The 142,774-nt window shown below is 38.5% G+C and overlaps 2 protein-coding genes across 14 annotated transcripts; both read left to right on the top strand.

The window, feature by feature from the left end:
• The first annotated feature begins 13,845 nt into the window (after positions 1-13,845).
• Positions 13,846-14,944, top strand: LOC129764918 (uncharacterized). 4 transcript variants are annotated; one of them, XM_055764566.1, is made up of 4 exons: positions 13,846-14,184; positions 14,284-14,341; positions 14,536-14,682; positions 14,741-14,944. In XM_055764566.1, exons 1-4 carry the CDS (start codon positions 13,875-13,877, stop codon positions 14,919-14,921), a joined length of 696 nt encoding a protein of 231 aa, XP_055620541.1. In that variant the 5' UTR covers positions 13,846-13,874; the 3' UTR covers positions 14,922-14,944. The 4 variants fall into 4 exon arrangements, with proteins under 4 accessions (XP_055620541.1, XP_055620543.1, XP_055620539.1 ...); XM_055764568.1 differs by lacking the exon at positions 14,536-14,682; XM_055764564.1 differs by having other exon boundaries at positions 13,846-14,341.
• Positions 14,945-31,775: 16,831 nt separating this feature from the next.
• Positions 31,776-131,940, top strand: LOC129764912 (rho GTPase-activating protein Graf). 10 transcript variants are annotated; one of them, XM_055764550.1, is made up of 16 exons: positions 31,776-31,932; positions 32,922-33,413; positions 99,693-99,850; positions 99,982-100,155; positions 108,084-108,201; positions 113,443-113,540; positions 113,619-113,742; positions 113,801-113,898; positions 113,964-114,140; positions 114,210-114,323; positions 114,385-114,610; positions 114,671-114,776; positions 114,838-115,032; positions 115,089-116,027; positions 116,080-116,177; positions 129,078-131,940. In XM_055764550.1, the coding sequence occupies exons 2-16, from the start codon at positions 33,251-33,253 to the stop codon at positions 129,167-129,169; spliced, it is 2,880 nt and encodes a 959-aa protein (XP_055620525.1). In that variant the 5' UTR covers positions 31,776-31,932; positions 32,922-33,250; the 3' UTR covers positions 129,170-131,940. The 10 variants fall into 10 exon arrangements, with proteins under 10 accessions (XP_055620525.1, XP_055620529.1, XP_055620528.1 ...); XM_055764554.1 differs by having other exon boundaries at positions 31,776-32,019; XM_055764553.1 differs by having other exon boundaries at positions 31,776-32,106.
• Positions 131,941-142,774: the final 10,834 nt, after the last annotated feature.

The following is a 142,774-nucleotide window of genomic DNA, read 5'->3' as shown; positions in this document are numbered from 1 at the left end:
ACTTCACCAAACAACTCTGCCTCTTCCTGTCGAGTATACACTAGTTCTTCCGGCTTATTTAAAACGTTAAGCCCGTTAAGCCCTAGCTCGGGCTAGGGAACCAAAGAAGAACTTTTCGTCTGACTCACGTTGGTCCCTGCGGACCAATTGGGGACTTTTATAAAAATCATTTTCCAATTTCATTGCTGTCGCTTCCAGATGACACACTCTAAACAATGTCGGTGCGATGAAACCAGCTCAACGTATTAATCTTTGGATGCATCAGAAGCGCTCTTGAACAGTCTGCCAAATAAAAGTTTTTTTTGAGGTTCATACATTTAAGAAAATCAACATGATCAAATTGTGATATTGAAATATATTGATATCGCGGGACATTTTCGTTTCTTTTGCCAAATGCGGGACGTTTCGCGGGACGGAATCTTACGCGGGACATTTTGTTGAAATGCGGGAATGTCCCGCGTAACGCGGGACGTCTGTTCAGTTTAATATAAGCTTATAAGCATTCCCTTTCGAACAAAAATACCTTCCACTACGATAAGAAAGGTTGGTTCTAATACGTTTAAAAATTTCCATCGAGTCGCTCTACAACCGTGGCAGTCAACGTATTAATAACCTGGAAAATTCGTGTTGGCATTTACTATATTCTGCAGAACGGATATTTCGATATTCTCCCATGTCTCCGAAATTGCGACCCAGAACCCGATGCAACCGATGCTCAAAGAAGAGGAGGTTTTATGCTCATTTCAAGAAAAAAAAAGGCTTGAATGAGCCACATTTAAGGGCATAAAAAATATGGGTTTTTCGCGACTTTTCTTTCAACGAGAAAATAAATTACTATGGTTAATCTGATATCTGATATCTGATATCATATTTTTTTCTGATATCTGATATCATATTTTTATTTTTATTTTTAATTTTATTTTTATTTTGACGTAGGACTACGTCTTTCATTTCTATACCGGGGTGTAAAATCAAAGTTTCGAAAACGAAAGCGTTACGCCGGAGACCGAGATTTTGAGCGTCAATAGCTCTTAAACAACTGACCGGAATGGTATGATAAACACTTCATTCGAAAGATAAAATGTCTACGCGGTATATACTTGTTACTTTTTCATCCAAAAACTTGTTTCAATTGCCTTAAAATTGCTTTCAAAACAGGCTATTGAAATCACCAATCGGTATATAAGCGAGCGCCGCTCGGAAATCCACTCAGTTATAATTGAACAGCGATTGGAGCATGTTGTCGCTGTTGTTGTGAAGCTAATTTCGTTTATCATGAAAGCGCTGATGAACGGTGTCACCAAGAGCCTGTTTGTGCACCTAAGGCCAGAAGGGAATCCATCAGGAGGAGAGTGATGCCACAAACGGTTCCGCTTGAAACATGGGAGCAACCAACACACACACATACACGCGCGGAACTATTTTCGTTTGGATGCCATTCAGCATCGAGAAATTTCCGGAAAGATTCAATCGTTGTTGAAAAATAATCTGCCAGTTCCCCTGAAAACTGAAAAATATATTCATGCGAAAGAGTTCATTTTAATGTTTTCTATCCATGTAACACTGTGACCAAATATTTTTCGATTAAGTGCTATTAACAGGTGGTTATCGAGTTAGCATTAACCACTGGTGGGCTTCAAGTATCGAGGAAAATCGGGAAAGAACTAATCGTTGCTGAAAAATACTCTGTCAGTTCCCTGAGGAATTGAAAAATACATTGATGAGAAAGAGTTTATTTTAATGTTTTCTATCCATATAACAATGCAACCAAATACATTTGGTTTTGTGATTTTTCAATCGATCGCAATCAACAGGAAAGCTTCTGAAAATTATTCTTTTTCGGCGAGGAATCAAGGGATCGAGGGATTCATTACCTAGCCTGACCTGATCTGAAAGACATGCAGTTTGTTTGTAACTGTGAGGGAGGGCAGAAAAGCCAGGAGGCAGGAGGCAGGAGGAGAAGAGAAGGTGACCAAGAGAGTATCAGCATCGAAAAACGGCTCCCCGGGAAGACATCGAAGCAGCCGCCACACACACACATACACGCATGGATGTTTTTTCGTTTGGACACCATTCAGCATTGAGAAAATTCCGGAAAGATTCAATCGTTGCTGGAAAATAATCTGCCAGTTACCCTGGGAATTGAAAAATATATTCACGTGAAAAAGTTTATTTTAATGTTTCCTATCCATGTAAAACTGCGATCAAATACAGTTGGTTTTGTGATTTTTCAATCAAGTGCAATTAACAGGTGGTTATTAAGTTAGCATTAACCACTGGTGGTGGACTTCGAGAAGAATCCGGAATGATGTCATCGTTACTGCTAAATAATATGCCAGTTCCCTTGGAATTGAAAATTATGTTTAAGCGGAAGAGTTTATTTTAATGTTTTCTATCCACATAGTACTGCTGCGATCGAATACATTTGGTTTTGTGATTCTTCAATCAAGTGCAACTAATTAGCAGGAAAGCTTCTGTAGATTATTCTCCCCCATCAGTAGAATATTTTCGTATCGAATACAGTTCGCGCGCGCAATGGAAAATGTTTCGCATCGCGAAAATCATATAATTTTCAATTATTGCTCAGTCGCAGAAAGTTTCAAACTCAAAGAGTTCATTCGCCTCTAGTTTTCCTTCCAAATTTCCATCGTAAACCACAACTTCTTTCGATTCAGTCACGGACAAAAAGCATACTTGAGCGATATTGTGGTGGTGAAACGAATTCATTTTTCGTGAGGACATCGACAAGACAACATCGTTACTGAACGAGTTGAACGAGCTGGACGAGCTGGACGGCGAAGGATCAAGGGATTCATTATCATTAAGAGAAGAGAAAACGACCGAGAGAATACCAGCATCGAAAATTGGTTCCGCTTGAGATATCGGAGCAACCGTCACACACACACATACACGCGCGCAACTCTTTACGTTTGCTGATTATCGAGAAGAATCCGGAAAGAAGTGACCGTTGCTGAAAAATAATTTATAATAAAAAAATAAAAGAGTATATTTTAACGTTTTCTATCCATATAATACTGCGACCAAATACAATTGATTTTGTGGTTTTTCAATCAAGTGCAATTAACAGGTGGTTATCGAGTTAGCATTCACCACTGGTGGTGGACTTCGAGAAGAATCCGGAAAGATATCGCTGCTGCAAAATAATCTGCCAGTTCCTCTTGGCATTGAAAATAACATGCAAGCGAAAGAGCTCTCGTTTTCGAAGTGCCTCAAATATTCATTTAGTCATTCATTCAGAATGGATTCAGATTCAACTTCAAACAAATGATCACTGAATCAACGATAGTCCTACGTCACCATTGCGGTTATACCATAGATATAACCCACTTCCTGTTTTTTGGAGTGAGAGAAAAGCCCATTTAAGTGTGGCTTATTCAAGCCTTTTTTTCTTGAATGGGCATAAAACCTCCTCTTTTGAAGCATCAATAGATTATATAATCCTAATGACACAACTTACATCTAACATCAATATATCTTATTCTACTTAATGTTAACCTAGACTAAACCAACGGAACACAATATACTAAAATAAACTGAACTATCGGAGCACTTCACGAAACCTACTTTTATTAGCAGAGCGGGACAAATGATAATCAAAAACGGTTAAATACACGACACATACTATTAATTGGCTCATTGTGGCCGTAGTTGGTGTGGAATGTCGGAATTCGTAGAAAATCGTACGACCGAAGGGTCGTATATCGAAATTAAACCTGTCTAGCAAAACAGAGCAGTCGATGTGAGATTGCAAGATATCAGACACTAAGCAAGCCTTAGCAACATTTCTTCGGTTCATAAGAAGATCTAGATCGATTAGCTGGCAGCGGATAAATTTGCGTTGAATAGCCTCTACTTGTTGTATACCGTTTTGGTAGTGTGGTGCCCATACAACTGCTGCATACTCCAGTGAGGATCGAACCAACCAAGCAATAAAGAACTTTCAGGCAATGGACATCAGTGAATTGTTTTGCAGCGCGAAAGATGAAGCCAAGACTTCTTGAGGCTTTAGTGGTTATATAACCTACGTGATCTTTGAAGGTTAGGCGTGAATCTAGGAGAATACCTAAATCTTTAACGGTGGTTTCACGTTTGAGAGGCGTATTTTTTCCAAAATATATATTTTATTAAGGCACATGTGGCATTAGCCTGACGGGGCCGGGAGTCCAATATTTTGACAATTTTTGTCCAACAACTATGTTAGTAATATGTAACCGATAACTCGCGGTTGGCTCGTGGTTAGTATTACAAAGATTCTCATAATTGGGAAGTTGCAGTCTCCAGTACTATGTATGTGTGGCCGACACGGGATACTACCTATTGGGGTGCAACTGACCATTGATCAGCGACGCCCCCTAGTCTTTACCTCATATCAATCGTGGTGCATCTCTCTTGACTCGAGGAATCCAGGGTAGAATGGTCACTGGGCGGTACAATCTTCAGCTCGTGTAGAGTTGTCATGAGCGGTACAACCTTTGGCTCTTGTTGAATGATCAGTGGCCTGCACAACCTTCAACCTGTGTATCTGTAAAGAGTATGTGTATGTATTGCCCCGACTAAGTAAAAGTTTATCGATTGGGTAGGAGGGATATGATACAACGATTGTCGATGGTATAATTGAAGTAATATGGGGATTGTTGGACCCGGATTTGTTGAGCATTTTAACACATTACGGATCGCTCACGAGATTTCTCGTGTTTCGCGTTCTGTCTGTTACGGATGGATCACGAAATAACCCGTGTTTTCTACGCTTGAAGGTCAAATCCTTGTTTTGCCAAGAATCTAACAAAGCCTACCGATGGCTCGCGTTCGTCCCATCCACATCGAAGAAAACGATCTCATTCGTGGAATCCGAACAAATAAAGCGTTCAAGTTTGCCCCAAAACGAGCGGTCCTTAATACGTTAAACGAGCGCAACTGGATTCAATACTGTTAAGGTGAAGGTGGAAGCTAGCCATTGTAGTAGAATAGGTAAACCCACGTGTAAAAATGGAGTAATAGTGTTTGTGGGAGAAGACCAAAGCACACGTAAATAGATCAATTCACTTATCAGACTGTGTGGCGCTTCATTGACACGAGTCTTTGAATACATTTAAAAAATAGGCGTAAAATGTATGAATGATATGTTCCGATGAACAATTGCAAATATAAATATATATAGAAGGTGCATTTGCATATGAAGTAAAATTCTGATTTAACGCGAGCGTAACATGAGCAAATTTATAACACATGTGAATTGGGGCTCTTTTGGTATTAACAAGTTCTTCCGCATAGTAACTCGATGTTGATAATTCCTTAATATTCTTTGTTCGTTGATCGTATTGTTTTCGTATTGTTTTCACATATTAACGTTGGAGAGCCTTAACCCTTCTCTTCGTTGGCCGAGGCATTTTGATTGAATGTAATACTTTTCCGTTTACTATTTTTGAAAGTATAGGCAGCCGTGGCAGTGTTCCGAGCTCTGCAATACAATTTTCTTACCCAATTTTAATGTTGCTAAAACTTACATTATAGACTCAATAAACGTAAAAATACTAATTGTATTGATATCAACATAATTTTATTCTATTGATTTTCATGACATAAAACGCTATGACTCAGGAATAACATTTTATTGAGCGACTTTTATAGCTGTTTCGATGATATTGTCTGGCATCAGTGTCGAAAAAATAACGATGCTTTCACCAATACAAACAAAACCATTGTCGAAGATTGAAAAATGAAAATTTAACTTTCAGAGCACTAGCTCGAGTTCTACGATGTTTTTTACTATACAGTACGACAGCAGATGAAAATTTAATATCTTGTAAGGAATCGATTAGAGTTTGGTTGATATTACTTGATGGGAAGTGTGCGAAAACGATCATTTTCTTCACACTGTTTCGCAAAATTATGGATTTTCGGGCGAGGGATGTGGGAGCTCCCTAGCCACAAATGAGCGTCATTGTGGCAGCCATTTGTGGCTAGCTTCCACCTTCACCTTAAGCGAGATCTGTGGATGCGGGCCGATAGCTGGGCGAAGTGGTACGCTGGCTACCGCTTCAGACACCTGTTGTGGATCAAGCATTTCATTCGTGAACATAGCTGAAAATTGTTCCCTGAAGAGAAGACCTATCGATGAGTGAGAAGAAGCTTCCTTTCTGCCAAAGCTCATTGTCACATTGTAATCATGATCGTCATTGTAATATCAAGGCGCCTAGAAGTATATACTATAATTCCCCTTCTACTTTCTTCCGTACTGTTTTCATATACCGCTCCCCTAACCAACTTAGTGACGAAACGGCCTCACCTAGTACCATAGACCCGTCTTATGTAATATGACCGTCCATAGTAATTTTGATTTCGCGAGAGTTTTTTGAGAGCTGATCTTTTAATCGACTTCAGTCGTTTGAGGATGGCATTGGACCAGGGAGGATATAGTGGTCTTCTACTAACTAGCTTGGGCGTGAATTGGTCAAAGGTGTAGTTCGGGACGGAAGTAAAAATATCAACCGACGCTTCAACGGACAGGTCGCGTAACAAGTCATTCCAGTTGATGGAGGACAGAAAATGATTCATTCTGTTGAAGTCTGTTTTCCTAAACCTCAAAACGAGTTATTTCCGCTGTTGAGGCAAATTCATACGGAACACATTCGTTTATGAACAGGTTAAGAGGTGGATGATGCTGGCATTCTCTTACTAGCGGGGCAGGGGCACTCGATACGGTAATGTCATTAGAGAGTTCTCGGCTGACAAAGCAGAGGTCGAGAAGACGACCGTTAGAGTTGTGAAACGAGTTGAATTGGACGAGCCCTGCGGTGTTATAGTCATCCAAAAGCTGTTTTTGAACAGGATTCATCGATGAGCGAGCAAGGTTGGGATGGAGATAGCCCGAAGTACCTTGGAACCAGCTGATAGAACGCATGTTGAAGTCACATGCATGTTGAAGTGAGTATCTTGTCCGACAAAGTCATACGTGAGGTTCTAATGATTCACAGTGTAACACCAGAGTTTCGTCATTGACGCGATCAGGGGGGACGTAAATGACGCAGATGAACATTATTTAACAAACAAATTATTTAACAAACAAAAAATAAATTGGTGCCAATTGAACTGTTCCCTGAATAGTTCAACTGGTTTGTTGAACCCTTGCAGCCAAAACCTTGTAAACTGGTGGGAGTTCTACAAGTTTTACTAGTGGACCGATTTCAACCAATGATTTTTTTACTTGATCTTGGATATATTTCATCGTACGTAGGATTTTTTTCAAAATATTGATTTTTAACGAAATGGTGACATTGTTTTGTAAAAATATGCGTTTTTGCCTCAAAAATCGAAACGAAAACATTTACAAAAATATTATTTTTCAAAACATCGAAAAAATCCTAGCTGCTTCTGAAATCTGCATCTCTGTTCGTTTGATTTGTTCCTAATCCGATTTTCCGCAGAAATTGTTGAACTCCGGTCCACTAATTGGCTTGTAACTTCGAAACGGAGCATCGGGGAAACCTGGGACAAAAACTACAGTAAAGTAGACGTCCTAGAGAACATTTTAAGCCAGAAATTTAATTTTTTAATTTTTCAAGTTTCCATAGTGTACTGCCTTCTAAATGTCAATTTTGAGCGCGTTTGTTCATAACGTTAACAATAAGTTATCTCTTTTTTGCTCGGCGTTTTTCGATATTGATGATTCTATTGGTCAAAGATATTTTGTGAAGTTTTGTGTTGCAAACAAAATCTCTTGTGTCGAAACGTTCAATATGTTGCAGAATACATTTGGTGAATCAACTTAGTCGAAAACACGGGCATATGAAAGGTATAGGGCATTCAAAGACAGCCGAAAAGAGATGAACGATTTGCCACGTCAAGGACGACCATCCCTATTCAACTGATGAAACCATCGACAAAATAAAAGGAATGGTGCTAGGAGATCGTTAAGATTGAGAGAGCTAGCCCTTGAATTAAAAGTCCCTCACGTTTGTCATAATTTGGTTGATGTTTTGGGCCTAAGAAAACTCGCAGCACGACTAGTGCCCAAAGAGCTAACTTATCTTCAAAAATTTCATCGCATTCAAGTAGCTAAAATGACATGCTTGAACGATCAAATTCTGATTCCACATTCATCTTTTTCTTCTTGGATGGCACTAACGTTCCCAGTGGAACTTTTGCCTTCTAAACGTAGGTATTACTTGCGTCATATTTTATTAGTAGAACTTAGTTGAGATTTCTATGCCGAAAAACACGTCTTGAATGAACGGAGATCATGTCCAGAACTTTGGTATCGTAATCATGTTTGTCCAAGATCACCAGGCACTCAGACCAATTCATCATCAATATTGCCGAAAACTATGGAAAAAGTATTACATGAATACATAAAGTCTGTATTCATGTCCAAATCTAAATACCAGTTTCCCTACCAATCAGGCAATTCCACAGTAACAGCGCTACACATATGGGAAGTTGGGGCATAGTGGTCACCCTAAGGAATATGCCCATTTTCTGCGTTCACATACCGATTCATTTCCGGTTTCTCGAAGAATATTATAGTTCAACTCATCGTTCTTCAAGATAGCAAACGGCTTTTACTATAAATTACTATAAAAGTACACTTTTCATCATTAGAAAAAAAAGTGAAAAACCGACCTTTTTTTTTGCTTGGAGGTAAAGTGGTCACCCGCACATATCAAGCTAAATGGGATAGATTTATGCTTTTTTTTAGTCCAAATTTGTTCAAATAATATTTGATATAGTAGGTACATGTATGAAATAAGCTTGGCCTGTTCACCTAGAGTTTAAATTTAAATTTTCTCATGCATACAAAAACGTAGTAAGAAACACATAACGTTCCGCATAATGAGGCTTGGTTTAGCTGAAGTAGCATATTTGTCCAGGGTCAAAGCCACAAAAGGATCTTCTCCAAGAGCAGAATGTGATGAGATATATCAGCTTTAGTAAACAAAACATTGCAAGTCGTTATTAACCTATGACCACTTTGCCCCCAAACATCAAATAATTTCTATGCTAATTAATCGCTGAGATTGAACAAAATATCTGTTCACCTCCCCTAGAATATGTGAACAGTCGTCTAAACTGATGATTTGTCCAATATATCAGATTGAATAAACAAAATTTCACGAGAAATTTCTTAGATACCATGCGCACAGAACTACGGCCGAATTGCTATCGAAAAAGTAATTTCTGTTTTTATTTGTATTTTGACATGCGACAGCTCTACTGAAGTACAGGGTGACTCAAAAGTCATTAAACTCTTCAAACATAAGGTGACTATCAATACGGAATCTATAGGCAATAGTTATACTACCAAACAAGCGGGTGACCACTTTGCCCCCCATGACCAATTTCCCCCACTACCCCTACTTGTAACAAAAATTGAAAAATCTCGTCAAAAGAAACCTCTCCATGCGCGTTTCTTGACATCGAATGCCTTCGATGATGCTTTTTATCTATCAATGGAACAAGCTATGAGAAAAATACACTTCGATAACTGCATAGTCCAATGGATCCAGGGCATGCTCACACATAGACGAATCACCGCTGGGCGGGTCGTCGACATCTGTGATTGCAACGGAAGGTTGCGCAAAAGAAGGGGCTCTATCACCTCTGCTTTGTTCACTTGTAGTTAACGACCTGCTGATAAGTATAGAGGTAAAAGGATTCGAAGTTGTGGGCTTTGCCGATGATCTAGTCATAATCGAACAGAATGCAGATGGCCTTAAACTTTACACAATCTTGGTGTATCACAGAAGATCTGAGCATAAATCCCTCAAAAACAACAATCCTTTGACCAAAAAGAAAAAAACTGCATCTGCAGTCTTTACATCTTGGGGGAGAGGAAATGAAAAGCAGCGCTTCAGTGAAATATCTAGGTGTTATCTTAGATGCTAAACTAAACTGGAACGCGCTCTTAGATTCAATAATCAGCAAGACCAACTCAGCCCTATTGGCATGCTCTAAAATGATAGGAAGAACATGGGGCCAAAAATGGTTATGTGGGTCTACACTGCAATTGTGCGGCCTAGGATAACCTATGCATCACTTGTATGTTGGCTAAAGACTAAGGAGACTGTAGCTACAAAAAAGTTGAACAAACTCCAACGACTAGCATGCTTTGCAATTACTGGAGCAATGCGAAGCACTCCTTCAAAGGCATTGGAGGCTATCCTTCATCTGGTAACTTTAAACCAACATGTTCAGCTAGAGGCTCAAAAAAGCGCCCTAAAGCTTAAAAGATGGAAAAAAAATACTAGACGGGGATAAAACTGGTCACTTGAACATCCTGGATCTCTTACCCATTGTACCAGTCTCAAAGATGAACAGTGATTGGATGGAACCTAGGACTAATTATGACATTCCATACAGAGTGATCGAACATTCTCGTTCAGTATAACTGCAATAATAGAATGTTTAAATGTCTGCCTCAAAAGAAAATATAGACATGCTAACAACTGCATGTTCTCAGACAGTCAAGCGGCACTTAAAGCTCTAAAAGCCTTTAAATGCTCTTCAAAAATTGTCTGGGAATGTATTTCCCTTTTACGGCAATTAAGTCAGATAAGTTCGGTACAATTGTACTGGATTCCAGGCCATTGCGTTACAGAGGGCAACGAGCGAGCAGATGAACTTGCTTGAGGAACGGCTCAAACTCACCATTCACTGGTCCAGAACCATTCTGTGGACTTTCTGACTGTGTTGAAAAGTGAGCTGAATAAATGGAAAGACCGGGAAGTGACAGCGAAAAAAATTATTACGCCGAGTATTAAAATTATTCAACAGCTGCTAAGCCTTAGTAAGAAAGACTTCAGCACATTCACTGGTCTTGTAACAGGACACTGCCCGAGTAAATACGATCTTTAAAACATTGGTTTAGCACAAGATGATATTTGTCGCTTTTGTAATGCCGAAAGCGAGACCTCGGAACATTTGCTCTGTAACTGCGGAGCTCTAACTAGACGCAGACTTCAACACCTTGATAAAGCTATTCTGGAGCCCTAGGGAATTTGGTCTGCGTCGCCGATCAGGATTATAAATTTTATCAAATAGATTATTCCTGATTGGCACCTATAGTTCAGTCTACTCCTTCATCAATAAGTAGTAGATAAGCTTGGAGTGTAGTATAAAAAGGGGTATACCACAATAGTTCAAAATAATGCACGCAGTGGTTCACACCCAACAGAGGAAAAAAAGATCACCACAGCTTTTCCTCTTTCCACTCGGGAATAAATTACGTCGGGTTCTTTCAGCTGCCGTATCGTGCTTCCAATGCTAGAAGTGAATGGGTTTGGGTTGTTTATCGTTTCACAATGTCCACGATGCACCGTTCAAAATTGTAACAAAGGGCTGACTTCGACGGAAGGTTGTTGTATTGTATGGTCCTTCGATGTCAACGATTGTCAACGATGCCAACAACGGCGAAACTCAACCTTTTATATAGTAACACTCACTCAATCGTTTTTAACTGAGAAGATAAATTCATCCCAAAATTATCAATCGTCTGCGGCTACCGGCATTGGCCCTGTGTTTCCTCTAGAACAAATTCCACCAGACGAAATGCCCAGTATTTATGAGATTCAGTGTAAATGCCGCCCGGCCAAATCCGTCGAAACCTTGAAGAACGTTTGAGGGAGTATAGGATCGCCGTGGACAATAAGCGACCCAACGAATTAAGGGTATCAGTTCACTCTACGGTGATGAACCATAAAGTCGATTAGGATAACGCGAAGCTCAAAAAGTGTACCAGAAAGACTTCTAACCAAAAGCCTGGAAATCCATGTTCATTAACACTGCTGAGCCACCTGTTATGAATGAGTTTTAAGATCCCGTTATATCGTCTCTATCTTACTTGATAAAATTTAGAGGAAACAGTGGGAAAGCGGTCAGCCTAAGAAATATGTCCAATTCTTGCGTCCACATAACGCTGCAGTCGCCATTTTTCGAAGAATATTGTACCTTATCTAATTTTTATTCAAGATAGTAAACGGTTTTTTTACTATAAAGGTTGAAAGTAGTGCATGCAATATGTATAAGTATAAGAAAAGAAAGTTGTAAAATCGAACATCGATTAAAATGAAAAAGTGGTCACATGGTGTGTGTGAAGTGAACACATGCATATATCATGCTTCATGGAATAGATTTGTGCGTTGTTCTTGTACAAATTTGTTTGAATCATTATTGAAACAGTAGGTGCATGAAAAAAGCTGCGCCTATTCACCTAGAGTCGTGATTCAAATTTTCTCATATGTACAAACACATAGTAAGGAACAAATAATGCGAATTAAATGCGAATTAAATTTTTGTAAATGAAAAAAATATTTGTTTACCTCTAGAGTATGTGAAAAGTCGTCGAAACTCATAATTCGTCGGAGATATCAGGTCAAGTCAATGAAATTTCACGGGAATTTAATACGATGCGCACAAAACTACATCCGAATGACTACCGAGAGAGCGATTTCTGTTTTTGTTTGTATTTTGACATACCACAGCTCTACTGGAAAAAACCTAAGGTTACTATCAATACGCCATCAAAAGTCAATAGTCAGGTCAGTATCAATAGTAACTGACCACTTAACTCTCTCTGACCACTTTACCACCTGTTCCCCTACATAGATAGCAAATATAAAGAACACTAAACTGTTTTGCTAATAATGAAATTTCTAGCATTTTAGTTTTATTTGTTACTGACTGACTTTGTTTTATTTGTTACTGAAAATTGTGTGCGCTCATTCTTTCTAGGACAGTTTTAGAATAGAATATCACAATTTTCAAAAGTCTTGCAAAACTACCTATCGATTTTCTGTGTGATCGTCAATTCTTCAAACTTTGATAAACAAAAGCAAAAGGGTAAGTATTCATTCAACTAAATATATCAGACAGTATCAGGTTTAATTGAAACATTTTAGGAAGCAAACGAAAGCTGAATAATTAGGTCAATTGAGTTCGTGAACAAATATCTCTTCTAGAATAACTTCCTAAATCTGAATAACAATCGATGTTTTTTTCACCAATTATTTTGTCCATTACGCGTACACCATCCAGAAGATAAGAAACTAGAAGAAAAATGTATCAGATTTTCTGAAACTCTCGTTGCTCAAAAATGATGTATATCTCAGCTTCATTTTGTTCGTTTGTAACGACGTTACAGGCTTTTAAATATAACCGAAAACATCGATGTTGTACTTTGTTTCGCAATTTTTCAATTCGAACTTAATTTAAACAGATGATAGTTTGAATGCTGCTATATTGTAATTTTTTTTTCGAATGAACTGTTTCGTTACCATCCTGGTACAGGGAAGCACACATAGTTTTCGTAGTAGCCAATCACAGTAAATACTCCATTGCAGGCTGATTGAGAATTTTCATCGAAATATCCGACATATTTGCATGTGAATCGTCGCTTCATCTCAAATAACGCTTACATTATAGTTTCGGTTGCATTATTCCGCTTTTATTTTTCGAAGGTCAATTGTACAATCGTAACACTTCCTTGTACATAGGTTTTTGGATTATTGACACACATGTGTCTTTTCCCGTTATGTGTGAAACAGTAGGATCTACGAATACACCTGAGTGGAAGGTAACTTTACATGCATTTCTTTCATGCACTCCGCTCTCAAAACGGAATTATTAATTCATAAATGTTGATAACAAGCCGAGACCTTCCCGCAGTAGAGACGACTCAGAGCCGTTTTGGCGGGCTAAACGATGGATGTTGTCTCCATTTTTTTCAGAGCGATCGATGTATGAACAATATGTACCAGCTGTTTACCTCAAGGTGATAAAAGGTGCGAGTGCGTAATTATTTGTATCAGTTCATTTTCAAGAGTCGTCCAAGACGTTCACGAGTCGTACTTTTGTCCGGGATGTTTATTATTAAGTTATTGAGTTTCACGATGATTATAGAAAGAATAGTCGCACAGCATGACACCGTGCAGAGTCAGGAATTGCTTACTCATTTGGATTATTTCGGAAAAGCACACATCATCGGCAGTATCTTGCATGATTATTCAAATGTATCTGAAAGTTGGACAAACCCCGATTTCGAACATCATGACCAGCGATTGATCGAGACTCTGCAGAGCTACGTGGTCGAAACGCTGCAGAACGAAACAGACAGTGGCCCATACGGATCGGGCAATAATGTGAAACTTTTCACTAATTTCTGTGGTCCTGGTAATTGGGCAGTCGACGGCGAAATAACTCAGAATCCTTACTTCCATAAAATTGATCAGTGTTGCAAGAATCATGACGAATGTCCGTTTTCTATTGTAGGACAGAGCGACTATCAATACTTTCCAGGACTTCCACATAAACCACAGTTATTTACTAGGTCAGTATCATCAAAGTGTCGACATTTTTCTCAGTGTGTGTGTCGTGAATTGTAAGGACGAAGAGAAGTTTCCACAATCTGAGTACATGACGTTCAATTTGTGCTTCTGTGAACGCGTATTCACTTTTAATGAAAATTGACTTGCATGAGTGCAGAACCAGAACATTGCAGTACAATTTATATTTATTCTACAGGTTAAGTTGTTCGTGCGATTCAAAATTTTTCTCATGTCTACAAAAAGTGTCGACATTTTTCTCATACGCAGTAGCATGGATTTACAGTAAAGTACAAGCACATTGTTTTGACTACGAGTATCCTGTGATAGAATGTAAACAATATGTGTAAGGAAAATTCGAATCAGCATGGATATTACAATCGACATGGTAATTCTTATTTTAGGAACGATGGTCTTCTGCCTTTGACTCGATGTGGAAGATATTTGGTGGATAATTCTATTCAAAAGCAGTGGCAGTGGTTCAATGTTCCTTATCTCCACATGGATCAGATGTGCTTCCCGGAAGTCTTCTACAGAAATAAAATATTTTGGTACAGTTTCGAGGAAAAACCTAAAACCAATTAAAACGAATTTGAACATGACCTAATAAAGATGCGGAAATTGAGTGTTTTATCTCACTCTGTGTTTATATCAATCGCTTTTTCGTGATATCACATATCAACAGAAACGGTTTCTACTAATCTAGTAATCTTTCAGGCTCAAACATGGAAGGATTTCGGAAATTCAAGTTCATATCAATATTACTGAAGACATGGGTAGCGTGATGAATAATTTGGCTCAAATGCTGGGAAAAGTGATACGACGAAGGAAACATTATTAAACGTTGACATCAGCGTTTTTGAAGAATAGGTATAGAATAGGCTGCCTAAAATATCTCGAACAGGGATTTGCGTTTGTAATCTGAATAGTAGAGAACAGGTAGCGAAGAACTGAGTACATGTCCAGACAGTATGCTCGATGTCAATGTAGCCAACGCCGCAAGAACTACGAGTCCAATTCACTTGAGATAAGCGTTAATAGTAAACTGATGGAACACTAAACGGGACATCACGTGAATGAAATCACGACCTAAAGTCGCACGAAAAGTTGGAAAAAGGCAAAGAAATTTCACGAGTATAAAGGCAGCTTTGGTTTGAGATGCATAGTGAAGGGCGCACCACTTGGGTGAGGTACTCATAGTATAACAAAAGGAAATTCGCGCGAGAAGTTAGTTGGACTAGAGTTTCGAAGTAATCACCAATTGTTTCATAATCTTGCAACGGATCTGTAAGATAATTCTGTGAACCGAATAGTGAGCGATTCCGAAATTCATTGCATGTGTCGAATGCAAACATTCCATAGGTTGCAAACAATAACAACGATACAGTGATGGGCCAAGAAAAATCCACCCCCATTTGAAATCAAAGTGTTCCAATATTAAAAGCTTTTTCAAACCTCGCGGTATCTCAGTCAATTATTAGTAATTTTCAAATAAGTAGCCGGTGTGCAACTTATTTCGTTCCGGTTTTGGCATGTAGAACACATTTATTTGAATATTAAACTGAATTAATACATTTATTAAAGTATTGGCCATCGCTAGCCACTACTTTTTCACATCTTCCTGGCAATTTATTGAAGGGCGTTTATCTTTTGATTTTTTTTTCTTGCGATTCGTATGGAAGTTATTTTTCTTGCTTTTGGGTGCATCCTGCAACTTTGAGTCGTCTAGAATTAGCTTTTCGAGATACTGTTTTGTCTCATATTCCGAACAGTCTAAAATTCCGAACACTTCATTTTTAATTGTAAATTTACTGAACTTTAATGTTATAAATAATTGAATAATAATTCTTTGTGGCATAGACTTCATTTTAACATCATTCACATGTATATATACTGGTTATCACTGGTTATACTGAGCATTTGCAAAAAAGTGACTGTCAAAATCAGCGTTAAAATGTTTGCGTTAGCAAATTCGGAAATGGAATTAAGTTTCGAAGCAATAAATCCAAATGTTAGGGAGTATAATATTTTTCCAAAGAAGAATAGGCTTTAATTTGATGTATCAATAATCTGAATCGGTCTAGTAATCGGTAAGTTATGATATTTTTAAAATAAAATTTAATTTTTTCAGTTTTTCAGTTTTGAATATGTTTGTAAATCAATTTTATGGTGCACGAATGAAAGAAAATTATTGTATGCAAAAACCACATTAATTTCGCGAAAAAGTACCATTTTGAGTAATGAGACACTGTTCAATGGCCAACAAAGCTTAAGTGTTCGGAATTTGTGACAAAACGATACTCTCAATGATTCTTGAAGCTATGTTTGCGTTTGCGCGAATTTTGATTGAGCAATGTCTCTAAATCTTTGTCTTCAAACTTTTCCGGTTGACCCGAACGCTCTTTGTCTATACAACTAAAATCACCGCTTTTAAATCGTCCAAACCAACCCCTACTTTTCTTCGAATGTAAACATAAAATCAAAACATCCTGCAAACGATGTTTATTCGCACCGAAACATTTTCACGCAGTAAAAAATGAACTTGTTGTACAAAACATACAGACTTGTAAATAATATTTGGTTGAATGATTGTTTATAGCACTTTGAGCCATCTAAAATATGATAAAATATGATATATTTCGATAATGCTTATTCCTATGACATTTAATTTATTCATTTAGAGATTGGGTCTTATTCACAACATTGTTCCACCAATAAACCCTGTCTATAGTTGCAGTTCTCCAACCCTGGGCCACATCGATTCTTGCCAAGTTCTGTTCTGCTGCTACTCCTTGTTCCTACCGGATTCGATTCTAACACCATCTTTGCGGGGTTGCATTCCAGCAACCCTGCAACATTCTTTGCCCATCACATGCGCCCAGCCTTGCGAACTTTCTTGATGCTGGGTTCGCCGTAGAATTGCGCCGTTCTTGGTTCATCATCCATATTCCGTACTCTATGCCCCATACTCCGAAGTCCGTTTTTTGTATGCCACCGTTAGACTGCCAATGAATGTACGAGTATGTGAAATGTCGATGATGGTCGCTGCTGGGCTGCTAATTGCTGCTTTCAGGGTGTTCCATCGAAGGTAGCAACATTCAGTTCCCCGGCAATGCAGTTTTAAGATGCTGCGCGTATGTTGCATCAACGTCCGGTTCCTTCAGTCGTCGTAGGTGGTACCGTGGTGAACGCTGATGTCTTAGGGGCTGTCCACATACCACGTGAACAGAAAAATCATGATTTTGGAAACCCCTTTTTCCACCGTGAACAAACCTGGATACTTTCTATACGCCTCCCCCAGTTGTTCGGGCGTGGACATTCGTGGTCTTTTAAAAAAAAATGAACCTAGTTTAAATTTCGTTTTATGTTAATTTCATTTTTTTAATTCTATGTTTTTAAGTGAAATGATCTTAGCATAAATTATTAATTAAGCGGTTTGTTTCATTTCCTGTTTATTCTTTCTCTACCATGGTTGGGGAAGTTTTTGTTTCGCTCTTTAGTTTCTGCCGAATTCCATTTATATTGTCTTAATGTTTTACCGATAAAATAAATATAAAAAAATCACTTGTGAATGTGAATGAACTTGTGAATAAATGTAAACGTTGGGCCAACCAAACCTTTTTTTTTCTTTCCAAAAACGTTTATCAATCAGATTCAATTACTTATCATCTAGCGTTTACAGAGTCAAATTTCACCTTAAAATAAAACTAAATTAAAAATAAGATTAACAATTCAATAATGACTAAATCTAACACTAGATTGATTGGACAGGACTAGGATTTAGGATTAGGACGGGACGACTGAGGTAGTTAGGTTTTATGAGGCGGAATGATATCAGAAAACAAACCATGTTCTTTTTTATTTCCTTATTTAGTAAATGTCAGTCCTTTTTTTTTCTTCGCCGATTGCCCGAAGTAACCAGACGAAGGAAAGTCGCGTCCAAGTTCCGTTATCGGTTACCGCGTGATTGTTGTTTTTTTGCCGCTGAAGAGTTCATTTCGCTATCTGGATAGTGAGTGAAGTGCCCTGCCTGCAAGTGGATAAAGGCTTTCATCCTCGGAAAGCCAAGCATTGGTTTTTGTTTTGTCGCTGCTTCGCCGACATTGGAGATTTCGCCGAGTCATCGTGCCAACAGTGACAGTGCGGGTAAGCTTTCACCGACGACTGTGTGTAGTGGTGTCGTAGGCACATTCCCACCACCAACGAGCTTTCAGCACGCTCCCGTTCATCTGCACTGGAGTGCGTTCATAGGTGAATAACATTAAATATACTGAGAGAAAATATTTAATAATTATAAGTTTTTTTTTTTTGTTTTTGTGAATTATTTTATTGTGAAATATTGTTTAAAAAAATACTTAGAATATAAGTGAAAATTTAAAATGGCAGAGAGTGGGGGACCTTCGGATATGGAGGTCTCTGACTCTAGTTCCCTCCTAACGGATAAAAAAAAGTCACTCAAACGTGTTCCAAATACGGAAGATAATTCTTCTGGGGACGAGTCAGCTAACCCTACCAAGCCTCCCTCCAAAAAACTAGCAAATCTCCCATCTGCCCTTAACGATCCCACTCTACCTTCAACCTCGTCTTCTCCCTCTGTTCTTCCCGCTCCTTCTCAACCTTCGCCTTCCCCCCCTGTTATTCCCACTCCCCGTGTAAAGGTCTATCCAGAAGATGCGCCCGGAACTGGTCCCTGGGTTGTTTTCTTCAGGCCTAAGCCAAATGGAAAGGCGTTGAGAGTCATGCAGATCGCGAAAGATTTGGCAAGGTATACCTCCGTTTCGGAAATTTCGAAGGTTAGACCAAACAAATTGCGAGTTGTCGTGAATGATCGAAAAGACGCAAACAAGATTGTTGTCGATCAGCATTTTACAATTGAGTATCGGGTCTACATACCCTCTCACATAGTCGAAATTGAGGGTGTGATAACCGAAACGGGCTTGACGTGCGAATACATTACGAGTGAAGGTACCGGCCGTTTTAAAAAACTGCCCTCGACGACTGTTAAGATCTTGGGTTGCCGCCAGCTCGGAACAGTCTCCCATGAAGGAGAAGAAAAGAAATTTACGCCGTCCAACTCGTTTCGAGTCACCTTCGCTGGTTCAGCTCTCCCTGACTACGTGATGGTAGATAAATTGAGGTTAGCCGTGCGACTTTTTATTCCAAAGCCAATGACTTGTCTAAAGTGCAAGTCAGTTGGTCACACGGCTGCTTATTGTGCCAATAAAGAACGATGTGCCACTTGCGGAGAACAACATGAGGGGAAATCCTGCAGTGCGACTGAGCATAAGTGTCCATATTGCGGGGGATCCCCACACGTGCTCTCAGCTTGTGAAACATACAAGGCTCGCTGGGAGAAACAGAGGCGCTCTTTGAAGGAACGCTCTAAACGCACTTTCGCAGAAATTTTGAAGGGCGCTTCTCCACTGGCTCAAGAACAACAACCAATCAATACACACAATGTCTTCGCTACGTTGCCAGTTGACGAAATGGAAGCGGATACAGCTAACGGGGGCACGCCGTTTATTTCTCAAGGGAATCCCCGGCGCAAAAATGTGACCACTCCCAAAGTTCAAGGACAAGTCCCTCCGGTGATACCCCCTGTTAGCTTGCCCAAAAAATCGAGTGCAGCGGATAAGCAAAATCAGGTCCCTCCTGGCCTCCGTGGTAATAGTTCACCTTCGAACGACCCAGCACTCGGGGGGACATCAAAAACCCCAACTGTCCCTGTTTTTCCGTCAAGTTCAACTTCCCAATCGGGATTTATAAAGTTGTCTTCACGTGTTTTAATGTTTCCGACTCCATCAGAACCATTGTCACCGCAATGCTTCCAGTACTAAAGACAATTTTGCAGCAATTGATGCAAACATGGCCCCTCCTTGCAATGATTATCTCTCTTGATGTCTAATTTAAATAGAGAGGTCGGAGATATCACTGTTTTACAGTGGAATTGTCGTAGTCTTATGCCTAAATTGGATACATTCAAATTTCTAATTCATAAACTCAATTGTGATGTTTTTGCTCTATCCGAAACCTGGCTCTCTTCTCAAAATGATCTCTCTTTCCACGATTTTAATATAATACGCTTGGACCGTGATGACAGATACGGAGGGGTACTATTGGGGATCAATAAGTGTCACTCATTTTTTAGAATTGACCTTCCACCTATTGGAGGGATCGAAGCTGTTGCTTGTCATGCAAACATCAGAGGCAAAGACCTCTGTATAGTCAGCTTGTATTGGCCTCCGAGAGCTGCGGTTAGCCGCAAGCAACTTGTTGACATGTGCTCACTCCTTCCTGAGCCACGATTAATCTTGGGAGACTTCAACTCTCACGGAACTGCCTGGGGGGAACAGTACGACGACAATCGTTCATTGTTGATATATGACCTTTGTAACAGCTTCAATATGACCGTTTTGAACACTGGGGAAACAACACGTGTACCTAAACCTCCTGCTAACCCAAGTGCTCTTGACCTCTCGCTTTGCTCGAATTCACTATCGTTAGATTGCAAGTGGAACGCGATTGCTCTAGCCATCAATTCCAGAGATGGTTTGCCTCCATTGGAGGAGTATAATTTCATTTCTCGTTTGATATATGACAGCGCGGTTCGCGCTCAAACGAAACCCATCCCAGGTTCCACTATTCGTCGAAGGCCTCCCAATCCATGGTGGGATGGCCAGTGTTCCAAGCTTTATGGAGATAAATCGAATGCATTTAAAGCTTTTCGGAAACGTGGAACCCCTGAAAATTTACAGAAGTATTTGGACCTTGAAAATCAATTTAAAAACTTGATCAAAGGGAAAAAACGTGCTTATTGGCGAAATTTCGTGGGAGGTTTATCACGAGAAACGTCAATGAAAAAATTATGGAAAGTGGCTCGAAACATGAGAAATCGCTCTTCATCCAATGAAAGCGAAGAATATTCACATCGATGGATTTTTAATTTTACACGAAAGGTTTGTCCCGATTCCGCTCCAGTGCAAAGAATTATTCGAGATATACCACAAGATAGGTGCGATCTTGATTCCGAGTTTTCGATGGTAGAATTCTCTCTTGCTCTCCTTTCATGTAACAATTCTGCTCCGGGATCGGATAGAATTAAGTTCAACTTGCTGAAAAATCTCCCTGATGTGGCGAAACATCGCTTGTTGAACTTATTCAATCGGTTTCTGGAGCATAATATTGTTCCAGATGATTGGAGACAAGTACGAGTTATAGCTATTCAAAAACCCGGAAAACCCGCGTCCGACTTCAATTCGTACCGCCCAATAGCAATGCTGTCTTGTATACGGAAATTGTTGGAGAAAATTATCTTGTTTCGCCTTGATCGATGGGTTGAAACGAATGGCCTACTCTCAGATACACAATATGGGTTCCGCAGGGGCAAGGAGACGAATGATTGTCTTGCGTTGCTTTCTTCAGAAATTCAAATGGCTTACGCCGAAAAAAAATAAATGGCTTCAGTATTCTTGGACATAAAGGGGGCCTTTGATTCTGTTTCAATAGAGGTTTTGTCAGACAAATTACAATCTCGGGGTCTGCCGCCTCTATTGAATAATATGTTATATAACTTGCTTTGTGAGAAACATTTGAACTTTTCTCACGGAGATTCGGCAGTAAGTCGGGTCTCTTACATGGGCCTCCCCCAGGGCTCATGTTTAAGCCCCCTTTTGTACAACTTCTACGTAAGCGACATTGACAATTGCCTTACACAAAATTGCAGCCTAAGACAACTTGCAGATGATGGAGTGGTGTCTGTCGTAGGATCAAACGAATCCGACCTGCAAGAATCCTTACAAGATACTTTGAACAATTTTTCAACCTGGGCCATTGGGCTAGGGATCGAATTCTCCACGGAGAAAACAGAGATGGTGGTTTTTTCTAGGAAGCATAAACCAGCAAAACCAAAGCTTCAACTTTTGGGTAAACCGATCACTCATGCTTTGTCATTCAAGTATCTTGGGGTCTGGTTCGACTCTAAATGTACTTGGGGGGCCCATATTAGGTATCTGAGTAAAAAATGTCAACAAAGAATAAACTTTCTCCGTACAATTACCGGCACCTGGTGGGGAGCCCATCCCGAAGATCTTATAATGTTGTATCGAACAACTATTCTCTCAGTGATGGAGTATGGCAGTTTCTGTTTTCAATCAGCTGCCAAAACACACCTCATTAAACTCGAGCGAATTCAGTATCTTTGTCTCCGTATCGCGTTGGGATGTATGCCCTCAACGCATACCATGAGTCTCGAGGTTTTGGCAGGCCTACTCCCACTAAAAGATCGCTTCAATTTATTATCTCTTCGGTTCCTCATCCGGTGTAAGGTTATGAACCCATTGGTGATCGGAAATTTTGAGCAGCTGATCGAGCTAAATTTTCATTCTGGATTCATGAGCTCATATCATGAATTCGTCTCCATGCAGGTTGATCCTTCTTCGTATATTCCCAACCGTGTTTGTTTTCCTGACTACATCAATTCCTCTGTGCATTTTGATCTGTCCATGAAGCAAGATATCCATGGATATTCAGATTATCTTCGATCGAGGATCGTTCCAACGATCTTCGATGCAAAGTATGGGGATATCAATTGTGATAATATGTACTTTACTGATGGGTCCTCTATGAATGAGTCCACAGGATTTGGAGTGTTCAACGAATTTTTTAGCACCTCACACAGTCTTCAGAATCCTTGCTCAGTGTATATTGCTGAATTGGCAGCGATACACTGGGCGCTGGACAGCGTCGCCTCACGACCTGTTGAACACTATTACATTGTAACGGATAGTCTTAGCTCTGTCGAAGCTATCCGTTCAGTGAGGCCGGAAAAGCACTCGCCGTACTTCCTTGAGAGAATACGAGAAATTTTGAGTGCTTTATCCAGACGCTGTTATGTCATTACCTTTGTCTGGGTCCCTTCACATTGCTCAATTCTGGGTAATGAGAGGGCTGACTCATTAGCAAAGGTAGGTGCAATTGAAGGCGATATTTATCAGCGTCAAATCGCCTTCAATGAATTTTATTCTTTAGTCCGCAAAAATACCATAGTTAACTGGCAACGCAAATGGAACGAAGATGAATTGGGCCGGTGGCTCCACTCGATTATCCCTAAGGTTAGCCTCAAACCATGGTTCAAAAGTCTGGACTTGAGTCGGGACTTTATTCGCACCTTCTCCCGACTCATGTCCAATCACTGTTCGTTAGATGCGCTACTCTTTCGTATTAATCTTGCCGACAACAATCTTTGTGTTTGTGGCCAAGGTTACCACGACATCGAGCACGTTGTTTGGTCGTGCGAGCTGTATCTTGTCGCCAGATCGAATTTAGTAGTCACCCTTCGGGCCCGAGGAAGGCAGCCCAATGTGCCGGTGAGAGACGTGTTGGCTCGGTTAGACCTTGATTACATGTCCCAAATATATGTATTCCTTAAAGCTATCGATCTTCGTGTGTGATTGTCCTTATACCCTTAGTTTTTCCTTTTCCTTTTCCTTTGTGAGAGATCGGATCCCTTCTTAAGAATAAGATGAAATGTAAATACATATTAGATATAAGATAGGTTTAAGAATTGAGTGTGATGAGTGTGATTGAGAGTGTGAGTGTGATCATTGTCAACATATCCTCATATCCCCTCCTTTTCCTGAAGAAAATATGTCACCCTTCTAAACTCGAGTTGACCGCGAGTAATCGGTTTCCTATATTATTAACATTAAAATTAAGGAAAAATGTATATATACTAGTAACAATACAGTAAGGAGTTCGGCTCCTTTAAACCTATGTAACTGAGCCTGTAAAAATAAACGATTTAAATAAAAAAAAAATAAAAATGTCAGCCCTAGTGAATAACGGTTTTCTATGGAAAAGCTCAACGTCAGTCCCTAGGGACCGACACGAGCAGAGATGCCAACCTTCCTGATTTTTCAGGATTTGCTAGACTTTTTAGCACGCTCCCTGATATCCTGATGAACACTCAATTTACCCTGATTTTTATGAAATGATCCTGATTTTTCCTGATTTTTGTACTCGTAACATTATTCGTAATAACTATATTGGTATCCATGACAAAGTTTTCTGTCATGATAGTTCTCCGGTTCGCACATGTGTATATCTAATATAAGTTAAACTTTGTATTTAACTTTTTTTAACTCTACCCTAAATTGTCTCGTGGCTTCCCAAAACGGTGCTAGAAAATTTCATGAAACCAGATTGTCTGACAATTTTATGGAATTACAATGAGATTAAGTTTGAGGATCAACATTGCTTTATTTAAGATAATGTGAATGCAGGTGTATCTTCAGAGTTATTAATGTAGGAATACGTTTCAGAGTGTAAAATTACTCAAGAGAAAATTTTTGAATCCACAGTCAATATAAAAAGATTTTATATGTAATTTGTTCGTCTGATTCAAAGTAGAATAAACTTTAATGATGAGACTATGGTAAATACATCTATAACCGTACTAAATATCATGAAAATTAGAAAAAAATCAACAAGTCCTCGCTTTCGTCATTTGCTGAGTAAATATATATTCCAAAGCATGGATTATGAATTCAGTGAAAACTTGAATATTGATTTCTCTGCTATTGACTGTAGTGATGCTGTAGGTTTTTCGGAAAAAAATATAAGCGATCAAAAAGTCAGGCGAAACACTAGCATTTTCGCTTATGCGAGGATTTATACCATGCTTATTAATTCTTTTACATATCCGGTCTTCGCCCGAATGAAGATATACTCTGTTCTGGTGGGATTTGGAATGGATTCTGTATTATGAGCTACTATCAAGCAACCTGTTTCTCACATGTATGGCTCGCAGCAGTTTTCGACGAGGAAGCAAACATGTTCTGGGAGGATAGTATATTTAAGTTGTGTGAAAAATGGCGAAAGATTGTAAAACAGAACTATGGATTTTTTTTTTTTTTATCTTCGCTTATTTTTCGTCGGCCTATTTCCGCCACTTTAGTGCCAATCACCGACATCAGGGAGGCGACTCCACCTGTTCCTACCTATCAGACTCAACAACTCATGAGCCGGGCCAACTTCTTTTTACTTCCGCTCCGAAGGAAGACGTAACCAGAGATTTTTCGCCTCAGAAAATCCCAACGACGCCAGCTGGGATTGAACCCAGGCCGATCGGATTGTGAGGCTGTTACGCTAACCATACAACCACTGGCGCCGTCAACTATGGATATAATATCACATTATAATGCTTTGATTAAAAGTGATGTTTTTGTTTTCCAAAAATCGACATTAACTTTTCGAACAACCCAATATGAGCTATCCTGATTTATCCTGATTTTTATTTTCATTCTTCCCGATTTTTTCAAATTATAGTTGGCAACCATGGACACAAAGCTCAACGTGTTAACCGATGCCAACTTACATTTACATTAGCTTTTTATGTTTTCAAAAAAATCCGAAGGTGAAATCAAGGGCTACATTAAAAATCAGATATTGGAATCTCCAAACGAAGCAGCAGTGATATGAAAAAATCGATATCGATACTATCACGCTGTTCAAGTTATAAAAATGTCGTATTGTGTTATGTAGTGTTGGCTTATTCAACATCCGAATTGCGGCTCCTCAACGATTATAGACATTAGTCAGTACCCTATTTCTGAGACTGCAATGTCTGGCGAATACAATGAACTTAGTCAAAACACGTAACCTGCAGTATCTTCGTAATCGTGACCGGAATAAATCGCCCCAGAAAACAATCGAAAAAAACCCTCAGAAAAAAGTGTAGTAGGTTAGAAACATTCAATGTAATGGGGGTGAAGTTTCCATTTGATAAGGATACGGAATCGAGTCGACCGCCAACCCGCCGTCGGAAGAGGCGGTCTCTCTCACGCAAACCTGTGTTCCTCTGATTGCCCGATTAGTTTGAAACATAGGATAAGATCCTTTAGCAAGGTCTGACCGAGCTATAGCGGCAGAATTTATTTTCAAACCCACCAGATACAAGGTACAATAATGATTTCTAAAGTTGTCCACGTAGTATGTGGACAGCCTGTTATTGTATCAACTTGTATTATGACAACCATGACTTTCTTTAGGTAATAATCTTAGCTTAAATTTGTTTGCTGTAGGGATAGAATTCCATTCACCTCAATACTATTGTGAATTACATGATTTTTCATCACCCGTCACGATTTGCTCCGAAAACGGCGTGATTTTGTTGTATTTTTTGCATTTTTTGCAGGTGTAGATGCGAACCATTAAATGATTTTCGGGTAAATAGTATAGGATCCATATATTGCAGCGTTCTACGTAACCAATATCCACTTGGTACTCGTAAAAGGTGGTTTAAGATAGCGGTAGTGAATCTGCTAATTCATGTGTCGTGTACTGAGTTACTCTCTATCAGAGTCTCGATTAGGTTGTCTCCAATGGCGGAACGAACTTTCCGGGTAACCCAATAGACACATTCGAAAAACTACAAGTTTTCAATGAAACTAGAGCGGATCTCCACAGATAAGGACTGTGCAGCGATGAAATGATTTGTTGTTCGTATTCATTTTTTTTCTATCCCATTTGTTTATTTTATTTAGGCTTTTTAGCATTTTAGCCGTAACAGAGCCGGGTTTTAAACGTTTCAATGTTACATGTTTATGGTTTTTATAAATTGTAAATTACACAGTAGTAGCCTAAGAGTTTTTTTTCTGAGTTGCGCCAGTTCGTGGTTCATTCTCCTTCTCTATACTCCGTTTTCCTGTACACCAACGTATATTGTTCTGAGCACTCGGCGTTCGAAAACTCCGAGCGCCTGTGAGTCCGCTTCAAGCATCGTCCATGCTTGGTGCTCATAGAGAACAACCGGTCGAATTAAGGATTTGTACATGGTACACTTCGTACGGGGTCGGAGCTTGTTGGACCTCAAGGATTGACAATGCGTCTTCGGATTTCCGGCTGTTGTTGTTGTCAGTTGTTTTCAACGAACTTCTTCTTCTTCTTCTTCTTCTTGAATGGTGTTAACGTTCCCTGTGGAACTTTTGCCGTCTCAATGTATGCATTAACTAGCGTCATTTATTAATACTTAGTTGAGATTTCTTAAGCCAAATAACACGCCTTGAATGTATTCCGAGGGGCAAGCTCTTGAATACGCGTGACCACAGTGCAAGTCGAAGGAATTTTTTTTGACGAAAAATCCTACGGCCAGAACGGGAATCGAACCCGAACACCCGGCATGATAATGTGAGACGCTAACCACTCGGCCACGGGTGCACTTAAATCAACGAGTTAAGGTAGACAAATTCCTCCACCACCTCGAGCTCGTCGCCGTCGATCACAACACTACTACCAAGAAGAACTCTGTTGCGATCAGTCCCTCCAGCTAGCATGTATTTAGTCTTAGACGCATTGATCCCAAGCCTAATCAGCCCTGCTTCGTGTTTCAGTCGGGTATATAAGTCGGCTACCGTCGCATGTGTTCATCCGATTATGCCCACGTCGTCGGCGAAGCTGATAAACTGACTAGACTTGCTGAAAATCGTGCCCCGCATGTTGAAGTCCGCTCTCCGCACAACACTTTCCAGCGCCACGTTGAAGAGCAGACAGGAGAGTCCATCGCATTATCGAAGTCCCCTGTGAGTCTCAAATGATTCCGACAGCTCACCTGAGATCTGCACCGCACCGTTCATCGTTGCCTGAATCAGTCTTGTCAGCTTTCGGGAAAAGCCGTGTTCGTCCATGATCCTCCATAGCTGTCGTCGGTCGATTGTATCATATGCGGCCTTGAAGTCGACGAAGATGTGGTGTGTAGGGACCTGATACTCGCGGCACTTTTGGAGGATCTGCCGCAGTGTAAAAATCTGGTCCGTCGTCGAGCAACCGGGCATGAATCCAGCCTGATAACTTCCCACAAATCTACTTACTATTGGCGATAGACGGCGGAAGAGGAACTGAGACAAAATTTTGTAGGCACCATTCAGGATTGTAGGGGCACGATAGTTCCCACAATCCAACTTGTCGCCTTTTTTTATAGATGGGGCAAATTACTCCATCCTTCCACTCCTCCGGTAGATGTTCTACGTCCCAGATCCTGACTATCAACCGGTGCATACACTCTACAAGTTTTCTCGGACCTCCCTTGAAGAACTCCGCTACGAGGCCATCCTTATCAGCTGCTTTGTGGTTCTTGAGCTGATTAATGGCCTCCCTAACATCACCCATCGTCGGGGGTGGTACGTCATCGTTGTTTATTGCACCAGTGTAGTCCTCCTCAACGCCGTATTGGTCTCCTGTCTGCGCGCTGTTCAGGTGTTCTTCGTATTCTTTCTGATCATCTATTGTTCAGCAGACCGGACAGCGAAGACAATTGATATGATCATTGCTGTGTTATAAATAGCACAACAACCCGATGTTTCTTGCAGAGCAGCGCAGTTGTATGGATGAATCGATCTCCTTTCGACCGTGGATCGATCTCCATCACTGATAATTGTTGCGTGGAAGTAGTTATTCTATAACAATACAAATATGGTCAATTGAGGACCCTGAGTTTTGAACTCACTTTGGATAGAAACAACATTGAAACCCATACATAAGAAAACAATGTTGTGCATTTTTTTGAATACAAATCCTAACATTCTTTGGTAGTGGTTCGATCTGGCGAGGATTATGATCCTCTTCTGCGAATGGAAATAAATTGCCGGTTCTCGGAGCAAATTACATCGAAAAAGTTGAACGATATGAAAAAATATGGATATTCTACCGGGCAGCAGTCTCAGGCAGCTTTAATACGGAGTAATCAGACTAGGCGGAAAGATTGAAATTCCATGAAAATGCAGAGCAGATTTAATTGATTTTTGTTAATTGATGTGATTGAATTTTTTAAAATATTCATTTTATATGACCACGTGGACATTTTCGTGCCCCCTACTGCCCCTAAAATTGTCCATGTGGTATGTGAACAACTACTTATTCTTGACGTCTGACAGTTGAGAACATACTTTGACCATCACCAGGTTCTATAACTGAAAAGTGACCATCGATCAAAACGTCATTGATTTATGTTTCCATTTCCTGAGATGATCTTCATGTTCTCCTCTTGGCTCCTGAGCAAATCACTGATAACCAACCGAACCAATGTAGAACCAATTCAGTGATTTGGGAGGTACACTCTGTCCAACTTTTATAAGACCAGGTGATGATTTTAATGCTTTGTGTCATTTTAAACAAACAATGCTTCAATTAATATTCTAGTGTATTGGTATTGGTGACAACCATACACTGCATTATTTTCATATGTGTGTGTGCAAGCGCTGAGCGTAAACGAATGTTTTTGTATTTTTCAAGTGACAATTTTCTATAAGATCAGTTACGTTTTCCGTTGTTTTAGTTGTTTTGATCAATAAAAATGCTCAACTCAACGGGAAAATGCCGAAGGGAAAAGTGCTCACGGAGAAAGATAAAACACAAATCGATGCATTTCACCAAGAAAATGTTGGTATCAGAGAAATTTCTCGTCGGATTGGACGCCCATCAAGTAGTGCTCAATTACTTGACGAATCCCCAAGGATACGGTAAGAAAGAGAGAGCACCACGTAAATCGAAGCTCTCTTACTGGGATAAGCGGGAAATAGCTAGAACAGCTTCGAAATTATCATGTTTGAGCACAATAAATAAACAAACAACTATTTTGGATGAAATTGACGTTAAATATACTTTGTTCTAAGCATTCAACAATTTATGAATGTATCTTGTTGGAATTCTAACTGTTTGTGTTGCAACAAAATAGAATCAGGGTGGTCTAATAGAAGTTGGACAGAGTGTACGCTCATGCATACCAGTTTGTGTTAACTTAGGGACACATACCACGTGGTGTCCCCTTCCCCTCCCCCTGGTGTCCACGTGGACATTCTTTCATTTTTTGGGAAAAAATCGGGAAAATCATTAAAATGCGCTTGAATTGCATTTTAAGTTTGTATCTATTCTTCATTCTATGGTTTCACATCGATAGAAATGTTTCACATCGATAGAAATTTATTAATAGTAGCGGTTTGTTCTCAATTGTTTCATTATATTCCGTGTTTTACACTTTATTATTGAGGCTTTCAGCTCCCTTCTCTTCTTCTGAGACTCCTGGGCTGATTTGTCTCAGCAAAAATGACCTCAAAAATACCGCGAAGTGTGTTTACAATGTAAAAGTCTCAGAGATTCTCGAATTTCAGAAAAACACCAACGATATATTCGACCGAATTACGGATATGGCAAAAAGCCCCAAAGGGAATGAAAGGTTATATCGCTATGTCCGGGGGCCCACATGAGGATTGTATCCGGCACTAGACACCTCCTGATAGCTTGTGATCATGGGTCCCTAGACCGAGCGGAATTGAAGGCGCTAACCGAGTCGGTAATTATCAGGATTGGTTTGAATGCCTGACAGATGCCGGCGAGTTTCTTGCTTGAAATTAGAGACTTATTGTGCTCGCTTACCGTGAAACCAACTCCTTGCATACCTTTGGCTGTGTACCAAATCTCGTAGTTGCGGTATTTCCTTGATACAAGTTCGACAAAGGTTCAGGCCCACTGAGCTCGCTCCAGCTCGGAAGTCATTCCTGATTGTATTTTCCATATGGACTATCGGCATCCTTCAGTCATTGGTCCCGAAACCAAAGCTGTTAGCAATCGATGGTAGGTTGGAGTGCTATAAGCTAATAAGCTGTAAGACATGTAATAAGATTGTTTGTTAAGTGTCTCCTCACTTTCGCTGGTTTAGGAGAGGAAGCTTGCAGCTGTGAAGACTATCGCCGCGTCCACGAGGGTGTCACGAATTATTGAATACAGCAGTATTTTCTTTTCAAAATATTTATTTAACGTGTCCACGTGGACATTATCTAAACCCCCTCCCCCCTCACCGTGGACAAGCGTGGAAATTTTCTTAACCCATGTCCCCCCTAAAGTTGTCCACGTGGTATATAGACAGCCCCTTAGTGGGTCACAAGCTTAATCTTATGTCCTCAATATATGTCTTCCTAACAAATACAAATTTTTGGGGAAATGGCGCTTGCTGAATGGATTTGAACTATAAAAAGAACAAAACTCAAATACAATTTTTTCGAACAATCGCAGTCCTATGGCACGGAAATTTATGCCATTAGGCACAGACCCGTAGATTTTTTCCCTTCCAAATGAATTAATTGATAGCGAAAGCTTAGATTTACTCAGAGAATTCACAATTCTTGAAAAACATATGTTTTTTCCGTACATTGAATGTTTTCTGATGATACATCATATGGATACTTTTCATGCAGTGTAGTACTGTCTTACGAACGGTGCGTTCAATGTTCGCACAACACAACATGGACTCATCCGTTTCGATGTTTCTTATTGGAAAAAAAACATTAAGCGATCATGTGTACGAACGAACGAGAGAGGGAAAAAGATTCCATAGAAAATGACGTTTTGCCTCGTTCTTTCATCTCTCTACGTCAGTTTCGGTTAGTTCGTGGATGAGTGCGCGAGTGTTTTCTGTTTTGCTCCGCACTTGGCTGGCGTACGTGCATTGTGTGCGTGTGTGTGATGTTTTTTATCTGCTGTTCGCATTGATATTCCTCAGTGTATATCTAGGAAGAGAATTGTAAAGCAAAAAAAAGTGCTTCCAGTGGTTGGTGCAATGTTTTCACTAAATTTGCCATCCTAACGATGGGTACATAGACTTCTGTCGCGTCCTTGTGGAACATCGGATTGCAAGGTGTCAAATTGTGCAAATTATAGCCGGATTGGATGCCGTGCTAGTGGTGGAAACTGGTTTACAAAAATTGAGTGATATGATTTGCGTGTATGAATCATAACAAAAGTGGTAGAAAAATTCCATCGGGGTGTGTGAATACCTATCGGAGGCTGCCTGTTGAGTTTCTTTTTCTTCTGTGCTAATGCTGTTTTTATTATTGCTTTTGCCTGGTGCTGATTTGTATGATGATGGTTTTGAAGTGATCGGAAGGAAGAGGAGCCTTCCCGCGAGTGTTGCCAGGCTTGGTAAAGCTTGTGTCGTGGAGTTTAAATGCTTTTTACGGGTATTGCCGAGGTCATCACGTTTGTGCATACCGATACATATTGCCCTCCTGCGTACGTGCATTCAAAGTAGCTTTTCAGGACAAGTGTTGAAATCCATTTCAGCAATAGGCAGCGCGTATGCAATATAGAGAATGATCGATATGCGACTTCGTGCTTAAAATGTGTATGGTGATAAGCTTGGTTGCCTGGTAGCGAGAATTGTATTTGAAATTAGGATGGAAGTTATATTCAATATTTGTCGAAAACGAGCCGTTTTCGAGACAAGCCTGATAGCAATTTTATTGGTTTACAATTAAAGTGTTGTCAATGAACAAACTAAAGATATTTCAGAAATAATCTGTGTCATGATTTCTATACGGTGTTCAAAATATGTGACAGTGTATTGATAAATACGAATTCCCGTATGGTTGTCCAAATATTTGTTTATATATAATGGTGATATCGATAAGGTTTGGTAGATTGATTACAGAACGCAAACTAATTACTTCTACCGTCGCATGTCTTATCTGGCACCACTGGAAAGTTATCACTGGGCAAAGAAATGATAGCTGAAACCGTTGCGATTGCTTTTACTTTCAGTAATCATCGATGATGTACAGTTTGTGTGCTGGATAGTTTTGAGCAAAAACTCAAATATAGACAAAAAGATTGAAATGCATTGTGAGAATGATTTGGTGTCCTTCACAACGAATGCCGATACGATAGGATGTAGCAGAGTGATGGTGTGAATAAAATCAGAAGAATATTGCAAGATAAGATAAGCACCATTTGTCCGGTTATCATTGTAATCATCATCATCATCATTATCGTTGTTTGAGGTTTGCAACAAGAAGGTGTGATGGATGTGTAGATAGGTGGTGATAAAGTGTCCGTGTGAGCGAAAGAATACGCAAAGAAACGTCAAAACCATGGTGATAGGAAAACTGCAACCTCTGGAATTTACGGACTGTCTGCTGGATAGTCCGGAATTCCGGGAGAATTTGAATCAGCACGAGAAGGAATTGGAGAAGACTAGTCAACAGATAAAACGGATTATAAAAGAGGTGAAGGATCTTCTAGCTGCTGCTAAAAGTAAGTAACGTCCTTTATACTGTTTTTGTCTTTTAAGAAATAGTGGGCGTGATAGCCTATGTTGATAAATTACTGCAGCGCGGACTCGATTATATGCAGTTTTTGATTTCTATTCACTGTATATAATCGAATCCTGTATATAATCGAGTCAAAAAAAAGACGGGTGGGTAATGTCGGGGACATAACCGGAGTGACGTAGGACTATACAAAGGGGACAGCTTTTGCTAAATATATATTTTAATTATATTGTTTTATTTTCTTCTACCTACCTATCTACCTGAAAAATGAATTACTTTACTGTTTACTTTTTATGAACATGTTGGGGGTTCTGAAAAGAACCTTTGGTGTTGTGTTTTTGCGTTTTTTTTACAAACTTGATTCTTGATTTTTTTCTAAAGGCTTTGTACTTATTAAATGCTCAACGCCGGGCATCTTTCGGCGTATGCATATATCGTACAATCAAAATGATGGCTGTGATAGGGAATGCATAGGTAGTCATCAACACATTCACTATCATATATTTCATTATTGAGCACATTACCGTACCTTAAACTGTGGTTTCGGAGACGAATGAATTGTAAGATTTGTAGTATCCGTAAACAAAGTAAATAAAAATAAAAAAGAACTGAGGTTTTGGAGACGATCTGTTGAAAAATAAACGAACTATAAGAACTTAAAATAAGAACAGAGCAGCAGGAAATACATAGCTCATCATGTTGCTCCTTAGTTATTTTCCTATACAATGCAGATGTAACGTCAGTCAGTCAACCAAAGAAAGCAGTTCTTGCTACCGAGAAAATTCGTTAATGCCATCCTGCATACAATGTGTTGTAATTTGAAGCCACTTTTAATTCGGAAACTATACATGGGTTTGTGAAAACTGAATAATCAATTTAAAAAACCCCAACCTGTTCAAGAACAAGCATAAACAAAACAAAACAGTTTATATTATATGTCATATTATGTCACTTTAGAATGCATTGGTATTGTGAAAAACTTTTAATAACTCTTTTTTGAATGGTTTAATGGCCCTGTAAAGCGCCGTGTTTTACGGTGGCTGGTTTTGCCACCAAAGCGGTCTGTATAAACAAACTTTGTCTTTCTTCTACCTGCTGCCGTTTTGCGATTGCGTTTGCCACTCGCTGAAACTAGTTGTTGCCTTGACGAGCGCCGAACCGAAGCTGCTCTGTTCTTGATCATGTTTTCTGATTGTCGTGAGCAGCTTTGCAAGCCAACTCGAGCACTCCGACGGTCGAAACTCTATAACCGCTGTTAGGTATACTGGTGCTCCGGCACCAATCCGTTCGGCCTAGTTACCCTTGCGGAGCAATCAATGAATGCGACCAACAGGGAACTGGAAACATGCACGGTTCGAGTGAGACTTTGCCTTTCCCTTAACTTGTCCTCCTTTGTTACGTCAACACGTCCACGTTGCTGCTTGTTTTCTTTTTATGATGTGATGCGATGCGATGCTAAACGATGCCGTACAACCACACTGGTTTACGGTTTGAAAGAAAATGAGATATTTTTTTGGATCCACGCACTTTATACTCTAGCGGTACACGCTCACAGGATAGAGACAAATCGGCAGACTCAGCCAAAGGGACGAGTCCAACGAGACGAACGAATGAGCGTTAAAAGGCAGCGATGGCAAAAAAATACATTCATTACGATTTGTTCGCTCGTTGGATTCACATGCAGGCTAAAAAGGGTCCTTTTCAGGATCACAAAATTATCTTCATTCTAAAGAGTTTATTGTTTTGTTATCACTCGATATCCCCATCTTGTTCGGCTAAACCTTCCTGTTTAGCGATTTGTTGCCACTCGCCACAGCTTTCACAGTTGGAAAATTTCTTCCCATCCAGCTTTGTGACATGTTGTACAGTAAATTACATTCAATGCGACGTGCCGAAGCACCACTCAGTGTCGCATTGGAGGCGATTTTAACCTGTAATTGAACATTTGCGATGACAGTGGTACAGTGTCGACTTTCAATGTGGGGTCATAATTTGGATCTCTATGTTTACAAAAATGTCCAACTAATTATGTCGCATTACATGTCCGTCCAATTAGCTAAATGTCGAACTAATTGTTAATTACTGTACTTTCAATCTGGAAACAATTTAAGAATTGGTGTAAATTGAATAATCAGGAAAGTCCCCAACTATCAATAAGCTCAGAACAACTGCCAAATTCACATACTCAGCAGATCCTGGCAAACAAATTATGAAAAAATCAAATTGTTTTTTATTATTATTTTGGATATTATTTTAGAAAGCATTGAACTATATTTCGTAAACTCTTTTTTGAAAGGTTTAATGGCCCTGATAAGCGCCTTGTTTTATGGAATGGTTCCAATTTAGAAAACTTTGTACTCGTGGTTTTGAAAAAAACCATTTCGAACGCCCTCGATGCCGCCTTGTTCTGGATTTGCCACCGAAGCAGATTGTATAAAGAACAAACTATTTTCTTCTGCTACCAGCTGCCGTTTTGCGATTGCGTTTGCCACTCACCACTCGCTGCAACTGCCAGTTGACTTGATGTCCACCGAACCGAATGTGTTCTGTTCCGAATGCGGGTTTTGTTTTCGGCGCGAGCAGCTTTGGCAGCTAACTCGATCACTTCGGCGGCCGAAACTATATAACGCCGGCTTGGTGGACTGGTGCACTGGTACTAATGCGCTCGGCCTAGCTACCCTTGCGGGGAACTCCAGACCGACACGATTCGAGCGGGTTTGCCTTTCCCTTAATTTTTCCTCCTTTGCCATGTCCAGATTTGGCTGCTTGGTTTGGTTTGTTGATGTGTTGTGATGCGAACTGATGTGGTGTACGGTTTGAATGAGAATGATCGTTACGGCAGCGGAGCGGGGATTTTTAAGCTGACTGGCTGGCTCGAGAATTACGCATGTGTGAGACTGCGACCAATGTTTCGTTCTTTTTTTTTCTTTTTCCTTTCCAATCGTGCTTCATTCTATTTCGCTGCTGCTCTGGTTGCCCGTTTTGGTCGGTACGATATGAGGAGCACAAAATGGACCAATCAAAAATGGGCACATAGTGCATTTTGACAATGCTTGATATTTGACAATTATTCAATTATTTATCTAAAGAAAAATGAAATGTTATTCGTTATGATAGATGCGTAGATATATTTCCTATCAATTGATGCAAAAACCTTTGCGATCTATTGAGAAATGCTCGAGTTATAAGCGTTCCAAATCTTGCATTTTTTCCTATTTGTTCAGTGCCTAGATTTCCATTTCACCCCCTATATCTTCCGGTTAGACGTAGTCCTACGTCAAAAAATTTACAGGGAAACTTCGATATAACGTACCCTCGTTATAACGTACCCTCGATATAACGTCACTCGATATAACGTACATTTTACCTCGATATAACGTACACATTTCCAAAGTGTAAAGGAAATTTTTTTTCAATATTTTTTTTTTGATTATATGTATTGTGATGCTAAAACTAGTGTTGTACCTTCAACCAATCCCGAAATACAGCTGGTTTTGTGATTCCGGATTCTAAATGGCTGCTTAATTTGGCTGCAATATCAGTATAAACAATTTTTGGTGAAAATTCAAGCAAAATCTTCGAAAATCATTATTTTTTATTTACTGTACATGTAACAGCCACTTAAATTACATTTTAATGTTGAAAGGTTACATTTCTTCGTGAAATAAGTCATATTTGAAATATAAAAAAAAAATCCAAACTGTATATAATCGAGTTCGACCTGTAATATGGAATATTCATTATTTTGATTCCATTATTCCTTTACTACATTCGTTGACCATTCATGAATTTTTCTGAATCATGTTTTGCAATTGTCATTTCACATTTCGAACCATAGGCTTTCGTCGAAAATTCAGATTGTTCTATCATAATAAAAATCAAAAAGTATGAACTTCGTGGCAAAAACTCTCATTTTTTTTTGAAAAACTCAATTTCAACTCAGTTCTGAAAAAAAACTACTGTTGACGTAGGACTACGTCTTTGACTTCTACATAGGGGGGTGACTTTATGCTATTCGTTTTCCCCCACAACGTAACGAGCAATCTTTTTGCTTACAACTCGGGCGTTAGCTCACAATATGACTCGATGTGTATTATGAATTACTCTTTATTTGCCGGTAATAGGCATTTATCAGTTGACATAATCAATGGAGGGATGATCTTGGATGGTTTTATTCTATTCTCCCCAAAGATTTGATGAGAGTCTGGTTCAAAAGGTTAAACGCTGATAGGGATTTCATTAGATTGATTTTCAGGTTGTTGTCCAATCGAATCGGGATCAATTCCATTTTTTATCATGTACGTCTTGCTAATAACAATTTATGTAATTGTGGTCCAGGAAATCATGATATACAGCATGTTGTTTGGTAATGTTAAAAATGCAATTTGTTGACGTGTGGTCAACGACAGCAGGGATGAGAATAAGTCCGAATTTTTGAATAACGTAGAAACGTATATTAAAAACTTCCTGTAATTTACAAACGTTACAATTGGGTGTTGATTATAATCCATCGACAACCTACGTTTAGGGTTTCTTTTATCCCTGATGGTTCTATTCACTTATAATCTGTTAACGTGTAATTTACACTGGATGGAAATGCTCCTGTACAAAGTGGAAGAGTTTCCTTAGCGAAATTTAGTTGTACATGTTTAATTTCGTTTCCTTACCTTTTACTAAGATTTAGAATTCGAATAGCTTTAAAATTCAATACAATAGTGGCGAATTCTAACCCTAATACATGTACTTAAATTAGCATAGATACATAGCAATTAAGAAACAAACAGTGCCACTTTAGTGGTATTTACCAAGTATGTAGGCCGTAAGTAGCGTAATTAGTTTATAACTAGGTTTAAAAAGTAAATGTAACGTAGCACGTAAGTGTATCCTCGTATCACCTCAAAAACTCTTATTCATATGGTTAATATTGTTCAACTCTATTGTGTTTAACAGTGATATAACTTTTTGTTGTTCTGGCGTTTGACATTTCTCGTTGTCGGGCGAGTTTTCTGTCGCTCCGCTCGCGTTTTGGAGATGCGCCGACCGAGGGGTCGTAACACAATTAAAGAATTTAACTGACTGATGATCAATTTATAACCGCAGCTACACGAACTTCCCAAGACAGCGCTCTTGGCCATAGGATACTTAATATACATCTTCTGGCTAAAACGAAATTACAACCCTCTACAAGAATGTTTCGAACAACATGGCAACGTAGGAGAAAATATTATGTTTATCCATAATATATTTTTGTAGTTATGGATTTATTAGACTTAGGTTTATATCTATGAAGAGCTAAGCTATTTGACGAATTTAATGCCAACTCGACTGGCCGTTGGCAGCACCATCTCAGATAGTAGTGAAACGTTGTGGGTGTAAAGACATGCGTCATTTAAGCAACTTTGCATACTTGAAATATTCGAAAAACAATTAGGCTTCCCTTTTGAAAATGACAATTTTTTGACGTAGGACTACGTCTAACCGGAAGATATAGGGGGTGAAATGGAAATCTAGGCACTGAACAAGTAGGAAAAAATGCAAGATTTGGAACGCTTAAAACTCGAGCATTTCTCAATAGATCGCAAAGGTTTTTGCATCAATTGATAGGAAATATATCTACGCATCTATCATAACGAATAACATTTAATTTTTCTTGAGATAAATAATTGAATAATTGTGAAATATCAAGCATTGTCAAAATGCACTATGGGCCCATTTTTGATTGGTCCATTTTGTGCTCCTCAAATCGTACCGACCAAAACGGGCAACCAGAGCAGCAGCGAAATAGAATGAAGCACGATTGGAAAGGAAAAAGAAAAAAATGAACGAAACATTGGTCGCAGTCTCACACATGCGTAATTCTCGAGCCAGCCAGACAGCTTAAAAATCCCCGCTCCGCTGCCGTAACGATCATTCTTTGTGTGGACACCGACTGGACAACATCGTTGCTGGACGAGCTGGACGGCGAGGGATCGAGTGCCTTTCTCAAGGCAAGAGGGCGGAGGTGGTAGCGCTGGAGTAGAATAGAGTAGAGTTTTCAAAGGGCCTTTCTCAAGGCTAGAGACGAATGAACTGCAAAGTCTTTATAATACAATACCTTCCTTCCTTCCGTAACGATCATTCTCATTCAAACCGTACACCACATCGGTTCGCATCACAACACATCAACAAACCAACCCAAGCAGCCATGTCTGGACATGGTAAAGGAGGAAAAGTGAAGGGGAAGGCAAAATACCGCTCGAATCGTGTTGATCTGGAGTTCCCCGCAAAGGTAGCTAGGCCGAGCGCGTTAGTACCAGTGCACCAGTCCACCTAGCCGGCGTTATATAGTTTCGGCCGCCGAAGTGATCGAGTTGGCTGGTAAAGCAGCTCGCGACGATAAGAAAAACCGCATTCAGAACAGAACACATCAAGACAACAACAGGCAGTTGCAGCGAGTAGCGAGTGGCAAACGCAATCGCAAAACGGCATCAGGTAGCAGAAGAAAAAAAGTTTGTTCTTTATACAAACTGCTTTGGTGACAAATCCAGAACAAGGCGGCATCGAGGGCGTTCGAAATGGTTTTTTTTTTAAACCAAGATTTCTAAGTTTTCTAAATTGGAACCATTCCATAAAACAAGGCGCTTTTCAGGGCCATTAAACCTTCCAAAAAAGAGTTTAGGAAATACAGTTCAATGCTTTCTAAAACAATATCCAAAATAATAATAAAACACAAATTGATTTTTTCATAATTTGCTCGCCAAGATATGATGAGTATGTGAATTTGGCAGTTGTTCTGAGCTTATTGATTTTCACCAATTCTTAAATTGCTTCTAGATTGAAAGTACAGTAATTTACACTTATCTCGACATTTAGCTAATTGGACGGACCTGTAATGCGACATATTTAGTTGGACATTTTTGTAAACATAGAGTTCGGGGTCCAAACTATGACCCCACATGGAAAGTCGACACTGTACCACTGCCATCGCAAATGTTCAATTGCAGGTTAAAATTACCTCCAATCCGATACTGAGTGGTGGTAATGCGACGTGCCATTGAATGTAATTTACTGTAAAATATGTCACAAGCTGGATGGGAAGAAATTTTCCAACTGTGAAAGCTGTGGCGAGTGGCAAATGCAATCGCTAAACAGAAAGGTTTAGCCGAACAAGATGGGGATATCGAGTGATAACAAAACAATAAACTCTTTAGATTGAAGATAATTTTGTGATCCTGAAAAGGACCCTTTTTAGCCTGCATGTGAATCCAACGAGCGAACAAATCGTAATGAATGTATTTTTTTGCCATCGCTACCTTTTAACGCTCATTCGTTCGTCTCGTTGGACTCGCCCCTCTGGCTGAGTCTGCCGATTTGTCTCTATCCTGTGAGTGTGTACCGCTAGAGTATAAAACACGCGGACCCCAAAAAAATATCTTATTTTCTTTCAAACCGTAAACCCGTGTGGTTGTACGGCATCGGCATCGTGGACGTAACAAAGGAGGACAAGTTAAGGGAAAGGCAAAGTCTCACTCGAACCATGCAGGTCTCCAGTTCCCTGTTGGTCGCATTCACTGATTGCTCCGCAAGGGTAACTAGGCCGAACGAATTGGTGCCGGAGCACCAGTATACCTAACAGCGATTATAGAGTTTCGGCCGTCGGAGTGCTCGAGTTGGCTTGCAAAGCTGCTCACGACAATCAGAAAACCCGCATCAAGAACAGAGCAGCTTCGGTTCGGCGCTCATCAAGGCAACAATTAGTTTCAGTGAGTGGCAAAGTATTTCTCCGGCACGTCGCATTAAATGTAATTTACTGAACAATATGTCACAAGCTGGATGGGAAGAAATTTTCCAACTGTGAAAGCTGTGGCGAGTGGCAAACGTAATAGCTAAACAGGAAGGTTTAACCGAACAAGATGGGAATATCGAGTGATAACAAAAACACAACACCAAAGGTTCTTTTCAGAACCATCAACATATTCATAAAGAGTAAACAGTAAACTAATCCATTTTTCAGGTAGATAGGTAGGTATTCACGTAGGAGAATAAAATAAAACAATATATTTAAAATATATATTTAACAAAAGCTGTCCCCTTTGTATAGTCCTACGTCACTCCGGTTATGTCCCCGACATTACCCACCCGTCCTTTTTTTTAAATTTTTACAAAAATTTATAACTAAAAAAAATTTGTTTTTGAAAAAATATTCGCTGAAAAAAAAGTTTAAAAAAAAATTTAAATTCATTTTTCTCAAAAACGTATTTTTTAAAAATTCCCACAAATATATATATATGAATAGCCCTTAAAATTTCCAACAAGTCGTCCATACATCGAAAGATGGGCACTTTTACAGAAAAAAAGTTTTTCTAACAACCACCTTTTTATATTTTCTTTGAAAAATAAATACAACTAATCCTAATTTTGTTTAATGTCAAGATAGCGATATAGTGTATTCGACAAAGTTTTAGATCTTATTAAAATTTGAACTTTTGTCGAAGACGTCAACTTTCTATCTGTTATAGTTTTTGGAATATATGTCATTTTTGAATGAAGACTCCTGAAAAACATAATGTTTTGCGCGTACCAATTTTGTGTGCAAATTCTCACATTTGACATGTTCTTGACATGTTTCCAAATAGAGAAAAGTTAGCAGAGCATGTAAATTGCGATAATTTATACATAAAAATGTTACGAACTGAACATTAATAGTGTTTTTCAAAGAAAAAAAAAGTTGTTGTTCGGAAAACTTTTTTCATATAAATGTGCCGATAGTCCGATGTATGGGAAACTTGTTGGGAATTCTAAGGGCTATTTATATATATTTTTTCAGAATTTTGAAAGCATGTTTTTGAAAAAAAAATTCCAAAAAAATCTTTGATAATTTTTAATGAAAAACCTAAGTAATTTCCTTCCTTTCATTCTCTGACCATCTTTTTGTAGATGTTATAGTTTTTAAACTAAGATTTTTCGACAAAAAAAGTTGAAAAAAAACTCAAAATTTTAAAAAAACCCTACAAAAAAATTGGATCTACAAATTTGTAGTCAAAGAACAAAATGTAAGAAATTATTTTGGGTTTCATTAAAAATTATCAAAAAAAAAATGCATTGAAAAAAAAAATAGTTTTGAAAATTAAAATTCATTTTTCTCGAAAGCATATGCTTTCAAAATTCTGAAAGAGTTGCGAATTGAAAATTAATAGCATTTTTTCAAAGAAAAACATGAAAAAGTTTTTCGAAAAACTTTTTCCATGTAAATGTGCCCATCGTCCGATGTATTGAAAACTTGTTGGAAATTTTAAGAGCTATTCATATATATATATATATATATATATATATATATATATATATTTTTAATTTTTAAAAAATACGTTTTTGAGAAAAATGAATTTTAATTTTTAAAATAACTTTCTTGTCAGCGAAATTTTTTTGGTAATTTTTTGTGAAGATTTAATCAATTTCCTACATTTCATCCTTTGACAAGAATTTTGAAGGTATCATCGTTTTTAACTTATAATTTTTTGTAAAAAATTAAGAAAAAAGTATTTGGCTTTTTCCAAAAAGTACCCAAGTTATTTTTTTAATATTTCAAGCATGCAAAGTTGCTTAAATGACCCATGTCTTTACACCCACAACGTTCACTACTATCTGGAATGAAATTCGTCATTTAGACTTGCGTTCAAAAATGAACTGATCAATGATGGCTCCTTGTCCTTGTCCCCTTGTCCTGCATAACTAAATAAATAGAAGAAAAGGGTGGTACCAGTGCACAATGGTCCAGGAGATGCATTTATGTGGAAATTAGCATTTAGAGCTCGACAGTTATTCTCTAGACAAAAAGTGTCTCAGATATTGACAAGTTTTGCATCGAAAAATGTTTTTATCAGTAAGCTCTAAAAGTCTTTCGAAGAAAGTTTGCATGTATAATTTGAAGTATAAAAGTTAGAACAAAAAAAAACAGTTTTTTTCATGGTGACCCTAACGTAACTTAGAAAAAAGGCGCTATATCGGTTATTTCAAGAGATACATAAAAACTTTGTTCTACAAAGATGTCTCAAATAATTGGAGCTACAACATTGTCGAACTATATTTACCTCTATCTATAAAGATAAGAAAGTTAGATTTTTTATTTCATCGACAATTTTGGTCACCGTATTTTTGACAACATAAAAACCAGCGCTCTATCATGAAAAACAACTTTTTCCAAGACAGTTTTTGTCTAGAGAATAACTGTCAAGCTCTAAATGCTAATTTCCACTTAAATGCATCTCCTGGCCCATTATGCTGTGTTGCTACATTTTCATCTGTACCAGAGCTAAAAATCTTTCTCATCTGTACTTTTTCTTCCAAAAATCTGTACTATCGAAAATATTCGCTAATACTCATTTATTCACTACAAATACTACATTTACATTTGCAAGTCATTCGTGTGTTTGATTATATTTATATAAGACATCTTTTTATTTTTTGCCATCGTAGAATACTGGAAATTCCTCTAACATAACGTTGATGTAAATTAACTCTGAAAATCGTGAAAGGCATCTCTTCATTACCGCCGCTAGCGAAAGCCAATGGGTGGTCGAATTAATCGAATTAATTTTTAATAATAGGAAATGCTGTATTATTGTGAGAGGCAATAAGAATTGGTGCAGCGCTTTTCGATAAAAAGATTTTATGACGGAAATATTTGTAAATAATGAGGCTTTATTGATTTGTAACAAAAACAGCTAATCGTTCATATGAACATGAACAAAAACTTGTTGGAAATATATTCAAATTTGGCTGAAAATTATGCCAATACGGTTGAAATCTGGCCTTACTCTCATCGGTAGAATTTCCAAAACCGAGCTGAAAATCCACTGAAATAAAATTATATATGTCCCTCAAATAAAGGTTCAGAAGGTTCAAGATAGTCGTATCCAGTAGATCTGGGACTTTTTTTTGAAAAGTGCCATTTTTTTCGATTTCTACAAAAAATTCCAGCTCAAAATTTTGGTCAAAGAATGAAATGTAGGAAAGTGTTTAAATTTTCATAAAAATATCATTCTTTCCAATTGAACTGAAAAAAATATTAAAAATTGAAATTCATTTTTCTCAAAAATTTTTTTAATTAAAAAATTGTAGAAAATTTAAAAAAATATGTTTTTGAGAAAAATGAATTTTAATTTTTAAAATATTTTTTTGAAAACTTGTTTGACATAAAACCTTGCACAATTTCCTATATTTCCTTGTCTAACCAAAATTCTGTAGTTCTGATAATTTTTGAGTTTTTTTTTTTGAGATTTGAAGTTTTTTAAACGTTTTTTTGAAAAAAAAATTGACTTTAAAATTTTCAGACCAATAAAATTAGTCGAAGAATGATATATAGGAGATAATTTAATCTTTTATAAAAAATACAAAGAAAAAATTCTGAAAATTACACTGAAAAATAAAATTATTTTAAAAATTGAAAATTCGTTTCTCTCATTTTTTTTTTATTTTGAACGAAAATTTTATGTATAGTCTACACAACTACCAACAAGTCTCCCATACATTGGAAGAAGGACACTGTTACAGAGAAAAGATTTTCAACGGGCAAGCGGTTATTTTATCTATTTACTCTCAATCGATACTATGAAGGAAAACGCCTTGAGAAAAGTTGGCTTCACCTTTGTTCGGATAAGTTTTCAGGCAGACGAAAAGACGTTCTGATAGCAGCTTTTACGCAGCATCAAAGCTGAGAATATATTTGTTTTGATTTGACATTTTTAAACTGATTACTTGTACACTTACATTGTCGATGTTCTACCTGAAACCTTACTGACTACCTGTAGGGGAGAGGGAGGCAAGTTGGCGAGGTTAAGCTTTGGCGAGCCTTGGATCTTGTAATTATAGATTTTTTAAATGTTGATGCTGATTCTTATAGCTTGAAGTGTTTTCTATCGTATTATCTATTGGATGGGCAAAAAAACTAAAAACTTGTCCCCCAAAAAACTTTACGCAAAAAGCGTTGAATTCATCATCTTGCCTCCACGTGGAAGCAAGTTGGCGAATATGGTTTGGTCACCTAAAAATCAACAAAATGTAACAACAATTAATTATTTATCCTTGGTTGGAACAGTGGAAACGCCAGTTTCATCAACATTGTAGATGTCACACACAGGAAAACGATACTGAGCTCGTATATCTCCCAAAGTTCGAAAAAACAAGTCGAAATTTTCTTTAGTGAATGCCATTAATCGAGCCGCTGATGTATTTTCTGGCTTTCTTAACACTCCTATACTCGCGCATTGGTCTGTCAGAACAATAATTACGGCAGTGTGCTCCGCCGAAGTGCTACTCCTGTATGGTATACCACTGTGCACACAGGACAGGACATATTCTGGGGAATATAATAACTTTGTTTGTTTTCGTTTTAATTGACGACAATTGTCACGTTCTATCTAACCTTCAATGTGAACAAATTATCTGAAAAGTGTGGCTTTCTTAGATGCAATCCTCATGACGTACTTGAACACGTTCATCTCTTCTTATTCTGAAGCTCTTATTGCTTTTTTAACTGGGTTTCAGGCTCCCCCTAAATCTCGCTCAACAATGAGAACGTGTGTACAAGTATGAATTATGTACGTATGCGAATTAGCACCTCACCACGAAGTCTGAATATTCCCTAAAATCTGCGAGTAATAGGTGGAACACGATTCTATAAAATGCAAATTGACTGTACGGTAATATTCTGCGTGAAATTTCTCGGCAGCAAATAAGAAACGTGAAAAAGCATACAAACGTCTGTAGTTCTTTTTTCTGTCACAAAATGGTGTGTAATCTCAATGAGTATTCAGATTAACTTGTTTTTTTTTGTTTTCCATTGTTGAGTTTACATTTCTATTAATATGTTGCTCATTCATGGATCAATGTCCAGAGTTAAACACGTAATGTTGCAAATTTGGCTCATATTTTGGACAACATTTGAACACGGTTCGAAAAGGTGCAAATGAATTGAACAACCGCCGTTTTGAATTTTTCCTCGATTCGGATGAATAAATCTTCCGATGTGTGGCGACCTCTATTCGTTTCTTGATTGGTAGTTTCAATTAAAAGTTACTTAGCGATTCGTAGTTAAATCTCGCGTCATGACGGTTTAGCGGTTCTCTTTCGGTCCATACTTTCGTCCTCAGAATACAATTGTCTGTTTTCGGCTTCGTCTGTTGTGGATGCTGATTCAGCGTTTTGCACTGCTGAATATGCATATGAGCAATTTCATGCCAAATCAGCCGGCAGCTTACTCGACCCCCTCCGCTCAAGAAACATTCCACCCCATTTGAAATCAAAGTGTTCCATTCCATTTTGCTTTTTCAGTATCGTTGTTTTTTTTTTATTAATATAAATACCGATAAGTTTCTTGGTTTTTTTTTTTTCAAAAACTAATGCTTTATTCTGCAAAAATGGTTACAAATTTAATATTCAAAGTATTGCCCATCGCTAGTCACAACTTTTTTTCATTTTTCTGGCAATTCACGGATTACACCACACCTAGCTGGTCCCACCAAATAGACAGCATAATTTTCTGGTCGTGAATATTCCGCGTGGCCGTCGATGTTGATGCATGGCCGGGGTATTCATACATTGCCCGACGTTTAGGATTGTCATAATGGACCCACTTTTCATCGCCAGTAGCGATTCGGTGCAAAAAAACTTTTATTTTATGCCGTTGGAGCAGTTGTTCGCCCTTGAAAAAACGGCGTTCAACGTCTCGTGGCATCAATTCATACGGCACCCAACGAATTTCACTGGAATAATCATTCACTGGAATAATAATCAAGTTACGCCATCTGTTGTAAAACCGAAGAAACTTACCGGTACACTTAATAGTTTTTAAGTTATAATTTTTTGTAAAAAATTAAGAATTTTTTTTGACCCTTTTCAAATAGAAGTCTAATTCTTTTTTGAAGATTTCAATTCTGCAAAGCTGCTTGAAGACCCATGTCTACACCCACATCGTTTCATTTCTATTCGAGATGGTGCTTCCAAATTCTAAGACGAGTTAGCATGAAATTAGTCTATATATACAGCCATTCCATGCCAAACCGATATAGTGGTTTTCAGATTTCCATGAAAAGTGGTGGTTTTGTTCTTTATCGCAAAATATTAGATCCGTATTTTTTATTTTTGAAAAAAGTCATTTTTGGGAAAAAGTTGATTTTTGGACCACCCTAAATTGGAAATGGTCACCCCAATGAAAAAAAAATGCGGGATGTGATAAAGAACAAAACTATCACTTTTCATTGAAATCTGAGAACCACTTTATCGGTTTGGCATGAAATGGCTGTATAACATTTTATCCTTGGACTAACCGCTTCGTGATTTAACCAATTCAATATAACTCAGTGGAGGCGATCTGGCGTAGTGGTAACATCCATACCTCTCACGCAGAGATCACGAGTTCAATCCTCACTCCCGACATTCTTCCAAAAATGGAAGTAAAAGTGACGAACCAGCCGAAATGTGTTGAAAGTCACTATAATAAAGAAAAAAAAAATAAAAATTGATATAACTCAAATCATGTTTGTGAAACATTAGAAAAAGCACACTGCTGCTGGTCATGAGATAAAAACATTACGTGCTACGCCTCTTAAAATCTAAAAAAAAGTTAAGTACTGCTGGACATTACGACTAAGGTTTCGACACCGTATAGAAATATCACTAACATAATTTTTACTATAAAAAAGGTTATATAGGTTGGGAAAAAAGAAATGTCGTATTTCTGATCGAAATTTGACGCTTTATTTAACATACTTAAAACTATCCAATTTAAGTCAAATATGCGCCGTTTTGTTCGCAAACTTGTTGCCATTTAGAAGGCAACTTCATTATCCCGCCCTTATAAAACCCCCTCCTTATTTGCAAAAAACTCTGACAGCCAGTTTTCGCAAGCCTCTTTTGAGGCCAACTTAGTATCATCAAGAGCGTTTTGCATGGACCGGAAGAGATGATAATCACTTTGTAGCCAGGTCCGGACTATACGGTGGGTGCAATAGGACATCCCATCAGAGCTCCCGAGGCTTCTGGCGGGTCATCAAAGATGAGTGAGGCCGAGCGTTGTCCTGGTGGAAAACAACACCATTCCTATTGATCATTTCTGGCCGCTTCTGGTCGATCGCCTGCTTCAAACGGTCAAGCTGCTCACAGTAGAGCACCGAGTTGAGGGTCTGGCCATAGTTGAGCAGCTCATAGTGGATGATTTCCTTCCAATCCCACCAAACACAGAGCAAAACCTTCCTGGCCGTCAATCCGGGCTTGGCGATGGTTTGGGCCGGCTCACCGCGCTTCGACCACGACTTTTTTCGCTTTAGGTTGTCGTACATGATCCACATTTCATCACCAGTCACCATCTTCTTCAAAAATGGGTCGAGTTCGTTCCATTTCAGCAGTGCATCGCAGGCGTTGATTCAGTCTAAAAGATTTTTTTGCGTCAACTCGTGCGGCACCCATACATCCAGCTTTTTTTGGAATCCAATCTTCTGCGAATGGTTCCAAACGGTTTTATGGTCTATACCCAGTTCCTGGCCAATCGAGCTAGTACGGGGTGAATCTTCGACAGCCACTACACCAGAACGAAATCGATCAAACCAACGCTGTGCTTGCGAATCGTTACAGTATCGGGTCCATAAACTGCACGATTTTTTTTGGCCGCGTTCGTTGCAGTTTTACCTCGTAGGTAGTAAAAACGTAAAATATGGCGAATTTCTTGCTTGGTGGACTCCATCTTTGACGCGCTATAACATGAGACTGAAAAGGACAATCACAACACTGTCAAAACGACACTTGTAGCACAGATTGTCGTCTTTAAATAGCCGTAGTATGACCCGATGCGATAAGTACAACACAATATATTATATGTTAAAGTGTTGCCATATATTGATAATATACGACATTTCTTTTTCCTCAACCCAATATATTGAGAACGGTTAGACGTAGGATAAAACGTTATATATAATTTTCCATGTAGAATCGCATGTGGATTCCATTTTTATGTCACTTTTCTGAAACGGTTAAGATTACACAAAGTATTATAATTTCATAAATTCATATCTCCATTTTGGTGAGTTTACTACGCCACCACTGTACGTCAAACTGTTGAATTGGAAGGGGTTCCAATAAAAATATACAAAAATATGTTTTGGATGAGTATGTTTTGAAATACAAAAGTGACTATTTTTCCGGGAAGATTACTTTACGCACAAGTCACATTATCTTTTTAAAATTTCGATCAAATGAAAGAAATACAAAATATTTTAATTGATAGTCATTGGTGTAGTCCTACGTCCCCGAAATAACAAAACCGTCTTTCATGAAGCGCACCAAGCGTTTTCACGAATTGTATGACGTCTCTGCCGTACGACGTTAAGCCTGTTGATGTTTGTAATATAAAATACCTATACGTGATATAATATATAGTTTGTGCGCAAATGATTCACGGTTAGTTGTGCTCTTGAACGATTATTCGCAAAATTGGACGATTAGATCGCAAAGTTATCAAAGCGCGCGATGAGTTTCTCGAACTAAACCATTATTTTCGTTAAAATAGGTGCACAATTCGCATTCGGTAAATCTGTTGATATGCTTCTTCGTCGGCAGTAGCAATAGAAATTCTGAACAACTCCTACGAATATATCACATAGATTGTATCGTTTTGTGATGTTCAAAGAAACTCGTCAGGCATGAGCGAGAATAGAATTGATCACTTGGACTAAGTGCCAAACAGCATCGGGATCAACACGGCAATTAGAATATTGCGAAAAAAAGTTCTGGGACGAAAATGAGTGGAAACGCGTGTTTGACAGGAAGCACAGCATGTACCAGACAGTAGAAGCAGGATGTTCTATATAGATAAAGTGATAGGACCAAACGGCTCATTAGACCTGGTAACAATTCCTGATTCTTTTTTGGAACTGTCAAAATGGATTCCCAGTCGGGATAAAAATGATTTTCTAGAAGACTTCATATCGCTGGTCAAACTAAAGTGAATTGCATAACGTAGTGGATTTTTCCGGTTGCTACTTGATATGTGCAATGTACACGTGCTTTACGTGATAAACAATGTTGTTCGTCTGTTCATGTGACACATACTCGCGTCACAACGTGAATCATCGCTTTTTACCTTCCTCTTCGGCTTTGATCTCAAAATGATCCATCCATACTGAGTGAACGAAAATGAAACCAAAAACCATTTTAATTCGTTGTTACTATTTGCTACATAAGCGCACTTTCTTTTGTTCGCGGCACGTACTTATCGGTATCGCCAAAACATGCGATAATTTTGTATCTTCATTTCACTGCACACGTTTTGCGTTAACGAACGTTAACATGAATGCAAGAATATGTGGTTTTATTAAATTATCGTGAGATCGTGGCGATTGGTTCAACGAGACCTGTCGTACTCTAATACGAAGCGGGTTTCGTTTTATTCTTTATTATAATTTTTAAAAAACAAAACCCACCTCTCACGCCACGCTTCGTTCAGCTTTACTTCACCCCATCTACAAAAACCGCGAGAAGTTCAACATTAGTCAGCTGCCGCCACCGCGTAGCTTCGCTTCCTGGTTGATGTGTCTGGGCGGAAGTTTGATACACCTACCATAAATGCAATTTAAAATAAGGTAATTTAAGACTAGTCTTGCATGATTAAAAAAGTTCGAATTTTGCGCGAAACAGGATAAGTGAGTGTCGTGTTTCTGTTAGTCCGGTATACGCGACAGCTGCGATGATGAGGAGAAAAACGTGCGGAAACATCGATAACATTATGTCGTCTCGATGGGTAGCAAACCACTTTCGTAGTGATTAATTATGGCGTCGACCATCTACGACGCCCCGTACGAGTCGATTCATCTATTTGTATCGATTTATGTGATAATATAGGTTTTCTTCTGTTTTTCTAGTATATCCACTTTTGATTTTTCCCTTGACACGGTGCTGCGACACGCTGCGAAGTGTGCGCGTGGAAAATCATCGCAAAGCGAGACGTGTAGAAAACGAGTTTCCTTCTATATTTTTCATTCACTCATTCAAGTCATTTTCAGCGTTTGCAGTGCGAATGTAGTCGGAATATTCTCTTTTTTCTAATATCCTAGAGATATGCTAATTGCTTCTTGAATCCGGTGACGATAAGATTAGTTGATGATTCTTTTGTTTCTGAATAATAGATTGAGGTGATAAGTCGTTTCTGCGAGTGTCAGTAAACAATAAATCCTTCTGTTATAATATAATGTAAACATTGTGACAGCAACTTGCTGAGGGCGTAAGATGTCTAAACATAACACGACACATAGCTAGACTGACCAAGTGGAACAGACAGAACAAAACAAGTTTCTCGTGCTGTTGAGATAAATGTGTTGAGTCAGTAATATTTAACAATGTTCAAGGTCACATCATGCATTCGTTGTGTTTGCACAAACGGAGCTATTATTAATTGTTTCAAATGTGTGCACTACATCATACAAGAGTATCATCGATGCTTCGTACTCCGTAGTGTATGAGCATTCGTTAGAAAATGGGAAAAAGGAATATCGAATTTAGATCAAACATTATTTTTTGATGGGAGAAACTTCTCAAATGTCAATGCAGTGTTTGACGAAATGTTATTCACTTCTGCTTCTTCGAGAACAACAGTTTATCGGTGGTTTACTGAATTGAAAATGGGCCGTATAGGCACTGCAGATGCACCTCGCTCTGGAAGGCCAAAAGAGGCTCTGAATCCAGAAATCGTAATACAAGTGCATCGACTCGTTTTGAACGATCGTAAAGTGGAGTTACGCGACTTAGCTAAGACCGTAGGCATTTCAAAAGAACGAGTAGGATACATTTTGCACGAGATTTTGGACATTAAAATGTTATCCGCGCGATGAGTGCGGCGTTTGCTGACCGTCGACCAAAACAACGGGGCGTTGATGATTCAACAGACGGTTTGGCGTTGTTGAAGGGTAATCGAGTGGACTTCTTTCGACGTTTTATGACAATAGAAGAAACGTTACCACACTCCATTACCGCATTCCTGAGTCAATAGGAAATTTGCAGAGTGGCACTGAGGCATATTTCGAAGACTTATACGTTTTGAATTACAGAAATCGAAATGTTGGAAACTCGCTATATCAAGTGTATTGCCCTCGAAGGAAACTATATTGAGAAATAAATACAGTTTTGCCCAAAAATACGATTGTTTTCATTTAAAACTCCGGAACTTTTCAGCCCATGTAGTACAATGATGTCTGTAATAAACCCATTTTCCTTTTTTTTGTTGTCTAGTTTTCCAGATCTAAAAGTTTGTAATTGGCATATAATTAAATTGATTATATTTTACATATAACTTTTTTTTTCAAGAAGAGTAGTCTTATGTAATAAGTGCATGCGGGAAAAAAGAGTCAACGACTGAGATGGGCTATTTCGCGAACACTTGAAAATATTGAAAAAATACACACTTATTGAGATTTTCTCAGAAAATGACAACTGATGAAGGCAAACGTGCTATAGTCATTGAACAGTGAATTTTTCAATTAGAGCATCCTCACTAACCTGCCGAGGCTGCACATTAGCATTTATAGGTGTAAATTTCCTAACTTAAGTCGCCAACGGCTAAAAGCAACTATTTTGCATTAGATTTTCATCGGCGACTTGGTGGAAAAATAATGTTCTTAAGCTTAGGATAACGTGTTGTCATGTATTTTCAAACGAACCGTGAGGGCTGTTGAGTTAATGTGAAGTTGTTCGCATTTTGCTCCTACTAGCGTATTCGAACCACGACTTGTGAACCAGACAATATAATGAACCAAACCGACAAACCGAACCGACACTCCACCTCCCTCTCTAAAAGGTGGATGCCATACAAATGAACCTCTTTTTTTTTGCATAACTCGAGAACTAATCAAATAAATGGAACCAAAATTGGAATGTGAGGATTTTACAGTACAATAAATATTCCTATGATGGTATGACACTTTTCCCTTCTTTGGAAGGGGGAGAGGGGTCCCATAGAAATATCATACATATTTTAACAAACCATATTCGAACCAAACATGACAAATGATAATTTTCGAAAAACACTGAAAAGGAAAACGGGAAAATACGGAAATTTGAATTCCCATATGTTCTATAATTACATCGTGATAAGCGTTGTTAGTCCTATTGATGTTTGGTGTCTATATGAATAAAAATGGATCGCCAAATGTGTTGGTAAGCGCAAATTCCGAGAAAGGGATCGTCCGATTTGAGCTGGTCCATTTCATTATATTTTTATATCAAACATGTATTCCAACAACATGTTATTTGCAAGTTATTAAAGAATTTTGAACGAGAATTGTGAATATGTGGTACTAGGAAACTTACAGTAAATGGAAATTGAAAAGGGTCAATTAAAACGTTGAACGTTCGTTTATCAAGAAAACTTGAATGTTTGAAAGTATTCATAACAAATAATCCATTCTGGGCGGGACGAAGTTTACCGGGTCAGCTAGTTTTTACATAAAAATATTACATTAAACCACATTGTTCAGTAAATACGTATCTACGTAGTTCGTAGATTCGTATACGTAGTTCACGAAAAATAAACAAATCTTGTTTATCTTCCATATTCGTACATGTTTTGTGTCCTTTCTATTCCAAATAAAAATATTTTCCACCAGTACGACACCCAAATGCAAATTTAAGAAGACCGCAAAGGGTTAATCAGGAAAACATGTAAAGCTTGAAAAGAGCAGGTTCCGAGTCAAATATTGAACTTTTATAACTATCATATTCGTTGAAGGCACTCCTACGAAATAATCCATATGTACGGATTTTGCCAGACTTTAGCAAGCGAATCCACTTGCTCGTTCTCCAGAATCTACACCCAAACAAGCGTTGGCAGAAAACATTTTCGGCTTTATTCCCGTTTCCACTTCACGGTGAAAACAAAATGAACGACACGCCATTGAACTGCGTTTTACGAGATAATAATGAGTATTCAGGCAGAATGAAAACCTTTCAAAAAGAAATTATATTCTCTGTATCAAATTAATGTTCAATATGAATGGAACACTTTTTTTTCTTCATGTGGTAAAATAATCTCTTACAAAAATTGTATCTGAAGCACCTTTTTCAAAAGCTTTAAAATGTATGGGAGCAGACATCTCTTTCTCTCAGACAGAACGTCAGTTTAGGATTGTACCCAAGAAAAAAGTCCAAACGATGTCAACGGGAAACGAACCAAGGCCGGCTGGAATGTAAGGTTGTTTTACCAGGGCTATGGAGTCGGAGTCGGAGTCGGAAGGGATTTTATTGCATTAAGAGGCGGAGTCGGAGTCGACCAGTCTTCCAACTTCGCCTACACCATCAATTAAAGTCAGAGTAGAAAGGCTGTTCCCTAGGGTGGCAGCGAAAATGGTCATGTCAAATTTAAAAAATCGACCATGTCTTCTTCTTCAATGGCACTAACGTTCCTAGAGGAACTTTGCCGTCTCAACGTAGTATTACTTGCGTCATTTTTATTAGTACTTAGTTGAGATTTCTATGCCAAATAACACGCCTTGAATGCATTCTGAGTGGCAAGCTCTAGAATACGCGTGATCAAAGTGCAAGTCGGAGGAAATTTCTTTGACGAAAAATTCCCCCGAAAAATTCCCAGAACGGGAATCGAACCCGAACACCCGGCATGTTAGTTATGACGCTAACCACTCGGCCAAGGGAGCACCCTAAACCGACCATGTACATTTTGTTTATTAGCCAAAAACAAATTACCTGTGCAAAGTTTCAGCTCAATCGGACATGATTTAGGGGTGCCTCAAAGCGCTTAAAGTTTTGATTTTTCATCCTCGAAAATCTTCCAAGGGGGAGTAAAGGAAATTTGGAAAATCGATTTTTTTTTCGATGCCAAATGACTTAAAATGCATGAAACGTCGAGATCTGGTGTCATCCCGAAAAAAAATTTTTGGCCGAAAATCGACTTTTTGGAATCAAAACTTTGAGTGATTTGAGGCACCCATAAATCATGTCCGATTGAGCTGAAATTTTGCACAGGTCATTTTTTTGGGCCAATACACAAAATGCCATACCTTCCATACCTTCATTGCCAAAAGGTCGATTTTATGCCAAATTTTTTTTCGAGATGACATCAGATATCGACGTTTCATGCATTTTTAAGTCATTTGGCATCGAAAAAAAAATTCGATTTTTCAAATTTCCTTTACTCCCCCCTTGGAAGGTTTTCGAGGATGAAAAAATCAAAACTTTGAGCGCTTTGAGGCACCCCTAAATCATGTCCGGAAGGAAGGGAGAATTAACAGCGGGAGTAGGAGATGTGACCTAAATAATAACATTTGCGATTCTTAGGAAGACATATATGGGGATCATGCAATTAGGGTCTCGAGTAGCTAAGATATCGCGAACTGGCATGCGTGAGTGTACTCCTTGGGCCTTTAAATCGGTAACCAGTTTGATTCTTTCATTGCAAAATTCATTACGTTCTTTGGTCATAACGTGCTCGATGTCATGATACCCTCCACCACAATTGCATAAATTGTTGATAGCAAGACCTATGCGGAAGAGATGCGCATTTAGCGCGGAAAGATTGGACATCAATCTGGACATAGTTCTAATAAAATTTCTGTCAAGATCTAACCCTTTAAACCAGACCTTCGTTGAAACTTTGGGGATAATAGAGTATAGCCATCTCTCAAGCTTATCTCTGTTCCATTGGTTTTGCCAACTGGTGAGTGACTGCTGTCGGGAAATAGAGAAGAATTCCCGATACGCTATTTGTCTTTCAAAAACTGGCCCCTGCATACTACCCATCTTTGCGAGTGTATCCGCTTTCTCATTACCAGGAATAGAGCAATGGGAAGGAATCCAAATAAAAGTGATTCGAATACTTTTATCAACAAGAAAATTCAATGCATTCCTAATTTTGATAAGAAAATATGATGCTTTCGTCTGTTGTTTCAAGGATTGAATGGCTTGTATACTGCTAAGACTATCAGAGAAAATAAAATAGTGATCAGGTGGTAAGGACTCAATGGTCTTAATTGCATGATATATTGCAGCCAGTTCGGCAACATACACTGAACAAGGGTCTTCAAGTTTATGGAAGCTAGTGTAATGTTCATTAAAGATACAAAAACCAGTGGATCCGTTGATTCTTGAACCATCAGTGAAAAACATTCTTGAAGAATTGATATGGTTATATTTTGAAGCGAAAATATTAGGGTATAACGATGATCGAAGATGATCTGAAATGTCTCGAGTTTCGTCCTTCATAGAAAGATCGAAGTCAACGGAAGATCTGCAAAAGTTCGGAAAGCTATCATTATTGAAGATGTCTGCTGAAGGTTTTATTTCTTGAGAAATGTTATGAGAGTACAGATCCATGGATCTCGACCGTTGGTTCAATTCGAGAAGCTATATACAATTCTCAATTACTAATGGGTTCATGATTTCGCTTCGGATTAAGAAGCGATAGGACAGTTCCCAAAAACGAACCTGCATTTTTTTTTAATCTGTATTATAGTGACTTTCAACTCATTTGGCTGGTTCGTCACTTTTTACTTCCATTTTTGGAAGAATGTCAGGAGTGAGAATTGAACTCGTGACCTTTAGCGTGAGAGGCATGGATGTTACCACTACGCCAGATCGCCTCCTCATGAACCTGTAATGGTAAAACACCTGCCAGGACTTCAAGGCTCATGTTGTGTGTTGATTGCATGCACCCTAAGGCTAAACGCACGCAACGATACTGTATCCTCTCCAGTTAGCAGCAGAACGGAAACAAAACAAACCATACTCCATGATTGACAGTATTGTAGTTTTGTACAGTCGTATTAGGTCTTCTGGATGAGCACCCCACCATGTTCCAGTAACTGTCCGGAGAAAATATGTTCTCTGTTGACATTTTTATTCAGATACGCAATTTGTTTTCCCCATGTACATTTAGCATCAAACCAAACTCCAAGATATTTGAAGCTTGTGGATTGAATGATGATTTTGTTGAACAATTGAAGCAGAAGTTCGGGAGGTTGGTGTTTCCTAGAAAATACAACCATTTCTGTTTTCTCAGTTGAGAATTCAATACCTAGCTTCACAGCCCATGTAGATAAATTATTTAAGGAAATTTGCAGCGGTCTTTGCAAATCAATAGTTCTAGTACCTGATATGGATACAACACTATCGTCTGCCAGTTGCCTCAAAGTACATTCATCTGCAAGATGATCATCTATATCATTAATATAGAAATTATAAAGAAGATGACTTAAGCAAGAACCTTGAGGGAGACCTATGTAGCTAGTCCTAGAAACGGCACAATTTCCATGAGAAAAGTGCATGTGCTTTTCGGATAACAGATTAAACAAAAAGTTGTTTAATATTGGTGAAAATCCATGGTTGTGAGGTTTATCGGATAAAATTCTTATAGATACTGAGTCAAACGCCCCTTTAATGTCTAAGAAAACAGAAGCCATCTGTTTTTTATTACCAAAGGTCGTCTGAATATCATCGCTAAAGCGTCCAGAACACTTGGATTTATCTTCCGCGTCACAAAGCGATTCAAGGACGTGCACTGTATCAAGACTCTCTATTGCTCGTTGGTTCGCTCGATTCTAGAGTATGCTTGTGTGGTGTGAGACGATCCAGCGGAAATTCATCCGATTCGCACTACGCAATTTACCATGGAATGACCCAATAAATCTCCCTATCTACGAGGATCGATGCAAACTAATAGAGCTTGATTCATTAGTTTCACGGAGAAGCGTTGCCAAGGCCCTATTTACTTCGGACTTAATTACCGCTAACATCGACTGTCCTGAGCTCCTCCGGTTAATCAACTTTAATGTCAATCTTCGTAACTTGCGTTCTCGTCATTTTCTCTACATCTCCTTAAAACGAATAAATTACGGATACCATGAACCTGTGACTAGTATGTGCCGTGTGTTTAACCGTTGTAGCTCCTGTTTTGACTGTCATCTTTCACGTTCGTCCCTAAAAAAATATATGTTATTGCTCTCACATAATGTGAAATTTCTTATGTATTAGTTTTAGTAGGCTTAGTGAAAAATAGTTTTAGTTTTAGTTTTTTATATCATACATTAGGGCATGTGTTGTAGCCTGTTGTATTTGTGAATTAAATAAATAAATATCGAAAGCAAGTAACGCGAGACAATCATTTGCCCCTTTGCCCTTGCGGAAACCGAACTGTGTATCTGATAAAAAGTTAGTCTTCTTAACCCATTCGTCCAAACGTCGGAGTATCATTTTTTCCAATAACTTCCGGATGCAAGATAGCATGGCTATTGGTCTGTATGAGTTATGGTGGGAAGCTGGCTTATTCGGTTTTTGAATGGCTATTACTCTCACTTGCCTCCACTCGATAGGGACAATATTTTGCTGAATAAACTTATTAAATAACCTTAATAAACGTTTCTTAGCGACGTTTGGAAGGTTCTTCAAAAGATTAGATTTGGTTCCATTGGAACCAAGAGCTGAATTATTGCACGAAAGAAGTGCAAGTCAGAATTCAGTCATAGAGAACAATGTCTCGTTATTAGTATTGGATGACGATGTATTACGAGATATGTCTTCTGCAGGGACAAAATCTGGACATACTTCTTTGGCAAAATCAAGAATCTATCGGTCGGAATACTCTTTGTTTTCGTTTGTATGGTTTTTGTTTCGCAAACACCTGGCTGTGTTCCATAGGGTACTCATAGATGTTTCCTTTGACAAACCATTGACATATCGTCGCCAGTAACTGCGTTTTTTCGCTCCAATAAGATTTTTGAATTTGGCCTCTAAAAGTTCATACTTATCAAAATTTTCCATCGAACCATTTTTGCGAAAATTTTTGAAAGCAGAGGATTTATTGAAATAAGCATTCGAGAACTCTTTGTCCCACCAAGGAGCACCAGGGCGTCAGCGAAGTTTTGCACCAGGGAAACGTTTCGTTTCAGCTTGAATGGCAGTGTGGTAAATCAAACTAGCAATGAAATCATATTCTTCGAGAGGTGGAAGTTCAGGAGTCGAATTGATGCTCTCTGATATAATACTAGAAAATTTCTCCCAGTCAATATTATGAGTAAGATCGTATACGACACATGTTTCACAAAGAGCAAATACGTCAGAATTTATATTGTTGACTAAAAATTTTAACGATTTGATTTTGGGTTTAATACTTCTGCAGTTCCATTGAATAACTTTGATTGTATCTATATCGCTTATAGAACAATTAGGCATCTAGAGAGAAAATGGTTGCAAGGAGGGGCCATTTTTCTGTCAAGAATGAAAACAATGCAGGAACCAAACTAATGATAATACTTTTGAGGGGCTCGGGAATGTTTAAAGCATCTAGAATGTGACTCGCAATACTTGGAAGGGAAAATATCCCAGCTTTGGAAGACCCGGACGGAGTGTTCACGTCTTTTTGTGTTCTCGGGGAAGTAAAACCAGGTGGTGTTTGCTTTGGAGGTATTTGTTTTGGAGTTTTATCATTTCCAGAGGATTTCTCAATTGTTTTAACGTTTTCTTGCTTCTTACGTGGAGTCGGAGGAGAAAGAGGAGCAGAATTTTTTCTTTTTCTTGAGCCTCCCGGTATTGACATGAATGCTTCTTCAAGGGAAGTAAAATTTTCACAATCATCGGTTGGCAGAATTGCATAAGGGTTCTCTTGTGCTCCAGGATTAGGGGTATCTTTTGCCGCAGCCATTTTGAGCATTTCAGCATAAGTCGTCTTGGATCGTTGTTAGAGAGAGTTCTTAACTTTTGCCTCCCACGATTTAAACGCTGGACACGCAGAAAGATCGTGAACTTCTCCTTTGCAAAAAATGCAGTTATCGGTATCTTCAGAGCATGATTTATCCTCATGCATCCCCCCCACATTTTGCACAACGAATCTTGTTGCTGCAGTGGGAGTCTGTATGCCCTAATTGCTTGCATTTCATATAACTCATCACTTTATGTACGTAAAGGCGCACCGGAAGCAAAACCTTTTCAATTTCCACAAATTGTGGAAGAGCTTTTCGATTCGAAGTACTCTTTCCTTTTTTCGGAATGAGATACCGAATGCAATTTCTTGCAAGCAAGTATCTTCAGATGATCAATATTGGCATTCTTGAATCGACCTTTTCTTTCGTTTATTATTTCATCACACGTTAGACTAGGGTCGGTGATGACACCATCAATTTCAACGTCTTTTGAAGGAATATAAACAAAATATTCCTACGTAAAAAGTTTGCATTGCGTAATCTCAGTGGCTTGCTTGCGGTCTTTGACAACCACGCGAAGCTTGTTCTGTCTAATTAGCTTTATCGAATCGACCGTGTTGAAATTCTTTTTGAGTTCTCTGGCTATTGTCAAAATTCTCAGAGCTTTCTGTCGGGGGCGAAAAAAAAAGGTATGGTCCATCGGAATCTTCAGGATAGAACTTATTCCGAGGAGCTATTTTTGATGGTGGGTTCCCCGGCTCTGGGATAGTTGAATCATTATTAGGAATGTGAGGGCAGGGGGACAGTGGTGTTTAGTAACATCCACTTCCATTGTGAAGGTAAGAAATTAATTTTTTGTTAATGAGGACGGTAACAACAGGAAGGAAAAGCAAAAAAGGGTAGCAAAAAGCAGAACTTAGCCTACCTGTTTTCGAAGAGTAACTTCAACAAGCTGGGTAGCTGACTGCAAGCCGGTGACGATGTTAGTCCAGGTAATCGATGGGTGCCCTGTTTGGATCCTGAGTGCTGGCGAGTATGTATACCTGTAAAATACAAATTTTAAAAAATAGGTAGCAAAAGAGTAATACTGAAAAACTTGATACTTGCTTTCCACTCTGGAGCGAAAGAAAAACAACTCCTTCTCCGATGAGATCAGGGAAGGAACTGGTAATAAACATAATGTACATGGTCGGTTTTTGAAATTCGATGATGAAATTTTTTCCATACATCCATTGCTACCCTACTGTTCCCTGTTTTGAAAAATTGTGAAGTCCCCGTGCCACCACGAAGGAAAATTAAGCTGGAGCAATTCTGAGTTTACGAGGATTCTGAATTTTGATGTTTATTTTTTTTGGCTAATCAGAAAAAACGTAAATAAAACGTGGTAATGAAAAATCTGATTTAGAATTATTTGTTTTTTCTCAGCAGGAATCAGAGTCGGAGTCGGTACTAGTGATTGTGGGGAGTCGGAGTCAGAGTTGGGGTCGGGAAAATTTTCTCCGACTCCACAGCCCTGTGTTTTACACGACCACGCTATCCACATAGCCACTGGTGCTGTTGTATAAATGTGTGATAATATTACACCTCATTATAAAATTAAGTTGGAACGTGTTTTCTAAGAGTAAAAAGGAGAGCATAAACGTGAATCTATATCCTTTTTGGTCTAGGCCGTGTATATGGCAAAGTATGCAAATACAATATAAGAGCAATATGAGCGAGCGAAACAAGAGCCACATTACAAATAAGCACGCATATTGATTGAATGCGTGTTTATTTGCAATTTGTCTCTTGTTCCGCTCGCTCATATTGCTCTTATATTGTTATAGCGTATATCACGGGTGGCCAAACGGTAGTCCGCGGTCTACCGGTCGCCCGCGTAGCTATTCCTAGGCGCTCGCCAGCTGATCTAGGATAGTGCCTCTTTTAAAACCTACGAGTTGAATATTCCCTCACTTTTTACCGTGATTTTTTTATAAGTTGTTTGTATTGATCTCAATGATACATATTAGCAGTGAGAGGATATTTCTTCGTGTAAGTTTCTGTTTTGATTTTTTTAATATTCAGATTGTTAGTTATTTGATTTTTACACATCCAGTTGTTCGATCATAGCTTGTACTAAACCAAAAAAATATTACTAGGATTGTTTTCTTCATGATTTACTATCATAACTAAAATGACAAATTGGGAATACTGAAATCAATTATACATCCGCCGTATGAGTTCGAAAAGCAATACAAAATGAAAAAATAATCATATTTTCGATGAGAAATGTGCTCTTTAGAAAATAATAGAAAATTCTACCCATGATGCAACCCATGATGATATACCCAACTATCAATTCTCCATCAGTGAAACGTTTTTATGATAGTTTCGTTCAGCCGTATGCCTAATAATGCCTCAACTATTTGCCATCAAAACCTCTATTCAACCCTTGTTCACGCAACTTGAAATTGTCACGGTACAGGTCCGACTCGATTATATATAATCGCAATTACACTTTCAACGTTAATTTTCGAATCCAATACAAAATAGAATCACAAAAAAGCTATTTTTCTATTAATGTTTGACATTCATACATTAATGAAAAAATTGTTTTCTTGAGATTCGATTATGCATAGGATTTGTAAATAATTGTTGAAAAAAAATGGTCGGAAATATATAATCGAGTCGGACCTGTATAGCCAATATTGTTCGTTAAATGCTGTTTAATGTCAATTTGAAAACGTTTATCCAACATCAAGGTGTGGTGGAAACGTTCCTTTGACCATATTTTGATTTGTTTAGCTCTACTTGGACTACCCAATCAATTTAATTTTTAATCGTACCTACAACGCCATATTATTTCTGCTAATGATAGTTCTTATCACCGAGGTAATTAAGAAATATAATAGTCTACTTGGGTGTTTAAAAAAAAAACTCTTCAAACATTGTCTAATATTTAAAAATAAGACTGTAAAGAAAATAATGTTCTTTTATCAATCATTTAGTAATCGATAATGATTTTCTGTTTTTTAAATATGTTTTTCCTTTAGTACAAACTCTGTTTTATAGTTTCGTATTAAATTCATTTTCTAATAATTCGTCAATACAATCAACGTTGGTAGACCCCAACCTATCATTCGAACAATTAGTCGCCCACAATGACTAAAAGTTTGGCTACCCCTGGTGTATATATTTTACGAATGATTTACCAGTATGAGGGAGTAGCAAATTTTCTGTCATTTTTAAACTCATTTATTGTAATACATCGGGATGCCAAAACGTGCCAAAAATGGTTACATTGAATAATTATTCGAACAAAACTCTCAGTAATGAAGACATAATCAATAAACACATAATCCATAAACCTCGTATATTGTTCCAACTTTAAGAGGGAACTAATTTTGGTTCGAAAGTTCGGAAAGCATCAATCTCTTTCAACTACAATCCCTCCACAACCTTCCAATCCACTACTTCGTTTGGAATATTGAATTAAGAAGAGAAAACCAAACGACACGAGGAGCAATTTCACTACTGGCGAAATTAAAAGTCATGTCACGCGAGGGAAATCGTCCGAAAAATGACCAAAATGTACTTTGTTTTTTTTTTGTTAGCTTTGCTCGCATGCATATGTCTTTGGTACCCATTTACAAGCTAAGTAGAGGAGCTGTTATGATGTGACGATAGGTTGGTATGGCATTTCGTTTGGTCGTCGTATGTTCGCTCGAACAATAGCGTTAGCAAATTTTACTTTACATCTACTTTCCGTCGACGCTGATTGAGTGGTTGAAATGTTGTTAGCTCTGTTTCATAGTATACCATTAACCTGATGTGGCGGACCCGAAAACCCTCACATCCCAAATTGTGCTTGATTAGTTCTAGAGTTATGCAGAAATTTGTGTTTCTTAAATTTTCCCCTTAGAGAGGGGGGTGGAGAGTCTAACCACCATAGAATCATTTATTGCATCCTAAAACCTCCACATGCCAAATTTCGTTTCATTTGCTTGATTAATTCCCGAGTAATGTAGAAATTTGTATTTAATTTGTATCGTATCTATGACTTTGACTCTAAATCTTATTTCTAGTATGCAATACTATGTCGTTGATTCTACACTCGACAAAAATTATGGGAACGTCAAAGTCTTTAAGTGATTCTAGAAACGCTGTAACTTTGTGAAAAACCAACGCATGAAGATGGGATATGCATCATTTTAAAGCTTCAAGTTTTGAGGTGTGATACTTGAATGCTTTTATCTTTTTGTGTGTAGGTGTAGTGGATAACAACACTGGAAAGAAAAAAATCAATTTTTTCCGTTTTTCAAAGATTTTGTAGATTAACGCAGAGTTTTATTAACCAAGTCGATAGAAAATCCAATTAACCTTATCCATCAGCTTTGATTTGATTCCAAGATGTTATGTTATTTTACTACAGAGAAAATTTTTAATAGAATGAAAAATTTCCCCTTTTTCTAATGAATACTTTTTCAATAATTCGGAATAATCGAATGCAGTTTTGAAAATTCAATTAATTCTGTACAAGGCTAATTATTTTTTATTCATTATTCGGCAATTTTTGCCTAATTTTTTGCTTTTAACGATTCTATTAATTGACTTTCTTTTACGATAACCATGGCTATCCAGACAAATTTTATGCCACATAATTTCAATATGCAAAGAACATCAACCAATTATTTGTATTCAAAATTAAAAAAAAAACCTAAGAACTTCCGGGACGATAATCTGAGAGACGGTACACTTAATTAACTACAAATCAAAAAAGAATTAACAACCATTACAAGTTCCGGTTATGATTTATCTTCTGTTAATGAGAAATTATTGTTTTTTTTTTATATCCGATAAATATTGATCGGATAGGCAGGATACCGAATATCCGTTTCATCTCTATATTAAAGCCTATCCACATTAAATTTCGGACACCACGATGATGCCAGTAAAACAAAAATTCACGTAATAAAACAAAACCGATTGTTTATTTCAGTAAAACAGACTCATATCTAAAACAAAGAAAGCTTACTTCGATGTTAATTACGTTGTCTGTAAAATTCATGAACTTTCTTGGGAACATCTGCCATTAGGTTTCGTACAGTATCCTCAGATATGCTGGCGGCGGCAGTTTTCCATGTCCTCTTGAAATCATTAATGCCATTCGCTTTCTTCTTAGTTTCGAATAGTTTTCGCCTCATCAGAGCCCAGTACTTTTCCACTGGGCGAAGTTTTGGACAGTTCGGTGGATTTGCTGTTTTTGGCACATATTTGACCTCATGTGCATTATACCATTCCAGGATGGATTTTGCATAGTGACAAGAGGCCAAATCTGGCCAAAACAATGCTGAAGAGTCGTGGCTTCTTATGAATGGTAGCAACCGCTTCTGGAGACCTTCCTTCTCGTAGACATTTTTGTTGATAGTGCCGGTAGAGACGAAAAATTTGGGTTTTCGGCCAAAACTGCATATGGCCTGTCAAACCAAGTACTTTTTGGGGAACTTAGACTGCTTCTTGGTCCGAAAACTCTCGGCTACGGCATTCCTTCGCATTGCAGTATGAAAAGCGAGACCCGGAAGCTGTTCGAAGTCTTCGAGAATATAATTTTCATCGTCCATCATGGTGCATGAACATTTTTGCAAAAACTGGTAGTAGAGCACCTTAGCACGGCTTTTTGCAGTTAAATTTTGCTTATCATCACGATTGGGCACCTTTTTCACTTTGTACGCCTTCAGTCCATGCCTCTGCTTCACTTTTTGTACATATAATTTTGATTTTCCAACCTTTCGAGCCACATTTCTAACTGAAAGGTTGGGATGTTTCTCAATATTGGCAACCACCTTTCGGTCCATCTGTCGGGAGCATTCTTTTCGATTTGTTCCGCTTCCAATATTCTGATCCATAGTTAAGCGCTGGTCAAACGATTTGCACACACTAAACACGGTACTCTTCGGCAGTTTTAGGTTTTTGGCGAGATCGCGTACCGTCAGTGTTGGATTTTGCTGTCGTTCGCGCAAAATGCGTTTGCGTACTTCCACTTGATTCGACGCCATTTTACGAAACTGAAGAAGAATGTAAACATGTTGGACATCGAAATAAAGAGGAGGGTTTCAGCTGTCATGTAAGTGAAATATTTCATTGATTAGCGAATTATTTCATAAACCGAAATTTAACGTGGACAGGCTTTAGACTGTTGTTATGTGCTTCCCGGTTGTAAAATAACTGTCTGCTCGTCGTTGCTTGGCCTTTCTTCTAGTTGAAAGGAAAATCACAAAGGCGTGAGGGTTGTGATGCAGTTTTCGCTTCTCTTCAGGAACTGAACAAAGGATATTAACACATTCACCTAAGATTAAATTTTCAACAGAGTGGATCAAACAAAAATGCTTCGGACGGACACACAAAGTGCTATTTCACAACGCTACTGAGTGCCCTATAATATGCAATTGAACAGCGTGAAAACGTGAGGAATCATAGGAATAATAGGAACAGGCAGCTATCGATATTGCGATAATTGGCACGTAGATGTGTAATACAAAAATACATGTTTATTTCGATAAAATCGTATAAATTGGTCGAATCACAATATCAAGAAGGTTGTAATGTATGCGTCAACACTGTGTTTGCATCAAAACAGCTACTTCACAGCATAAAAATCTCATTATTTTGATCGCATATTCCTTAGAAAAATGCTGAGAAGGTGGAGGCGATCTGGAGTAGTGGTAACATCCATGCCTCTCACGCTAAAGGTCACGAGTTCAATTCTCACTCCCGACATTCTTCCAAAAATGGAAGTAAAAGTGACGAACCAGCCAAATTGAGTTGAAAATCACTATAATACAGATAAAAAAAAATGCTAAGAAGCAATCATCAATGGGACCCACTATTTTCAAACTAAATTTTTCAACGAAAGAACAACGTTTCGCATGGAATCAAGTAGCAGAATCGACAAAGATGAGATTTCCGATGTTTAAAAATCGCATTAGAGCCTTTACAAAATAAAATATGCTTTCTAAACTAACCAGAAACGCACTCGTATTACCATAATTGGTACTATTACGATGATAGGTACTTCTACCCTACCTAATACAAAAATGCAATTGCAATTGCACAGCGTGAAAACGTTAGATTTTCGTACAACCATAATAGTAACATAGCATCTCTGCTTTTCAGCTTTGCAGCGATTTCGTACAACCATAATAGGAACAGGGCAGCTTTCGATATTACGATAATTGGCACATAGATGTAAAATTGTACCAATTATGGCAATACAAAAATACATGTTTATTTCGATAAAATCGTATAAATTGGTCGAATCACAATATCAAGAAGGTTGTAATGTATGCGTCAACACTGTGTTTGCATCAAAACAGCTACTTCACAGCATAAAAATCTCATTATTTTGATCGCATATTCCTTAGAAAAATGCTAAGAAGGTGGAGGCGATCTGGAGTAGTGGTAACATCCATGCCTCTCACGCTAAAGGTCACGAGTTCAATTCTCACTCCCGACATTCTTCCAAAAATGGAAGTAAAAGTGACGAACCAGCCAAATTGAGTTGAAAATCACTATAATACAGATAAAAAAAAATGCTAAGAAGCAATCATCAATGGGACCCACTATTTTCAAACTAAATTTTTCAACGAAAGAACAACGTTTCGCATGGAATCAAGTAGCAGAATCGACAAAGATGAGATTTCCGATGTTTAAAAATCGCATTAGAGCCTTTACAAAATAAAATATGCTTTCTAAACTAACCAAAAACGCACTCGTATTACCATAATTGGTACTATTACGATGATAGGTACTTCTACCCTACCTAATACAAAAATGCAATTGCAATTGCACAGCGTGAAAACGTTAGATTTTCGTACAACCATAATAGTAACATAGCATCTCTGCTTTTCAGCTTTGCAGCGATTTCGTACAACCATAATAGGAACAGGGCAGCTTTCGATATTACGATAATTGGCACATAGATGTAAAATTGTACCAATTATGGCAATACAAAAATACATGTTTATTTCGATAAAATCGTATGAATTGGTCGAATCACAACATAAAGAAGGCTGTAATGTATGCGTTTAAAAATAGCCACTTCACAGCATAAAAATCTCATTATTTTGACCGCATATTCCATAGCAAAATGCTGAGAAGCAATCATCAATGGGACACACTATTTTCAAACTATTTTTTTCCACAAAAAAACAATATTTCGCATGGAATCAAGTACCAAAATCAACAAAGAAGAGATTTCTGAAGTTTAAAAATCATATTGGAGCCTTTAAAAATAAGACATGTTTTCTAAACTTATAAAAAACTCACTCGTATTACCATTATAGGTACTTTTGCGATGATAGATACTTCTACCCTATATATATATATATATATATATATATATATATATATATATATATATATATATATATATATATATATATATATATATATACATGGAATTCTTTTTTGTATTCGCCACATCTCACTTCACGTCAGCGTTGTCCTATTTATTATTGCAATTGACTCAGGCGACAATCAGCTAGTGTTGCGGTCACCGAGGTGGAGTAGAGATAATATTGGTTCAATGGCTTGCATTATCATGAGTTGAATCTTTTTAATAGAAATGACCTTTTTGCAGTGCACTCGACTAACAGTCGCCAACCGGAGTTGGTCACATTTTTTCGTTTCACCGCTCTCCTTCACTTGTTGCTTTCCAGCAACCGACTACTACTCATTGTCAACGCCAACGAGCTGAAAATAATGGATGAACTCATTTGGCATTTCAGCCTTCTGCTCGTTTAGAACAGTGTTTTGTTTACGAAGTGACATTCAGTTGCTAGATAATTACGGTATTTTTTATTGCCTGCTATGGTGCATGTAATTTTTTTGAGTGACGTTCACGAAAGTTGCTTCTGCGACTAATACAGAGCAAAAATAAGCGATTTAGTTATACAGTGACTCAAACTCGTAATCGTACTCCACCATGCAGATCTCTTTTCCGTTCGTTTGAAAGTCGAAAACAAGCTTTCGGAACATTCTATTTAGAAAAAGTCATAGTGTCATATAAGAGTTAAAAGATTTGCTATCTAGTTTCAGAATAATGGTTTTCGTTTCTCTAAAAAATTACGAATGTATGTATTATCTTTAGTTGTGTTTAGCCTGATCTACGAATTTTTTGGTGTTTTTTGGTGGAAAAAATATTTATCTTTTTTTTTTCATCAAGTGGTTTTTAAAATCGTTTAAATTCGTCGGTTTCTAATTTTCCTACACAGATAACTTCCCTAATTTTTTACTGTGATTGACGTCAGAAGTTTGTGGAGGAATATCAATAACTGTTGAGCAATTGTAATGTAACCATGTGCGAACTTTATATGTCTTGTGCTATGGATCATTGTCTGGCAAAACTTGAATCCTCGATTCCATCCCATTTTGTTGACACTTCATAATTTTCTTTCAGGATGTTCAAATAAACTTTCTGATCCATGACACCATCGATAAAAACCAAATTGAGCTAAAAAAGTTTGTAATGTGCCTGGGAGAGCAACTTGAATGCCCGAGCACAAAGAGGCAAACCGTTTCTCAGCAAAAAAAAAAATCAGTAGCTCCAATTTGATTTTTCCAAACAACATGAAACACATCAATGTCTTACTGGTAAGATGTTATTTCCGTAGATGTGTCCAAATTTGATATTTTTGGCTTCGATGGTTATCGTTTCGTATGGAGGAAGCCATCAATGAATTCAACGTAAAAAAATCTTAAAGCAACGTTTAAACACGGAGGCATCGTATGAGGGCGCATGTATGGGCAATTTGGTTTTTCATCGACGGTGTATTGGATCAGAATATTTACTTGAACATCCTGAAGGAAAATATGAAGCAAAATATCAAAATGGGATGGAATCGAGGATTCAAGTTTTGCCAAGACAATGACCCAAAGCTGAAGACATATAAAGTTATTGATATTCTTCCACAAACTTCTGACATCAATTCCAGTAAAAAAATAACAAAAAATAACGATTTTAAAAACCACTTGATGAAAAAAATTATAAATATTCCTTCCGAATACACCAAAAAAATCGTAGATCAGCCTAAAGATAGCCAAAGAGAGTTACAATGAACAAGGGATACCATACTAATGATGGAATTGGGAAATTGGTCAACGCCTTCGAAATCGAGCTGAGATTTCAATCGGCGTACGAATATGAGTTTAAGTCAATTTTCATACATTAGCACATACATTCGTCATTTTTAGAGAAATAAAAACCAATATTCTGAAACTAGATAGCAAACCTTTAAACTCTTTTATGACACTATTAATTTTTCTAAATAGAATGTACCGAAAGCTTGTTTTCGACTTTCAAAAGAAGGGAAAAGAGATCTGCATGATGGAGTACGATTACGAATTTGAGTCACTGTAGTTAGAGCATTATATCACATCTATCTTTCACGTGACCTACAACATCAGTACACCAGTCAGCCATCATTTCATGCATCCGGATATCATTCGAATGAATGTACACATATGTAAAGAACACAATAAAAGTACGTGACATTCCATCAGCTGTAGGTTTTAAATTCATAACGTTTGATATATACTTCGTTAGATGAAATTTAAAAAAATTAAAGTCGGCATAGAATAATAATAAATGCGCATAGACATTCACTTATGATTAGTTGAAGATCGTAATGAATGTAAAACGATGATGACCTTGAGATGTGCCTTTTTTTTCTCGACGATGGCAACGACTGATCGGATCCCGCCTTTTGTCCGTAGCTTTTGTTTGCCATCAGCGCAGCTTCATACATTTCTGTCTGTCTATGTTGTTCTCAACAATGGTGCTGTTGTTGTTCCTCATTTTAGAACAGTGCGCTGAACGGTACACTCGCGGCTCAATCGCAGGAGCTATAATTAATATTAAATTACAGTGATCAACGGCTGGCACATTGGATTATGATCAGAACAATTTTCCATGGTAAAATCGAATGAATCGATTTTCTGCGGGATCTCAAATATTGATATACCATATTTTTAATGATTCTTGAATTTCAAATGCTTTTCGATTGCATCTATTCGAAAACAATCACCGAGCTATCGCAGAATTCAACGTTGTTTTTGCTGAAGAACATGTGATCGTTGTTATCCGATTAGCAGAACTATTTCCAATTGAAGTTTCATGAATGAGTAACACTTGTTCATTCTATAATATCTCACGAAAATCCTATGTGATGCATAGGTTCCTTGCCAAACGAAACTACCGGTCACTTAATTTATGTCCGAACGGTGAAGTGAGCGTTTTGAATTGTTCCACTACATAATCAATGGCCTTCTAGCTTACATTTAAACACATCGTTCTCACGCGGGACCATAATCACATTTGCTTGTTTTGAGTGTTGTTTCTAACTAGTAGTCACATAAATTTTTAACCACCTGACTATACGTGATAGTGGCGAGACTAGTTCATTCTCTCCCGTGTATAGTTTGCTTTCTAACAATATTTCTCATTTCATTTAGTAATTGTTTATTTGTTTATTTGTTATTTTATTTTTATACTCAATTTATGAGTACCGTCGATGAGAAGGCTCTCCAACCTGAATATGTGAAAACAGGAGTGACGATCGTACAGTCGTTGAGTGCGGTTGTTTTTTTCGCTCCGCGTTTGGTTCTCTTCGCTATACGACGTGCTAAAGTATGTTTCGGTAAATTCGGCTGTACGGCTGATATTTATTAGTATCGGAATCGCTATATTGTGTGCTAGAAGTGAAGTTTGGTTTAATTTTCTTATAGTGAAAGTAGCAGTGATTTTCCTCTTCCAGAAAATTTGGGTTATCGCACTGCAGGATTCTCAATTTATAATGTGCAGTGTTGGGTCGGTTGAATGAAAAATTGTGTGTTCTGTGTAGGTGAGGTGCAGTGATAGGTTCTTTCTTTTTTTTCGAACAAGAAGGAAACAGCTTCTGCTAGCGGTGGCGTGATGATGTGCGGTAGGCTTCGTCGGATCGGTTCAGCCTTGTTCGTGTGTGTTTTTCCTCCATACGTTTAAATACGAAATGTGTTTGTGTGTGTACCGCAGTGCCGATATCACTATAGGGCGCTTGCAGCGTGTATATGTATTAGTGATCTGTTGGGCAGGCAAAAGAGATCGCTGCATAGGATTTATATGGATCGACAAGATTAAGCTTTGTTCAAATAATTATTTTAGCGAAATAGTTATAGAAATTACGCGCTACACTATATTAATAACATGCGAATATATGTCTCTTTACATAAAAAATATTTACTTTTAGCGTCAAAGCCATATACATGGAGATAAAATAGAAATTTCTGTTATGGCTATGATCCTTATCAATGGAAGCAGATTGATTATTGAAAAAGTTTTATAGAAACAATGCAAATTGCACATTGCGATTGTATAGCCGGATTAGGTGAAGTGTGCTCCCATTTAGGCTTTGTGCTTTTTGCCCTGAAATGCTGGTCCGTGAAGAAGTAAACTATAATGAATAATCGTGTACAGATATCCTCAATCGGCGGTTAATTTCACCAAAAAAGCAGATGATTATGTTGAAATTAAAATAATATTCAGCCAGAAAGATCAACCAACCCTCCGATATGAATTCCGGGTACCTGAATACTCTGCGAAGAAGTGAAATATGGTTATAAGAAAATTGATCGGAAACGAAGAAAATCCATCAATTGGCTAATTCATGGAAAATACAAGGAACCATTCGAACGTGAGCTCGAGCTTCTGTGTCTGGAATCTAGGTTCGAACATGCTGATAATCCTTTCATGTTATTTTTTCGATTCAAATCTAGTGGGAAATTCGCTCAATGAACATCGCGAAATAGGTGCTAGTAAGTTAAGCAATATGCGTCACACAAAAGCTCTTGTTCGGTAAATAGCTTGCCTAACTGTTTCACAAAGTTCATGTTAGTTCTATGGAATATTTCGCGCTAATAGAAAGATTGCAACTATATTTAAATCATCTACAAGAACGTAGATTGATAATGAATCCGATTCTGCTGCCTAGAAGCTACGAATGTAAATAAATGAAGTTGCCCAACAGATGCTCTACATGTATGTGTAGCAAGAGCCCTATAGAAGGAAGTGCAGGCATAATGAGTTGATATCACATTTGCTATGAATCACTTGAAAAGCTTCTAAGATTTTCACTTGTTTTGTAATTTGGATTTGTGTCCAATAAGAACACATAGGTGTGAAAATATACAGGGTTCAATATATATTTTTTCATGTTTTTGAATATACATGGTACAGAGTAGTGTTTTATGAATAATTTAGAATCGGGTTATATAGTGGAGCGAATAGGTGGAGTCGTATTCAAGGTATTCGACGTATTTTTGACTGGTCGTTTCATCGAACACAGGAACCCTTTTCAGGACACCCTGCAATATTTGCTACGAAATGCATCTGATGTTCAAGTTCTTGTTTCTTCCGGTAATTGTGTCCGCGCCTAAAAAACCAAATCACTTACTGGAGTTTCGATCCTGTTACAGAGGAGGCCTTTTCAGGTCACCCTTTATTATTTTCAGTTGCTGCGAAATGGATTTGATTTTCGAGTTTTCATTTCGTCGAACAGAGGAGACCTTTTCAGGCAACCCTTTATTATCTTCAGTTCCGCTATCAAATGGTTTTCAATTCAGAGTTTTAGTTTCGTCTAGTGGTTGTTTGCGCGCATACAGAATCACATCACTTACCGCAGTTCCGATCCTACTGCAAAGGAGACCTTTTCAGGTCAACCTTTGATATCTTCTGCCGCATCGATATGCTTTTGGTTTTCGAGTTTTCGTTTCGTCAAGTGGTCGCTAGTTCGTATTCACATAATCACATCACTTACCACAGTGAATCCTGATTTTCATAACCCCCACCTACTAACAATTATCCCTTCCTTGATAAACGCTAGGGAACCACGCTATAGAGGCGACCCTTCTGGCCTTCGGGCGGCGAATATCATACTAACATTCCTTCCCTTCCCCTGATTACTGTAAGGACGTGGCCGGCGTCGTTATTGACCATTTAAAGCTCGAATCACCGAAAATTGCACAACGAGAATGATTTGCTAGTCCCAAACGTCATCCTGTGTGTTCTTTGTGCAATTTTCAGGTTCAGGTTCAGGTCAATCACGGAGAGCAACTACGAATTGTACAGTCTACCCAAGCTCAAGCTCAATTTATGAGTACCGTCGATGAGGGTGAGATTGGGTCAAAAACGGAGAAAGTTAGTAATATCTTGACAAATATTGCGAACATTTTTGAAAGCTGTAAGTCGTTTAATAGGAGACATATTTTCACTTCTTCCAATGCATAATACTGTAGTACAAATAGTTATAATTATTGATTCATCAAAGTTCGGTGTGTATATAGCCATCAAATAACACCCCAGAAAAATCTCAAGCCCAGCATTATACAGAACTACTATAATGTTAAATATTGGATAGAATGATTCTTTTAAGTCGTGCCAGATGAGTCATTGCTGATTTTTTATATAAAAGAAGCTTTTCCATTGTAATTTCAACATTTTCGAAATAACCTCTTATGTACGCTGAGTGGGGATGAGAATGGGTCAAGCATGAAATAGAAGATATAGGGGAACCGCGGGTAAGACGGACTTTGGGGGTATGATGGACAGGTGGTTGATTTGTATAGTTGCATTATGAATTTCAAATTTCTGTTAATCGGAACCCCTTCTACATGCTATTCTAGAATATTTAAACCATCCTATGACAATGAATACCGATCAAAAGTGAAATAGGGAGACAAAAACCGGAAATCAAACATGATTCCGCGTGTGGATGTAATTTTTGCGGCTTTGATATAAACCATTTTGAGTTATTTATTTGCAAAATTGAATTCGCCGATGGCTATATTTCGGTTTGTGGGTTGACAGAGAAGCAACATTAGGTATGTACGGAAAAATAAATTCTTTTGTAGGTGGTAAATTATTGAAATAATTGCACTGGTGGGGTTGAAATGGACACTCACATCCATAATCACATCCAATGCATGATGGGAAGTGAAGGGAATAATATTGAACTCTGTTTTATATTGCTTTCTCTTTTTGTTCTATTCCAGTTACTGGACGCACAAACACTGAGAGAGAAACTATTCCTCTCGCGAGCGATAAACTTCTACGCTTCGTATATTATTGAGCTGTCCATATTCCCCCCACTACATGTCCATTATACCCGCATCGATAAAAATGTCTTAATCTAGGCTCATGTGACTTTGTTTGAAACGTGTTGGATGTTGTGAAGTTTGAGCTAAAAGAGATTTTTTCATCCCATTTGTTAATTTATTTAAGCTCATTTGCATTTGAGCTGTAACAGAGCCGGGTTTTTTTTTCGGCTTGTTTTAAAACTTTGACGTCCGCACGTTTCGTAAAAAAAATATTCGCTATATTACTTGTTTTGTCGCCGCCCGTTCTTGAAATTATCGGGAAATTATAAATTGTTATGTTTTACTAATCTAATCGTTAGTTTTCATAAGTTCTCAGCCCTGTTAACCTACTTTCATGAAAATTTGAAAACATGCATACGTAAATATTACAAACCTGTCAATATTCTCCTCACTATATGTCCATGCGGGTAATCATCGAAAAAATGTTCTACTTTTCGGTCTGTTTTTATTTTAGTGAAAACATTGAAAACTGATTGATACGAAAAACAGTATATTGAAATGCAAGAAACTGCATTTAAGTTTGGAGAAACATGAGTTTCGAAAGATATAATTGAAGTTCTTCGTAATATATCCGTATTTCCCCACCTCCCCTACTTATAAAAACCTAAAACTTGTTGGCGTGTGTGAGTTATTGTTACTTGAACAAAACCCCAACAGAATGCCAATCCAACATGAGTTTCCAAAGATACAATTGAAGTTTTCCTTCACATGTCCGTCTTACCCCCATCTCCCCTACAACTAATTTGCAATGTACATGCAAAAATACATCAATATACCCATAATTAGTAGCAATTCTCGAAATTAAACACTTATTACACCGCCCCTAGACGTGGTTTTTTTCGGACCTATGAAGTGGAAATGAGGCAAATTTTTCGCTTAGGATGTCGCCTATAGACGACGCTCCTAACGAAAGAGTTAAGGAAAATCTTCATATATAAACATTTCTATCGCACTTCTAGGTGGATTGACACTATTTTCGTAACTCAAATAATGATTCAAGACACTTATTTTTTTTTTTTTTTTAATTCGTTTATTTTTACAAGCTCAGTTACTTAAGTTTAAAGGAGCCGAATTCTTAAATATAATTTTAAAACTATATATATAAACAATTTTCTTACATCTATGGTTAGTAAGGTGGAAAACCGATTACTCGCGGTGTACTCGAGTTTAGAAGGGTGACATATTTTTAGGAGAAGGATGGGATATAAGGAAATTGTAACAATGTTGATGAACACTCAATTTATAAATCTATTCGTATATCTATAGTGTATTTACATTTCAACTTAATCTACTATTTATAGCAAGGGGACGAATTACCCGCAAAGGAAGGAAAGGAGGGTATAAGGATGTAGGGGCAATCACACACGAAGATCTATAGCTTTAAGGAAAACATATATATGGGACATGTAATCAAGGTCTAACCGAGCCAACACATCTCTCACCGGCACATTGGGCTGTCTTCCTCGGGCCCGAAGGGAGTTTTTTAAATTCGATCTGGCGACCAGATACACCTCGCACGACCAAACAATGTGCTCGATGTCGTGATAACCTTGGCCACAAACGCAGAGATTGCTGCTGGCAAGATTGAAACGGAAGAGTAGTGCATCTAACGAACAGTGATTGGACATGAGTCGGGAGAAGGTGCGAATAAAGTCCCGACTCAAGTCCAGACTTTTGAACCACGGTTTAAGGCTAACCTTTGGGATAATCGAGTGAAACCACCGGCCCAATTCATCTTCATTCCACTTGCGTTGCCAGTTAGCGATGGTATTTTTGCGGACTAAAGAATAAAATTCATTGAAGGCGATTTGACGCTGATAAATATCGCCTTCAATTGCACCTACCTTTGCTAATGAGTCAGCCCTCTCATTACCCGGAATGGAGCAATGTGAAGGGACCCAGATAAAGGTAATGACATAACAGCGTCTGGATAAAGCACTCAAAATTTCTCGTCAAGGAAGTACGGCGAGTGCTTTTCCGGCCTCACTGAACGGATAGCTTCGACAGAGCTAAGACTATCCGTTACAATGTAATAGTGTTCAACAGGTCGTGAGGCGACGCTGTCCAGCGCCCAATGAATTGCTGCCAATTCAGCAATATACACTGAGCAAGGATTCTGAAGACTGTGTGAGGTGCTAAAAAATTCGTTGAACACTCCAAATCCTGTGGACTCGTTTATAGTGGACCCATCAGTAAAGTACATATTATCGCAATTGATACCCCCATACTTTTCATCGAAAATCGTTGGAGCGATCCTCGATCGTTGATAATCTGAATATCCATGGATATCTTGCTTCATGGACAGATCAAAATGCACAGAGGAATTGATGTAGTCAGGGAAACAAACACGGTTGGGAATATACGAAGAAGGATCAACCTGCATGGAGATGAATTCATGATATGAACTCATGAATCCGGAGTGAAAATTTAGCTCGATCAGCTGCTCAAAATTTCCGATCACCAATGGGTTCATAACCTTACACCGGATGAGGAACCGAAGAGATAATAAATTGAAGCGATCTTTTAGTGGGAGTAGGCCTGCCAAAACCTCGAGACTCATGGTATGCGTTGAGGGCATACATCCCAACGCGATACGGAGACAAAGATACTGAATTCGCTCGAGTTTAATGAGGTGTGTTTTGGCAGCTGATTGAAAACAGAAACTGCCATACTCCATCACTGAGAGAATAGTTGTTCGATACAACATTATAAGATCTTCTGGGTGGGCTCCCCACCAGGTGCCGGTAATTGTACGGAGAAAGTTTATTCTTTGTTGGCATTTTTTACTCAGATACCTAATATGGGCCCCCCAAGTACATTTGGAGTCGAACCAAACCCCAAGATACTTGAATGACATAGCATGAGTGATCGGTTTACCCAAAAGTTGAAGCTTTGGTTTTGCTGGTCTATGCTTCCTAGAAAAAACCACCATCTCTGTTTTCTCCGTGGAGAATTCGATCCCTAGCCCAATGGCCCAGGTTGAAAAATTGTTCAAAGTATCTTGTAAGGGTTCTTGCAGGTCGGATTCGTTTGGTCCTACGACAGACACCACTCCATCATCTGCAAGTTGTCTTAGGCTGCAATTTTGTGTAAGGCAATTGTCGATGTCGCTTACATAGAAGTTGTACAAAAGGGGGCTTAAACATGAGCCCTGGGGGAGGCCCATGTAAGAGACCCGACTTACTGCCGAATCTCCGTGAGAAAAGTTCAAATGTTTCTCACAAAGCAAGTTATATAACATATTATTCAATAGAGGCGGCAGACCCCGAGAGTGTAATTTGTCCGACAAAACCTCTATTGAAACAGAATCGAAGGCCCCCTTTATGTCCAAGAATACTGAAGCCATTTGTTTTATTTCGGCGTAAGCCATTTGAATTTCTGAAGAAAGCAACGCAAGACAATCATTCGTCCCCTTGCCCCTGCGGAACCCATATTGTGTATCTGAGAGTAGGCCATTCGTTTCAACCCATCGATCAAGGCGAAACAAGATCATTTTCTCCAACAATTTCCGTATACAAGACAGCATTGCTATTGGGCGGTACGAATTGAAGTCGGACGCGGGTTTTCCGGGTTTTTGAATAGCTATAACTCGTACTTGTCTCCAATCATCTGGAACAATATTATTCTCCAGAAACCGATTGAATAAATTCAACAAGCGATGTTTCGCCACATCAGGGAGGTTTTTCAGCAAGTTGAACTTAATTCTATCCGATCCCGGAGCAGAATTGTTACATGAGAGCAGAGCAAGAGAGAATTCTACCATCGAAAACTCGGAATCAAGATCGCACCTACCTTGTGGTATATCTCGAACAATTTTTTGCACAGGAGCGGAATCAGGACAAACCTTCCGTGCAAAATTAAAAATCCACCGATGTGAATATTCTTCGCTTTCATTCGTTGAAGAACGATATCTCATGTTTCGAGCCACTTTCCATAATTTTTTCATTGACGTTTCTCGTGACAAACCTCCCACGAAATTTCGCCAATAAGCACGTTTTTTCCTTTTGATTAAGTTTTTAAATTGATCTTCAAGGGCTAAATACGTTTGAAAATTTTCAGGGGTTCCACGTTTCCGAAAAGCTTTAAATGCATTCGATTTTTCTACATAAAGCTTGGAACATTGGCTATCCCACCATAGATTGGGAGGCCTTCGGGAAATGGTGGAACCTGGGATGGGTTTCGTTTGAGCGCGAACCGCGCTGTCATAGATCAAACGAGAAAGGAAGTTATACTCCTCCAATGGAGGTAAACCATCTCTGGAATTGATGGCTAGAGCAATCGCGTCCGCATATTTTTTCCAGTCAATGTGTCTTGTGAGGTCATATACCATGTTTATAGATTCAGAAGAATTCAACCCAATGGTGATGGAAATTTTGATTGGCAAGTGATCACTACCGTTGGGGTCCTGGATTACATTCCACTTGCAATCTAACGATAGTGAATTCGAGCAAAGCGAGAGGTCAAGAGCACTTGGGTTAGCAGGAGGTTTAGGTACACGTGTTGTTTCCCCAGTGTTCAAAACGGTCATATACAGCTTCAAAGGTCATATATCAACAATGAACGATTGTCGTCGTACTGTTCCCCCCAGGCAGTTCCGTGAGAGTTGAAGTCTCCCAAGATCAATCGTGGCTCAGGAAGGAGTGAGCACATGTCATCAAGTTGTTTGCGGCTAACCGCAGCTCTCGGAGGCCAATACAAGCTGACAATACAGAGGTCTTTGCCTCTGATGTTTGCATGACAAGCAACAGCTTCGATCCCTCCAATAGGTGGAAGGTCAATTCTAAAAAATGAGTGGCACTTATTGATCCCCAAAAGCACCCCTCCGTATCTATCATCACGGTCCAAGCGTATAATATTAAAATCGTGGAAAGAGATATCATCTCGCGAAGAAAGCCATGTTTCGGACAGAGCAAAAACATCACAATTGTAGTTATGAATTAAAATTTTGAATGTATCCAATTTAGGGATAAGACTACGACAATTCCACTGTAAAACAGTGATATCTCCGACCTCTCTATTTGAATTAGACATCAAGAGAGATAATCATTGCAAGGCGGGGCCATGTTTGCATCAATTGTTGCAAAATTGTCTTTAATACTGGAAGCATTGAGATGACAAGGGTTCTGATGGAGTCAGAAACATTAAAACACTTGAAGATTTGGTCCAAAAGGTCAGACAACTTTATAAATCCCGATTGGAAAGTTGAACTGGACGGAATAACAGGGACAGTTGGGGTTTTTGATGTCCCCTCGAGTGCTGGGCCATTCGAAGGTGAATTATTCCCACGGAAACCAGGAGGAACCTGATTTTGCTTGTCCGCTGCACTCGATTTTTTAGGCATGCTAACAGGGGGTATCACCGGAGGGGCTTGTCCTTGAACTTTGGGAGTGGTCACATTTTTGCGCCGGGGATTCCCTTGGAAAATGAACGGTGTGCCCCCGTTAGCTGTGTCCGCTTCTATTTCGTCAACGGGCAACGTGGCGAAGACATTTTGTGTGTTGATTGGTTGTTGTTGTTGGGCCAGTGGAGAAGCGCCCTTTAAAATATCCGCAAAAGTGCGTTTCGAGCGTTCCTTCAAAGAGCGCTTCTGTTTCTCCCAGCGACTCTTGTAATTTTCACAAACTGAGAGCTCGTGTGGGGATCCCCCGCAATATGGACATTTATGCTCAGTCGCACTGCAGGATTTCCCCTCATGTTGCTCTCCGCAAGTGGCACAGCGCTCCTTGTTGGCACAATAATCCGAAGTGTGATCAACTGACTTGCATTTGTTGCAAGTCATGGGCTTTGGCACGAAGAGTCGCACAGGTAGTCTCAATTTGTCCACCATAACGTAGTCAGGGAGGGCGGCACCAGCAAAGGTGACTCGAAACGAGTCGGACGGCGTAAATTTAGTTTGGTCCCCATCATGGGAAAGTTTCCCGAGTTGGCGACAGTCCAAGATTTTCACTTCCATTGAGGGGAGCTTCTTGAACTTGCCTTTTCCTTCTGCTTTTATTTGTTCGCTCGTCAGACCCGTTTCAGTTATCACCCCCTCAATTTCTACGTCATGGGAGGGTATAAATGTTCGATATTCGAGAGTGAAATGTTGATCAGCAACAATCTCGTTTGCGTGTTTCCGTTCATTCACGACAACTCGCAATTTGTTCGGTCTAACCCTGCGAATTACAGTGTATCTGGCCAGATCTTTCATGATCTGAATCACGTTAAGGTTTTTTCCTTTCGGTTTTGGCCGGAGGAAAACAACCCAAGGGCCAGTTCCAGGTGCATCTTCTGGATAAACTCTGACACGTGGAGCGGCGACAACAGAGGGGGAAGACGAGGACGAGGACGAGAACGAGGATTGGGTTGGATCGGAAGCATCAGAAGGGGGAAGCGAAATCGATGATGGGAGAGGGGGAGTGGAAGTAACAGTGGGTTGAGAAGGGAGGCTTGCAATTTTCTTAGAGGGGGGCTTGGTAGGATGAGCGGATTCGTCCCCAGAAGAATTATCTTCCTTATGAGGGACTCGTTTATGTTTTTTCCCAGATCTTATATGAGATTCATTATCGGAGATCTCCATCTCTGGAGATCCTCCACTATTCTCCATTTTACAAAAATTTCTGTCTTATTTCTAAATTATTATTGATTTTAACAATAATCTTAAAAAAAATAGCAAAAAAAAAAACAAATTATGATAATGATAATAATATCAAACAATGAACAAATGAATTGAATAATAATATTAATAATAAATATGTGTACCTTAATATATAAGTTGTTCCAATAATGCGCTCTACTGCCCTAATCAGGGAGAGACAGAGGCTACGCGCTACGGAGACAACACAATAGCGCAAGAATAGCTTACGCAGCCACGTGATGATGAATCCCGTTTGCGACAGTCACGCGATGGCGATCCCGTTATGCCGAATCAGTTCAACAGCCGCAATCCGGCTCGCTGCAAGAGCGCTGCTTCCTTTGTTCCTTCGTTCCACTTCACAAAAGGTCAGGTCGAAAGCGGACAGCAATGACCTTCACTCGTACCAATAGCACAATAGCAAAAGTGGCAACGCACAATACCGACACTGAACTTTACTCGTCAAGAGTTGGATAGCGAATGACAAGACACTTATTGTCTTGAAATTATTGAAAAATTGATTTCTGAACATAATTCTCAATAGAAAGTAATATTCACTACTGTGACCCATTGTCACCTCCTCCGAGGAGTGAGATTGGGTCAACTGTCATTTAATCGCAGTTCAGTGAAAAATTAATATTATTCAGCAATTCCCTGAACACTCGTAAGTTCATCATTAGATAACCTATCTACGCAACCAGAATTGCGTTTTACTCTAATTTACGATAGTTATTCAACAAAAAAAAATCGAAAACTACCTTTTTTGACCCGTTCTCACTCCCATCGACGTTACACGTGTGTGTTTAGAGTTCGTTCTAGCATGGATCTTGGTTACGGAATTGGGTAATATCTGGCGATTACGCTGAGGTGTGTAACAGGAAAGTAACCTGAATTGATGAACTTTCAAGTTTTTTTTTTTTGTAATAATTTGTATAAATGCCTGATTTCGTGATAGAGAACTTATTTATCGTTCCGGTAGGTCTCCTGAGATTAACGACAATGAATTCAGAGCATTGTGGGAAGCAGATAAACATCTAACAGATCGGAAATTAGCTAGCTCTTGAAAAGTTGCCCATGGCAATTAGTAATCGGGTCCTTGTGAACCATTTACCATATTTTTGCTGTTATATCGAATAATCTCTGTTTTCAATAAGATAAGCGCAGCAATCGCTTAGTTAAAAAGAATTTTGATTCGAAGCATACACACAAACAAATTTTTGGTGTGTTAATTATTACCTCTTAAAAGTATAATTTGATAGACTGGGGTTTAGTTTGAAAGATCGCTTGAGTGGGGGGAAAAAGTTTAAGCAATTTGCTACTGGTGACGAAAAATATACTCATTGTCATAGCCGAAGCGCAAAAAGGTTCCCAGACACTGTAAGGGGTTTGATCTATGAGGAACCTCCAAACCGATTCGATTTCAAAAGCTCGCGTAGATCGTGCAGGTAATTCCAATAGAGATGATTTTGATGATAACTCGTAGCGACATACTTGGATTCTGTAAATCTGACATCTGACAGTCATTTGTCTCCAGTCAGGCTTAGAATTTAATTTTCGACCATCAATTGCGCAGAAAGTTCCCAGATCGGACTTCGAGAGAGATGAGAAAAGATTATCGATTATCGGAAATTGTTTGGCATGAGGTACACTTCTGACTGAACGACTATATCAACAATTTGTTGTACTGTTTATTTTTCTTACCCGTGGTATTGGTGCGTCGTTCATCTTAATGGCTCACCCTAGTTTTCGGTGCTGTTGGGAACAGGTGTAAATTCTAAAATTCTAAAATTCTAAAATTCTAAAATTCTAAAATTCCAAAATTCTAAAATTCTAAAATTCCAAAATTCTAAAATTCTAAAATTCTAAAATTCGAAATTTCTAACATTCTAAAATTCTAAAATTCTAAAATTCTAAAATTCTAAAATTCTAAAATTCTAAAATTCTAAAATTCTAAAATTCTAAAATTCTAAAATTCTAAAATTCTAAAATTCTAAGATTCTAAAATTCTAAAATTTTTAAGTTCTTAAATTCTTAAATTCTAAAAGTCTAAAATTCTAAAATTCTACAATTCTGATGTTCTAAAATTCTAAAACTATAACATTTTCAAATTCATGAGTTCGAAAAATAAGGAATTTAAAAATTCAAAAACACAAAAACTGAAAAAAAATATCTAAAATTCTAATATTGGGTTGGGGAAAAAGAAATGTCGTATATTGTCAATATATGGCAACACTTAAACATATCTTGTGTTGTACTTATCGCATCGGGTCATACTATACGGCCATTTAAAGACGACAATCTGTGTTACAAGTGTCGTTTTGACAGTGTTGTGATTGTCCTATTCAGTCTCATGTTATAGCGCGTCAAAGATGGAGTCCACCAAGCAAGAAATTCGCCATATTTTACGTTTTTACTACCTGCGAGGTAAAACTGCAACGAAGGCGGCCGAAAAAAATTCGTGTAGTTTATGGACCCGATACTGTAACGATTCGCACAGCACAGCGTTGGTTTGATCGATTTCGTTCTGGTGTAGTGGCTGTCGAAGATACACCCCGTACTGGTAGGCCAATCGTCGTGGAAACCGATAAAATCGTTGAAATCATCCAAGTAGACCGGCATGTGAACACTCGCTCGAACTGGGTCTAGACCATAAAACCGTTTGGAACCATTTGCAGAAGATTATAATGAAGTTGCCTTCTAAATGGCAAGAAGTTTGCGAACAAAACGGCGCATATCTGACTTAAATTGGATAATTTTAAGTATGTTGAATAAAGTGTCAAATTTCGATCAGAAATACGACATTTCTTTTTCCCCAACCCTATATGTATTCTAAAATTCTAAAACTTTAAAATTCGTCTTTAGCATTACCACGTGGACACCCTATATAAATGCTGTTACAAAAAAATAACATTTTTATTCATAAACTAGCTGATCCGGCGAACTTTTTCCCGCCCTAATGTTTTTTTTGATAATATTCGCTTTTTCTTATAATCGAACGTTCGTAGGTCCAATCACAGAACTCTCCATTGATTGATTACCCTTTCCTTCCCTTTTACTATGAATTTCCTAATACTTCTACCAAAATTTGGCATTATAATTCAAAAATACTCTTCCAGGATTCTTCAATCAATTTAAATAACATGTTTCTCCGTTGCATAGAATACATGTTCGATACAGAGAATATTACAAAATAAAGACAGCTAAAATCGGACAATTCCTTCCTCGAGTTTTGCACTTACCAATACATTTGGCTTTCCATTTTTATTTATATAGATGAAGGTTTAGGGGAAAGCGTTGTTTTGTCTGAAACCCTATTTCCACTTTTGAACAAAGAACAATTTTGTTAGCGCAAACATCAAATGAACTAACAACGCTTATCATGATGTAATTGTAGAACATATGAGAATTAAATTTTCCAAATTTTACGACATTCCTTCAGAGTTTTCACGAATAATTTTCGGTTTTTTTTCTCTGCTATATTGATCTACGGGAAGAGACTAATACAACCAAATAAAGATGGATTTAATCGTACTATCCCTATCCGTAAAATTCTAAAATTCTAAAATAAAGATGGCTTAAATCGTACTATCACTGGGCAATGAATTTTTTTGCATGACGATTGATTTTGACAAAAGTACGAGAAAAAGCTGTTCGGATATAACACAATAACAAGATCGATTATTCGTATTCAGTGAAAAGAAAAATGACAATGTCTTAGCAATAAACAAATCGAATTGTTGAGGGCTCAATGAGCTCTTTACGAGAATATGTTCAAACGAAATGACAAATCATATTAGTTAAGGTTTCGTGAGCTAAATTGGGAAAAAAAAGAAAAAAAAACAATCGAGCAAGTCTCATACATTTACGTAACGTTTTCAACAAAAACGACTTGTTCCATCTAATCAGCATAGATATCGGTTAATTCAAGATAAGATGAAATGCTTCATGCTGGTAACTCTTTCGAGGTGAGCCAATGTGATTTATCACAACGACTTTCTTGCTTTCTATGTGCGTTTCAAACTCAAAATTGTCATAACAATTCCATCACGATAGCTCTGGAGAAACTTTCACTCGCAGAGTAGGGTATACTGAATTTATTCTCTTGTACGACGGTTTGGTAAATTTCGCGTATAGCAAAATAAATTGTGTTATTTTCGAAGTAATCGGTTTATGTGAGCACTGTTCTCTACGCTCTACGCTTCATTTGTCATTGCCTGTAATATTTTTTTTCAATTGAGATGATTTATGTTTTGCAGATCTTTTGCTTATACTTCGAATTGAATAATCATCCGACCGCCCGATAACGTTTGTCGAACACGTAAGGCTGTTAATAATCCGCACAAGAGCCGCTTCTATGGATGTGTGTATTGCCTCGAGATCGCGTAATTGAGAAAACACCAAACCGTGATATTTCACTTCTAGGTTTCGTTCTCTTGCGCAGCTTCGGATTCACGCTAGATGGATATGTTGATGCCTGTAATCGTTTCAAGTGCTATTGCTGTTGCTCCTGCTGCTGCTGCCGCTTACGCTACAAGCGTAATGCAATTTTATAGATAATTCTCAATCACTCGATACTCGGATTATGACGAAAACGCGAGCCATTTCTGAACAGAATCAAGTTTAGGTGTGTTATTTTTGATGCGCCACGTCAACTCATTCAATGATATAAAATACTCCAGAAGATTTTTGCGAACCCTCCCATGTCCTTCATGCGCTACAAAAATTCTTGAACAGTCTCAACCAGGCAATAATATCATATTATAAAACTGTGAAGTATGATCAATGCGGTTAGGTTGGATTATATATTAGGTATCTTAGAACTTGACAGTTCTTTAAATTAATTGTTCTGAAGCAAAATTTGTGATTCATTTGATTTGTGATGTTGTGTTGCAAGTATTGAGTGTTCCGTGTTGTTTTTATAACGATGGAAGTGATAAATCAGATCGAAAATTTCCAGCTAAACATGCAGGCATCATTCAATCCACTTCGCATTCAGTTTAGCATGTTATCCGAAACATGCATGGTTTATTCGCCGACTTGTCCCCTCTGCTGTGGTTTGGAGAAAGTCTATCTATCCACTTCGTGCTACAATCGGAGGTATGATTTCCGATTGCTTTGGTTTGGTTTGGCGCTACATGATAGAGAAAATAACAACATTAAATCATGGATTAAATTGTGGTTGATTTGATTGACTTTGTTTTGCTTCGAGGAGCGATCTTTTGCATGTTATATAATAGCACTGGTCAAATTAGATCGTTTCAGTGATAATTTACAAATCCGGCAGTTGCATTAGTCATTATGACATTTGGTTTGACCAGCGCGAACACAACAATAACATGATGATGACGAACATTGAACTGGAGGAATTCTTCGAAGAAGGTAAAAAAGACAGACAGAGCGTACAAAGCGTATCTGTCAAAAGGCGATGACAGGTTGAGATGACTAGTCCCGTAACTTCTTCACTCTCTAACGCCTTGGAACTATCTGAGTAACGGAATGAGCACTCTGAGTATCGGGTACTCAGATGTTCCGCAATAGTTCTTCGAACGGCTCAATAGTTCGAGCCGGTATTGTGGCGATCCTTTATCGCAATATAAGTTTTTTTAACGATTGAGTTTCCAGCCTAGGGTTTAGGGGAAAAAGGGGGAATTTGGACCCCCCAAGCAAATTGCCTAATATTTCAAAACCAATACTGTCTAAATAAATAATTCACACTGTATACTGAGCTATACTTGCTTTCTCTCAATGAATAATGTTTAATCATTATATCAAGCTTCAAATTACCAAATAATCATAAAATAAAAGAGATGATTTTTGGACATTAAAATTTGATGCGGGGTGATTTGGACCGTCTGGGGGGTGACTTGGTCCAGTGTGTGTTCCGTCGAAAAAAATATACTTATGTTTATGTAAAGTATTTTGGAATAATGTTATAATCAGTAATTGTGTTCTGGGATCGATACCAGGTGTCTTGACCAGATTCCAGACCGGAAAAATTGGATTGAAACCATCTCGAATTCGAATTCGTTGTTCGAGCATTTTCAAGCACTTTCGATGCTTGGTCAAAGAAAATTCGTTCTTGATGGCCTGCGTTGCTCTTTCAAGCTCATCCTTCTTCCAACGTTGTCTGCCGACCCTCTTTTGTAATTCAGCGACATATGGAATCAAATAGACCAAAGAAAATCCTCAAACCTGTAGGATCAATTCATCCCACAGAAACGTGTCCATGTCACCCTACATAACATGCAAAAATTAAAATGTAATTCATTTCATTTATTGTTATCAAATTTACAGTTTCGCTGCGTCAAATTGTTCCTCTTCTGTAGGCGAACAGAATTTTACTGCACAATACACATAAAGTTTGTTTCATTAGCGGGAAAAACCTTGAAACCTCGATCGGAAAACACACATTTTCTGACAATCAAAGTGCTTGCTGTGTTCATGCTACCGTTTCCTTCCACTTGTCGACTTTTACCAACGTTTTTTTTACGTTAGGTACATACGGTTCATCAATGAAAGGAGAAGACATTATGAAAAATCCAAGTTGAGCCGTACTTTTTGAGATAAAGTGGTGGTCCAAATCACCCCGTATGTCCAACTCACTCCGTGTTACCCTACTAGAGGAGACGGTCGATTTCAGTATGGAAAAAGCCTTACCCAACGGGAGCATGTCGCTCTCAGCGCGAGCTGCGTCCACGGGTGGGTGGGTTAGTGGATAGAGATGAAAGTGGATTGGACGTGGTGCAGAAGCGCAGAAGTTATAGCGAATTTATCCAGCAAAGTGTGATGTTCTAATCCAGAGATAAGATGGGAGTTTACTATGGTTTAAAAAGGTTCAACGTTGTGTTCCGGTTGGAGTTTGCGTGTCGAACGAAAAGGTATCTGAGCAGGCTGATGCGACTGCGGCAATATTTCCGGTCGATGGTGACTCCGAGGAACCGCATTGCTTTCCGTCTTGGAATGTTTACGAGGCGCCTATTATCATCAGCTTCACGTCGTTCACGTATGAAAAGATTCGGATGCCCTTTGATAGGTCCTCGAAGATGCTATTAATTCTCACCAGAAGTGTTACACCAAAAGTGTAACGGCTAACATGGTCCCAATTATTACCCGGAAGTAACGGAAGCTCATGAAACGCTTCACGAAGTGAAGCATGTAACCTACGATGTCTCAGCTCTGCAGCTGCTGCAGAACTGCCGGTGTCCAAGTTCGGTAATATGTTGTGGCAATGTGCAGTTCAGCTATCTCGGTTTAGAGCATGGGTGGCCAGGTATACTTTGGTCCCGTGGTATAATCGAAACGTGTGTTGTCGGAAGTCAAGCATGCGGTTTTCAAACAGGTGCTGAGTTAGTCGTCGGTTTACCATACTCTCATGACCTTGGAAGCGATATAGATCAACAATTTGGCAAGTCTTCAGACAAGCGTCCGTATTTGCGATAAACAATGACACAAGGACACACAACGTCCACCACACCAGACGGGGCAGCAGAGGTGACCTCTCGTTTAATACTACGAGATCCGCCTTCTCCATAGCTTGTGTGATCGCAATTTCACGCTGGTTGGGGCTATCCCACGACTAGGGTGCGTTAAAATTTTCTAGGCTGTATCGCTGGTACTGGTATATTGTAGTAGTATTGATCTGTAGGTTGGTGATCCTCAGATTTGGCAGGTAAAGTGAGATTATTGTCACCTGGGTTGGTTAGTTGATTTCTGCGGTCGCTGGAGGCCCTGTGTTCTGGTTTACGTCTGTGAACCGGAATGGATAGCGAACTTTTACTGTGACGGAATGGTGAAAATTGGGTGTGTTCTCAGCACCCATCTGTATTGACCGCCTAGAGATCTATCATTTTTGCGCTGTCGGCTTTGTAGACTTTCTGGATAAATAAAGAAATCGAGGAATTATTCCGGACCAGAAATTCGACATCGGTGTCGGTGTTTTTTCAGTTGTGCTTCTTTGTTTTTACTTTTGTAGGAGTCATGATAATTCTTCTCGTAATTCTCGCGGAGTACCATTCGTGAATGGTTGAAAATATTTTGGCAAGAAACGCGGAATTCTTCGGATTAGGAGTACATAGATTGTACCAGCTTTATCGATATTTTCTTGGGTTTTTGGATATAGTTTTATAATTTGTGTAGTCCAATAGAAAAGTTCCATTTTTGATCACTTTACATAGTAAGGAGACATATTTCAGTGAAAAAGTGGTAAAATGTTGTCTTCCAATGTGTTAATCATCTCTTGTTTATCGGTGTAAATTAGAAACATCTACAAAAAATAGTTCGTTCTGTTCGTTCGTTCAAAAGCTGTTCACTATTGGTTTTTTGAACCCAATAACTCTCGCTGCTGATGTAGTCCCAGGTTGGCAGAACGAATGGTTCGGATTCCGGTCTAGAAATCTCAGTCAGCAATTATCCTTTTCTTATTGAAATGGTGCTTCTTTGTTTTTTATCAATTCAAAAGCCAGAAGAGGGATATCGCTAATAAAGATCTCATAGAAACGGTTCTCAAGATCGAGCAGGTGACGGACAAACTCCTGCTCCTGGAGTTTTCGGACAAACTCCTGCTCCTGCTCCGGAGTAAATAGTTTTGATCCTAGCTTGGGTAAGCATCCATCGGAGATGATGTGACCGATAAGCCTTTTTTGTTGGCATGTCCTATTCAAAGTTGGTTCAGCTGAATATCAAACCAGCACTGTCATATTGTCTTCCAAAAATAAACACGAGGCATCTACAAAAAATAAGGACACATTTTACCTGCTAGTGAAACACAAACTAGGTGTCGGTTTTACCCTGACTTGAGGTGTCGATTTTACCCCGAATGGACTCGAAATTTCAATAACGATTCAATTCAAACTTCAATTTCAATAAGCAGATGGCATAAAAAAAGCAACAAAATCACTCACCGTCTCCTAAAATACAATGAACAATTATCTAAGATAAATTAGGCTGACTAAAAGTATCGAACTTTCCAAAATTTAGCCGGAAAACACTCAACATAGAACATATGTTACATTTGTGTGGCAGCCCCACTTATTGAGGGGGTAGGGGTCTCGAACCCCGGGTGCACCCGTGGCCGAGTGATTAGCGTCTCACATTATCATGCCGGGTGTTCGGGTTCGATTCCCGCTCCATGGATTTGAAGTCTGTGTTAGGGAAACAGTTGGAACAAAAATACCCCCGACTTTCATGTATTTGCAAAGTGGATTTTCCCAGGCACATTGATTTAGAAGTCCGTGTTAGGGAAACACAGCTCGGTTGGAACAACAATACCCCCTACTTGCATGTATATTTGCAAAGCGGTTTCCCACAGGTACATTGATTTTGAAGTTTTCATTTCACCCCCTATATACTCCGGTTAGACGTAGTCCCACGTCAAAACATTTCTTGTCCCCTGAACCTCGACATGCCAAATTTGGTTCCATTAGATGATTAGATCTTGAGTTATGCAGAAATTTGTGTTTCATTTGTATGGCAGCACCCCTTCATTTTCTAGTTAAAAATCTAAATCTATTTTCGATATTTGATTACTTTTACTCTTTTCTTCATACCATATGTTTATTTTATTAGGCTTTTTTAGCACTTCAGCTGTAACAGAGCCGAATTTATTCGTGTACATTTTTTGACGTGGGACTACGTCCAACCGGAGTATATGGGGGGTAAAATGAAAACCTAAACACAGAACATGCAGGGAAAAATGAAAGATTCCGAATGCTTATATCTCTATCATTTATTACTGGATCGGAAAAATGTTTGCATCATTTGATAGGGAATATTTCTACGCTTCTATCGCAATTAATAAAATGTTATTTTTCATTAGATAAACAATTGAATAACTGTAAAATGCTAAGCGTTATCTAAACGCCCTAACTGCCTCATTTTTATTGGCCCGATCTACGGTTTCCCTAACACAGCCATCAAAACCAAGCAGCCTTGGGGAAATCGGCTTTGCAAATACATGAAAGTCTTTTGATCTCACCGAAATGTGTTCCCTAACACAGACTTCAAAACCAAGCAGCGTTGGAGAGATCGACATTGCAAATACATGAAAGTCGGGGGTATTTTAGTTCAGACTGAAATGTGTTTCCCTAACACAGACTTCAAATACATGGAGCTTAGGGAAATTGGCATTGTAAATACATGCAAGTCGGGGGTGTTTTTGTTCCGACTGAAATATGATTCCCTAACACAGGCATCAAATCCAAGGAGCGTGGGGAAATTGGCGTTCCAAATACATGTAAGTCGGGGGTATTTTTGTTCCGACTGGAATGTGTTTCCCTAACACAGACTTCAAATCCATCGAGCGTGGAGAAATCGGCATTGCAAATACATGAAAGTCGAGGTTATTTTTGTTCCGACTGAAAGGTGTTTCCCCAACACAGACTTTAGAACCAAGGTGTCTGAGGAAATTGGCATTGCAAATTCATGCAACTCGGGGACATCTTGTTCCGACTGAAATGTGTTTGTCTAACACAGACTTCAAAACCAAGATGTCTGGGGAAATCGGCTCAGCAAATAAATGCAAACTGCGAGTACTTTTGTACTCGCTTGCCTTTGTGCAAACTAGAATGTGTTTCCTTAAAACGGTCTTCCGGGGGTACTTCTACACTCGCATGTTTTTTTTGCACTCCGAAAAGTGTTTTCCTAACAAGGATTACAAAAGCGGGTACGAACACTGAAGGATTGAAGGATATGCCTTCATATCTTTTGCTCACTGAATTCCTACGCATGCCATTTGATGATTAGGCAAGATGTTGATAACCAATTGCTGCGATGACGCCTATTGATTAAACAATATGCGTTCGACGTACATGTCAAAATCGAAACTGAGTGCATGAAGTTCATCAAACCAAGCAAATTCGCGGTTCGAGATGTACGTACACTTGAGAGATGTAAACTTCAAAAGGAAACGTAAAATAAAATAATCGTTTGATAATTCTTCCGTTCACATATTTTGTCTTAGGCATCATACCAAACGTAAAAGGACTGTCATTAAATTTACTTGTAATGAAGAACATAATCTATCACAATGCATGAATTGACCTTATATGGAATTATACAATTTTTTTACTCACAAAGCAAATATATTGAATTCAATTGAATTCGGGAATTATTTCATTCAATCAAAAATTTAATCAATGATTGCTTCGCTAAGGTAGTTCCACGTCAACCTTGCGGTTATATCATAGATATAACCCACCCATTTTTATTTTTACAATAATGTTGAAAATTACACAATAGCCGTTCATTATTCTGCGAGTTGTTGAGTTTAGCCATCGTCTTCAAAGAATCGATTATTCAATCGAGTTTACAACTAGGCGTTTTCAAACACTCTCGATGGTTTTCACGTTCCTCGTTCCCGACATAAAAATTGCCACATTCAAACTTTTTGAACAATTCACAACCTGGAGATTTGCCGGGAGTCAGTGCCCCTCGCCATAAACTTTCACCAATATTCTACGCGAAATGATTCATAATTTTTTTCATAAGATTTTTTAAAGTATTTTTTTGTCTTGGCATTCAATCTGTAAATCTTAGATCAAGGTGAAAATTGATAAAAAAGGGCGCTTCGATTATGCCTGATAAGTCGTCTCGATGATAATTGGATACCAATTAAAGCAACCGTGACAGTGAAGAACTATATCATATGAAGCTTCAATTTGATATGTCGATCATCTAAATCGGTTCAGTGGATCAAAAGTTATGAATTTTGAAAAAAAGTTATTTTTAGGAAAAAATGGAAAAAAAATATTTTTCGGACCACCCTAAAATGGAAATGGGCACCCCAATAAAAAAAAATACGGATCTAATGTTTTGCGATAAAGAACAAAATCACCACTTTTGACGAAAATCTGAGAACCACTAAATCGGTTTAGCATGGAATGGCTGTATATTCGTCAATCTGATTCAACACGAAGTCGTTACAGAGTGGTTGTTCATACATGCAGTTGTTGTTATGTTCACGGGGTGTGTTAGTGTATAAATAGAAAACCAGTATCAAACGCAACTGATAGTTAAGAACTACAATGTCTTCGTGATCCCAATATTACTCTTTATCAAAACGCATTCGGTACATTTCTGAAACGTTTCTGTTCGATACCATATCAAACAAACATATATTGAAACTGGCTATGGGGCTTGTTGATGCGTTCAACAGAGAATCATGTGATATTTATTTTGCGGTGCAATGTGATAATGTTTGGAGGAGGTTGGGAGGAGGAGGATAATGTGGAGATTTTACGTTTCAATCCACAAAGCCTCGTATATTGGCATGTGTTCTAGGTGAGCGGAGTTTGTGATTGGTTTCTGAATCATTCGCACTTATTGGTTCACTGATTTAGAATTATTTATTATAACTACGTATTCTTGTGTGTTCCAAATGTGAATCATAATTGTGATCAAATTGAACATCGATTGGACAGGTTTAGGCATTTGATCGTAATTATATCAGCTCAACTATTCTGCTTTCATTCTATGAGTTACTTATTACTAACACTATTCTTACCACTAAAAAATCAATACATGGTGTTCCTTTTTAACCGGGTCACAATCATTATGACATTATCTGCCCACTCAGTATGAAAGAGTTTGCTCTGCAAAATACGGTGGAATCAACACGTTATTGAACAGCCTGAAACGATATTATGACGGAGCAGCGGAATAATTTCTCTTTCCGGCGAATTGTGTCAGCGTACTTTTTTCAACCTCTCGCTACATCCGCATCCCACGTCTCGCGCGCCATATTCGTTGATGGCAAATTCATCCCGTGCGTGGCTATAATATGAGTCGTGATGATAATCTTTTGCGCTTCATATTGTACTCTGCTGTGGCATGATATCCTCACACGTCAATCGTATTACTGCGCTTCGCTGGATACATTATGCTGGCCATTCTCATTCTGTCAAATCTTTTACGGTAAGTGGACAAATTATATATTAAAATATATATGTCCAAAATATATAAAAATCCAAAATATATATTTTTATTAAGGCTCATATGGCGTCAGCCTAACGGGGCCGAGAGTTCAATATTTTGACAATGTTTGCTTACAACTACATTCGTATTTGTCATTTACTTTTTGAAGATTCTCCAATGCACATGCTGGACGCAACTACACCTGAGGCGGTCCATGCGAGATGTTATTTTGAACCCATTTTTCATGAATTTCGGTTTTCCAATGTATTCCTGCAACTCAACGTAATTCCATCAAAAATATTCAAAACGTTTTTGGCAATTTCGCCCCGAATCAGACGATTTTGATGTGATTCCCGGCCCCATAGGGTGAGCCCGGCCCCATGAGGGAAAGTATTGTTTTGTGAGATCTGAGGGCACATACTGTTATGATTCCCTCACAGAGTCATTGTCTAGATTATTTTCCATGAGATATAATAAATATCAGTGCTTTTCAACGGCAATTTCACGAGTAATAGTCAATTTTCAAAGCTGACATAAAAAAGAGCTCACCAACTATTGCGTGTGAAACTGGCACCCTCAATTTGTCAATAAATATACTTGACACCAGCTGAACCAGTTTGAATGTAGCAACCGCCAAATGGAAGGTATTCTAATTCTAGATGTCGCTATCGAATATGGTTCGAATTGTCAACTGATTCCGTAGATATGGTCGGAGCAAGCTCCAGTGAGCATGGAATATGAAAAAGAAAGGAATTTGATATTAGGCAAATCTATCATGCGGCTCCTCACTTCACACCACTATAGTTCCATGGAATCTAGGTCCTGGTTTCGGGCTTACCACCTTTCACAGAACGTGATCCTGTAATGTAGACCTGGGGATTCCAAAGTCTTGGGAGCACGTTTGACAGAAAGTCCACCAACGATAGCCTCTTTTGCAAGGGTGAGGTTCTTTTGGGAACCCCTCTCACAATTCGATTTTATTGGGAGCTGCGAGGCATTTGAACTAGATGGAAAATATGTCCCAATAACCTTCAACTAACTGGAAATCATGCCGGGCTTACTCCCCTCAAAGGGTGACGGTTTAACCCCAACAGCATACATATTTAAGGAGACTATTTCTATTAATTTATTGCTTTAGCTTAACTCAACTCGAATCTCAGTGATAGTTTACAATCCAGGGGAAAAACTGTAGACCAACGAAAAAGGTTTTAAAACCTCGTTCAAGAATAAAACCATAAATTCCATTACCGAAAAATTACGCCCGGTCGCACATCATCGGCACTCGCGTTTGTTTTGACGAATCACGGTGGGTTGGATTTTATTTAAAACGTTCAAATAATAAATACTAACATGTACAGTGTTCAAGAACATAGTTAATTAGAGTTTTCTATTAAAACTCAAGGGGTGCCAGTGACGACCTTCGTCCAGTTCGCCTACATATGATGGCAACAATTATTCTCATTATAAGAAATTAGTTATATCTCGGAACCGATTAGTTCTAGTATAAAACGTTACACAGAGTTTTTCGTGTATACGCGATGAATAACGGTATAAATAGTCAATCCGATTGGTTTTAGATGAGTTATTTCGGTTACATTCGCTGTTCGGTGCGCGAGCAGCATTCTGGTGGTTGAGTCTTCCAGCTAGGATTGGGTAATCGTGGATTGATTTTCAGAAGATCGATCTTTTCCATTTCGATCTCCGATTTTTTGAATCGATTTATTGTACCCGAAAAAATCAAGAAGAACAATCTTTTTCCTTCGATTTTTTCGATCTTAAAGGTTTTTATCCAGTGTACATTTTCCAGTGTACATCTTAGTGATAGTGAATAGGATTGGGCGATCTTGGATCGATAATTAGAAGATCGGTCTTTTCCTCTCCGATTTCCTATGTTTTGGATCTATTCTTTCTACTCCAAAAAAGTAGCGAAAATCGATCTTTTCTTTTCCATCTTTCCGATAGTAGAAAAAAATTGTAGATTTGTTTTACAGTGAACATTGATTTTAATCTCACAAAAAATCATAAACATTGGATCTCCTTCAAGGTTGTAAAATTAGTGGTCGTAAATTTATGAGAAGCAGTTTTGTAAATTTCACACGACTGGATTCAACAGGATTATTGTCAGAGGAGTTCTGGATGAACATCAGTTGTTGATTTCCTAATAAAAATTTCCTAATAAAAATTTGCAATTAATTTTTTTAATGGAATAATTCCATGACGGCTCAAAATTATTTTTTTCTGGACTTCCATATTTTTTATTACCTTCATTTTGAGAATCAAAATGAAATGAATGGAAATGTTAAATGTTTATTCCATGATTGAAGAAAAGACAACACTCATATAGAACAAGTAAATAAATTGGAAAAAAGGCATTCGATTTTTCAAAGATCAATTCAGCAAAGATCAATTCTTTGGTACAGATTTAATCAGTGAATAATCGATCCTTGCGCCGTTTAGAAAATCGATCCATCAAGATCGATCTTTTCTTAAAGATTGCCCAATTCTACTACATAATTCTACACTATTTTACATACATAACACTCAATATATATTGTAAGTAGAAATCTAATCTGATTCATCATTTTATGATACAGTATGATACAGCATGATTCATTCTGTGTGGAATGACTCAGTAATAAGTCGGTGGTTCCCAAGACTTCGAACCTGGACGTTGCCTTATAGAGGGCACTTGAGTCGAGTGACTAGAACCTTCGCAACGTCCGAACAATTTTTAAATTTTTGTCTGCATCTCATGTGCTTTCGGGCAATGAGGTGACAAGCTTCTAAATTATGTACATCCCATCTTTATGCGTGTATTCTATGTATAAAAATTGTGTTGAAAAAATCGGCAATTACTTTTCGGGCAACCCAATACTATTTAGCACAAGGACTGATACAACATTTCCAGTTGAAATATTTCTGTGCGTTCACAGATGAATATGCATTTACATTTATCAGAACCAGTTCAGGTGCATAATAAATTTTAAGTAGAATTTTCGTTTCTGCAATATATTATTTTCATATTAAAGGGTGTGTCACATCAAATTGCATCACGGAAAAACGCTGTAGAAATTTAATTTTTAGGAATTATATTATCAGCTTTGGTTTTATAATCAGATAAGAGTGTATAGATCACGTTGGCCATGCTTCACTGTCAATTTTACGTAAATTTGGAAAAATGTCGTCGAACGAAAAAGAGCGTCGTGAATTAATCTTGTACACTCATTTCGAGAATCCGGAGTTGTCACATCGGGACATCGGTAAGATGCTGGGAATCGTCCAATCCACGATCAGCAGGGTACTTAAACGATACTTCGAGAACCTAACCATCGACCGGAAGGTGAAGAAAGGCAAAAATGGATGCTCCGTCAGTGAAAAAGATCACAAGCGCGTAGTTAAGCAGTTTTGACGTGATTCGAGAAGTTCGGTCCGGGATGTCGCCAATAAGCTGAATTTGTCAAGTTCATCAGCTGCCGGGCCTGTTGTTCTTCTCCGCAGAGGACAAATTCAGCGTTCCGGAGGAGATTCGCAAGCAGAAACTATCCAAGTTTGCCAAAAAGTACATGGTGTGGCAAGCGATCTGCTCTTGCAGAAAGCGGAGCGCCCCCTTCGTGATGACCGGCACGGTAAACGGGCAGGTTTACCTTAAGGAGTGCCTACAGAAGCGCTTACTACCACTATTGAAGCAGCACGAGGGCCCGACCATCTTCTGGCCGGATCTCGCTTCGTGCCACTATTCAAAGGACGTGTTGGAGTGGTACGAAGCCAACGGGGTCACCTTCGTGCCAAAGGAAATGAACCCGCCCAACGCGCCGGAGCTTCGCCCAATAGAGAAATATTGGGCGATTATGAAGCAGGCCCTCCGGAAGAACCCAAAAGTTGTCAAATCGGAGGCGGACTTCAAGAGAAAATGGATTTCTGTTCAAAAAAACTACAACCTGACGTTGTACAGAACCTTATGGACGGGGTAAAGAGGAAGGTGCGAGCATACGGGCTTGGGCTCGAAGTATGAATAAAAAGAAAATGCCAAAAGTTGTTTAATAGTTTTTATTTTACTGTCTAAAATTTTCAAAAGGATCGGTCTACTGGGCGAATTTCTACAGCGTTTTTTCCGTGATGCAATTTGATGTGACACACCCTTTATTATACACGCTTGACTACATTTCTGAACTCGGTGCAGAATAGATTCATGCAACTATTCTCTATTTCACTTGTTCCAGTTTCATGTAAATTCCTGCTTCAAGTTCGATCTAAGAATATCCCCGAGCAAATGCGTAAACATAAACAGAAATAACCGAAACAATACGCTGGGTCTGGAAAGCTTACGCCTCAAAACTGACATGTGAACTATTTCTTCTCCCATCGCAGCTAGATTTATGTTGCGGATACATTTGAAAACAGAGAATGGTACAGGCGCGAGCATATGAGGACGTACAAAAGTGTGGACGTGCAAGCATAAGATCAGTGCCCCGCACCAACTGTACAACTGTTTTTAAATTCCACAAAAACAGGTATTTTGCGAACAAAAAGTGTTCAGAGAGCAGAGTGAAATATGTTTTCACATAGCAAAATATACGTCCACGATCAACGAGTGTGAATTGATCTGCTTCATTCTTTTCTTTTATCTATTGATATTTCGAGAGGATCGGATTTGGTTTCTGTTTTCAAAATCACTGTACGATAAACGATTCATGTGTGATAGTTGAACACGAAACGCCTCCTCAATTCACAAATTATGTAGCTGTTATGATTTGATGTACCGACTATGTGCTGAACTATTCGGCTGCCTCTATTTAACTGATTTATTCAAATATCGTTCTGCGTTATATTATTTTCGAGTGTTTTTCAGTTATCTCCTTGTTCACATGCTGATATAATATATTTTCGATCTTCTATCTTTCCTCTCTAGATCTCTCCCGAGCACAGCGGACTTTATCCAAAAGTCTAAATGAATTCAATTTCGAGTGCATCGGTTCAACGCAAACCGACGACGAACAGGTGATAGCGGATAGTCTTAAGCAGTTTGGTAAGCTTATATCAGCGATAGAGGAGGAGCGTGATAACATGGTAAGTACTCTGCGTCATCATGTCTCGGGTTTACTTTTAAAAAAATGTAGGCGTCTCGGTACTGAGCTACCGAATGAATAGCATTATCTCACATTCGTTATACCGTTTCGTGTTCTTCTTTTTTTCGTAAGCTGGACCGAGCACACGATCAAATCGTGGGACCACTGGAAGAGTTTCGTAAGTGTCATATCGGAGGCGTGAAGGAGAATAAAAAAAAGTACGACAAAAAAACTGCCAAATTTTGCCAGGCACAAGAAAGGTTCCTCAACATGTCCTCCAAGAAGCCAGGAGCTGCAGTGGTGGAGGTGAGTTGTTATAATCACGCTGGAACGCACCAAAATGGTATATAATGATCCAGTTACTGACGGGAAACTAGTTACTTCTGAAATGAAATGTAATTACCATTGAAAAATCATGTACACATAATTTCATATCGTCATCATATAACATTGATATAACATTGCTCAAATGTGTACATCGCACAAGCTCTCAGCGATTTCACTATGATATGCGTGATATATTTTTTCGATTAATGCATTTGCAATTATCAACTTTTGTAACATTGATTCTGTGCCTTTGTTTGGCTGTGATCATTTAAAACTGGGATGTGAATTGAGCTTATATTGAATACTTTTGCAGTATTGTCAAACTATAATGAAAGGAAATTTTGATGCGGTTAGAAGGTATTTCTATTCGACAATTTTAATTCACATATCATAAAAAATTATTAAATTATACTGAGTCGCAAAAGAGGTCTTTAATTTTCAATATGAAGGAAAGGAAAAGATGATTGAGATTCCCTATGTTGGCAGGTGTTCTCCTCTCGATCCTAGATTTTTTCAGCGCAAACTTCAGGATTTTTTTTCTAGAACTCTCTATCCTTCGAATTTACACGTCGTACTGCGGTAGCCACACCACACTCGCAACATCGAGTTTGGACAGTGCAAGGCTGGAATAAATTGTTAAAATTGCATGCGGATCGGAAGATTCTTGCCAGAAGCGAGTGCGTGCGAATAGTGGCAGCGATTCCTTGACAACATCCAATCAAGCGTAAGAGATTGAACCATCGCCACGCCTAAGTCGAGAACATTCTCGACTCGTAGGTCCGAACATTCCAGTTGATAGAAGTTATAACGGAGCATTTGCTCGGGTTTACGCTTAGTCCGTTGTTCTCGAATTGCTCTAATCCTGCTGAAGTAGATGCCCAGGCAATAGACCAGAACATACTCGGATCTGCTTTATTCAAGTTGAGTATGCTGCGTGTTATTCTGTTACAAGGTGCAATGAATAGTTTTGACTGCCTTGATGTTGATAGAGTCCTCAAGTTGGCTTCACTCATCGACATTTCCAATGTTTCGAGCTCTGATCCAAATGGTGAACCATCTCTGGAATTGATGGTTAGCGCAATCGCGTCTGCATATTCCTCCAGTCAATGTGTCTGGTGATGTCGTATGCCATGGTTGATGACTCGAATGAATTAAACCTATTGGTGATAGAAATTGTGATTGGAAAGTGATCACTATGGCTGAGTTCCTGAATTACATTCCACTTGCAATCTAACGATTGCGAATTCGAGCAAAGCGAGAGGTCAAGAGCAGTGGGTTTAGCAGGACGTTTAGGTACACGTGTTATTTCCCCTGTGATCAAAATCAAAATAATGTGAAATCATATTGAGGCTGTTACAAAGGACGTATATAAAAAATGAACGCTTGTCGTCCTACTGTTTCCTCTAGGGGGTTCCGTGAGAGTTGAAGTCTCCTAAAATGAACCGTGGCTTAGGAAGGAGTTAGCACATATTAACAGGCTAACCGCAACTCTAGGAGGCCAATACAAGCTGACAGTACAGATATCTTTGCCTCTGTTGTTTTCATAACAACAACAAAATTTATTTTCGGACAGAACAAAATCATCACAATTGATGTTATGTATTAATAATTTGAATGTATCCAATTAAGGGATCACTGTGAAATGCTGATACCTCCGATCTCTCTATTTAAATCAGACATCAAGGGAGAAAACATTGTAAGTAGGGGTTATGTTTGCATAAATTGCTGCAAAATTGTCTTTAATATAAGAATCATTGGCGCGTGTCGCGACAATTCACGACAATCCACGATGTCATACAGTTTTATAAATCACGATTGGGAAATTGTAGATGCTGGTAAAATATGGACAGTTGGGATTTTCAACGTTCCGTCAAGTACTGGATTGTTCCAAGGTGAACTACACCCACGGAAGCCAGGAGGGATCTGATTTTGCTTCTTCACTGCACTCGGTTTTATAGGCACATGGTGAACTTCGCAAGTAGCATAACGTTCTTTATTGGTGTAATAAGCTGTCGTGGTACCAACTGACTTGCACTTTTGACAAGTCATTGGCTTTGGAATAAAAAAGCCGCATTGGTAGCCTCAGTTGACGTAAGGGAGAACGCAACCAGCGAAGAAGACTCGAAACGACTTGCACGGCGCAAATTTAGTTTTATTTCCTTCGTGATTTTCCTTTTGAACTTCCCAATTCCTTCAGTCTCAGACCCACTTCGGATATGACCCCAGCAATTTCAAAGTCGCAGGATGGGATGTTGACACGATACTCTAACCTAAAGTGCTTGTCGCTAACAATCAGGTTTGGGTGCTTCCGGTCAGCCACTACAACTCGCTGTTTGTTTGATCTTACCATTGATAATTCTGAATAATTCTGAACAATTTTGATAATTCTGAATCATTAACTGGTGCTTTTGTTGAGAGTTCGTTTTCAAATTAAAAGTAATGCTAGGTTATATAAAAGTTGTCCACAAAGTTCGATCTTCATTTGATAATTTATCCACAAGCGACGAACGAGTTAACCTTTTCCACCTGTGACATTTCCATTTGGTAGGTTCTGCCAAAACGAACCAAGCGCCATTTTTTCAAAATTTAGTTACCACTGGATGCAGAAACTGATAATGTATCGACAGTAAATTATCCGTGTCAATCTGACAGTTGACAACAGCTCCAAAACAAAAATTCTGGATAGCAGGTTGTGAAAAAAAACGAAATTGCCTTCAACCAGAGCGAATCATAAACCAACAACATGATATCGGAGGAAAATGATCGTTTTCTTCAAAAACATAATTCTTCCTATTATTCTGTTCCGGACAGCCCTTGCAAACAGTTGTCGTCGGGATCTGGTAAGTTAGACGGTCAAAGTGCTGCCTTGAAATGTAGAACCGTGTTAAGAGGACTGATCGGCATTTTTAAAAATTGCGTTCTGCCACAACGTTTTTTTTTTCATTTATTAGGATAATAAGTGAGTCAATATGAAACGGATAATAGCATGGCCGGATACCGGATATTCGGCAATATTAATTTAATTTTGAGAAACATCTGGCATTCCAGTAATCAAACATTATTTTTAAACTATGTATGAATGATGCTAATGAGCTATTTTGTTATGGTTTGTATCGTGTTAATGACAAATTATTTATATTTTTAATATCCGATATCCGGCTGGATAGTAGGTCACTATCTGGTATTCGGCCGGATAGCAAATATTGGTCTGGTACGTCGGAAACCGGATAGTTACCGGATATCCGTTTCATTTCCAGTTAGCTTGTACTGATCGGATAGTAGAGTTGACATCCTGTTTGTAACACGTGAGCGACAAAATAATAGATTTGATCAGTCACGATAAATTAGTAGGAGCCCAAACTTCATATTGAAATAACTCAAAATAATGTTTTAGATGCTTGGTTCGTTTTGGCAAGAAAACAACCCACAGGCTAGTTCTAGGTGCCTCTTCTGGAAAGAGAATATCAATTGGGGGAGGCGAAATCATGGGTTTGGTTGGAATATTCGATGATTGAGTTTGGAATCTCCATGTCTGGAGATCCTCCACCCTCTGTCATTCTTATAATGGACGATTATTTATTTCAAATTCAATTATTTCTACTTTATTTATTTAATAATAGAAAAATAATTTTAAAAAATATACAAAATAATTGTTCTGATAATGCACTCTACCGCTCTATTGAAAGAGAAACAATAGCCACACGCTACGCAGATAACACATTAGCGGGATAATACCGTTATTTTCTCTGCCGAGTGCCAACCACTTGATGAAGTTATAGTGATGAGTCGAAGTAAACAGGAGCTGCTTCCTCTGTTACGGTTCGTTTTGGCATTTACTTAACCACGGAACGCACGAAAGAAAAATAAATCCAACTCGAAGGAGATAAAAGAGTAAAACCAATACTTATAACATAAGCAAACAAAAGCACATCCAGTTCCTTCAAGCTATTGACGAGGAATGAATTTTCTGTTATCTACCTGCATAGTTATCAGTTATGTGCCTGCTGAGCATAGAGTAATTCAACGCCAAATCAGCCGGTTGCCTACTCAAAATTACAATTTTCATTTTCATATGACCAGTTTTGATTACGAATAATTTTTATTACATTGATTACAAAATCGCAACTCGAAATCAAGATGTATGATTAAAATAATATGTATAGCGAAGTTGTTGGGGATTTCTTGAATTATTTAGAAAAAATAACATTTTACATACAACATTCAAAAATCTTACTCTAAAATTGAATTTAATGTTAAAAAGATTTATATCTTAAAAGCTGTTGAATTAGAATATGCAAAAATCGAAAACGAATCAAAACACGTGCATGCAAAGCAGCTGTCAAAAATTAACATGGCCAAACTTGTCAATACAAATGAGATATATGAATACTAACTGAACGCCACAAAAAAATATTGAATCGAATATACGAGGATATTCAAAAACGTGATACATTTTGGGCATACCTCGCATAGGCCAAAATGCAAACTAGACTCTTTATAATGCTTGGGATATAAGTATTGGCTTTTTAAAGTATCTGATCACGTTTTCGGAATGCGCTTCCATCAAGTTACAGAAACGTGAAGGATGCAATCAATTCTTCGTTGTCCTTTTCCTTTCGAACAGCAACCATTTTCACGGTGCTATGGATCAAATTCACCACTTTATTGCTGAATTTATCACAACAGAAGCTGAAATTTAGACAGCTTTGAGCAGTTACTTGCAAACATAGACTATGTCGCTGTTTCGAGAACTACTAGCTTATCAACTAAGGCTATGCTCTAATCAGTAAATGCATACGTGTCCGAATAGGACACGAACATTAGACATTATTTGATAAATTTATGAAACTTTCTCAAAGCAATACTTTTGTTGTTCTAGCTTCATGTGTCGGTTATCAAAAGAATTATCGCTGAAGAGCCTAATAACACGTTTCCTAATACACCAAGGGTAGCAATTTTAATTGGTGGTTGATTATGGCTGGTGAAATTTTGGGCAACTTCGCCGGAAAAATAAACCTGTAAAATTAAGGCATCTGTCGTCTCATGTGGAACCTAAAGTTCCCTATGCAATCTTTCGCCAATAAATGATTTGGATTGGGAGAACAGTCGCCCACTTGAAGAAGGGAGAATATGTTCAACAGGAACGTTGCAAATAGAGCACACAACGCGTGAGAGAACATTGAAACACAGCGCCTTGTTACATCGCATGCGCCAAATTTTACCCGACCATTTTGAATGCTACCGTATGATTGCTATGAAATCATTCATGCTACATTACGTAGGCGAGCGATGTGTTTTGTAAACGTAGTATCCGTTTCGGGGGATGTATTTGTTCGGCACAATTAATCTTGTCCTAGCAGGAAACTACTACAGTGTGGGTGTCAGCGAGGTACACGAGTGACATAATTTTTTGATATCAACTTGGTGAATTCAATATTATTGTAATATTATTAGTGAAACACCGTCAAAATTTAATCATCAATAATTGGGATACAATTGCGTAATATTTCAAAATACGTCGCTGTAATATTCTAGATTATGTAGGGTCCATGGAAAACCGGGGGTTTCCTGACAATAAAAATGTTTCAAAAACTGGATAAAAATCATGCCCTCCCTGTGCCAAAGTTATGAATTTGCTCACTTTCCCTTGTTCGCTATGCTCTCATCTCGATCGCAACAATGCTGAACGGCTACGACGACAATGACATCCAGTGCAAGGATGTGTGAAGGACCATCGTAAATATTCTCAGCTTTTCGTTTTCAACACATATCCTTATTTTTTCATTGCGTGTAGCGAATTTTCACCCGCTGGAAAAGAAGTGATTTGCCAATAAGTTTTCTTACAATCAATCCTGTTTTTAGTTGTTCAGTGGCATGTTTGAATGGAAAGCAGACCGACTTGATGCATTCTGATGTGTGTAAAAATATCAAAAATATCGATATCAGCTTTCTTAATCGTCGACTGCCATTTTCGAAGAGAAATAAAAAATCAATTTCAGTGAATTGTTTCCCCAACGTTAAACTTCGGAATATCATTCCAAAATTCGTGGATATTTTATCGTGAAAAACTCAGCAATGCTTGTGTGCATATAACAAATCCAGGATAATCAAATACGTTCAGTGTTACTGCGATTTGCTTGAACCAATAAGGGGCTCCTTGAACGAACTAATAGCATAGAGAAACCTGTATGCAGTGCTATTTATCAGTGTAAGAGCATGATTATTGTGTCTATTTATATCGTGTTAAATAGTTAGTTTTGTTTGATGTATACAATTCGAACAATATTTCAATTCGCTCTTCCAAAAAATTACCATATTCACCTATTTTCATTTCTTCATTGATAAATGCTAAAGTTGATGGCAGGATTGTTGTGGTGTGTGTGTGAGTGAAGTGATAAGCTTTCGCCGCTGTCTGGTGTGTATGCCAGTGTATTTGGAGAAACTCGTGAAATTCGACCACTGGAGTTTGCAAACACATGTTCACGGTGTCGATTAAGGATAAGATAACAAACGAATCGGTGTTTCTGTCAAAGCGGTGAAACTAGAAGTTTAAAAATTTAAAGATGTATACCTTTAATATTACATAACGCAACTTGTTCATTAGTTTTTGATGGTTAATATTTTGATGACACCACTTAAATGAATATTTTGTATGTATGCGAACTGATCTTAGCGAGTTGTGCTGTACGGAAAATCCAAAAGCGAAGCTTTCATTTTACAGCTGTTCGCAGACTGATGGTTTCCACTGTGTCAGTATAAGTATGAAATGTAATACAATATCGTCTGGCATTCATATTCATGATGGATAACCTTGAAAAAAGTAGATTTTGCTATTGTATTTGCCATTATGGGTCCCATGACATCATCTTACAGAAAGTCTATTCGGTTAAGTAACAACGAGATGGTAAAACGATTTCCTCTCAAAATACACTTCATTGTCGTGTTTTCCTTCTTCTTTCCAACAACTTTATCGCGCTATTTTTTAGTTTTGTTTTCATTGAATAACAATGGTGCGGTGTACATCATACTGAAGCTTTCTCTTTCAGAATACACGGTATTTACCGCCGTCTATTAGATCGCCTACAGGTGTATCAATGAACAGGCATATGATAACTTGTTATCAGAGAATAGGTGGAGTGCACACAATGATTTTTCGCATATATTATAAACATTGTTGCTGTTGATTTTTGTCGTTTTCCATTTGCAATATTTATTGTAATATAAAATTGAGTACGCATATAAAACATTGTATTCGAATTTTCATCCAGCTGCTCAAAATAATTCAATCGTTGTTATCTTCAGAGTCATTGTCAAACAGCCTTTGCTGTTGTCGCTCCCTTTCTTCAGATGCAATCATTTTCGGTGGCGGTTTTCATAGATAGAACTGAAACGCAAAATACTGTAATTAGAATTGATGTCTTTTTTTAAACCGCAACATGAAATTGAACACAATGTTAATTTGCGCTGCGCACATATTTGTTTTTGCAGCATGAACTCAACAATGAACACTTCAATGGTTCGGTGCTCTCAGCTCCGTTTAATGAAAGTTCCCCTTCAAAAGCTATTATTTTAATTGCCAGTTTTTCGTACCGCTTCTTGTGTTCAGACTCGCGGATAGTTGATGCTCTTACCACCAGTGTGATGGTGTTTTCTTTTCCCATAATTATTACAATCATCCCGATTACAGTGTTGTTGTGGTTTTCTAACGCTTCTCCGAATTCGATACATAAAGCATAGGACTACTGAACTTCGAAAAAAAAGCGCCATTTTCGCTTGCTTCTATTAGTCGGCAGAATTATTTACAAATAGATATGTTATTACGTTTTTTCCGTGTGCTTTTCTTTTCTGTTTCGTTGACAGACTGTTGCCATTCAATTTTTCACAAAAAACATTATCATTTCTTACAGGCCGATGCGTCATTAGGAATGCTAGAGAGAGAATATCTGCAGGAATCCCTTAGTTATGTTCTTGGAATACAAGAAGTGCAGGAAAGGATAAAGTTCGAGTTTGTTGAAATTATTTTAAGTAAGTATTCTCTATCATAAATATGTATAAATATTTGGGTATCTTCGTAATTGTGATAAGGGTTATCATGGTATACATTATGTGTTATGGGTGAATGAGAGGTGGTTTCGTCATGATTTTGTCCCAGCTTGTTTGCCACTGTTATCATCATTTTCTGTACGATATTATAGAGTGTTTTAAAATGAGGTTCAGCATTTGTTTTCCTAACAAAAGGAACAATTGTTGAGATGTAGTTTAATTTTTTTGGTGCTATAGAGTGGGGACATGGAAATTATGTATGGAAAATAATATCATCGAAATGGTCGTCTTGTCTCTTTTGACAGATCTACAACTTTTTCTCGAATTTTTGATTCGCTTTTTTGCGCAAATGATCGCTTTCAGAATTGAAATTTTTCTGGGATGGTAGTTTTTTTTTTAATTATTTACAATGATGCTTCATCCTAGAAGAGATTAGTTCTTTTTCACAATATTTAAATATCATTTATGTTTATTTTTTTACCCGTCCGAAGCCGATGGCAGTCATTGATATATTTTGTAGGAAGGGTCATTCTTATATCATCTGCGAGTATGAACACTATTGCGTTAGTCAGGAATGATGGTAATTTATCCATAACCATGATACAGAAATAGTACCTTGCGGAACTCCTGGATGGATGGGATACCAAAGGACTTAGATGTGTTGTCAGACTCTTGTACATATTGTGTTCTGTTCTATAGATACGTCTTAATCTAGCCAAACATTGTTGCACGAGTGCCGAAATCAGATACCGCGCATCAGGTGATTTTTTCCTACCGCATCGGAAGTCTTGCTTATGTCTGTATAAATAGAGTCCGTTCAATACCCTCTGGATATATAATCCAAGACGGTGGAGCAAAATGCATACAAATTCGTCGTAACTAACTTTCCTTTCCAGAAACCATACTGTATTGTTGAAAAACGGCCGATAATGCGTTCGTAAAGGTGGGAGTAAACAAATCGCTGAAACAATTTCGGCATAGCAGACTGAATCGCAACGTTCCAGTAATATCCGGCATCTGCACGCGGGCTCTTCTTATAGATTGAAGTAATGTGAGAAATCACAGCGGTGGGAAAGCGAAGGACTAAATAGAGTAGTCAGGGGTTCAAAGAGTTACTTCATACAGTTTTTTCAGTTCATTGAGTTAGCTTTTTTTGCAGGGAGTCTATCTGATCCTGCAGACTCATCCGAGTTTGAACAACAAACATTGTTTCACTTCATGATGTGATAACTCCAACAAGTTAGCGGTCCTGTCGAATGAAGAGTTGACGGTATCCAGATGGTCATTCTGTACAACGCTCTTGAAATATTCCAAAAAGAGCTTGACGGCCTCCTGTTAATTCGTTCGCTAAACACGAACTTCCAAAATGATTTCGGGTTTTCCTTTAGTAAAGTAGGGGAAGCGGGGGTAAAACGAACATGTTAAAAAGAACTTCAATTGCATTTTTGGAAACTCATGTTTACCAAAACATGAATGCAGTTTCTTACAATTCAATATGGGGTAAGGGTGGTGAAAATGTATACCCTATGTAAAATTTTATTTTTTTTCGTGAGTTTCACGAAAAATATATAGCTATCTCACCACAAATTGACAGTCTAGTCTAATAAAATTTTCAGGCAGAAATTTTGAAAAATGAATGTGTACGGCATCTTTGAAAAAATAAGATTGAGTCGGGAAAGACGGAAAGATGGGAACTAACAGAAAATTCAAGTTTATGTACTCGATAAGTTTTGGAAGTCTTCTCATATGCCTTAAACCTAGAAAGGCTTGTAATTTTTTTCATTTTTCCATATCTAAAATAGTTTCCGGTATTCAGAATAACGAATTCGGATTACGTTTCAAAAACTGCTCTGCTGATTCGTATGTTGTTGCACTTGCGAACGTAGTTAGTGGACATCAGTCAATAAAACAAGGAGGAGATACACCAAGGTTTTTTTTTACGCGGGGGATACGTACCTCCTAAAAAAAACCGCGTTGATTGGAAAATCCGCGTAAAAAAACCCGCGTTAATTCGAAAATCCGTTTAACAACACGCGTTAATTGGGAAATTCGCGTAAAAAACCATGTCACCTAATAATAGATATCAAATACTACGTAGAACGGAAGTAAAAAGTTGAGTGTTGCTCGCTTCCGAAAACCCGTAAGTTTCCTGAAATTTCGTTGGTTACTGGTAGCTATAGTTCGATTTTCCTCACGAATGAGGTCATCGTTGCTAGAAGATTCCCTTGTGATTTGTACACTCTACTGCCGATGCACGTGCAGTACCACTGTTGGACCGTCCAGAGCTAAGTAGACATGGAAATCCATTCACGAATCGCTGCCCGTAAAAACCCTGTTCCGTTATACCGTTATACCGTTATAATCCACGTAAGAATCATGATAAGGTGCGGCACTCATTTTCTTCATAAGCGCTAAGCTCCGTTACAAGCACTAATTACCGTAATATTCTCTGAGGGAACATAAGAGAAAAATGTGAGCTGAGGGGGAGTTGTGATATTATATTGGTCTTTTTTTACGCGGGTACCGGGTAAAAAAACGCGTTATTTGGAAAATCCGCGTAAAAAACCGCGTTAATTGGAAAATCCGGTAAAAAAAATCGTAAAAAAACCTGGGTGTAATCAAATTGTTTTCAAAACAAAATGTTTGCATTTTTTCGGTGGAGTGTCCGTCTTTTCCGACTTTCACCTTCTGGTTTTCGAAATAATCGGCCGAATGTTTTACAAAGTTTTTTACTGAAATTAAATTGACCAAAAAGTAGAACAATTTTTTCGATGCGGGTAATATGGACATCGACGTTTCATGCAATTTAAAGACATTTGGCATCATTTTTTTTCGAAAACCCCGATTTCCTCGACTCGGCGATCGAAAACACCAAATACTTGTGAGTCCTTTTTGAGCTTCATGCTTTCATGTACATGCTTCGTGTCCGTAGAGGACTACCGGTAGTATCAGAGATTTTCACGTGTTACACTACGTACGCTGCCGTGATCTCGCAAAGTGACGCAAGCGCCAAAATTGACATTTTACTTTTTATGTTATAGATCGATAAAGAATACCAAATCCTTTCAAACGACTGCGAAGTTTCACAGAAATGTAAAAAAAATTACCCCGTAAAAGTTTATACACGGAATGGCGTAAACGCCATTAATGCACGCGTATGCTGATTACAAATGCAATTTTTTTTTCTATTCCTCCGATAGCTGCCACGTGTCCCACATGCTGGCTATCAGCTCGTATAAATTTTGCCGAATCTACTTTGAAGAGCTAAGCTACTAAGCCATCTTTACCAACTGTCTTGTTGTTCTTTTGTTAATTAATGGCCTCCTTATCCTCAATCATCGTGAGGGGTGATACGTCATCGTTGTGACCTGCAACAGTGTAGTCCTCTTCAACTCCTTCTTGGTCTCCTGTCTTCGTGCTGTTCAGGTGTTCACCGTAGTGATGCCTCCACAATTCGATCACATCGCGTTCGTTCGTTAAGATGTCTTTTTCTTTTCCCCTGCACTTTTCAGTACAAAGCTTTTATGCGAGGCGAGTTTTTCAAAGAACTTCCGTGATTCTCGCGAATGATAAAGCAGGTCCGTTTCATGCTCTTTTTCTACAGACGTCGCTTTTTCCCAAAAGAGATAAATTTATTGCTTTAATTCCAGTCGTTATCGTTCCACGTTTTGCCGGAGTCACCCGTTGCAGCATGGCTGCGCGTGCTGTATCCTTCTCGCTCAGAAGCGCCTGGCACTCGTCGTCGAACGCTATCTACGTTATTCATACCCGATGACGGCTTCAGGTATGCTGCTAATTACTGCTTTCAGGGTGCTTCAGCATTCATTGAGGGGAGCAACATCCAGCTCATCTACCCCCGGCAATGCAACCTCGAAACGCTATGAGTATGTTGCAGCAACGTTCGGTTCCAGAAGTTGTTGTTGGTACTATGGTGAGCGCAGATGTCTGATTTTATTGACAACTGACAGTTTAGAAGTTCGGGTGTTCATCAGGTGGTGATCTGAATCGACGTTAGCGCCCCATAGATTCTGTCGTCGATAATGTCTGAGAAGTATCGACCATCGATCAAAAAGTGATTTACGTGGTAAATTTGATAGATGGCAATTTGTTACCATAGGACAACTCTGAGTGTCAATTAAGATTCCTTTTGGACTGTGGTTGCAGTTGAAACGCAATTTGAATGTAGTTTTTCAAGAGGTCTGCATTCCATTCGGAAACGAAACACAAAAACTGTACTAATGGATGAAAATTTTTATTTTTAATTTTTCAATCAATAAAAATTTTGCTATTTACCTTCAGAAGATTACTTAATGCGAATGGTTTTCACGACTGCACTTGAAGTGGCCCATAGGAAAGGTTCAGTTTCGCACCACTATTCAGAGCAATTCGGCTGGTTCCTCACAAGCAGAGAGCAACCAACGGTACGCTCGATCTGAATGATTCCACACTTGAAAACATAATTCCTAAGCCTTCGCTACTATCTCTCACGCGAGGGTGCATTATCGCTCAGCAAAGGTGTTTGGTTTTCTAACAGATGAGATACGTTCGTTCAGAAGATGACCTGATTCGGGAAATTTTTGCTCAGCGATGATCATTTTTGATTGAATCGATACGTCAATAAGGAAAACTGCATCGAAGTGAAGCTAATATCCTCGTGTCATTGTAGAAAATCACTGTCGCCATCTAGAAAAGGCGCGGTTTAATGCATTTTATTGGTCGGTGAGATTATTGGTCCGTTTCTCACGAAAAGGATGCCTGTCAGAACGTGTTATGCTATGTAATAATTACTAGTGACCGGTGCAGGGCCATGCTTTTTTGTACCACAGTTTATTGCTCTTGATGTGTAGATAATCTTCAATGCGAAGAGAATCGTGAGATTCAACACCGTTTGACTATTTTTGTGGACTATATGAACTCTCTGATCTACGTCGATAAGCCGTAGACGACTGACGTCTTGGAAGACGTCAATCATAAAGTTATTACTGATATAAGGGATCGAAATTTCATATACTCGGGCATGCGAGGTAGCCATATATTTAAATAAAATGATAAAGAATTAACTTGTGAATGAAGACAATTTCATGGTAATCAATACAACATACTTGAATTTTAATTCAAGTCAAAATTATATGCCTCATTGGTTTCACTTGTTGAAGAAAACTGATCGCAACGTAGCCGATTATAAAACCTTTTTTATTTTCAAAATGTTTCTTTCCCTCACAGGATTCATATCCGACTGGTTGGTGTTTTACCATCTCGGTCATGAAGTAGCGGAAGATGCCAAAGACTATCTATCAGATCTCCAACTCAAAGTGCAGAAGGTATGTTACCCCAATAGTTTTACTTGTCTATATTCAAAAAAATCACTACTGCATCTCTTACAACATTCTTTCCAAAAGACTAGAGAAAATTTTGATGAAACTCGACAGAAAGCGCAGGAGCTAAAACACAGATACATGGAGAGTAAAATGAAACCAGAGAGCGAATATACCAAACAGGGTTATCTGTTTCTCATGGAAAAAAGTAAGAACTTTAGCCAACGCGTTTCTCACATTCTTTCTAAATTACTTACTTTCCACAGAAGCATTCACTGCAACATGGTCCAAATACTATTGTACCTACAAAAAGCAAAGCAAACAATTCTCCATGTTGCAATTCAACCAAATGTCAGGGCGATCGGTGAGTGCTGTTTGTTGTGTTTTGCTCCTCGATAAATGTCAACATTAAACTATTCTCCAAAACAGCAATCGTCAACCGATGTTTTGACGCTGGCTTCATGCACACGGCGGCTTTCAGAGTTCGAGAAACGTTACTGTTTCGATTTGATTTTTGAAGAGCGACCAGCGATCACGTATACATTTCAGGCACTAAGCGAGGAAGATCGCAAAGCTTGGCTGAATGCAATGGATGGCAAAGAACCGGTATGTTTGCCTGTTTATCTTTTTTTTTGTTGACATTCAATATTATTAGTTCATTCTTCATCTATTCAGACATATTTGGCCCCATCGACAAACCACAATGAAGATGGCAATCTGGATGATGTTGGATTTGCATTTGTACGCAAATGCATTGAGGTGTTGGAGCGACGGGGGCTAGAAGAAGAGGTACCCCGCAATGGTTGAGGATCTAAGTTCATTGTTTTAAAAATATTTTTACATTTTCTAGGGTCTTTATCGTATCGGTGGTGTGAGTACAAAGATAACAAAGTTACTGAATATGGGACTAGATAGAAAAAAGACTGAGAAAGATAGATTGATGTTTTTCAATGACGAGCAAAGCTCCGATGTGTTAGAAAGTAAGACGATAGCAAGTGCATTAAAGCAGTATCTAAGGCATCTGAATGAACCGTTGATGACATTTCGGTATCATCATTCGTTTATAACATCTGCAAGTAAGCGTTTTCAACAACATCACTATTTGAGTTGATTTTAATTTCATGTATACATTCAAGAACAAGAGACAAGGCAACAGCGGATAAATGACGTCCATCAGCTGATACACAGACTACCTAAAAGTCACTTCGATATGCTTGACATTGTTATCAGGCATTTAAAATCGTAAGTGAGACATGCTTTCTTATCTGGAACTACCGTTCAAACTGTGTGTTTGCTGTTTCAGTGTTTCCCTTAAGTCGGACAAGAACAAAATGTCTGTGTTCAACCTAGGTGTAGTATTCGGACCAACATTGCTGCGTGCGGCTGAGGAAACTGTTGCTGCCATATTAGATATCAAATTCAACAATGTTGTGATAGAGATTCTTATCGAGAACTATGAAAAGATTTTCAAATCTCAACCCGGCAAAAATGAATACTTGTAAGTTTAACACAGTCATTCATTATAATCCTTCTTTTAATTCACATTTATCGTAGATCGCACACAAATACTAGCCCACCGTTAGCATTCCAACGATCGTACGCTGGCGTCGGTGGCGGAGGAAACTGCGGTGGTGTGGGTGGCGTAAGTGGTGTTGGAATCCTTGGGGGAGGTTATGCCAAAGATCGCAATTCAACATACTCTCAACCCGTGGTGCGGGTTGTTGCAAAGTCAAATTATACCGAACCAGTTATGTCCTCCAGCTTGCAGAATATCTCCAATGGCCTATCTATGTACACAAAAGGAACGAATCACTATCCCACCTATGAAGCTAAACCAAAAATAATATCATCAATTAATAGTTCAACGCCGTCGTTGTTACGGGACACCACACTTTCGCCACGGGAAATCAGTATAGATACTCGAGAAACTACTTACCTGAAGTCCGCGCCATCGACAATTACAATTAACAGCCATAATAGCCCTCCTCCAAACCATAACCATCATATCGTACGACCAGATGGCGGCAGCGGAGGTAATCAAATATATCAAAGCTCCTATCAGAGTCATCTTTTACATAATCGAGGTGATCCTCCTGCAATGATCCGGGGTGGAAGCGCTGGATCGGAAAGTATTTATGGCACCACAACAACAATGCACAAATTAGGGCATTCCAATCCAATGACGAGTAGTGAATCCAATCTAACCAACACGAGGAAAGAACTTTCCATATATGATCGGATAAACTCTACCAGTAGTTCGAATGAGTCGGTGTGTTCGTCATCTAGTCGTGATCTAAACCATTCATACGGGAGCAGTAGGGTGATGCCTGGCTGGGACTATGGAACCGGAAATGGTAGTATAGGAATCGTGAGTAGTGCGCTGAGTAAATTCTCAATTCGGGACGATGCTAGTCAAAGTTATATCCCGAAGAAAACCCAACGCATGAAAGGTCTAACACGTCACACAAAGTTGGTAACACCCCGAGACAATTTGTAAGTAGAATTTGTCGGCAAAAGGGAAGATAGCGTCTTCATAGTAATAAAGGCGTTTCGTTACTTTCAGGCGGGTTAGGACCCTCTATGCTTGCCTGGCCGAGAATGATGGCGAGCTATCGTTCGAACCAAATCAAATCATTACCAATGGTAAGTGTTAGATGTTATATTTCTCTTTATTCCGCGCGGCGAATGACATTAGTTTGCTCAAGTCACGGAGTTCCCGAAGACGAATGGTGTGACTATAGTTTGGTGAGACTTGAACTGGAATCAAATACAAGCTGAAAGGTAAGGTGGCTTCAACAATAAAACGAAAAACTTTGCTATCTCACGTCATTCGCCGCGCGGAATAAAGGTGATTAATAATGTGTGTCAATTTCTGTCCCTTGTAGGGAATGTAAGAATGATATCAATCTGATGATGTTTTGTATGTCAATTGAAAGTAAATTTTATTTTTTTCCTTAATTCTGGTTTATGTGGTTACTCATAAAATTTGAATATTGTGTGTTTAACCCTTTCGCGGAGGACAGCGCTTTTCAGTGCTTTGTTATAGACACAACTACTCTCTCCGATCTTTAAACCAGTTCCACAAATTATCAAAAAAAAAATCACGAATGGAGGAATTAACTTTTTTTTAGTGTCGAAGGAATTCTCTACTGTTGGAACTAAACACCACATCTGAAATTATGAGTATAACATAAGAGTTGAGACGCGTGAATTTTGTCTATATGGGTATTGAACGAAAACTGCACTAATGAATTTCGAAATGTCTGCATTCAGGCAATTTCCTTACTGTCAATAATTTCAGGTGATTATCACGAAAATCAAATTGATTTATTACTAATCATCAGCAACGGATGGAGGCTAGCTTTTGACCTAACCGAATTCATTCTGAATTCTGAATTCTGAATTCATTCTGAATTCTGGTAGGTCAAAAGCTAGCCTCCATCCGTTGCTGATGATTAGTAATATATCAATTTGATTTTCGTGATAGTTGCACAAGTTGCACAATATTGTACTACCTACGATATTGTGCAACTTGCTCAATGCTAATGCTATGAAATGATCACCAAAAATTCATTTTAAGTCGAATATTTTTGAAACTCGCAGGGAATAACACATATCACGCATATCATCTATGTTTTTGCAAAATTGATTTAATAAACCTCCTTTCCTAGGCTAAATGTTCGCCCCCTGGACTTATCGCGAATCCTGTACATTATTTACGCAATATTTCTCACACACTTTCATCCGCGCTTTCTCCAAATCCTGGTCGGTTTTGAAGACATTCCCTGTTTCTCGGAGCTTGCTCTTCATAATCGCCCAGAACTGTTGTATTGGGCGAAGTTCTGCAGAGTTTGGCGGATTTTCGTACCACTCCATCATCGGTTTCGCGTTATGGCACGATGCCAGATCCGACCAAAACAGAGTCCCATCTTCGTGGGACCGGAGAAAGGGCAGCATGCGCTTCGGGGGGTATTCTTTTTAATATATTTGGCCGTTGATGGTGCCGGTCGTTACGTACGGTTTACTGAATGAGCCGCACCCACAGATTACCTGCCATACCAAGTACTTCTTGGCAGAGGCGACACGTGACCAACTGAGCTACCTATTCAATTTCATTTGCAGCATTAAACAACAGTATTGCGATGAAAAATTTTTTTTCACCAGAAAAAGCTATGGAGTTGTCATCGTTTCCCTTTCTGTTTCTTTTCCTATTTCTGACGTCATTAAAATTTGAGAGAGGGCACGAGACCGCGAGAGTACACAGCACCAAACACCTCGAGCGAGCATGATACAAATAAAAGAACGAACCAATTCATTCATGATTTCTGTGGATGTGGTGGTATTCTTCGTTGATGTGTGGTTTTAATTCGAGCGTTTTTATCGATTTTGTTCATTCGACAACTTGAACCCGGTACATATAGTACACGCATGTCTGCTTGAGTTGTAGAGTCGAATGAACTCCCAGAGTTTAAAGTCTCTTCAATCCATCATCATCATCATCATTGCTTACGTTTCAAAACCTCCGCTGCATTGGCCGGACATGTGGATGAAATAGCTGCGTACTTTGGTCTTAATGCTGACAAAATTGTGGCCCAGAGCTATGATGGCGCAACTGTAATGTCCGGAGATAAATCTGGCCTGCAAACATTGGTTATTCACTGGATATATTCAGTGTCGCGCACACGTATTGAACTTGGTTTTGTTTCACTCGTGCACAAACAACAAGAAAACGTCAAGGTTTTTCAATACGATCCCTTCTCTTGCGGCATTTTTCTCGCGGTCGTCAAAACGCAGCGAGACATTGAAGCAATTTATGGAGACCAAAATACCAAATGTTTGCAAAAATAGATGATTTGAATTATGCACCTATCAATGAATGTTTGGGTGAGATTTACCTTATTTTTTTTCCCAAAATATATTTTTTATTAAGGCACATGTGGCGTTAGCCTGACGGGGCCGGGAGTCCAATATTTTGACAATTTTTGTCTTACAACTATGTTAGTAATATGTAACCGATTACTCGCGGTTGGCTCGAGGTTAGTATTACAAGTGTTCTCATAATTGGTATGTTGCAGTCTTCGATGCTCTATACGTGTGCCCGACACGGGATACTTCCTATTGGGATGCAGCTGACCATTAATCAGCAACGCTCCCTAGTCTGTACCCCATATCTAGCGTGGTGCGTCTTTCTCGACTCGAGGAATCCAGGATAGAATGGTCACTAGCCGGCGCAATCATCAGTTCGTGTAGAGTTGTCATCAGCGGTACAACCTTTGGCTCTTGTTGAATGATCAGTGGACTGCACAACCTTTGGCCCGTGCATCTGTAAAGAGTGTGTGTATGTATTGCCGCGACTAAGTAAAAGTTTATCGATCGGATAGGAGGGATATGAAACGGGGACACAACGAAGGAAACATCATTAAACGTTGACATCGGCGTTTCTGAGGAACAGGTATAGATGAAGCAGAAGATCAGGATCACGGCTACCTAAGATATCCCGGACGGGGATATCCGATTGTCTGCCTTTTGCTCTCAGTGCTCTAGAGAGCTGAGAGCGAGCAGCATGGAACCGGATACACGACCAGACAACATGCTCGATGTCGTGGTAGCCATCGCCACAATCACAAAGATTGTTTGCTGCGAGCCCAATGCGATAGAGATGCGCGTTTAGGTTGTAGTGATTGGACATAAGCCGAGATATCACGCGAATGAAATCACGACCTACATTCAATCCCTTGAATCATGCACTCGTCGAGACCTTAGGGATAATCGTGTGTAACCAACGACCGAACTCATCTTCACTCCACATGCGCTGCCAACTAACGAGTGTGTCCTGACGAGGAATGTGAAAAAATTCATTATAGGCAATTTGCCTTTCAAAAAGTGTGCCTTCTGAAGCGCCCACCTTAGCTAGCGAGTCCGCTTTCTCATTCCCCGGAATCGAGCAATGAGAGGGAACCCATGCTAAGGTAATCTTGAATAATTTTTCGACCAAAACACTCAATAGATGTCTTATTCTTGTTAGGAAATAAGATGAGCGTTTATCAACTTTCATTGAGCGGATTGCCTCTATTGAGCTGAGACTGTCTGAAAAAATAAAATAATGGTCGATGGGCAGTGTTTCAATGATCCCTAGAGCATAGTATATCGCACCCATTTCTGCGACATACACGGAACAAGGATCTTTGAGTTTGAAAGAGGCACTGGAATTTTCATTGAAGATGCCGAAGCCAGTGGACCCGTTTATGTATGAACCGTCAGTAAAGAACATTTTATCAGATCCAACTTTCCCATATTTTTCCGAAAATATCGACGGAATAACATTGGAGCGTAGGTGATCTGGTATTCCATGGATTTTTTGTCGCATGGACAGATCAAAAATGACAGAGGAATTGCAAAAGTATGGGAAGCAAACTTGGTTGGAGATGCCTGGTGAAGGGTGCACGTCGTGGGTAAGGTACTCATGGTATAAAGACATAAAACTTGACTGGGGAGTCAGCTGGAGTAGATTTTCGAAGTTATCAATCACCAATAGATTCATGATCTTGCAACGGATGAGAAATCTGTAGGATAATTCTGTGAACCGAAGAGTAAGCGGGGGTACTCCTGCCAAAACTTCGAGACTCATCGTATGTGTCGAATGCAAACACCCCATGGCTATACGCAAGCAACGATATTGTATTCTCTCCAGCTTGAGAATATGAATCCTGGCAGCTGATCGGAAGCAAAAACTGCCATATTCTAACACTGATAATATCGTTGTTTTGTACAACTGAATGAGGTCTCCTGGATGGGCACCCCACCATGTTCCGGTAATTGTTTGGAGAAAATTGATTCTTTGCTGGCATTTCTGTTTCAAATACGCAATGTGTCTCCCCCAGGTACACTTAGAATCAAAATATACACCCAGGTATTTGAAAAACATAGAGTGTTGGATCGTTTTGCCGGATAGGTGAAGCTGGAATTGGGCGGGTTCGTGCTTCCTAGAAAAAACGACAATTTCAGTTTTCTCCGTAGAGAATTCGATACCCAGCTTGAGGGCCCACGTGAACAGATTGTTCATGGTATCTTGCAACGACTTTTGCAGAGCGACGGGATTAGTACCCGTGATGGAAATAACTCCATCGTCTGCAAGTTGTCTCAGCGTGCAGTCTCTAGTTAGACAATCATCCATATCATTGACGTAAAAACTGTACAAGAGGGGGCTTAGGCAGGAGCCTTGCGGTAGGCCCATAAAACTGTAACGAGAAGATTTTGAGTTGCCATGAGAGAAATTCATGTGCTTTTCTGACAGTAAATTGTACAGGAAATTATTCAGAATTGGTGAAAGTCCACGATTATGAAGCTTCTCTGAGAGAATTTCCATGGAAACTGAATCAAATGCCCCTTTGATATCGAGAAAAACGGAAGCCATTTGTTCTTTGCGAGCAAATGCGATTTGGATTTCAGAAGATAGCAGCGCGAGACAATCATTCGTCCCTTTACCTCGGCGGAAGCCAAACTGCGTATTTGACAGCAAATTGTTCGTTTCGACCCACTTGTCTAAACGAAGTAGAATCATTTTCTCTAACAATTTGCGAATACAGGATAACATTGCAATCGGCCTATACGAGTTGTGATCGCAAGCCGGCTTGTTGGGACTCTCACTTGTCTCCAGTCATGCGGGACAATATTCAGCTCCAGAAACTTGTTGAACAAGTTCAGCAAACGCTGTTTTGCCAAGTCGGGAAGATTCTTCAACAAGTTGAATTTAATCTTGTCCGACCTCGGAGCTGAATTGTTACATGAGAGGAGGACAATTGAGAATTCTACCATCGAAAAATTCTCATAATCGCATTGGAGCGGAATATCGCGTACGACGCTTTGTGCAGGAACAGAATCAGGACAAACCTTCCTTGCAAATTTGAAAATCCAACGGTCAGAGTATTCCTCACTTTCATTGGTATGGTTCCAGCCACGCATTCTCCTAGCCGTATTCCAAAGAGTACTCATAGCGGTCTCCCTTGACAAACCATTGACGAACTTCCGCCAATATCCACGCTTTTTTGCTTTAATCAGACCTTTTAGTTTGGCTTCTAGAGCTTGGTACTTTCGAAACCATTCCACTAATCCAGTTTTCCTGAATTTTTTGAAAGCGGATGATTTTTCAAGGTAGACCTTTGAACATTCCTTGTCCCACCAAAGTGATGGAGGACGACGTCGGAAAGTGGTAGCCGGTACACGTTTCTTTTGAGCTTGAAGTGCGATATCGTAAATCAAACTTAATATAAAATTATAACAAGGGGAGGAAGTTCATGCATCAAAATGATTGCTTCAGATATTAATTCTGCAAATTTTCTCCAGTCAATATTCTTCGTGAGGTCATACGCAATATCGACTGACTCACTAGATTTTGATTCATTGGCGATCGATAAAATTATTGGTAGGTGATCACTACCGTGGGGATCTTGGATTACCTTCCATGTGCAATCCAGGGATAATGAAGAAGAGCAGAGAGATATGTCTAGCATGCTTGCCCGTGCAGGAGGGTTGGCTATCCTAGTTGCTTCCCCAGTATTTAAAACTGTCATGTTGAAGTTGTCGCACAGATCATAAATCAACGTGGCACGGTTGTCATCGTAGAGTGACCCCCATGCTGTTCCATGGGAGTTGAAGTCACCTAAGATTAACCGCGGCTCCGGCAATGCCTCGATAATATCAAAGAACTGATGGTGGCCTACAGTAGTCCTGGGAGGAATATATATCGAAGCAATGCAGAGTTCTTTGCCATTGATTTGTATCTGGCAAGCGACAACTTCAATGCCTGTAATCGATGGGATAGTGACTCTATAGAAGGAGTGACGTTTTTTGATCCCCAATAGTACGCCACCAAACGAGTCGTTACGATCTAGGCGAATAATGTTGAAATCGTGAAAATTCAGCTCGTCGGCTGAACAAAGCCATGTTTCACAGAGAGAAAATACATCACAGTTAGAACTGTGAACTAAAAATTTAAATTGGTCTAGTTTAGGGATGATGCTTCTGCAATTCCACTGTATGACAGTGGTCAAATCCTTGACCTCTTGCGCTGAATTAGGCATCGAGGGAAATGAACGCTGCTAAAAAGCCACATTTTTCTTTCAAAAATGTTCTCACAACCGGAAGCAAACAATACTATGCTTTTAAGAGGATCATTTATATTTAAAGCATTTAAAATGTTATCCACAAGGTCTGAAAGCGCGAGCAGGCCAGGTAGTGGCTGTTGCTTCGACCGCGAAAATGGAACAGACGTGTTCGTTGTTGTTCCGGGAAGTGCTGAGGACCCCTGGTTGGTAGCATGACCACGTAAACCGGGAGGTACTTGCTTCGGCCTATTCTGAGCACGTTCAGTTCGAGGCTTCATTCCAACTTGGGAAGTTTCGGTATTCTTTCTGGCGAGTGATGGAAAAGAAGTAATTTTTCTTTTCCTGATGGCACCCTGCGATGTACCGGAACATCCGGCATTGGGAGCGTCAGCAACAGGCTCGTCGTTCTGCAGAATGGAGTAGGGATTGTCCTGTGTCGTTGGCACCGAACTCTTAAGCATTTCTGCAAAAGTCCGCTTGGAACGTTCCTTTAAGGAACGCTTGAGTTTTTCCCCTCGTTGTTTGTACACCGGGCATTGAATAAGATCATGAGGAGTCCCGCCGCAATGAAGACACTTGTGCTCTTTCGCGCAAGGATTCTCATCATGGCTCTCTCCACAATCTGCGCAACGTTTTTTATTGCAACAATAGGCGGCCGTGTGACCGAGTTGCATACATTTGTTGCATTTCATTACTCGGGGTACAAACAATCGAACAGGTAAACGAAGTGCCCCTATTGCAACGTAATTTGGAAGGGCGGAACCCTCAAAAGTCACACGAAAAGAGTTTGTCCGATTGAGAATTCTTTTGTCATTTTTATGTGACACAGATTTCAGTCGATCGCATGCAAGAATCTTCACAGTTTTTAGTGTGGAGTTCTTGAAGCGACCGACACCATCGATTATCTCTTTTCGGGTCAAACCCTTTTCGGTTATTACGCCGTCTATTTCGACGTTGCAACAGGGTACGTATACACGATACTCAATCGCAAAGAGGTCGCAGCGCGTTATTTTGTTCGCTTGGGTCCTGCTTGAGACGACAACTCGTAGTTTGTCTGGCCCCATCCGTGTAATTTCGGTAACGTCAGAAAAATGTTGAGTTAGTTCCTTCGAGATACGAATGACATTGAGAGGTTTGGATTTTCGTCTAAAGTACACAATGAATGGGCCTTTGGAGCCTTCAGGGTATTCTTTAGGACGAAAATCCTGTTTCTCGTCGATTTCCTCATCTTCGGAACTATCAACTTCGTAAACAGAATTTTCTACCTCAATTTCTGCTTCATCCTCCTGCTCTTCAGGAGGAGGTTCGGTATCAGAAATATTCAATTGCGTCAACGGGGGGTCCTTCCCGCCCTCAGCCATATTAGAAAAATCGGCCAACTGTTCGATATGAACAGAATATAATAATTATCAAAATGAATAAGTAAAAAAAAATATTATAAGGTTATGCTGCGGATAATATTTATATTAATTTATTTTATTTATATAAAATTCTAAAATGAAAAAAAATTCCAATAAAATTTCAACGGTAATGTAACCAAGAAAAAATAGACACCCCTAATGGCAACGTTTGCCGATTTGGTAAACACACAGATGAACAATGGTGTAAATCGAGCACAGATGGTAGAAGGAATGATAGGAGGACAAAAGAAAAATAAACTTATACTTGCCGTTGCTGTGTGGCGTGTGTGATAAATCTGTCTGAATTGTATCCTCTGCGTCTCGGTCGCGCACCACTTTGAGCTTCGCTCTACTCGCAAGCGCAACCGATGAAAAAAAACACAGTCTGATTCGATGTGGAAAAAAACACCTTTGTTGGATCGTTTCGAAAACCTATCCGATCTACTTGCGAGTTATCGAACGTATATTATTATTACCTTGGCGACAGTGTCTTTGATGCTGAAACTTTTACTACATCCAGAGGTCCTCACGCATTCATGCTTGAGTTCAACACTGTATACTTGCTAAAACTTTTTTCGAATATTTTTGCACAAACGGATGTTCTTTATCAAATTTTGCAAAAAAAAAAAGAATTAAAAGTAGTAGAATTTGTGCGTATCGTCAAGGCTTGCCTTGCTTCTATAGAGGAGCTCAAAGCAGATCATCATTCCGATAGTGATCTTAAAGATGTAATTGATATATCTGGCGAAACTATAAATGACAGTAACATCATCAATTGTCGTCGTTTAGATGAATCGATTATAAACAAAATTATTGACGAAATGACGGAACGGTTTAAGGAACTAGATGAATACTCTCCGAAACTGCTGGCCAGAATTATACTGACATTGCCTAATACAACAGCATCCGTCGAAAGAACTTTTTTTGTTGTTCGACGGATCAAGAATTATTTGCGGTCGAGATCTGACCAGAAACGGTTATTCGGAATTATGATGATGACTGTGGGAAAAAATTACCTTCATGAAATAAGGCAGATGTCTTTATGTTATGAGGAATTCATTGATAAGTTTGCGCTCATAGTTGACCGTAGGATTCTTTTGTTATACAGGCAAACCTGTTTTTGTGCGGGTGATAGGGACCGCACAAAAAATCGTATTTGAAAAAAAAACTTTTTGTTATGTGGTGGATAGGGACCGCATGAAAAAAAAAATCCTTGAGAAAATAACCCAAATCCTAATGATTCCATTCGTGATCAACATTCGATTTCCTTTCTTCACTTTCATAAGCTACCTACTCACTTGCGCAGATCATAAAACCAACTCTTTCCTCCTGTCAATAAGCTCCTACTGACACCTTAAAACAAACAAAACAAAGCGTGAGAACGGGAATTAAGTCCCAGTGAAATAGACGATCTGCAGTGAAATAGACGTAAAGAAACCTTATACGCTATTTACCTGTATTTAATATTGAAGCTTTCAAAACTAACCACATTTGTTGGAACCATCATAGTTTGGCATGTACGATAAGAGTTGATACGGTAAGAAGGAGTAAGTTGGACCGTATCTAGTTTATTTATTTATTTATTTTGGCTTGACGTCTTTACAACATGGCCTGATTCACAATTTTTCTCCAATTAACTCGGTTCGTGGCTATCTCTCTCCAATTCCGCGGGCACCCCGTGCTCACCATGTCATGCTCCACTTGGTCTAACCACCTTGCTCGTTGTGCTCCTCGTCGTCTCGTACCAGCCGGATTCCCGATGAACACCATTTTTGCAGGATAGTTGTCCGACATTCTTGCAACATGTTCTGCCCAGCGTATCCTTCCAGCATTGATCACTTTCTGGATACTGGGTTCGCCGGTGAGTCGCGTGAGCTCGTGGTTCATCCTTCGCCTCCATACGCCGTCCTCCTGTACACCGCCGAAGATGGTTCTTAACACCCGCCGTTCAAAGACTCCGAGTGCTCGCAGGTCCTCTTCGAGTATTGTCCACGTTCCGTGCCCGTAGAGGACAACCGGAGCGTTTTGTTTCGCACGAACATTTCGCACGACTGCTAAGTCTGTTTGACCTTAAGTGTTTGTGGAGACTATAGTAGGTACGACTCCCGTTGATGATGCGTCTCCGGATCTCGCGGCTGGTATCATCGTCAGACGTTACCATTGAGCCAAGGTAGACAAATTGGTCCACTACCTCGAACTCATCGCCGTCGCTCATTACACTACTACCTAATCGGGTCCTGTCGTGCTCGGATCCGAAAGCCAGCATGTATTTGGTTTTAGACGCATTGATTTTAAGTCCAATTCTCTCTGCTTCATGCTTTAGTCTGGTGTAATGTTCAGCTACCGTCTCGAATGTTCTGCCGACAATGTCTACGTCATCAGCGAAGCAAATGAATTGACTGGATCTATTGAAAATCGTACCACGCAAGTTAAACGTCGCTCGTTTCTTAACACTCTCTAGCGCGATGTTGAACAGTAGGCAAGAGAAACCATCACCTTGCCGAAGCCCCTTGCGGAACTCAAATAGATCAGATAATCCACCCGAAATTCAGCACTGTATTCCGTCCATCGTAGCCTTAATCAGTCTAGTCAGCTTCATTGGGAAGCTGTTTTCGTCCATGATTCTCCATAGCTCTTTGGACCGTATCTAGTATGTCCGCTGAAATGTGAGTTATTAGCAGAACTTAACCTTAAAACACAATATAGTTATATATTGTTCCAATTTTAGTTTTGAAGTGTTGTGTTGGGGAATAAGTTCGTAGCGTTTCTACCGAAGATTTTTGTTCAAACAAAAACAATAATTATATCAATAAGTTAATCAATTATATATTCGCCGTTGCTGTTTACAATCCCGTCCCACCTCTCGACCAAGTTGTTGATGCTGTTCTGCAAAAAATCGCCTGGTCTGATGTCAAAGAAGTTGTTGTTTGTTCTTAAAAGATCTCTTTGTTTACGAAGATAACGCCCTTCGTGTGGTTTGACAGGAAGCGGAAAAGATGGTAATAGGTCGGTGCAAGGTAGAGGCGTGCAATCAGGCTCATCATAATGAACAGCAGTGGGTCTCCTTAGCCACATTGGTTGCGCGTTTGCTTAGTAAGCGATCGATCGTGAGTTCAAAACTCAGGACCCTCATTGACCATCTTTGTGTTGTTACAGAATAACTGCGTCCACGCAACAATCATCAACGATGGAGATCGATCCACGGTTGAAATAAGATCGATTCATCCATACAACTGCTCTGCTCTGCAAGACACATCGGGCTGCTGTTCTATAAATAACTCAACAATGATCAATCAACTGTCTCCGCTGTCCGGTGGTCCAACTGGATAATGGAAGAACAGAAAGAATACTCTTACGCCTAAATGGCTACTGTGTGAATGTACCATATGTAATGGTATAGAAGGAATACTGGCGAATGGCAACTGTGTAATGTGCTAATTATAGATATGATAACCATGTGACATGTACACGATTAAAATTCGGCTCTGTTACAGCTAAAATACTAATGAGCCTTAAATAAATAAATGGGTTAAAAAAAATAATGAACAGCTCAGATCAGCTCAGCTCATCTAAAAGAGCTGTTCTTTATGAACAGCTCTTCATTTTTACTGTTCTTTATGGACAGCTCTTCAGCTCAGTTGTCAGCGTCGACGTCTGGTGGCGACTTTCAATTTGGGTCCCAAACTCGATAGTGTAATCTTTACAATCTTTATCACATTAGAAGACACGAAGCCAGTTTTGAAGTGTTAAAATTTAAATGAAATTTTTCACACCATGTTATTGAATTACTTGAAACACGTATTCCTGAATCTTATTTAACTATTTGTCTATACATTTCCGACATTTTTACTAAGACTTTTCATTATAATATAATGTTGTCTTTAAAAACAATTGTCTTATGAGATTCTTTCACTGCCTGCGAACAAAGTGTTTTTTTATACTAATTCGATGCACAGAAATTAATTTTTATTCATAATTTTAATATCAAAATCGTGTTTATTCTGCCTGAAAGTCAATTATTATTTTTGGGGCCTCCTAAACTGGTAAACAAAGCCCAATGCCGTCAACGTGAATATAACAGTTGAAAAGACAAGGAACAAATGAAATTGAACGAAGAGCGAGAGGCGGTCAGTTTTTTTTGAATCTTACATCTCAAACACTCTCTGCAATTCTGCAGCTCTTTTCCCTTCTGCAAAGTGAGCTGAAGAGTTTTTATTTGCGAGCTGTTCCGTGTCAACTCACTTTAAAGACTCGATTCTTCGGAACAGCTCATGAACGGATCGCACATCTCTAGTGCAAGGTCCGAAGAATGCGACGGATGTTGAAGGTCCTCCCATTCGAGCTCTTCGAGTGCGTCTTTGACGACTTGTGCAACATGGGGCTTAGCATTGTCGTGAAGGTGTATGGTTTGACCATACCGATCAGGTTTTTTCAGTCGAATAGGTGATTGAGAATCGTTTTAAGATCGCAGTTAATTTTTTCCGTCAATTCACGACTGGTTTGGCTGGTCATCGAATTCAGAAGGCCTTCCGCTACGAGTGTGTCATCGACGTCAATGTCTTCATTTTTGAACTTTGCAAACCATTTCCGTGTTGCAGACTCGCCCATGGCTCCCTCTTCGTACACGTCGTAAATGTCCCAATTCATCATAAATAAAGCGATGTCAAAAATCAGTTTCCTCTCTGCTTACGCCAACAAAATTCGTTTCATCGTCTATATATTTTCGTATATATATCGTATATATTTCCAGCGACGCTCGTCTGCCGAACTTCGTTGACAATCGTTCTATTCAGCAATAAATTGGTGAAATCTCACTTGCTTATTAACATCAGTTTCAAGAATTGTTAGACAAATCATATATTGAGGGGTTGTGCACCAAAATATGTTTCCGAAAAAAAGGACAAACTAGTTCAAAGATCATGAATCATCATCTGCGTACAAGGCGCACTCATTTTTGTATTCGTATACCACTTTTAGATTTACGCAAAGAAAATCGTAACTGCATACATCATCTCATACTTGTTGTGTTATTATTTCAGTAAAACGTTCCAATGAACCTGGATGGCTCGAAGGCACTCTAAACGGCAAGTCTGGACTTATACCAGAAAACTACGTAGAAGTATTAAAATAACGCAAACGGTAGCAATGTATGGCGAAACCACCAAAAAACGATAAAATCGGCCTGGAACAATAGAAACTAGATGGGTCTCTCGCACACAACATACAATGTATTGTGTAGTTTATCAATTGCTGTTTACCGGAATCCAGATGGTATGTTTTAGTCGATAAGATTTAGTGAACACACAGCCTGGTATTTTAACAAAAGACAGCTAATTGTCCGATACCGGAGCGTCATGTTTGTCATTCAAACGAAATAAACACAAAAAACCTTATGTATTTTTTCGAGAAGTCTTTCTTATCGCTTATTTCCTTTTCGAAGATTTATTTTATACAAGTATATAAATGTAACAGAAATATAATTATGGTAAGGGAACCGAAACCCGGTTAAGAAAGATAAGGATTGAAAAAAACTTTACTCTTATACACCTTCGTGCAACAATTTATATACACAAATAAAATGAAAGATGGAAAAGGCTGTAAACCAAAATCTTATATTGGCACAATGATTACTGTTCGCTAACATTCAATTGATTTTAACGCTGTAAGTAAACATTAGAGTAGATGGCCTATAATTTTCATATCAACCAACATTAACGTAACATCAATCGTCAAATTCAGACAAAAGAGACTAAAAGGATGTTGTCTCTATGCTTGACAGCAAACGGAACCGTGAACGGCGACCTTATACAAATATAGACAGAATGAATGAAATAATTTCGACTACAAGAGAGCTCAATGCTAAGCCCAGCTGCAGTATATATTATCTGTCACTAGAGTAAACGTAATAAACAAGACATGAAAATAATAATGTCAAAACAACAGATGCATAACACCAATAGATGTGGAATATCATACTTCTTCATTAGTGTTGATAAATTCTAAACTAAACTCAAAAATGCACATGGGGTGATGCTCGTACAACGGATTGATTAACAGCATAATAGACGTTCAAAATCATTCAGACATATATTACAAAATGACATTCAACATCGAACATAATGTTTTAGCCTCTATAAAAAGAGCTTCTTACCGTCCAAAACCATGCAAATAATTATAATTTTGTTTATTTCACGATTCCATGAAACAATTTTAGAATGGATTGGTGTTTTTTTTCCTCCTGTGCACTGCCAGAATCTATTGATTAAAATTTATTGAAATTCTTAAATTTTAAATTCTCGCAGCTTTTAAGTATCATATTCTTCGTAAATATCGTCCTTTAACACATTCTTGGCAGAAGTACGCCTGACTAGTGAAGACCGTAACGGCATATCAATTGAGATTAGTTCGTTTGATTGACATTAAAGTTATCATTCAAAGAATTGAACCTCCGTGTACGCAATCATCGTTTTGTACAATACATTGCAAACACAAACAAAAGGACAAGGCACCTTCGAAATCTGTGTAGTATATGAACATTTATCTTGATGAAATTCGTTTCAGATTCTGAAGACTAATCATAACTAGAACATATGAAACACATGGAAAACAATGACACCAGAAAGAATAAACTTATAGATATAAGTTTAGTGTAATTAGTGTATCAAAGGAATTATTACAAAATAACTAAAGCTAGGAAAGAAATAAGATAGGAAGAACATTCATACCAACTGCAACAAAGTAAATCAATCAACACTATCGATTGTCGGAGTTATTTGTTTTTCAGAGAAGGTGATAATCAAATGAGTGGGTACTAAATTTATCTTAGATTTTTGTACATATTGTATATTATATATCGCTGTGAATTTTCCACTCTAGAAGAAATTACTTCTAAATTTCTTTTCTGAAATGAGTTGCCATATTAACGTACAAAAATAACACAACTATCAACGCAAAATTACCTTGTTTGTAGAATAATAGAAAATAACTTTTTTTTTTGCAACACGGATGGATGTTGTTTGTCTATCCTCCACCAGATGGCCACCTTCGATGAGTTGTATCTTTGTCCTGTAATGATTAGCTGTTTTCCTTCATTCCTTCGTTTCCTTATCATTCCTTTATACAGACTTCTTCTCATTCGGGCTATTTGATAATAATTCACATGTATTCCGATTTCCAACCGATGAAACCCACAGAGAACTAAACAACACATTCCCTTTATTTATTCAAGCAGTATCTTGAAACTTTAGTCTCTCTGTTGAATGAATTATTCCTCATTTTTTGCGGGACAATAGAGGAGAAGACCTTCTCGTCATAAAGAGAGAAAGCAGAAATCTGTGATATCATCACATCAAACGGAGAAACGGTCTTATTTGATTTTTGCTGAAAACCCTACCCTCCTATGTTTCTATCGTTGAATTGTTTTATACTGTATAAAAATAATTTCAGTTAGTGTGTTTGCGTTATTAATATTTGTTGATGTTTTTTTGAAAAAAAATTCCAAATGATTTTAGTTTTCAAACAAAATACGCGATGAGACAAATTAAGATAGTAGAAAATAACAGATAATTTTACTTTGCCTTCAGAGTGGAACATTATGGGCATAGCCAAGTATTATGCTGTAAAGAACACTTCGCGTTAGGGAACAAGTAAATGTTTGATTTGAATGTAATTTAGAGTGCTGAAAGTGAATTTATTGTGAATAACGTTTTAAACAATAGAATTCAACGATATATTGTTATTTAATTTTATGCTTTTTATAGTCAGTTGTAAAATATCGGAAGTTTAGAAACAGAAGACCGCAATGAAAACTTGCGAATTATTTTATTTATACACAAGCTTCGATGAATGATGGCTAGATGAGATAAGGTGCAGTTAAAAAGAGAAACAAAATCAGTAATATAATTCCATTTGTTTCAATATGTAGTGATATATCACAGAGAAAGGTGAGGAGAGCAAAGGTGGGAAGATAACTTGATATTATTCGACAGCTTCGGAGAATCTCATTATTCAGCATTTGTTCGATTCTTCAATCCACAACTGGTGGAATATAACATCAACAATTGATTTACGCTTATTAAGTGTGCTACTTGGGCGTCGTGCACAAATTACGTAATGCTAAAAATGCGATTTTTGGCCCTCCCCCTCCTTATGTTACAAAAAGTAACGCAAACCAAACTCCTCTCCCCCTTATGTTACGTAGCGCTAATCTTTACGCAAAGTCAAAGTCGTTCGTTCAACATAGAAAAATTGGATATCCGCCCAGGTCCAAATCAAATGTTCTTACGGAAGTTCATTATATGCAAGTAGTGACATCGGAAGAACTTTCGACAAGTTCATAGAATTTTGAACAAACATAGACGGAAAATTAATGCTGACATCAGTTGGGATTGGTGCTTTCAACCCATCTGGCGTTAAGCTGAGAGGAACATGGACTAATATGTTGATTCACGCTACTCCTTGGTTCAATTCAACAGTTCCTGTCGTTACATTTCACTGCTTGCAAAAGGCCCTGGGATGTCCTTACGTGACGAGCAAACCACAAGACTTAATATCGTAAAAATTCCGCTTCATCGATTTTGAAGTTTGCAAACTCAATATATTCTGCTTTGAGGAAATATCCATCGATCGCTAGATTATTTCACATATCAACTAACGATTCCCTTGCATACTTAAAATGTTCCGTTTCCAGTTGAGATCCCTCATGATCATGAGGAAATATTGAACCTACCAACTGCTTATTTCAAATTTGAGATACAGATACAGAATATGTATATACTTATCTCAAATTTGAGATACAGAATATGTATATACAGAATTACATTTTCAGCAAAGATACAGAATTTAAAGATTTTTTTTTCAATTCAAATTTTAATATGCCATACAAATGAAACAAAAATTTCTGCATCACTCAAGAATTAATCAAGCAAATGAAACCAAATTTGGCATGTGTAGGATTTAGGGTGCAATAAATGTTTTTATGGTGGTTAGACACTCCACTTCCTTCTCTAAGAAGGGGCTGTCATACAAATGAAACACAAATTTCTGCATTACTCGAAAATTAGTCTAGCAAATGAAACCAAATTTGGCATGCGGGGGTTTCAGGGTGCAATAAATGTTTTAACGGTTGTTAGACACTCCATCCCCTCTCTGAAGAGGGGGGAGAATGCTCAACAACTCGAGAACTAATCAAACAAATGCAATCAAACTTAGTATATAGAGGTTTTAGGGATCGATAAACGTTTCTATGGTAGTTCGTCACTCCTCCGCCTCTCTAAAGGGGGGCTCGCATATATATAAATTTTGGGCGGGACGAAGTTTGCCGGGTCAACTAGTATTTTATATTTATAAGTTTTTAATTTTATTTTTGATTCGAATTTTAAATTTCTATTTTTTATTCAAACTTTAGTCGTCCAACCATTTGATGGTTCAGCAGATGGTCCTAAAAGTTATTGTTTTGTTCTCGCCCAGTTCAATAGCTTCTATTTCTACATCTTCAACACCTACGTATATATCTTCAGATCCTTTTCTGAATCTCCAAAGGTTGGTCCTGGAACATCAGATTTGATGTATTATTCTTCGTAATATGTCTGAAAAAAGTAAGATAGAGTATTCTGGTGTCCGAATAAATCTGAGAGAATTCAGGTGTTGCAGTTTGTTTCGTTCAATTCAACAATCAATAGCAGAACGAGTTCAAAAAACATTAAAATGGAATTTCGGTCGTAGTTGAATCTCTCTAGGTTATGTTTAACGACGGATTCTAGTGAGAGCGGGTGAATTCAGCATTTTCAATGGTTCGAGCATCAACATTTCCTGAGCTGATTTAATTCGCTTTGAGCTGTGTATTTTTAAATCATTTGAAAAATAAACTTTCAAAGCAAATTTTCACGACAGTAGGAGTGCACTTTTGAAATTTACATTCTCTGTGCTTTAGTAAGAAAAAGATAAACGATGTCATTTATTAAAATTTTTCAGTTAAACAAATCAGGTCCTTCTCTGATCTCATAGGAAAAGGGCGTGTTCTTCTATCGCTTTAGAGTGAAAAGGGAGTATCAGGTTATTTTTTACTATATTGCTACTCTTTTTTTCCCAAAATATATATTTTTATCAAGGCTCACATATGGCGTTAGCCTGACGGGGCCGGGAGTTCAATATTTTGACAATTTTTTTTATTATCTATGTTAGTAATATGTAACCGATTACTCGCGGTTGGCTCGAGGTATTACAAGTGTTTTCGTAATTGGGATGTTGCTGTCTCCAATGCTCTGTACGTGTGCCCGACACGGGATACTTCCTATTGGGATGCAGCAGACCATTAATCAGCAACGCTCCCTTAGTCTGTACTTCTGTACCCCATATCTAGCGTGGTGCGTATGTCTCTACTCGAGGAATCCAGGATAGAATGGTTACTAGCCGGTGCAATCATCAGCTCGTGTAGAGTTGTCATGAGTGGTACAACCTTTGGCTATTGTTGAATGATCAGTGGACTGCACAACCTTCGGCCAGTGTATCTGTAAAAAGTGTGTGTATGTATTGCCGCGACTAAGTAAAAATTTATAGATCGGATAGGAGGGATATGAAATAGGGACACAACGAAGGAAACATCATTAAACGTTGACATCGGCGTTTCTGAGGAACAGGCATAGATGAAGCAGAAGATCAGGATCAAGGCTACCTAAGATATCCCGGGCGGGGATATCCGATTGTCTGCCTTGTGCTCTCAGTGCTCTAGAAAACTGAGAGCGAGCAGCATGGAACCGGGTACACGACCAGACAATATGCTCGATGTCGTGGTAGCCATCGCCACAATCACAAAGATTGTTTGCTGCGAGCCCAATGCGATAGAGATGCGCGTTTAGGTTGTAGTGATTAGACATAAGCCGAGATATCACGCGAATGAAATCACGACCTACATTTAAACCCTTGAACCATGCACTTGTCGAGACCTCAGAGATAATCGTGTGTAACCAACGACCGCCAACTGCCAACTTAAGAGTGTGTGCTGACGAGGAATGTGAAAAAATTCGTTATAAGCAATTTTCCTTTCAAAAAGTGTGCCTTCTGAAGCGCCCACCTTAGCTAGCGAGTCTGCTTTCTCATTCCCCGGAATCGAGCAATGAGAGGGAACCCATGCTAAGGTAATCTTGAATAATTTTTCGACCAAAACACTCAATAGTTGTCTTATTCTTGTTAGGAAATAAGATGAGCGTTTATCAACCTTCATTGAGCGGATTGCCTCTATTGAGCTGAGACTGTCTGAAAAAATAAAAATAATGGTCGATGGGCAGTGTTTCAATGATTCCTAGAGCATAGTATATCGCACCCATTTCAGCGACATACACGGAACAAGGGTCGTAATTATTGATCGTAGTCGTTTTTTATTGTTCTCATAGCCTTGGGGCTAGATGGCGCTATTTTTTAAATTTTTTTTATGAAAGCTGAGGTTTTTTTACATAACATATCTCGATATCAGAGATTCATTTTTTTCGTTTTTAAGATATGATAACGACAAAGTTAACCGATGATCCGGAAAATCATTTTTCCCGTTTATCCAAAAAGGGTTTTGCAAAAATTCAGAACATTTGAGCTACTGAACCGATTTAGATGATCGACAAATTGAATTGAAGCCAATAAGCTATTCTATCACACTTGCGGGAAGATTGGATTCTAGTCGCATAGGTCTTGTCTAGTCAAATAAGAATATTGAACAAAGACTTAAAACATATTAAATTTGCAAAAAAAAAACTCAAAAACGAAAAATAACACCTCTCTGATTTTCGGATATATGATATTATGCAAAAAAATCTTAGCTTTCCAGAAAAAAATAGAAAAATTGAGCGCCCTCTATCTTTAACCCTAACAAAAAATACGGGTCTAATATTTTGCGATAAAGAACAAAACTACTGCTTTTCATGGAAATCTGAGAACCACAATATCGGTTTGGCATGGAATGGCTGTATACATATACAGAGGTACCTTAAAGATACCTGACTTCGGGTACAATCTAGGCATAACGTAAACAAGTAACAATTATTTTTGTACCCATAACGTTTGGTTGAATCAACGAGGTGTATTTGTGTTGTTGGGATTTTTGCTTTGAAAACTGTTCGTATTTTGATTGTGCAACACGAATAATATTTTTTCTTGAAAGCTGTGGAGGCGATCTGGCGTAGTGGTAACATCCATGCCTCTCACGCTAAAGGTCACGAGTTGAATTCTCACTCCCGACATTCTTCCAAAAATGGAAGTAAAAGTGACGAACCAGCCAAATGAGTTGAAAGTCACTATAATACAGATAAACAAAATTTCTTGAAAGCTGAACTTTGTTTTACATAACATATCCAAAAATCAGAGGAGATTTATTTTTTGTTTTTGAGCTATGATTTTTCAAAATTAACCGATGGACCGAAACATCAATTTTTACCCCTTTTTATCACCACAAAAATTCATAATTTTCGAATTACTGAGCAGATTCAGATGATCGACATATCAAATTAAAGCCAATAAGCCAGTCTTATTTGAAAAAAATATTACACTCGGGAAAAAGATTATTCATCGTAATTGTTTTTTATAGCTTACGTGGTTTCGGGACCAAGGGCCATAATAAAGGGTGTGTCACATCAAATTGTATCACGGAAAAAACGCTGTAGAAATTCGCCCAGTAGACCGATCCTTTTGAAAATTTTAGACAGTAAAATAAAAATTATTAAACAACTTTTGGCATTTTCGTTTTATTCATACTTCGAGCCCAAGCCCGTATGCTTGCACCTTCCTCTTTACCCCGTCCATAAGGTTCTGTACAACGTCAGGTTGTAGTTTTTTTTGAACAGAAATCCATTTTCTCTTGAAGTCCGCCTCCGATTTGACAACTTTTGGGTTCTTCCGGAGGGCCTACTTCATAATCGCCCAATATTTCTCTATTGGGCGAAGCTCCGGCGCGTTGGGCGGGGTCATTTCCTTTGGCACGAAGGTGTACCCGTTGGCTTCGTACCACTCCAACACGTCCTTTGAATAGTGGCACGAAGCGAGATCCGGTCAGAAGATGGTCGGGCCCTCGTGTTGCTTCAATAGTGGTAGTAAGCGCTTCGTAGGCACTCCTTAAGGTAAACCTGCACGTTTACCGTGCCGGTCATCACGAAGGGGGCGCTCCGCTTTCCGCAAGAGCAGATCGCTTGCCACACCATGTACTTTTTGGCAAACTTGGATAGTTTCTGCTTGCGAATCTCCTCCGGAACGCTGAATTTGTCCTCTGCGGAGAAGAACAACAGGCCCGGCAGCTGACGAAAGTCCGCTTTGACGTAGGTTTCGTCGTCCATTACCAGGCAATGCGGCTTCGTCAGCATTTCGGTGTACAGCTTCCGGGCTCGCGTCTTCCCCACCATGTTTTGCCTTTCGTCGCGGTCAGGAGCCTTCTGAACCTTATATGTACGCAGGCCCTCACGCTGCTTGGTCCGCTGGACGAATGAACTTGACAAATTCAGCTTATTGGCGACATCCCGGACCGAACTTCTCGGATCACGTCTAAACTGCTTAACTACGCGCTTGTGATCTTTTTCACTGACGGAGCATCCATTTTTGCCGTTCTTCACCTTCCGGTCGATGGTTAGGTTCTCGAAGTATCGTTTAAGTACTCTGCTGACCGTGGATTGGACGATTCCCAGCATCTTACCGGACTCCGGATTCTCGAAATGAGTGCGCAGGATTAATTCACGACGCTCTTTTTCGTTCGACGACATTTTTCCAAATTTACGAAAAATTGACAGTGAAGCATGGCCAACGTGATCTATACACTCATATCTGATTATAAGCGAAAGCTGAAGATATAATTCCTAAAAATTAAATTTCTACAGCGTTTTTGCCGTGATGCAATTTGATGTGACACACCCTTTATATCCGAATATCAGAGAGATGTTTTTTTTTGTTTTTGAATTATGATTTTTCAAAGTTCACATGTTTTCAGTTTTCGTTCAATATTCCTATGCGACTGGGCTTTATCTGTGCGACTAGAAGCTAATTTTTACGCATTTGTATATTTTCAAAGAATAACAACTTATTGGCTTCAAATTGGTATATCGATCATCTGAAACGGCCCAGTAGTTTAAAAGTTATAAAATGATTTTTTGGACTATCGGTATTTTGAAAAATCATAGCTCAATAACAAAAAATAACGCCTCTATGATTTTCGGATGTGTTATTTAAAAAACCCTCAGCTTTCAAAAAAAAATAATATATATATACCGCCCTTGGTCCCGAGATCATGTAAACTATGAAAAACAAATACAATCATCAATTGCAAAATCAAAATCCAATTTTTTCCAAGTAAAATATTTTTCCGAAAAAAATTAATTGGGTTTAATTTGATATGTCGATCATCTAAATTGGTTCAGTAGTTCAAAAGTTATGAATTTTTAAAAGAAATAAAAAAAGGGGAAGGGGAAAAGTCGATTTTTCGGACCTGCCTGAAATGGAAATGGGCACCCTAATAAAAAATTAAAAAATTCTGGTCTAATTTTTTGCGGTAAAGAACAAAACTATCACTTTTCACGAAAATCTGGGAGCCACTATATCGGTTTGACATGGAATGGCTGCATATATTTTTACCATAATAATGTATTTGGAAAAGTTTTTGGAAATTATAAACAAATTCATAAAATTTCATGAACATGACGGTTTAACACGACAAACATATTGAAAGAAATTGAAGTTTTTTTTTGTAAATGAAAAAAAAAGAGAATTTTTTTTCACATTTCAAAACTCATATTTCCTCCAACCTAAACGATATACAAAATTCCATTCGAATCAAAAATACTCATGTTTTGTCATTTGTCGATTTCATTTGGAATTGCTCATTGGTGGCCGTTTTGAGTGGCTCTACTCTGATACGAAAGCGTCTTGATGTTATTGTTTCGTAGTTTAATTCCTAGTATTAGTGTCCATTTTGCGTGTATCAGATTACTCCCCCACATCCCTTGTTCCAATTGTTTATATGTAGTTCCTTCAATTTAACGTTTCATAAATCAGGTGTCGATAGTTCGAGAAGCAAAACCACACATTTATGATAATTCCGCGTTCAACTTTCCCCGCTTCACGGGACAAGTGTGAACAATGAATATGAAAACTAAACATTTTCAAAATTTATATTTTTGGAAGCATCCAGTGTAAATCCCTATTGTTTATCAAAAGTCATCTGTCATATCTCGTATATGCTGCAAACAGATATCAATTTAGTGATTTAGTGATTTTTTAAAATAACTTTGAAAAAAACGTTTCAACTTGCCCCGGTGCACCATAACTTGTTGTGATGAGCAGACCATGAGCAATATATAAAATTCCTAGATTTGTAATTTTCCGTCATCAAAAGACATTTAACTCATTTTCCATGCAGGTTAAGATCTATTTCTTCCTTTTCTGAAGTACTGAAAACAACGTGCTTAAACGCTAGACTAAGAAACCTATCATTTGACACTACTAATAATTTGATTGGTAGCGCCGTTCCTGAGATCCAAGGAGATGTCGATTCAGAATCTCCGGTCGGCCACCTTCGCTACCACCTAATCCGCTGGGGATTCTGTGCAGTTGAAAACATTCTGTTTAGTATTGTTGCTACCGAAAATTGTGTCTAGAATAAAGTGGCCATATGAAAACATCGATCAACAATTTGTTTAATGAAGAAATGAGTTTGCCTTGTGGAGGTCGTTGTCATCAAAAAGCTATATTGACCGTTAGAAGCAGAATTTTCGATACATTTATACGGTTTAATCGCAAATAATTCTTTACTGTCGTTGCCAGAAATTATAGTGTATGGACCAGCCGGCCGATCACCATTTCATTATTATGTTTTTCTAGTACATTTCAAGCTTTAGAAAGTGATTGAGGAACTTTTGCTCCAATGATAAACAGAACATCTCCTGCATCAATTTTAAGATTCTAATTTACGGAATGTAATTTCTATTCCTTTCCTTTTTTTAGCATAGTGGTACGCAAAAAAAACGAATGATTTGACAAACTTAAAAAATATCATGAAAAGTGAAGCCTCTTTTAGAGAGAGATTTGAGTATGACTAGGGTGTAAATACCTCCAGTTTAATGGTTTCAGACGTAGATAATAGCGAACGACAACATATTTGGCAGTTTGTTGGAGTATGTTCAACAATTGAATAGATTAAGACTAACACCAGTACACAGAATATTTATAATAATTCTTCGAACTCAGAAAATGTAAAAACAATTGAATAGAAAATAGAAAATCATAAAAATTATGTTTGTGATAGTAAAAAAAAGATGAGGCTGTTCTAACTACACACCCTCACGCATATTTTATACCACATTTCGTTGGATCCATGCAACAGTGTGAACAACAACTTGTGCGAAGAAAGAATAGAAGGCAGAGTTAAAAGAATCCGATGAATAATTTATGTTTGACATGGATTCTTCATAGCGCACTTTTTTACATCGCTTCAATCCTGTCACTACCTTTCCATATCCAGAGCATACGAGTCTCTGTGACGACAAATGCCTTCCTCATACCAATGAGAATAATGCACAAACAGCTTATGATGATGATGATCAATCTATTATTAATTGCGGTATTTCCCTTAAAAAGACCAACGGCAGCAAGGTGGTAAAGAATGCTGTGATGACACCGTAGACCACATACCGAACCTTGAAGATATGAATACGAGAACTTGAAGATATGAATAAAAACGGCTGTAAGGATGACACGTGCCCAGGTCATAAGTCATAAGTGCCGCTTTTGGTTGTTTGTCTTGGGCAATAAAAGCCAGCCTTGAATTCAAGGTACGTACATTTGTTGCTACAAATTTTCAACTAAAAGACAGATTTTTTATGTTTGAACTTTTTCATTTGAAAAGTACAATTGCCTAAATAGAGAAAGTCGAGGTTTAATTCATATGAAATTTGTAGGCTCCCTATGGCTCAACAGAATGCTATGTCAGTTCTACAGTGTGCATTCAGTAGAGCTTTGGTTTCTATTTGCTATGGGGCTGGCAGGTTTTTGAAAGATTACAATTTGTTATTTCATCAGTGGACAGAAAATTATTCACACAAATAAAATAGTTTACAAAGTGACGCAATTTAAAGATAAAATTTATAACACTTTGGTGAATTAGAATCATTTTTCTGGTAGTTTTTTTTTGTACAAAAAAGAACTCGCTGAGGAAATGGAATAAAAATTGTGTGTAGCTGACACATCGAGCGTTGTTGGCAAGATATAGCTTTGAATGTTTTCATGTTTTTTGTTTATAAAAAATAAAATGTTAAAATCAGAATCAGCGCTGTGGAGAGCAACATATGCGTTATTGACTAGGGAGGACGTTGCTGATTAGTGGTCAGCTGCATCACAATAGAAAGTATCCCGCATCGACTTCGGACAGAATAATCTACATATACATTGTAACACTAACCTCGAGGCAGCTGTGAGTAATCGGTTATGTACATTTAACATATTTTGTAAGTTTAAATGTAAAAATATTGAATTATCGGTCCCGTCAGACTGACGCCAAAAGAGCCTAACTAAATGTACATACTGGAAAAAAAGCATCAGAGGTACTGCGGTGGAGTGGTCAAGCGGTTCACTTGGTTTGGTTTGTTGACATAGCTTGATTAAGAGCTGCAATCAATCACTCTTATAGACGCTTTTGTAGAACTAGTACGACGGTTATTTTGTTAGTAGTATTTACAAATTTTGAACCGGTAATTCTGCCGTTCTACGTATAGTTCCCAAATCAGCAACTGAGAAAAACGCATTCAAAGTTTTCTCGCATATTTGTCTACCATAAGCTTTAAGCATTTCAATTTAGCAATACACCGGGTTTTTTATAAGCACTATATTATTGTTTAATGAATGTGATGAGATCCCCTCACTGAATCAATCAAGCTTGATTACGGGTTTAAAAATTCATGGTGGGACTGTTATGCCTAGAATATCAACATGGGACAATTGAACTTGATGTTGTTTTTTGATATACTGGGAACAAACAATACTTTTTTTGAGTTTTTCCGAAATATTACGCATAGAAACATAGTTTTATGAAGAAATGAGTGATCTGCAACACCTTCGCAGAATATAAATCTCATTGTTATTAGGCAAGGTGTATACTGCCGTTCTACGCATAGTTGTCCCATGTTCCAAAATCAGCAACTGAGAAAAACGCAATCAAAGTTTTCTCGCATATTTGTCTACCAAAAGCTTTAAGCATTTCAATTTAGCAATACACCGGTTTTTTTATGAGCACTATACTATTGTTTAATGAAATGTGATGAGATCCACTCACTGAATCAATCAAGCTTGATTACGGGTTTAAAAATTCATGGTGGGACTGTTAAGCCTAGAATATCAACATGGGACAATTGAACTTGATGTTGGTTTTTGATATACTGGGAACAAACAATTTTTTTTGTGTTTTTCCGAAAGATTATGCATAGAAACATCGTTTTATGAAGAAATGAGTGATTTGCAACACCTTCGCAGAATATAAATCTCATTGTTATTAGGCATTCGCTAACAAGGTGTACACGTGTTCTGGTAAACTTTCTCTTATTCGTTTGAGAACTAGTTCGTTCTTCCAAACCAGAAATGTGTGCATTAGCCCTGCTGAAAGTGTGACATAAAATTCTTGTACTTGAACCGATTTATTCGATATGGGTCTACAAAAAATACATGGTGGAATAGTTATGAATAGAATATCAACATTGGACAATTGAGCTTGATATTGTTTTTT

Source organism: Toxorhynchites rutilus, chromosome 2 (genome assembly GCF_029784135.1).
Source record: "Toxorhynchites rutilus septentrionalis strain SRP chromosome 2, ASM2978413v1, whole genome shotgun sequence".
NCBI lineage: Eukaryota > Metazoa > Arthropoda > Insecta > Diptera > Culicidae > Toxorhynchites > Toxorhynchites rutilus.
This window is presented reverse-complemented; position numbering and strand designations above follow the sequence as displayed.

Excerpts from the sequence above, each read along its gene's own strand:
- LOC129764918 (XM_055764564.1), top strand. The coding sequence starts at position 13,875 with ATGTTTATTATTAAGTTATTGAGTTTCACGATGATTATAGAAAGAATA. Across the intron at positions 14,342-14,535 it reads AAACCACAGTTATTTACTAG|GTTAAGTTGTTCGTGCGATT; the intron begins GTCAGTATCATC and ends TTTATTCTACAG. Across the intron at positions 14,683-14,740 it reads ATAGAATGTAAACAATATGT|GAACGATGGTCTTCTGCCTT; the intron begins GTAAGGAAAATT and ends TTCTTATTTTAG.
- LOC129764912 (XM_055764550.1), top strand. The coding sequence starts at position 33,251 with ATGGTGATAGGAAAACTGCAACCTCTGGAATTTACGGACTGTCTGCTG. Across the intron at positions 100,156-108,083 it reads CAGGAGCTGCAGTGGTGGAG|GCCGATGCGTCATTAGGAAT; the intron begins GTGAGTTGTTAT and ends CATTTCTTACAG. Across the intron at positions 113,743-113,800 it reads TCTGTTTCTCATGGAAAAAA|AAGCATTCACTGCAACATGG; the intron begins GTAAGAACTTTA and ends TACTTTCCACAG.